This window comes from Bos taurus, chromosome 14 (genome assembly GCF_002263795.3).
Source record: "Bos taurus isolate L1 Dominette 01449 registration number 42190680 breed Hereford chromosome 14, ARS-UCD2.0, whole genome shotgun sequence".
Lineage (NCBI taxonomy): Eukaryota > Metazoa > Chordata > Mammalia > Artiodactyla > Bovidae > Bos > Bos taurus.
In genome coordinates this window covers 26,131,790-26,253,761 of record NC_037341.1, presented here as the reverse complement: position 1 = coordinate 26,253,761, position 121,972 = coordinate 26,131,790, and the positions used below count along the sequence as shown (strand labels likewise).

The 121,972-nt window shown below is 41.9% G+C and overlaps 1 protein-coding gene, 1 long non-coding RNA gene and 1 pseudogene across 5 annotated transcripts; 1 reads left to right on the top strand and 2 right to left on the bottom strand.

Moving 5' to 3' along the window:
• Window positions 1–383: 383 nt before the first annotated feature.
• Window positions 384–72,967, bottom strand: RAB2A (RAB2A, member RAS oncogene family). Of its 4 annotated transcripts, XM_010812024.4 has the most exons (9): window positions 72,635–72,709; window positions 60,464–60,519; window positions 45,448–45,519; window positions 35,485–35,552; window positions 28,485–28,567; window positions 27,964–28,107; window positions 21,804–21,915; window positions 3,708–3,776; window positions 384–1,702 (listed from the first exon to the last, which is right to left on the bottom strand). In XM_010812024.4, exons 2-9 carry the CDS (start codon window positions 60,480–60,482, stop codon window positions 1,607–1,609), a joined length of 663 nt encoding a protein of 220 aa, XP_010810326.1. In that variant the 5' UTR covers window positions 60,483–60,519; window positions 72,635–72,709; the 3' UTR covers window positions 384–1,606.
• On the top strand, window positions 58,356–65,837 carry LOC112449509 (uncharacterized). Its single transcript, XR_003038059.2, has 4 exons — window positions 58,356–58,445; window positions 60,490–60,538; window positions 63,478–63,692; window positions 65,603–65,837. It is a non-coding gene; the product is annotated as an uncharacterized lncRNA (long non-coding RNA).
• Window positions 72,968–79,503: 6,536 nt separating the features above from the next.
• LOC513181 (elongation factor 2-like) lies at window positions 79,504–83,285 on the bottom strand (annotated as a pseudogene).
• Between the last annotated feature and the right edge of the window lie 38,687 nt (window positions 83,286–121,972).

Below are 121,972 nucleotides of genomic sequence, written 5' to 3'. Positions count from 1 at the left end.
GATTTCCCCTCACCTTCCCCTCTGCCCTCGAGGAGCTCTTAAAACTAAGACAGCATTAGGTGACTGCTCTGAAGAGCAATGTCAAAGCTTTGACAGAGCATTGCTGAATCTTCCAGAAAGACGGGCAGAAAGCTGAACTCAGTGAGTAGATTGAAAGTAGCTGGTTTCATTCTTAAAAATACTTGCTTATATACGTCATCAATGACAATGAATTTCAATACTGTTGAAAAGATTTTTATCACATTCTAGCAAAATTTTTAAAAAGGGTAGTGTTAAAACATTCTGACCCTTTTAAAAAATATGCTTAAATACACATCAAAGCTGTGGATGGACTAAAAAATTAACTTCTAAAAAAGGATGTGGTCATAATAAAAAAAAGAACATTTTTATACATAGGATTTTATTTTGCACTGCTATAACAATTTCATTATAGACCAAGGGAGATAAAAGAAAAAGGGTAAAACCACCACACTGAGTAAATTACTAAAGCTTTTCTACATTTAACAGGATTTTCCATCTGGTAGATTTATTGTCATATCCCCTTCAAAACAGACAAGATGCTTACCATATTTTAAAGATTATAGGTTGCCACTGAAAGAAAAATTTTACACAGTTCACTGTACATCAAGGTTGAAAAACTGTCCTGCATGAAAAATAGAAATCATGTGAATAAAAGGAAAAGAAAACATTATTGTTGAAAGAAAGATTAAAGTCCTCGAAACGTGCCATCTACACGTGGACGCTCGATCCTCCTGGAGTCACTCGGGTGGAGGAGTCCTTGCTTCTGCCCAGCTCTCTCATCATACTGTGTTTCTACCCAATGGGATACATTAAGGCAAACAAATCCTTCTCTGAAGAGGTCTTACAGAAACTGTGGACAAATAGCAAACTTTTGGCATTAAACAGGTTAACACACACACAGCCTTTAGTAATAATGTACATTTAAGCATATTTCTCTTGGACTAGTGACAAGGAAAAATGAACATGCTTGTTAACAATGTCAAAAAGTTTTAAAATCAGTGTCCAAGCAATTCCTAATGATGCTTCTGTAGCTTTAAGCTCTAAACAGTATAGAATTTATGCAAATGCATTAAAGAATTCAAGCTTGGCAAATTACACCCAAGCAGGTTATTAAACTATATATACAGAAAGTAAATGATAAATACAGAATTAAAAGAGTCCTTCTGTTTTCCTTAGAGCCTTGAAAACTGACAAACTTTTGAGGACAGTTCTATAATATTAAACATTAGGTAACCACGCGTGTGGGGAAACCTAACTCCACAAACTGATTTAAAATACTCAGTATGACTCTGTAGTGTTTCATACAATTCAGTTCGTTGGTAGGGGCACGAGACAACATTTAACAAAAATAATCACATCAATTGACCTAGAAATCAAATGCAAATAGATATGAATACAATCTCCAAAATCTGTCTTTTTAAGTGAACATTAACCATTTATTCAAAGTTATACAAGAATTTGAAGGATTAAAGTCTTCTGTGACATAAAGCCATTTCAAACAGTTTCATGTCTCAGCGGAGCAGGAGGAGAGGGTGAAAGGATAGGTGAGCAGCCCCTTTCGGGCAGCAAGGCGAGACAAACAGACTCAACAGCAGCCGCCCCCGGCCTGCTGTCCTCCCTGGCTGCCTGCGTGTGTGGCATTGGTAGCAGCATGCTGAGGGCCAATTTTAATGCCGTTTGCCTGCAATAAAAGAGAAAATGATAATATAAAGGTCGAGTTTAAGAAATCCTCTGGTTTCTTAATGATACAGTATTACCAAACAACTAAAATATATTTTTAAAACACATCTATTAAGCAAATTTTTGGCAACAATTAAGACAGTATCTCTCAGGGAATGTTTCTTTCTTTTAAAGTAATACTGTGGAAATATTCCTGAAGACAATTCCTTATCATGGTCAGGTACTAGGTTAACAAAAACCGGAGTGCTGCTTTTAAGGGAATTCTCACAATGGACAGACTGTTTAAAACAAAAGCATTAAAGGAGGAAAACGTGCAAATCTTATGCCGCTCTCACACAGCGGACAACCTTTCCTCTAGACAGCGTTTCTGCTCCATGTTGAATCAGCTGTACAGGCTAAGGGCACATGAGTGTTCTGTGTCATCAATAATTTCTATGATCCCCAAAGACATGGCAGCTTGCCAGGAACCCACACACAGAGTGGTTCTTTCATTCATCAAACTCACACTTATGTCTTAACCCTCACTCCCTCAAGTGGATTTTACCTAAAAATACAACGCACGGAGAAAAGTAATACAGTAGCTTCAGAAATTAAGCTCTTAAGGAAACTTGACGTCACAGTAAATCTCAGATTTATAGTGCTTGGCAGTTGTTCTGCAACAGTAGTAGCCTTGGGGTTTCTGGCACTGGCTCAGTATTGACAGCAGCTGATGTGGTTTCTTTTCGCTCTTTTGACTCCTCTTTAATAAAAAGCATGCCCTATGGCTCATTGGTTTTGCCCCCTCTGGGCTGGTAGCAACTTCTTGAGGAATCAAGGAGTCAGACTTGGCAGTAGGCCAAATAAATCGCACGGCCTGTTGGCTCCTGACAGCACGTTACAATCAAAGCCGCACCAGGCACAGTAAAGCAGTCAGCTACTATATGAAACCAGACAGACACGATGAACGTGCCCTTTTTCATAGAGGCCCAATTACTGTTCAATTTATACGGCATTAGTCTCCGAACGGTGTCGCCGCGAAATTAACTCAAGCTCTACTGCCATAGAAACTTTATCACTACAGATTAAACTTTATCACTACAGATTAAAAGAAATTGAAAAATCAAGTACTTTTTGGAAACCTTGGGTGAACTGTTGCTTGTTTTAGCAAAGAATATTGAGGCAAATAAAAAGAGCCTCTTGTGTCCTGGCCAGGAGAGACACACATATAATGTCCTTCCAACACAGGGCCTTCCTCACTGCACCTGGGGGAGGTAGAAGGGGTCTTCTCTCAGAAGCAAGAAATCCTAACATGGACTGGCAAAAACATTTATGTAAAAGTAATATACCCTGTTCACACAAAAATTCTAAAATAAATAAGGATAAATGCACAGTGGGGATTTAGGTCAAAATGATGGCTTCTGGTAAACACTCTGAATTATTTGCTTCAAATTTTTATATTTTATCCTAATCATGTTGATCAAATCTGGCTCAGAATATTTTACAAAAAGAGAGAAGAAAAGCTACCCACAAAAACCAAACAACCAGCGCCAACTGCCAATTACATGTATTAACTCAGTCTCCTGAAAACACGCTATGCTGAACTGGGAGTAATTTCCAAATTGGGCATCTCCCTCTTCCGCACCAGACACCAGAGAGCATCCTGCACTAGGAACACTGCACATGCACATTTACACACTAGGAAATTATTCCCCAAAGCAGGTGACACCACATGGATGTGTGGATCAAAGTGGATTTTCTTCTCTTTGGAGGATTTCTATTATTTTGCACTGCTTGCAAAAAATGGATAGGGTCACTTTAATCGGTTTTCATAGATAAACTGATGCTTTACAAAACATAAAGATTCAGCTATTAAACAACATACAACAAACTTTCAGTTACATGATGATAAACTAATGTTTAAATGACAGCATAGATCCATTTTAGGGATTTTTAAAAATATAAATTCTTGACTCCAAGTAATTAAAATTAAATTCTAGATTAATTATTAGCCAATTATATGTTTATACCTCATTATTAATGTCAAAGACTCCTTCTTGGATTTTTTCATAAATTTCTTTTGCTGTATTAATAAATGCCTGAAATATAAGATAGAGAAGTTAAATTATTTAAAACCACATAGTAAAAGAACATTATATAAAAAGGTCTATAAAATATCACAATGTTCAACATAAGAAAATCAACCAATGTAACACATCATATTAATAGAATAAAGAACAAAAATCATATGGTTGTTTTAATAGATGCAGAAAAAGCATTTGACAAAATCCAACACCTTTTCACAATAAAAGCATTCAACAAACTAGATATTGAAGGGGACTTCCTCAACCCGATAAGCCACATCTAAGAAAACCCAGAGCCAGTATCAGACCCAGTGGTGAAGTGTGAAAGCCTCGCCTAAGATTCAGAACAAGACGAGGATGTGTGGGAACCAACACAATCAGTCATAAAGTGGAAACAATACACCTGTTCACCAGCTGGTGAATGAAAACAAAATGTGGTGCAACTCATACAACGGAATAATATTCAGCCCTAAAAATATAAAGCGCTGATTCATGAGACAAGGTGGATGAACTCTGTGAAGTAAAGTAAGCCAGGTATGAAGGGTCACACAGTACGATTCCATTTACGTCAAACGTGCAGAAGAGGTCAACCCACAAAAGGAAAATAATTATTGGCTGCCAGGGATTACACGAAGGGAGGAATGGAGTGATGAAAATATTCTGGAAGACAGTGGAGATGGTCGCAGGACTCTGAACATACTAAAATCCACTGAATCATACCCTTTAAAAAAGGGTGAATTTTATGATATGTGAATTATATTTCAAAAGAAAAAAAATCATGGCTGGGGAAAGGGGAGACCAAAACATAAGAACAGCACACATGTGAAAAACACATCAACTAGATAAGCTGCATAGACACCCATGATGTAACTAGCTTATTCCTGGAGGTCACTGTTCCACATAGTATGCTGTTTGCCAGACAACGTGTTACTTAACATACAGTTCAGGGGGGAAAGGATCAAAGGGTGCTTATTAGAAAGAGATAAAGGCAGTTCAACTTCTATGTCATGTTGAATCAAGTTTCATCCTTTTCCCATGTAGCATACTACCAAATTAATTCAGAAACAGTTTATATTTATGTTAAGATAAGATATTTTACACATTATTCCCAGTGCTACAGAAGATGTATATAAACTCAGCTTTTAAACCACCAGATTTGAGAGATAATAGTGTTAATATTATATTCAATTAGCAGTCTATGAAAACTCATAAAAGAAGGTTGTTCTCCACTACTACTGAATCAGACAATTCAAAATTTAAAAAGTAAACAGGTCCACGGAGCAGAACACATCATACCTTCCATCTTTTCTACACTGGAAACAACTGACTGCTGAACTTGCCACCAGAGCTTTTGTTTCCTAATTAACAGGACTGATATGTTTTCACCTTTAAAGGCCTTATAGCTCCCCAGAGTAATCAATCTCCTGCAGCTCAATTACTGCACCAAGAACACACCAGTCGGTGCCGGGACGTGCGCGACAGTGGCGGGGGCACAGAGGTATGAATATGCATCAGCTCTAAGTGGCTGATCGAATCATCAGAGAGGGTCATGAGAACTTGCAGCAAAATAATGAGAAGAATTAATCACTGCAGATTCACAAGGCACTCAGGAAACCAATGTGCTTTTCATGTGTGCACACTGGAGTTAAAGTGAAGGAGAAATTGGCTTTCAGCCAACTATGAATTGATTCACATTCCTCAAAATGGAGGTTATCCTTATAAGTAAGGGAAAACCTAACTGTATTTCCAATAACATGTCAATTACAGTGATGGCGGGGCTAACCAAACATTGAAAGTCAACAGATTCATAAATTCACAGGGTTGGAATCCTTTTCAGGGGCACCCACACTGTGTACGTTTCATTAGAACATCAGACAGAATTACAAGGTCACATAAATGAGCTATAACTTCATATAAACAAGGATTTTTATTATGAAGATCATTACACATGCCGATGGATGTAAATACATTGACTTTTTTGCCAATCTATTGATCAATTACTTAAAAAACTGGCTATCTTAAGATAGCTACATTTTTATTTATGCTAAATTTTCTAAATCACTATTAATTTTATCACTTAAACAGTACGTTAAGCAAGCACCTTCAAGAACAGTTGTACCCAGTGGACGTAGGATGTATTTTATATCTGAAAGATATGCAGTTAACTCAATTATAATTAAATATAACAGTTATCTTTTATAATTCCCATCATCTCAATGAAATACTATTTGGACAATACAACATTTACTTGTCATCCAACTCTGATTACATATTAAAAACACTGAAATAATATTTTCCACTTCTTTCAGCACATTATAGAGAGCATACTATATAAATGGATTGGTTCATTTACATCATAGCAATGATTAATAGTTAATTTATATTACTAAGTGATTAATGATTAATTTTAACGATACCTTAAGAGTTTAAAATCAATGTAACAGATGTAGGCAGTAGTATACTCTTTTATGCACTGAAATTGAGTTCCCAAATATAATGACACTTTAACCAAATACTGTTAAGGTTTAGTAGAGACAAAACAAAACTTCTAAGAGAAGAGCCTTGTCTGTCACAGACAGTAACTGTCCACTAAAGCTGCAAAGCATTTCAAAACTCAGGAAGACAAGAGATACATATCTGTTATAATAATTGACTAGAATTTTCTTTCATTGCTCATTTCACTCCAGTCACTAAAAATCAATCTCCACATATATTTTCCTTTTTTTAACTGGAGGATAATTGCTTTACACTGCTTCTGCTGTACAGCAGCGTGAATCAGCTGTATGTATACACATACCTTCTCCCTCATGAACCTCCCTCCATCCCTCATCCCACCCCTTCATATATATTTTTTAAGGAACAGATGTAATAGTCTGAAATACCTCTAGAACACAGAAAAAAAAAAATCGAAGTAATTAACATAAAATCATTACAAAGCCTTTACACCAGGCTCATGTTTTGCCTTTTATTTTTTTTTCAGTTGCACTGCATAGCATGCACAATCTTAGTTTCCTGACCAGGGATTGAACCCGGGGCCCCGGCAGTGAGCGCGCCAAATCCTAACCATTGGTCCACCAGGGAACTCCCTAAAGCTTATGCTTTAATAGGACAGTCTTAAATTGAAATTCCTTCCAATTTTAGACATCATTTTAACTAGTTTTACTTTTTCTATTCCCCAGGCTACTGAAGCAAATTATGAAAAGGAGGGGAAAGAAGACTGGCAAAGTGAGTGAGTGAGAAGGGTGTGTCTTGAGTGGCCGGTGGGGATGTGCATGCACAACATTGGGGACCAAGCTGCACTCTGGATTGGCTGCGGAGCCATGGGCCTGTGCAGACCAGGCTCACAGCTCCTGATGGAAGAGGATACCTGTTGACCAAGATGGCCCAAGTCATCAAGGAGAAAGAAGCTCAGGATTTAACATAAAACAAAACACATTTTTGAAATACCTTCATCATTCTTACAGATTTCAATGTTACCAGGAAAAGACTGTGTAACAATTAACTTATCTGGAATAGTTATTTCCTTATTCTCAGAAAAATGAAGCAAGATGATGGCAGAACTCCAGAAATTTTTCAGCACTGGTTAATTAACATAATACTTTGAAAACATGACATCCTAAAGATCATTGCAGCTTTCTGTGACACATTAAGTCAGAACCACAAATGTTACATTCATCTCTATTCCATGTTTCAAATAGTCGAATATGAATAAATAGGTTACAAGATAGGAAAAAAAAACCAGCTGAGAAACTGATGTGAAAGGATTTCATTAGGCCTGTGAGACAATCCAGGCACATCCATGGTTAAGAAGTATAAACAGATTTCCTTGCAGCCAACCTACCCTGGCGAGGCCTGGCCTCCCATGCAGCGCCCATGCCGGCACCTGAAGCCCAACTCTCTCCGTTTCCCATTAGCTCTCAGCTCTGCTCTCTGATTAATTGCCGTGTCCAGTTCCTTACCTTTATTAGCCATTAACTGCCTTCCACTTCAGACACTAATCTTTCAACCCCTGGCAGTAGTTACCTGAGTGATGCTTGATAATACCTTGCCTTACTGAGGTTAAGTTTTCAGGGACTTCTATAGCAAAAATTAAAATATACATAACCACAAGAAATAAAGTGTATATCCCACCGACCACCTGGCCTTTATCCAAGGGTGAAAGTGAAAGGGAAGTTGCTCAGTCGTGTCCGACTCTTTGCGACCCCATGGACTGTAGCCTACCAGGCTCCTCCGTCCATGGGATTTTCCAGGCAAGAATACTGGAGTGGGTTGCCATTTCCTACTCCAAATTATCCAAGGGTACCTACTCCATTGTTGACTGAGCTGGTACTTCTCGGGGTATGGATGAAAAGGTTCGGGGATAAGGATGATGTAGATAGATACTACTGCTGCTGAACTGAACCAGGTTAGTCAAAAGGATCTCAGCACGAGTGCTGATATTTCAGCTGCAGATGCAGGAAACGTAAATGCTCTGCCCTGACTGACAGAGGGAGGGTGTGTGCAGGGCAGGACGGGGGCAGGGCCGGCTGTGGACAGTGCGCCCAGAGTGCCTTCTCAGCCAGCAAGAGGGAGCACAGACAAAGGGGAACACGGAATCATGGTTTGTTTTCATTAGGGGTTTTACAGTTTTTAAGGCAAAATATTGAAAATAAATTGTCTATAACAGTAACATTTAAATTATTTCCTTGTGTAACATGCTGCCACCTGGTGGCTAGATAAAAGTTACAGCATCTGTTAGGTGAGAATTCAAAATAAATAGAAGTATCTCAGTGGAAACAGTGTCAGACTATTTTTTTGGGCTCCAAAATCACTGCAGATGGTGACTGCAGCCATGAAATTAAAAGACACTTACTCCTTGGAAGGAAAGTTATGGCCAACCTAGATAGCATATTCAAAAGCAGAGACATTACTTTGCCAAAAAAGGTTCGTCTAGTCAGGGCTATGGTTTTTCCAGTGGTCATGTATGGATGTGAGAGTTGGACTGTGAAGAAAGCTGAGCACCGAAGAATTGATGCTTTTGAACTGTGGTGTTGGAGAAGACTCTTGAGAGTCCCTTGGACTGCAAGGAGATCCAACCAGTCCATTCTAAAGGAGATCAGTCCTGGGTGTTCTTTGAAAGGAATGATGTTAAAGCTGAAACTCCAGTACTTTGGCCACTTCATGCAGAGTTGACTTGTTGGAAAAGACTCTGATGCTGGGAGGGATTGGGGGCAGGAGGAGAAGGGGATGACAGAGGATGAGATGGCTGGATGGCATCACTGACTCGATGGACGTGGATTTGGGTGAACTCTGGGAGCTGGTGATGGACAAGGAGGCCTGGCGTGCTGTGATTCATGGGGTCGCAAAGAGTTGGACACGACTGAGCGACTGAACTGAACTGATCTCAGTTTTACTTAGACATCCAGAATAGATGTTGAAGGGCAAAGTGCCCTGTAAAATAAGCGACTCTTTGGTTCTCCCTGAGAACTGGGAAAAGGAACTAGAGTGTTGCTGAATTCTCATCTCCATTGCTTAATCAATGCCATGGACAATACTGGTGTTCATTTGCCAAAGCTTGTATTAACCCATATTTACCAAGTATTTACTGTATGGGTCGGTAACTATGCTAAGTGATTTACACAGGTTCTCATTATTTCTGAAAAGAAGTTCAAAATATGTGTAAAAATGAGGAAGTTAATTTTGTGGGTTGAATCTGTACCTGTAAGCTTGTTAGCAGAACAGAAGGTGGGGCTCTGAAGCAGGCTTGGGGATGGGTGTCAAAGGCCAGTGTCGCCTCTTACCACATGCGACCTCTCTGTAAAACGGGGGCCACGACGATGCCTATGCCACAGACTTGTTGGAAGAAGAAGGTTAAGCACTGAGACCAGCGCCTGGCTTGTAGGCAGACCTTGGCGCAGCTCCCACCACCACAAGGATATGAGGGCAAGATAGCTATGGGAACCACAGGAACAGCAGGTACATAGCAGCAGAACCCCTGGTGAATTAAAACATCCTGATTAAATAAAACTAAGTATCGAAAGGTAAACTAGCAACACATAATGTGTACACAGTGAGCCCTCAAGAAGAAAGTGCGCTAAGACTCTGGTATTATGCAGAGATAGGACAGTCTTGTGAAAAGGATATCAGACTAGAATTCAAGATGGGGCAGTTTACACACGAAGCTTCTTCAAATCCTGTGACTGATTCTGTCTGCTTTCGCTTCAAGGGGAGAGGCCTCCCACACACAATGACTCCTGTGTTTCACAGACACCCCCCGCAGGGGCCACCCCTCGGGGGATGAGTGAGGAAGGAGGCGGCCACTGGCAGGAGAACCAGGGCACAGCCCCCATTCCACAGTAGAGCCATTCTGCTCTTCTTTCCTTCATCTAGTTTCCTGTGTTCTATTAGAAGACAGAACAGCTGCTGGATCTACTGACCTGTAATAATTCTCACTGTACAAACACCACAGACTGAGCTGCAAAAGGAGAAACGACTTGCCCAAGAGCAGGCAGGCAACACTGGAACAGAAGCAGGATGAAGATCCTGCCCACATTTATCCTCTTTTTATTACGATTTCTTATCTTCACTACAACTCAAAGGAATTTTCATTTATTTTGCTTACATGGCCATTAAAACTAAACATAAAAAGCACACACTTCTCGTATCCTTAAAAAAACCTTCTAGCTAGCTAGAAGTTGTTTTGGATGGCTAAGTTTGTTTCTGTGTTACTTATAACACAGAGATATATTTAATTCTGTGGTTAATTTAGTTCTTCCATTCAACAAGCATGCTGAACACCTGAATTATACCAGGCACTGAGCATGCAGTCGCATCCTCAGGTACATGCATGTTTTGATCTCAAGGATGTGGTAACACAGGACAGATGCAAACCCAAGATTGGAACACAGCACAGAAACTTCCACAACAGTTGTTCAGAAGGGTAATGTGGCATGACTGCTTCTACTGGTTAAAACAAAAACAAAAACAAAAAACTGTCCAGAGAGAAAGCCCTTTGAACGAAGGCCTGAAGGATAAGTAAGCTCCCACTCATTTTTTAGAAAAATCAGGGGAGGAAAGACCACCCTGGACATAGGGGCAGATTTTAAGCTTAGTTAACGTGGAAGCTGGGGACAGTGAGCCATGGGAGATGAGGATAAAGAGGTACCCAGGGAACTCTTAAAAGTGAAGAAGTCTGGGGACAAAATCAGAGGGTAATTTAGAGGAGGAGTTAAGAGGAGGCAAGGCTGGTGACAGGAAGGCCAGTAAGGAGTTTAGGACAATAATCAAGGTAAGAGGTGAAGGCCTGACAAATTGTAACAGCGGCAACCAGAATAGAAAGCAAAGATCAAACTTAATATCTTCTCTTGAGAAATTAATAGGACTTGATAAAGAACAGGAATAAGATGATAAGATGTTTAAGGATGACTCCATTTTTGGCTTAAGTGACTGAGATGGAAGGGTATATCGTGAATCAGGTTTTAAGGAGGGAATGCAAAGTGTATTTTAGACACATGGAACTCTACCGCTGATGGGAAAGCCTTGAGAGCTGGTGATCTATAGAGTTGTGTGAATGTGTAAGTGTGTGACATGCACATAGCAGCATGACTGTCTTCAGAAATGTCTAGCTCCCCTGGTTTAGAAGTAGAGAAACTGGATGTAACTTTGAAAAGTTAGTCTGGTTCTGATCATTCCTGAAGTTCCCTAGGATGATGGCCAAACAGGGGGGTGAGGGGTGGGGGGAGTGGGGGAAAGAGGAGAAACCTTCTAATCTTTGGAAGGGGGCAATAAACATTTATTACACTAAACCCCCCTAGAACGATGCTGGAAACTTGCTAAGGTCAGGTCAGATTTACAGTGAAAAGCCCTGTGGAGAGTACATCATTCGAAGTGCCAGGCTGGATAAAGCACAAGCTGGAATCAAGATTGCTGGGAGAACTATCAATAACCTCAGATTCGCAGATGACAACACCCTTATGGCAGAAGCGAAGAAGAATTAAAGAGCCTCTTGACGAAAGTGAAAGAGGAGAGTGAAAAAGTTGGCTTAAAGCTCAACATTCAGAAAACTAAGATCATGGCATCCAGCCCCATTACTTCATGGCAATCAGATGGGGAAACAGTGAGAGACTTTATTTGGGGGGGAGGGGTGTCCAAAATCACTGCAGATGGTGACTGCAGCCAGGAAATTAAAAGACACTTGCTCCTTGGAAGAAAAGCTATGACCAACCTAGACAGCATATTAAGAAGTAAAGACACTATTTTGCCAACAACGGTCTGTCTAGTCAAAGCTATGGTTTTTCCAGTAGTCATGTCATTGATGTGAGAGTTGGATTATAAAGAAAGCTGAGCGCGAAAGAATTGATGCTTTTGAACTGTAGTGTTGGAGAAGACTCTTGAGAGTCCCGTGGACTGCAAGGAGATTAAACCAGTCAATCCGAAAGGAAATCAGTCCTGAATATTCACTGGAAGGACTGATGCTGAAGCTGAAACTTCAATACTTTGGCAACCTGATGCGAAGAACTGACTCACTGGAAAAGACCTTGATGCTGGGAAAGACTGAAGGCAGGAGGAGAAGGGGACAAGAGAGGATGAGATGGTCAGATGGCATCACTGACTCAATGGACATGAATCTGAGTAAGCTCTGGGAGTTGGTGATGGATAGGGAAGCCTGGTGTGCTGCAGTCCATGGGGTCGAAAACAGTCGGACATGACTAAGCGACTGAAGTGAACGACCCTGTAGAACTCACGACACTGAGTACAGGCCTAAGGGGACAGCAAACCCCTCAGTTTACACCCACATTCCAGCTCTACGAAACACCTGTTCTGCCACTTGCAACACAGCCCAAGGCAAGGAAGGTGTCATCTCATTTGGAATTCAGTCTGTAGATCTCCAAGTACCAGGAGCAGACACCAGTATTAACAAGAGGCCTTGAAACTGGTCTTCTTGGTTACTGAAGTCTTATCGTCACATGCTTCCCCCCAAGACACAGAAATCCACTGATCCTTCAGGTTAGATGTCCTGGCAGATTACTACAACCTGTCTCTGGGTTAGCATGCTGTGTTTTCAGTTATCATCTTGGCTCTTATCTTTAGTACTTTAGCAGCTAAGTCAGGAATTTCCAGCCCTGATTTTTCAATAGTTTAAGATATTTTTAATTACTAAATTTTTGCCTCAATTTTTTTCACATTTATGTATTTTTCCTGGTTTCCCACAAATTTCCAATCTTAACTTTAAGCAAAACTGATGAATATAGGGAAAAATCACCCATCAAATGTCTAAGAGACTGGGAAGAATATCTGACACAGTGACAACAGTTTGACAATATTTCATTGACAACACCATCACCTTTGGGTCCTAGAGGGAATGCAATAATGTCAAGTTTTGGTAATTACAACTCTGAGAAAAATAAATTTTAGTGTAGAGAGGAAATACAATGAGAAAAACAAGGTAGGAATTAACAGAAACAAATATATCACTTCTAGAGCATTTGGACATCTTTAGAAAGTTGGCCTGCTGCTTCTGGGAAGGGGTACTTTCTCTCGCCTGCTGTAATCTTTGAGGCAGTTATTCCTGGGTCTATAAAAAACCCTTTCAAACCACAAAGACTCCAGGTAACTACCAGAGGGAGCTCCCAATCGAACGATAAGCCAGTCTATTCATCAGTGTTTTCAAGAATCTCACAGGTTTTAGAACACTTAGGGCAAAGAAGGTTTTGGACAGAATTCTACCTACAGATTAACAAGTGGGACCAAAGCAGAAGTTGACTAAAGACTGCAGTGAGAGGAGAAGGGCTAAAGAAATTAAGGAAATACTTAACCATCCACATTTACCTACTGTGTGGGGAAAAGACTGTGCTAGATATCTGGAGATGCCAAGATAAAAAGATGGTCTAGGTTTTCAAGGAATTCTGTCCTTATGTTGACCCAGTGTGAAAAACAAGAGTCATGACAGAGTCATGAGAGTGTGAAGATAAAGCCATGACCAGAATGACACAGGAATGAATAAGCACAGAGAAACAAGCACGTAAGAGGGACTGTGTGGATGGTGGGTGATGGTGGAAGGGGCGGGGTGTGTGTGTGTGTCCTGTGTCACAGCATTCCACGAGGGGCAAGGAGACTCGATGACATAATTGAAGGCTCAGGTTGGCAAGAGGGCATTTCAAGTGCTGAGAAAACTTTCTGTGGATGCACTCCCACTTTAACATGAAGAGCGAGGAGGGAAGGACTGGCAAATGAAGGGCCTGTCTTCCAAGCCAAGGAGTTTGATTCTGAAGTGGTGGGGAACCACTGGAGGGTTTTAATAAAGCTGGAGGGTGACATTCAATTTTCCTTTTTTAGAAAGGTGTTACAGGCAAGAGTGTGAAGGACTGAAAAATGAAGATGGGGAGTCCAGTTAGGAAGCGATCATAGAAGAGGACAGTGTGGAGAGATACTTAAATTAACAGGCAGAAATAGTAATACACATGTGGAGAGCAACACATAGTAACTGAGTGTGAAGAGGCAGGGAAGGGGGGTGCTCTGGGATACAGGAAAGCAGACTTCACAGACTAGAGGAGAGAAGGGGCAGCAGCGGTCAAAGTGGAGCTGGACACACAGTCTAAGAAGGGTATTCCTGGATTCAGGTGATAATTTCAACATGGAAATAACAGACAGTAAAGGAGTCTGGGAGGGACAGATAAAAAGAAGATTATGATATCATGAGCTAAGAAAAAAGAAAGTTTACAGAAGACTGAGTGGTCGGAAGTACCACATACCCTTCAGGGACTGTTAAAGGTAAGAAGAAAAAGGAGTTGCTAGGTGAGGCAACTAGGAGGTCCCAGCAAGACCCCGGGTGTGATGGCTGAAGTCAGATTGGGAACCTAGCTCTGAAAAAGAATGAGGCAACAGAGTGTGGTGCGCAGGCTGCTCACCGCAGTGGCTTCTCTGTGGCAGAGCACAAGGTCTAGGCCCATGGGCTTCAGCAGTTGCAGCTCTCGGGCTCCGGAACACAGGCTCAATAGTTGGGGTACACAGACTTAATTGCTCCATGGCACATGCAATCTTCCCAGACCAAGGATCAAATCTGTGTCCCCTGCATTGGCAGGTGGATTCTTATCCACTGTGCCTCCAGAGAAGACCCCTTTTTGTGTGACTATAGATGATACTGTATTTTAAATTTTGGTGTTCATTGTAGATATATGGAAATACAGTAGATTTTATTTTTTTTATTTATTTATTTTTTTATTAGTAATACCACATCTGAATTTATTCCATAATTATTTACTTGCATACAGGCAAAATGCCAGATGTACAAGGTACTTCATTGTAACACTGTTACAAAAATGAAAAAACAGAAACAAGTCAACAGAGAACTGGTTAAATAAATTATCAAAGGGAAATCATACAAAACAAAAACTATATACTGGAAAATGAAACAAAACTACTCTACAGGAAGATCTTCTGTAAAGATCTCCATTGTTAAGTAAAAAACACAATGTACAAAGGAAAGGGTAAGAAGACCAATCTGCAGATCAACAGGTGTAACACCGTACTTTTGGAATCGGTGACCTTTTTGGATAGACAGGAAAAAGTGTCTCTATTTTTAATGCCTTTATTTATATATAGAAATTCTAGAAGACTACATTGCTAACTGATTAAGTCACTTCAGTCGTATCCGACTCTGTGCGACCCCATAGACGGAAGCCCACCAGGCTCCCCCGCCCTGGGATTCTCCAGGCAAGAACACTGGAGTGGGATTACAGTAGATTTTAAAAATATGCCTTGTATACTATCAAATCAGATCAGATCAGATCAGTCGCTCAGTCGTGTCCGACTCTTTGCGACCCCATGAATCGCAGCACGCCAGGCCTCCCTGTCCATCACCATCTCCCAGAGTTCACCCAGACTCACGTCCATCTAGTCAGTGATGCCATCCAGCCATCTCATTCTCTGTCATCCCCTCCTCCTCCTGCCCCCAATTCCTCCCAGCATCAGAGTCTTTTACAATGAGTCAACTCTTCGCATGAGGTGGCCAAAGGACTGGAGTTTCAGCTTTAGCATCATTCCTTCAAAAGAAACCCCAGGGCTGATCTCCTTCAGAATGGACTGGTTGGATCTCCTTGCAGTCCAAGGGACTCTCAAGAGTCTTCTCCAACACCACAGTTCAAAAGCATCAATTCTTCAGTGCTCAGCCTTCTTCACAGTCCAACTCTTACATCGATACATGACCACAGGAAAAACCATAGCCTTGACTAGATGAACCTTTGTTGGCAAAGTAATGTCTCTGCTTTTGAATATGCTATCTAGGTGGGTCGTAACTTTCCTTTCAAGGAGTAAGCGTCTTTTAATTTCATGGCTGCAGTCACCATCTGTAGTGATTTTGGAGCCCAGAAAAATAAAGTCTGACACTGTTTCCACCGTTTCCCCATCTATTTCCCATGAAGTGGTGGGACCGGATGCCATGATCTTCGTTTTCTGAATGTTGAGCTTTAAGCCAACTTTTTCACTCTCCACTTTCACTTTCATCAAGAGGCTTTTTAGTGCCTCTTCACTTTCTGCCATAAGGGTGGTGTCATCTGCATATCTGAGGTTATTGATATTTCTCCCGGCAATCTTGATTCCAGCTTGTGCTTTTTCCAGCCCAGTGTTTCTCATGATGTACTCTGCATATAAGTTAAATAAACAGGGTGACAATATATGGCCTTGACGAACTCCTTTTCCTATTTGGAACCAGTCTGTTGTTCCATGTCCAGTTCTAACTGTTGCTTCCTGACCTGCATACAAATTTCTCAAGAGGCAGGTCAGGTGGTCTGGTATTCCCATCTCTTTCAGAATTTTCCACAGTTTATTGTGATCCACACAGTCAAAGGCTTTGGCATAGTCAATAAAGCAGAAATAGATGTTTTTCTGGAACTCTCTTGCTTTTTCCATGATCCAGCAGATGTTGGCAATTTGATCTCTGGTTCCTCTGCCTTTTCTAAAACCAGCTTGAACATCAGGAAGTTCACGGTTCACATATTGCTGAAGCCTGGCTTGGAGAATTTTGAGCATTACTTTACTAGCGTGTGAGATGAGTGCAATTGTGCGGTAGTTTGAGCATTCTTTGGCATTGCCTTTCTTTGGGATTGGAATGAAAACTGACCTTTTCCAGTCCTGTGGCCACTGCTGAGTTTTCCAAATTTGCTGGCATATTGAGTGCAGCACTTTTACAGCATCATCTTTCAGGATTTGAAATAGCTCAACTGGAATTCCATCACCTCCACTAGCTTTGTTCGTAGTGATGCTTTCTAAGGCCCACTTGACTTCACGTTCCAGGATGTCTGGCTCTAGGTCAGTGATCACACCATCGTGATTATCTGGGTCATGAAGATCTTTTTTGTACAGTTCTTCTGTGTATTCTTGCCACCTCTTCTTAATATCTTCTGCTTCTGTTAGGTTCATACCATTTCTGTCCTTTATCGAGCTCATCTTTGCATGAAATGTTCCTTTGGTGTCTCTGATTTTCTTGAAGAGATCCCTAGTCTTTCCCATTCTGTTGTTTTCCTCTATTTCTTTGCATTGATTGCTGAAGAAGGCTTTCTTATCTCTTCTTGCTATTCTTTGGAACTCTGCATTCAGATGTTTATATCTTTCCTTTTCTCCTTTGCTTTTCGCTTCTCTCCTTTTTACAGCTATTTGTAAGGCCTCCCCAGACAGCCATTTTGCTTTTTTGCATTTCTTTTCCATGGGATGGTCTTGATCCCTGTCTCCTGTACAGTGTCACGAACCTCATTCCATAGTTCATCAGGCACTCTATCTATCAGATCTAGGCCCTTAAATCTATTTCTCACTTCCACTGTATAATCATAAGGGATTTGATTTAGGTCATACCCGAGTGGTCTAGTGGTTTTCCCTACTTTCTTCAATTTAAGCCTGAATTTGGCAATAAGGAGTTCATGATCTGAGCCACAGTCAGCTCCCAGTCTTGTTTTTGTTGACTGTACAGAGCTTCTCCATCTTTGGCTGCAAAGAATATAATCAATCTGATTCGGTGTTGACCATCTGGTGATGTCCATGTGTAAAGTCTTCTCTTGTGTTGTTGGAAGAGGGTGTTTGTTATGACCAGTGCATTTTCTTGGCAAAACTCTATTAGTCTTTGCCCTGGTTCATTCCGTATTCCAAGGCCAAATTTGCCTGTTACTCCAGGTGTTTCTTGACTTCCTACTTTTGCATTCCAGTCCCCTATAATGAAAAGGACATCTTTTTTGGGTGTTAGTTCTAAAAGGTCTTGTAGGTCTTCATAGAACCATTCAACTTCAGCTTCTTCAGCATTACTGGTTGGGCATAGACTTGGATTACTAGACCGAGCGTTTGAGGCCAGGGGCAGTGGCCGGGAGGAGCTACCCAACGTCCCCAAGCCCGAGGCCAAGGGCGGCAGCTCGAAGGAGCAACCCCACGTCCAAGGAGCCATGGCTGCATGGGCGCAGGAGGGCCTAGAGGAGCTATCCCACATTGAAGGTCAGGAAGTGGGGTGGTGAGGAGATACCCCTCGTCCAAGGTAAGGAGCAATGGCTGCACTTGCTGGAGCAGCCGTGAAGAGATACCCCACACCCAAGGTAAGAAAAACCCAAGTAAGACGGTAGGTGTTGCAAGAGGGCATCAGAGGGCAGACACACTGAAACCATAATCACAGAAAACTAGTCAATCTAATCACACTAGGACCACAGCCTTGTCTAACTCAATGAAACTAAACCATGCCCGTGGGGCAACCCAAGACAGGTGGGTAATGGTGGAGAGATTTGACAGAATGTGGTCCACTGGAGAAGGGAATGGCAAACCACTTCAGTATTCTTGCCTTAAGAACCCCATGAACAGTATGAAAAGGCAAAGTGATAGGATACTGAAAGAGAAACTCCCCAGGTCAGTAGGTGCCCAATATGCTACTGGAGATCAGTGGAGAAATAACTCCAGAAAGAATGAAGGGATGGAGCCAAAGCAAAAACAGTACCCAGCTGTGGATGTGACTGGTGATAGAAGCAAGGTCCAATGCTGTAAAGAGCAATACTGCATAGGAACCTGGAATGTCAGGTCCATGAATCAAGGCAAATTGGAAGTGCCATCTCTAAACAAGAGATGGCAAGAGTGAATGTCGACATTCTAGGAATCAAAGAACTGAAATGGACTGGAATGGGTAAATTTAACTCAGATGACCATTATATCTACTACTGCAGGCAGGAATCCCTTAGAAGAAATGGAGTGGCCATCATGGTCAACAAAAGAGTTTGAGATGCAGTACTTGTATACTATGAACTTGCTGAACTAACTTACTAGCTCTAATTTATTTTGTAAATCCCTTGGCCAGAGGACTGGAAAAGGTTAGTTTTCATTCCAATCCCAAAGAAGGGCAATGTCAAAGAATGTTCAAACTACCACCCAAGTGTATTCATTTCACATGCTAGCAAGGTAATGCTAAAAATCCTTCAAGCTAGACTTCAACAGTACATGAACAGAGAACTTCCAGATGTACAAGCTGGATTTAGAAAAAGCAGAGGAACCAGAGCTACCAGAGATCAAATTGCCAACATCTGTTGGATCACAGAAAGCAAGGGAATTACAGACAAACACGTACTTCTGCTTCACTGACTATGCTAAAGCCTCTGACTGTGGAAAACCCCTAAAGAGACAGGAATACCAGACCATCTTACCTGCTTCCTGAGAAACCTGTATGCAGGTCAAGAAACAACAGTTAGAACCAGACATGTAACAATGGACAGGTGAAGGCAGGAGAAGGGGATGAGCAGGAGATAGTTCGATGGCATCAATGAAAAAAGGGACATGAGTTTGAGCAAATTCAGGGAGATACTGAAGGACAAGGGAACCTGGCATGCTGCAGTCCAGGGGGTCACAAAGAATCGGACACGACTGAGACTGAACAAGAACAAATTCCTGGGATTTCTACAGAGATAATCATATCATCCACAAATATAAACAACTTATTCCTTCCTTTGTGAGCTGTATGCCTTTATGCCATGTACTTACATCTTCTGGAAGGAACAAAACAGAAAAACAACACAACTTTCTGGATTGCCACTTACTCTCGAACCCAATCTGAGGTATATGAGGCAAAAATAAACCAAGGGAACCCCTGCTGCATCATTCCTCAGATCCCAGGGTCTCTAGCTGGTTGGCCTTCTTCTTGCCACCCTTCTGTCTTCTTATAATTGTTTTACATATAATGCTCAGAGTTTTAGTCGTACTCATTAGGAAAAGCAGGTGGGAAGTCAGTCTACTCCATGTTCCCAGATGCAGGAGTCCTTTGGTTATTATTTCCATGTTCAATTAGTTTCTAAGTTGTGTACAGATTCAAGTTTGATTTCCTTTGGATCATAGAATGGACTTCCATCTTCTTATTTTGTCATGAAACATTTTTAGCTTTTAGGTAAGATCTCACATGTTATATTATGCAATGCTTATCTATGAATCCTTTAAAAATGGAATTTAAAAAGATTATCTCTTAATATCCTTCGCTTCTGAGAGGCAAATTAATTTACGTGATTAAGAAAAGTGCTGTTCTCTCAAGAGTATGGACAATTCCTGCCCTGATCAAATTTAAACAATTATTTTCATTATTAACCACAGATACAGAATTTTTGTAATAATGCTGCCAAAACATTAATGAAATATACTTCATTTAAATGTTCAGTCAAATGAACAGTAATTTTTTACTTATAAATAAATACCTACTGTGACTTGTTAAAAATAAGAAAATGAACACAAAGGCTTCAGAGTTAAAACGAGAAATTCAGAATTACTTTCCGGTAGTGGCTGTCTTGTCATTTGACTTCATAGGACAGCTCTTTCATAAAATACAGACAGTTCTGGTTTTAAGGTTCTCAAAATCAACAGAAAATACACTGTTAATAATCAATAAGGACATGTTTCATATGTCTTGAAACCACCACAACACACTAGCCCCTCCAGTTTCAAATCCAACACCTCTAGGAAAGGAATGCATCACTGAAACAGGCAACTTTCTGTCTATTTTAAGTTAAACAAGAGGACAGAATGGATTTCTCTGTGGGTTTGCTGTGTAAAGTAAAACATTTTCATATGTCTTCAAGTTGCAATTAATTGGTAACACAGGTAAAGCATTAGCTGGAGCCTGTAAGAAACATATTAAGGACAATCACAGAGCACCTCACTAAGTGGAGATGAACAGGATATCTTACCCAAGAATTCTTCAGTGAAAATACCAATGCTGCTGAACTACTATGGTCAACTTCCGAGTTCAACAGGTAATTAGACGAGTATTATTCCTAATCAATATGTACTCACTGTTTACTATGTGGAAGGCACAGTGCTAGCTGTGGCCTAGGACCCCTATCCTTAAAGCAAGTGCTTCTCCAATCATTTGCAGAATCCCTTTCTGCAGCTGCTTTTAAAATTCTTATGCAGAAGGCGGAAACTGCAGCATTACTCTGTACAAACTACATATTTTCTTAAGTCTCATTTCTCCTTTTTATGAACTAGAGTGTAGTCATACATTTACCTTAGAGAGGATTAACTGCCTACTCCTGCATGTGTAGTAAATAAATGCCATATCCCACATACACAAAGCACAGAAAAATATGGTGTGTTCAGAAAACTTCCACAGTTCAGGCTGACAACAGAAATAATTGAGATACCACAAATCTTAGTTATTAAATATGGCAGAATTCCCATGTTGTATATAATGTTACACAGTAATAATGCTTCCTCTATTTAAGCAGAAGTGGATGCAAACAGCTACAAATGTTTAGTGTCTTGAAACACTTCCAAATTTCATTACTGTTCTTTTTTTTCCCTCTTCAGCCACATTAAAGAAGATTTTAGGGAAAGTATATACAAAGTATATATCTGTTAAATCATTCTGACTTCAAGAGAAGGGTCAGAATATAATTTAAGAATCTGATATAACATGAATGTTACAAGGTATTTCAAAGGAAAGAAATTTTCTACTTTCAACAACTATCTGTGTGTAAAAAGCTTATGGAGTATAACCAACAAATGATTAACAAATGATTGCTATTATGTAGAATGATAAACATTTTTAAAAGGCCTTTTATTTACCTCTTCTACATTAGAAGCAGTCTTAGCAGAAGTTTCCATGAAGATAAGTCCGTGTTCTCGTGCAAAAGCTTCACCTTCTTCTTTTTTTACTTCTCTTCTAGATTCTAAATCACTGAACATGGGAAAGAAAGGGCTCAGTTATCAACCATCACAGTACAATTAGACTCAAAGTTATGCTGACCATTTTTCCAATTAATTTTTCCACACATTAATAATCAACTGCATTATCCTTCATATTATGAAAGTCAAAGTGCACACTGCTGAGCTTCAAAGAACTAACAATCCAAGCAGAAAGATTCTAAGTTAGAGTCCTAGAATGCTAAAACCAGAGAAACTCAAAGGGAACATCAAGCCTCAAATTCCACCTTTGAGTACAGCAGGTTCCGAAAGAAGGGAACTGTCTTACTCAACATAATGAGAGAGCAAAATTACACTAGACTCCTCATCCTTCAGCCAGACTCAGAGTCTGAATATGATTAAAAATTAGTCACACAATCCTCAGAAACTACAGAAAGTTGACTGATAAAATTCAAAGTACTACTGAAACATTAATTATTTATCCTAGTTGGTTTAATTCCCAATAAAACTGTTAATGAAAGAAGAGAGAGAAAAATAGAAGTCTAATTTAGAAATTTTGGACAAAAGTACGGTATTCATTTTTATCATACTGGAATTGTATTATTAGTTAAGGCAGGGGTAAAAAGTAGCTGTCTCTTCTTCAAGTATGTTTTATTGTTAAAAAAAAAATTAAACTCCGTCTGAATAACTGGATGAAGATAATCTATCTAACTGAAATCTGGGGCCCTCCTGTGTGCGAAGCCATTTCCAGGATATGGGGACAGACCACTCATCAAATCAGACATAAAACACTTCCCCCCCACCCACCCCGGCCACCTCATGGAGCTTATATTCTAGCAGGAATAAAAAATAACGGTTGGGGTACACCCTCAACAGTGATATGGCAATGTGCTACTGAAATTCAGCTCCCTTATCTGACAATCATCCTTAAGACTCTTGTTATCTGAAATTAGCCTTAAATTACACAAAATCTTCAAGCAAATACTTTCCCTTAACTGCCCTTCATCCCATTTTATGTGTATCAGTTCAGTTCAGTTGCTCAGTCGTGTCCTACTCGTGCGATCTCATGAACCGCAGCACGCCAGGCCTCCCTGTCCATCACCAACTCCCAGAGTCCCCCCAAACCCATGTCCATTAAGTCGGTGATGCCATCCAGCCATCTCATCCTCTGTCATCCCCTTCTCCTCCTGCCCTCAATCTTTCCCAGCATCAGGGTCTTTTCCAATGAGTCAGCTCTTCGCTTCAGGTGGCCAAGGTATTGGAGTTTCAGCTTCAACATCAGTCCTTCCAATGAACATCCAAGACTGATCTCCTTTAGGATGGACTGGTGGGATCAAAAGGGACTCTCAAGAGTCTTTTCCAACACCACAGTTCAAAAGCATCAATTCTTCGGTGATCAGCTTTCTTTATAGTCCAACTCTCACATCCATACATGACAACTGGAAAAACCATAGCCTTGACTAGATGGACCTTTGTTGGCAAAGTAATGTCTCTGCTTTTTAATATGTTGTCGAGGTTGGTCATAACTTTCCTTCCAAGGAGTGTCTTTTAATTTCATGGCTGCAATCACCATCTGCAGTGATTTTGGAGCCCAGAAAAATAAAGTCAGCCACTGTTTCCCCATCTATTTGCCATGAAGTGATGGGACCAGATGCCATGATCTTACGTTTCTGAATGTTTGTATATGCCACGTTTCATTTAAATAATCCCTTATTTGGGGATATTTCAAGTTACTCACAAGTTTTCCCTACCAGTATCTCTGATGATGTCTACATTTACAAATGTTATATTAGCAGAGGGTTAAGGATGTGTACATATAAGAGGTTGCTGGAACGAAAGAAAGTGGCACTTCAGTGTTCAGTTCTGTTTTAGCACTCATTTCTTCAGTTTTCCAGGCATAAAATCATATTGTTGTCTTCGACTTTTCATCCCATTAAACCCACTCAAATCACTTTTACTACTTAAGTATCTTTCTTTCCTAAACCATTTTCTTAATTTATGCTTTCTTGTTTAGGGTATTCTAATCCTTTAACTATTAAAAACTTTCATCTTTATACTCTGCTTTCTAATTTCTTGTATAATCAATGTCAAATGCCACAGTTAAGAAAAATCTATGTCATCTGTCATTCTGACTAGGTCACTATCTTTCTCAAATGGTTCCACTGGCTCCCTACAGCTTAATTCACCTAACTCAAAAATGGCTTACTCTCTGTCTCCAGGTTTACCCCAATTCCCCTTATCTGATAATAATCCCATTTATCTCTGTTCATTGCCCATTCACTCTTTAAATGTCATACTTTTTTTTTTTCTTAGTTTCTTCCCTAAAATGTCTTTCCACAGCTAGTGTATCCTAAAGAACTACCCTTCTACAATCATTAGAAACATGTTTGGTATACACTATATTTTGCTCTTGCTTTTCACAACTCAACTACAGGCAGCAACCAAATTTAAGCCACCTAAGTGGCTTCCCTGGTGGCTCAGTGGTAAAAAGCTGGCCTGCCAATGCAGGGTTCGCTCCCTGGATTGGGAAGATCCCCTGGAGAAGGAAATAGCAACCCACTCCAGTGTTCTTGCCTGGCAAATCCCATGGACAGAGGAGCCTGGTGGGCTATAGTCCATGGGGTCCCAAGAGAGTCGGACATGACTTACTAACTAAACAACAAGCTGCCCCAGTCTCGTTTTAGACACAAGAAAAACACTGGTAAGATAAAAGTGTGAAAATTTTCTTTGTTCCTCAAATATTCTCCTCTTATTATTTCACACATCACCACTGAATGGTAGTATGAATACTTCCATATTACTGAATACAAAGACCAAAGCTTCCCTCCAATAGCCTTAATCTTAAAAGAATTTTGATATTTGAGGGGAATGACAGAATCAATCCCCCATGGATACGGAGGGACAACTGTATGTTCTCTTAACAGCAAACCTCAATTAAAATAACACTAAAAAAAATTTAATCTACTCAGTATAATATTTACTTGTTATGTTACTTTTTTAAAAACAGCTTTATAGCAATATAACTAACATTAAAAAAACACACATTTAATAGAAAACTTGATGAGTTTGATATGTGTATACCCTGTGAAGCCACCATTCCCCACTGTAATTCACCTTTTCCTTCCCCTGTGCCCTAGGCAACTAATGATCTGCTTTCTGCTACTAAAGAATAGTCTGCATCTGCTAGGGTTTTATATAAATGGAACAACATAACATGTCTCCTTTTTCATCTTTTTTCTCGGGTAAATACTTAAGAGTGAAATGGCTAAGTGGTATAACAAATGTGTGTTTATTTTCTAAAGAAACTCCTAAATTGTTTTGCAAAATCATCGTATGATTTTATTTTCCCACCAGCAGTAAGAGAGTTTCAATTTCCTCTAAATCCTTGACAATACTTGTTAAGTTGATCATTCTCTATGTAAGTAATGTTTGACAAAATCAGAATCCCTAAAATTTCTATGCTTTCTTCTAGAGTTTTTTTTTTTTTAATACCTTTAGCTCTTACATTGACGTCTATAATCCATTTCCAGTTAATTTTTGTATATGGTGTGAGGTAAGGATCAAGGTTAATTTTTTGCACATGGCTATACAATTGTTCCAGCACCATTTGAAGAAAAGATTACCTCTTCCCCTACTGAACCATGGCATCTTTATCAAAAAACAAACTATATACATATAGATTGACTTCTGATTTCTCACTCTGTTTCACTGATCTATGTCTATCTATGCCAATATCAGACTTATTACAGTAGTTTTACAATAAATCTTGAAGTCACTTTACTGAAACCAGCAAATCCTCCAATATTAGCTATTCTATGACCTTCACATTTTCAAAAAAAATTTTAAATCAGCTTGTCAATTTCTACCTGCTTAAAAAAGACTGAAGCATTTTGATTGGGATTACAATGAATCTGCAGATCAATTTGGGAAAAGCTGACATCTTAAAAATATTTATTTTCCAATCCATGAACATGGTATATCTCTCCATTTATTTAGATTTATTTTTTGGACTAAAAGATTCTACAGATAAGAAGGCAGTCATCTAATAGAGGAAGTTTACAAAGACTATGGTAACTACAGTTAGAACTGGGAAATCAAACAGCTGTGAAAAAAATATATTTTTTAAATTGTTTAAGGATTACTTATTTTTTGAGACACAGCTGACTTATAACACTGTAAGTTTAAGGGACACAATGTGTTGATTTGAAGCATTTATATAACACAATATGACTACCACTGTAGCATCAGCTAACACTTCCATCACATCATGTATCATTTTATTTTATGCTAAGAATGTTTAAGATCTCCTTTCACAGCACCTGGTACACAGTGCAGTACTGTTAACTATAATCACAGTGCTGTACATGAGGAACCCAGAACTTACTCATCTTCTAACTACAAGTCTGCACTCCTTTGACCAACATCTCCCCAGTCCATTTGTTTACACTACTCTCTCACTATCCCTTTAATATCTAAAGGATCTGTGGTGATGATACTCTTTTATTCCCAATATTAATAATGTATCTTCTTTTCTCAGTCTTCTCAAGAGCTAGCTTTTAGTTTTACTGGTTTTCTTTTTATTAACCTCCTTATTTATTTTTGTTTACCTTAGGCTTAAATTGCTCTTATCTTTCTAGTTTTAATCTTAAGGTAAAGTTCAGGTTTCTGATTTGAAACTCTTCCCTAATACAAGTGTTTTGTGTTATAATCTCCCTCTAAGCACTGCTTTAACTGCACCCCTCAAGTTTTCAAGGATTGTAGATATAGTAAAGAGAAACTAACTTATGAAAAACAGATACTAATGCAAGTAATTCTTGTCCATGGACATGCAAGCTGAGCCCTGGTGGAATACAGCTATCAGTCTGTGAATTTTGTTCAGTTTTGTATCCATCTGTAAATTCATTTCAGCATTCCTTATTTGATTATCAACGTGTGGTATTTTGAGTTCTCTTTCGAAACAACTGTATTATCTTACTGGTTCCCTCATTAATGGATGAAATAAATAAAAGCTTTGTTGTGTTCATTACCATATAACAGTCATGCTTTTACTTTTCTTAAAATATTATCTTTTAATACTATTTTATAAACCTGAAGAATGAATGAATTCTGTATCTGCCAATTTAAAAATAATAGTTTTAATTGTTACCACTGTAATTTTCTACTAAATTAGTGAAAACTTTCCTATACTCTTAAACTTTATAGAAACTATGGTCAAGAAACTTTTCTGATGTATTATACTATCATTTAAAACATAAACCCAAGGACATTCACTGCAATTACAATATCTAGAAATATAAAGTAAAATAAGATTGTAAAAACAATATTAAGATGACACTAATATGTAAGTCCTAGAGGTAAGCTTAAAAGTACTAAATATGGTATCTATTAAACAATATTATTAATAAAAGTGCTTCGGCCTTCAAGTAGAAATACACCTGATTAATCCATGTATTGCATTAATTCATATAATACATATTAAATAATTGAAAAAGGGAAAAATGTTTTTCTGGGTTCTGCATAGATTCTTATTTCCACTGCCAAGTATTTTGGATAATAATGAACCTAGCCACCAAACAAATCAGTGGGTTTTATTTTAAATTACTTATCAGATCTGGTGGCTCAGACGGTAAAGCATCTGCCTACAATTCAGGAGACCCAGGTTCAATCCCTGGGTCTGGAAGATCTCCTGGAGAAGGAAATGGCAACCCACTCCAGTATTCTTGACTGAAAATCCATGGACAGAGAAGCGTAAAAGGCTACAGTCCATGGTGTTGCAAAGAGTCGGGCACAACTGAGTGGATTCACTTTCACTTTCAATCAGATAAAATGCCATAAAAATATTCTTTAAAATACAGCTTCCAACAAAAACTATTTCAAATAATAATAAATTCCAATAAAGCTTATGATCTGTATTTTAAAAACCAAAAGAAACCTCTTAATATTCTAAAAATTTCATAATTTAAGAAATCAATAACTTACATTTTGGACAATGTACAAGACAGGCACTTTAACAGTTACCACATAAACAGCTATCCAGTCTTCACAATTATGCAATAAAGATTTAAAGATATAGTCTTTTTACCTTTTATTTCCAATAAGCATAATGACCATGTTGGAATTGGAATGCTGGCGGGCATCTTCTAACCAGGTTGTCAAGTGGTTGAATGTGTCTCTCCTAAACATAAGTGATAATCCGATGACTATTTTCAAAGTATTTTCCCTAGTGCTGTACAATGAACAGTATACATTCCATTAAAGATTATTTTTAGCCATATGCAATGAAACAAGAGACAGATTTTAAGTACAATATCTGGAGTCACAGCTCAATGACTATAGTTCAGTTTAAGAATTAAATGTAACCTCACTTCAGGAAATTCCAATGTATAAATATCATTACCAACCAAACTGATCAACTTGGGATGCTTATTTATATAAGAGAGAAACTCAGTTACAGATTTCTGTAGGAAATTTAAATTTAATTCAAGATACACAGGTTTTAAAGGCAAGCAGTCAGGACATAAAGGCAAAGTTATACTTTTACTACTGATACTTAGAAAAATTCTCTGCATTGACCACTGAGCCAAACAATCTGCAAGTTCTCACCTTGTAATATCATACACTAGTAAAGCCCCTGCTGCTCCTCTGTAATATGACCGTGTGATGGAACGGAAGGACTCTTGCCCTGCCTGTGAGGAGAGAAGAAAAGGTTGAGAGTTCCCTTTAATAAGCAGTCCTCTCTACGTTTTCTTATTATTCATATGTGGAATACATGGACACGGAGAGAATGAGTACATTAAGGAAAAGAAGAAATCCTAACTTCACCAGTCTTAGGAAAAAGTCACATTAATACCACTACTGCTCAAGTCAACCAGACGCACATGCAATCCACACCCCCCACCCCCCAAAACAAGACCTCGAAACCTTTTTTGGCAATCCCTGACAACCCAATTTACTGAATGGCTTCACAATATATGAATCATTATTAGAACACAGAATGGACTCCTAGCAACTAAGCTCTGAAGACAAATTTGAAAGGAAGCAAATAACCCAGAGCCTCACATTTGAATTCAATAACCCACTCCCTGGGGCAGCTGTTGACACTAGAATAAATAAAGTCCATTGTAAATAAATGATGAATGACATCTTTACGCCCACCATCTGCTGGTGTAAAGGTTGTTGGAAGGCCAAGGATGCAGATTTTATCAGTTATATCATAAACTGCAGTGAGCTTTCAACAATGATCAGATGGAATTCTTTGAGCAATCATTTTATTATGAAAAACAGAAAATGGCTCTGAATTTATGAAATTCTTTTCTCTACACTTAATCAATTTTCTCTGTATTTGATATATAATGCTTGTCAAAAGGCAAGAGGAAATGAAAGTCATCTTAACACACACTTGTGAAAACAGACCTCAGAGATACAGTTAATCTCTCTCCGCTACTAGTGGCACTAGTGTTCTGCTCTTTAAGAGGCTGGTGTGGGATATGCCTTTTGCCTCTGGGTTTAAAACTGAGGCAGTTCTTATCGAAAATAATTTTTCATTTTTAATCATTTCAACCTTTGAGAAAAAAATGGCATGTAAATTAAGTACACAACAAAGCCTGTTTACGTAATTTTTTAATTAAAAATCTACTAACTCCTTGCATTCTGAGTTCTGATCTTCCAGCGTAAATATTCAGTCCTTCCCACCCTCAGAATGCACACAGACAGCTCAGGTTCTGCCCTGTTCTAGTAGTAATACTCAAGTGCTGTTACTGTGGTTCTTCCTATCCTCCCAGGGCCTAGCACTGGGTCTGGCACACACCAGACATGCAGAGAAAGCTGAATTCTAATGTCTCAGGCAAATGCACCAAACGATTATCACTCTATCCTGCTGTCACATCCATACTGACGTCCACCTAAATGAGTGGACACCAGTAGGTCTTGACATACTAAGATGCAGTAAAAAAGAACTCCTCCCAGTGGAAACTAAAGAATGAGACCTTCTTTTGGTAACTTGAAAGTAATTCTGGCACTATGTCTTGCAATAAATTAGATACTGAGAAAGCCATCACATCAAAGGGCTGTAAAAAGAGCCAGCTCATTTCACAGAGTTTGAGGTTAAAACACTAGATACTAGCTGGAAGTATGAAACTACTTATAATTATTTTTACATAATTTATTGGGACACAGCTTTCAAAAAAAATTCTCTCAAATCCAAGTTCAAAAGGCAAACCTTATGGGAATTTCCTCTTTAACTGCTTAGCATGGGAAAACTAAGGACTAGATTTTTAACAGATTTACTTCACTGTGAATGATATATACCAAGGAAGGATTATGTGGTAAACAATACAAAAAAGGTAAGTATTTTATGTGTTCAAGACAAAAATCACGTTTAGAGCTCTTCTATCTCCCAAGTCTATACAAAGAGCAAACGTAAAAGTTCTTTAAACTGATCTTGGTGGGATCTTTTGTGGGATGAATTAAAATGAATATAGTTGACCCCTGAACAACATGGTTTTGAACTGTGTGGGTCCACTTATATGTGGAATAGTCTGAGGTTGGTTAAATCCACAGACATGGAAGAACCAGGGATAGGAAGAACCATGGAGAAGGGCCAACTATATATCCAGATTTTTGACCGTGGAGGGTTGTCAACCCTAACCCCACACTGTTCAAGGGTTAAGTGTGCATTGCTACAGACCATACAGAAGAACTATTCTGAGATCTAAAACTTCAGGGTTTATAGTTCAAATAAGAAATAGTAAAACGGAAACAAACTTAGGAAAAGCACATATCTGTATATCATTCCCATTCCTCCTGAATTGTTTTACAAAGAACAAACATGTTGCAATATGGAAATAATGTATATTATGCATCACTTTATACTAAATCCACTGAATCTGGATCTTGCCATAATTACAAAATCAAACAAAAATTCAAGCAAAAAAACGACAACATTCCAAGTGATTGTTATGAGCACAGCTATGCATCTTAAAATCTATGATTACTTTGTAATAAGCAAAGATCAGTATTCAGAAGTTTTTTGAGACCTGACTTGTAGGAACAACATTCCATACTCTGGCCTACTAAACAACTAATTGCGGAAAGCTAGCCCAATAGTTAATTATCTTGATCATACTGAAGCAAAATAATCTAGTCTTTAAAAAACACTTTAATATAAACCTGTTCGAACTATGATCAACTGATATGTTTTAAGTGAAAAGAAAATCAATTTATGATATATAGATATTTTTCATCCTCTTCACTATAAGATGGTGGCTTAAAGAGATTTTAGAAGTTTGAAATTGAACAAGATATAGCATTATTTGTAGAAAGGGACTCCTAATAGCAGCTAAGGACATAAAGATTCCCCCAAATTGGCTTCTCTATGTGCCTTTCCATTGATAACAATTTTTGTAGTAACCCGTTTGGTAATTTAACTCCTCCTCCTCTTCTTTTTCTTTTAATTAATTAATTTATTTTTTAAATTTTATTTTTAAACTTTACATAATTGTATTAGTTTTGCCAAATATCAAAATGAATCCGCCACAGGTATACATGTGTTCCCCATCCTGAACCCTCCTCCCTCCTCCCTCCCCATACCATCCCTCTGGGTCGTCCCAGTGCACTAGCCCCAAGCATCCAGTATCCTGCATCGAACCTGGACTGGCATCTAGTTTCATGCATGATATTTTACATGTTTCAATGCCATTCTCCCAAATCTTCCCACCCTCTCCCTCTCCCACAGAGTCCATAAGACTGTTCTATACATCAGTGTCTCTTTTGCTGTCTCGTACACAGGGTTATTGTTACCATCTTTCTAAATTCCATATATATGCGTTAGTATACTGTATTGGTGTTTTTCCTTCTGGCTTACTTCACTCTGTATAAAAGGCTCCAGTTTAGCAAGGTGAAAAGACAGCCTTCAGAATGGGAGAAAATAATAGCAAATGAAGCAACTGACAAACAACTAATCTCAAAAATATATAAGCAACTCCTACAGCTCAACTCCAGAAAAATAAATGACCCAATCAAAAAATGGGCCAAAGAACTAAATAGACATTTCTCCAAAGAAGACATACAGATGGCTAACAAACACATGAAAAGATGCTCAACATCACTCATTATCAGAGAAATGCAAATCAAAACCTCCTCCTCTTCTGTTACCTCCATTAATATACAACTCTACACGCATCAAGCTAGTATTATTCAAAAATCTTTACCCTGAATGTAAATCCTAACCTCTTGGGCATCTGATTTCTATTTGTTTCTCTAGAGTTTTATATTATTATTCAATAAAAGTCTTACAGCCATTTTTTTTCCTACTGGTATTCTATCCATATTCTGAATATTCCTGCTTCTGTGCCTCTGTTTTAACTCTTTGTCTGAAAATTTTTCTCCTCTTTCTACTTCCCCAATATCTATTCCCTCTGAGGACCAGTTCAAGCTCCATAATCCTCTCACAAGAGAGCAAGCTTGTCCACCAGAACCTATACTTAGCCTTTTCCCCTCACAAATCCAAAAGCAACTTCATGTGATCATTTGGGTCTAATACTATTGATTAGATAGAATGAACACACTACTCACATGCTTATCTTTTTCTCCTCCTTAGATCTCCTTGAGGGATAGCCCAATTCAGAATACTGAAGTTTACTTAGAGCAGACACTCAAATACGTCACCTTGAATGATCCCAAACAGCCAATAACGTTAGAAAATTAAAATTTGTGAGAATCAATACTACAGTAATACCTTTTAGTTTCACTGTTAGTCATTTATCTTACAACTCTAGTTACATGGAACACAGCTGAGAGCCAAAAAGAAAAAAGGATTTCTAAGTAGCCAACTGAGCTGTCCAGGGCCCAAACATGGAATCTCAGGTACTTTACTCAACTTAAAAATCTAGACCTATGATCAAGGACTGCTGTTATCAAGGAAAAAGATTCTGAAGTTTACATGCAAGAGGAAGACTACTGGTTTGGATGACGGCAGGATTAACAAGCATCACAGTAATTTTTAGGCTGTCTTAGTGTCAACAGCAAGGATGGAGAAAAAGTCAACCAGGACTATTTAATTCTAGGTTTTTTAAGGGAATTTCATATAGAAACTTAAGAAGATTCTGAGAAGAAAAACAAAGGTTGCAAAGATCTAGGAAAGAAGAGATGTTGGATGCTTTAACAAATCTAAGCATATTTACTTTGCAAAAAGACTTAAGAGGATGTAAGTGCTGACTTCAGATTCTTTTAACACTGTCATGTAAGAAAAACGTGAGACACAGGTGGGAGGGAGACATTAATGTAGAGTGACCTCAAGCAAAGCATTTATGCAAGGCACAATGTATGAAAAACATATTAAAGAATAGTAAATAGTTTAGTTCACACTACAGTGAAGGATTTGGGTTGCACAAAAATGTTTTATTAGCTAAGGAAGCCAACTGGTTTCTGTAAAACAATCACTTCTGGAAAAGAAGAGAAACTATTAATACAGAAGTAGAAAAATTTCCTTTTGGTTAGAGATCATTAATTAAAATCCCTAGGAAAGAAGGGAGTTTTCATATTTTACTTTCTTTTTTCTATGCAGTTTTGAAGTCTCGTTGCTTGACAGAACATAAATCCTGAAAGTTATGAGATGCTACAGGTTGGGGGTGGGGGAAACACTAAGAAATGGTGAATGCGTAAATTTGCACTGCAGAAAGAGGAAACAAGAAAGCATAAAAACACAGAGTCCCATGTATGATTCTGGAACAGAGCAAGACAGATTTAGGGTTTCCCATTTTGGGATGACTGTGTGGCACATAGGAAACATGAGGAAACCTAGGTCTCACAACAGCCTCCAGAAATTCGCTCAGCATTCTTGAGAATCCAGTCTGTGAGACTGAATATTCTTCAAGGTACCTTCCTTCAGTAATGGCATTAAAGGTGACAGGTGAGACAGTAAGACTGCAAGATTAGGAAGAAAAAAAAAGACCAGAGGCACGTGGCAGTAAAATTCCCTGTATTTTCCATTTCATTTACTAATTTAGAGTTATGCTGTTTGTCGTCCTAAACCTTTTGGGTTTTCTCAACTGGGGTTCAGTGAAGAATTAAGTCCTAATTGCCCTAAGGTAGTGGTGCTTACACTGACCTGGACCCCTGGGAGTCCCTGAGACTCCTGAAGGGTCCACGAGGTCCTCCATTCCCCAACTATCTGTGTGAGGTTGTATTCTCTTCATCAGTTCAGTTCAGTCGCTCAGCTGTGTCTGACTCTTTGCGATCCCATGGACTGCAGCACGCCAGGCCTCCCTGTCCATCACCAACTCCCAGAGTTTACTCAAGCTCATGCCCATCGAGTTGGTGAGGCCGTCCAGTAGCATACTAGGCACCTACCGACCTGGGGAGTTCATATTTCAGTGTCCTATCTTTTTGCCTTTTCATACTGTTCATGGGGTTCTCAAGGCAAGAATACTGAAGTGGTTTCCATTCCCTTCTCCAGTGGACCACATTCTGTCAGAACTCTCCACCATGACCCATTCATCTTGGGTAGCCCTACATGGCATGGCTCATAGTTTCATTGAGTTAGACAAGGCTGTGGTCCATGTGATTAGATTGGTTAGTTTTCTGTGACTGTGGTTTTCAGTCTGTCTGCCCTCTGATGGAGAAGGATAAGAGGCTTATGGAAGCTTCCTGATGGGAGGGACTGACTGGGGGGAAACTGGTTCTTGTTCTGATGGGCAGGGTCATTCTCTTCATAGACTTCAAGAAAACAACACACAAAAGACTTGATGCAGAGGGCGACACAAGAATCCAGCTGTCTTCTACTAAGCAGAGTGTAAAAATTTTCAAAATGTAACAAAATGACACTCTTCACACTGGAAAATAGCTTTTTGTCTTGGGAAAACGGTCAATTTCCATAAAAATTGCATTGTTTATGCTAATATACAATGAGTTTATCAGGGTTATTCTACAATCAATTAATAATGAACTGTTTAATAAGTTTCTCAGCTTTAATCTCTAGTGATAAGCCACATAAGCAAAGGCTCTTTGAGGTCTCTACATATCAAATGTATACAATAAAGTACTTATCTTTTATGCAGAAGATGGGAAAATAAAGAAAAACAGTCATGCAAATAACTTTCCGTGGTTCAGATGAGAAACTGCCATTAAAAACTATGTGACAGGATACTGAACTGGCATTCGATGAACGTAAACAACAGGATCGGGAGCAAGGTAGCGTCAAGTGCTCAGGACTAAATCATACTTTTAGAATAAACTAATAAACTATCAGATCAAGTGACTATGGTACTGACATTCATATATTTTAATTCACATGTATACTTTAGACATACTGCTTGTTTTTCTTAAAAACATAGTTTCTGGAGCATTTCTATTTAGATCCCACAGCCTGAGAATTTGCTCAAATATGTTCCCCTACACCTGACACCTAGGGTACCTCTGTTGAAAATACTGCATGATAAAAATGAATCTTTTCTGTTACCACATTTTATGTCATGGTTGCAAGAACGTCAGTGTCTAACAAACCATAACAGTCATAAGATAACAATAAAACTGAACACACACACAACAATGTACTTTTATAAAATGACTTTACTGAGGTCATACAAGGTATTTTCGCTATACTTACCGTATCCCATATCTGAAGTTTTATCTGTTTTCCATCAATAGTTATCATTCGAGCACCAAACTCAACACCTGAATAAAACAGAAAGTGTTTTGTTAGGCAAATTAGTGGGAATATACTTCACATTTAAGGATTTTTTTTAAAAAGGGTATTTCTAGGACATGCTATGCCAAATAATACACAGATTAACAAATACAGCTCCCATCCTTAGAAAATGTATAAGGCAGAGATATTCATAAGACACAGGCTAAGAATATAATTAAACACTAAGATATCTGAGTCTTGTGTAGTCAAGACATCAACTGTGCCCTTCATGTTTTGCAGGCTCAATAATATTAAAAATAATTAGAAATGAGATTCAAGAACCAATTTCTTAAAAACTGTTAATGTGGTTTAACAATCACTAAAATGGACAGATGAATTTCAACATCATAGTCTTAGTTCCATCATGGGTTATCAACTAGGAAAGAAATCTCCAAGTTCATTCACTAGAGATGACCACTGTTTAAACATATTTTCAGAAATCTCACCATGAATAAATACACATAGAAGCATACAGTTTTATATAAATGGGAATACACAAATGCTGTCCTGCAATTTTTCAGTCACTATGTCATAAACATTATTCCATACCACAAAGTACTTTTTCAATAAAAAAATTATATAAAACTATACTATTATTTTTAATGGCCACATAATAGTCCTGTGTGCTATGTATCTTTAGATACACATGCATTTTATTAAGCTGGTACTCTACTGCTACAAATTTTGGTTGTTTCCAAATCTTCACTAAGTAGTTAATGCTGAAATGAATTTTCTGCATATATTTTTCAACTTATGATTATGATTTTTGGCAAATTACAGGAGACAGGATTGCAGGTTAAGGGAATACAAACTTTATACTTATCAGCTAGCTTACAACTTTGGCTTTTTCCCTTGCATTTACCATCTTTTGAAAATACTCATTCAATCATCAAAATAGGAGGAGGAGAAAAAGAGGGTATAATTTCAGAAGAGCAAACAGCTGTGAAGGAGACTCTGCAAGAAGTCTATCACTTACATTACACCAAATCATTACTGCTTGGAGTGTGTTCTTTCAGTATTTAGATCAGAGTCAGGGTGACGGGGAGACACACATGGTCCCCAGAAACCAGATGTCATCCTGGCAGAAAAACAGCTTTTAGTTGCCCAGGGAAGGGCACATTGCCCAGTGCCAGAATTTCACTTCAGCATCTCCTATAATTCCCCCAACTGTGATCAGGAAGGTGAGATAGAAAGGTGATTTACCCTTTCAGGATATGTAACTTGATTGAGTTTTTATTCTGTATTTTATTATTTATTCCATACTAGGGGCAAAGTCAATACAAAGAAACTAATGGTATGTTTCTCAGACTCAGAAATACAGGAAAAGCACAGAGAGAAGACCTAGGAGTCAGGATGTACTAGAAAGAAAAATGCAAAACTGTACAATTAACCTCATAAAAAACCACTACAGTGTTTACACATCTACCTATCTATATGCATATAGTCATATACCGTCTATGCCACAGGGTGGGGGGATACCCAAAACAACAATCCACCAGCTTACTCAGTGACATGAAAATGAGTGGCTGAGGAAAGAAACTAGCAGCTAAGGACAGTACAAATGCTCTTGGAAATGCCCACTATTTAAAAGGAATGTCCTAAAGTATAAAATTCTACAAATCAGCAAGATAGTTGACAAATTGGAAGCCTTTTCAAGAATCTATTGTAGCCACAGAGAGAAATCCTGTTTTACCTCCCATTGTCATGGAAAAGCTTTTAACCACAATCCAAAAACATCTGCATTGCTCAGTGGGATTTAAGATTTCTTAAATCCAATATGTAACGTCAAATTTGATGAAAAACAATGGCAAATTAGAAACAGACCCTTGACCGACACCATGGATGGGGAGGCAAGCCAAGCAAGGACCAGCACCCTGAGTAGAGGGATGAAGGTACTCAAACTGACTGGCAAACCATTCCGTCCTTTGACGGGAGGATGGCTGTTACGGTTTCTGCTTTCCAGCCTCTTAGGATGCTTCACTCCTGCCCATTTTCAAGTCCACGTCCCCACCCTCTTGTGGAGTCTACATAAAACTCCAGACACTCTAATATTCCTAATAATCAAGACACTCTAATAACCCCCTTTGCTTAACTTAACCCACAGTTGAGTTTTGGCATATTTAGCCCTTTATTCAAAGTATATAGACAGAGACTCAGTTCAGTTCAGTTAAGTCACTCAGTCGTGTCCGACTCTTTGTGACCCCATGAATCGCAGCACGCCAGGCCTCCCTGTCCATCACCAACTCCCAGAGTTCACTCAAACTCACATCCATCGAGTCGGTGATGCCATCCAACCATCTCATCCTCTGCCATCCCCTTCTCCTCCTGCCCCCAATCCCTCCCAGCATCAGAATCTTTTCCAATGAGTCAACTCTTCGCATGAGGTGGCCAAAGTACTGGAGTTTCAGCTTTAGCATCATTCCTTCCAAAGAACACCCAGGGCTGATCTCCTTCAGAATGGACTGGTTGGATCTCCTTGCAGTCCAAGGGACTCTCAAGAGTCTTCTCCAACACCACAGTTCAAAAGCATCAGTTCTTCAGCACTCAGCTTTCCCCACAGTCCAACTCTCACATCCATACGTGACCACTGGAAAAACCAAAGCCTTGACTAGATGGACCTTTGTTGGCAAAGTAATGTCTCTGCTTTTGAATATGCTATCTAGGTTGGTCATAACTTTTCTTCCAAGGAGTAAGCATCTTTTAATTTCATGGCTGCAATCACCATCTGCAGTGATTTTGGAGCCCAGAAAAATAAAGTCTGACAGTTTCCACTGTTTCCTCATCTATTTCCCATGAAGTTATGGGACCAGATGCCATGATCTTCATTTTCTGAAATGTTGAGCTTTAAGCCAACTTTTTCACTCTCCACTTTCACTTTCATCAAGAGACTTTTTAGTTCCTCTTCACTTTCTGCCATAAGGGTGGTGTCATCTGCATATCTGAGGTGATTGATATTTCTCCCGGCAATCTTGATTCCAGCTTGTGCTTTTTCCAGCCCAGTGTTTCTCATGATGTACTCTGCATATAAGTTAAATAAGCAGGGTGACAATATACAGACTTGACGGACTCCTTTTCCTATTTGGAACCAGTCTGTTGTTCCATGTCCAGTTCTAACTGTTGCTTCCTGACCTGCATACAAATTTCTCAAGAGGCAGGTCAGGTGGTCTGGTACTCCCATCTCTTTCAGAATTTTCCACAGTTTATTGTGATCCACACAGTCAAAGGCTTTGGCATAGTCAATAAAGCAGAAATAGATGTTTTTCTGGAACTCTCTTGCTTTTTCGATGATTCAGCGGATGTTGGCAATTTGGTCTCTGGTTCCTCTGCCTTTTCTAAAACCAGCTTGAACATGTGGAAGCTCATGGTTCACGTATTGCTGAAGCCAGGCTTGCAGAATTTTGAGCATTACTTTACTAGCGTGTGAGATGAGTGCGATTATGTGGTAGTTTGAGCATTCTTTGGCGTTGCCTTTCTTTGGGATTGGAATGAAAACTGACCTTTTCCAGTCCTGTGGCCACTGCTGAGTTTTCCTAATTTGCTGGCATACTGAGTGTAGCACTTTCACAGCATCATCTTTCAGGATTTGAAGGAGCTCAACTGGAATTCCATCACCTCCACTAGATTTGTGGAGACTACTGAGGCTTAAAAAGTCTTCAAAGATTTTGCCTCTAAAAACATACCTAATTTGAAAACCATGTTATATGAAAATCAAGACTGTTTCTAAAGCATGAAAATACAGAACGATTGCCATTTTAACTTCACTTATTAATAGGATCAGGACAGAGAACAAAAACAAGAGGCCGAGAAACTAGTTTTAAAAGGCTACTACTATATTATCCAGGAATGAGATAAGAAAAAACTGACAAGCACAGTGGATTACTGAAAAACCATGATTTCTGTTTTCCTATCAAGTGAAATAGAAACAAAGAATTCAAGTTTCGCTTCAAAAACATAACTCTTTCCAATTTACCTTCTCATAACTGGGTTCATTCAGTTCAGGCTTTACCTTTGTATTCTATGTGGTAAAAGAAAATGCTGAAAGGTGAAGTGTCCTAGAAATTTTAGAAACAAACAAAAACCCAAAACCTTACACATCTCCACTGGACTGTAAAAATTTTAAATCGTTTTAGTTAAGCATATATTTGTACATGTGTGTGTGTGTGCTTAAGAAGCTTATTTAGAAAGTTTTCTTTTTTTTTTAATGAGATAAACCATCATCCCCTATGCCCTTGGGCCTCTCTTCCCAGATACATTTTCAATTAACAGCCAATTCTGGCTGCCAGAGAAATTATCCGTGGAGCCAAAGGCCAGGCCTCATTTACCTGACATTGTCAGGGAGTGATGCTTATTTTTTCAAATGTTACTCACTTTGAACCTTCCAGGACAAAACACTCTGAGCGTAAATACACACTTTCTAAATTACCTCTGGATTGTGATCATCCTTGTAGAGTAAGTGCTTGCATCCTTGCATAGTAAACATTTATTTAGTATTTAACAATTGATACCAACTAATTGTGTGACCCTGAGCAAGTTACTATACGTCTTCTGTTTTAGTTTTTCTTATTTGTAAATCGTATTAATGATACCCATCTCAAAATTTCTTCAAGATTAAGAGTTATTACATATGTGGAATCTAAGAAATGATACAAATGAACTTATTTATAAAAATGGAAATACAGACACAGAAAACAAACTTATGGTTATGAAAGGGGATGGCGGGTAGACATAAATTAGGAGTCTGGGATAAACACAGACACACTACTATATATAAAATAGGTAAACAACAGAGACCTACTGTATAGCACAGTACTCAAGATCTTGTAATAACCTATAATGGAAAAGAATCTGAAAAAGAACATATATTTGTATAACTGATTCACTTTGCTGTACACTTGAAACTAAGTTAACATTGTAAATTAGTTATACTTCAATTTAAAACAAAGTTATCACGTGCCTTAGTTACCATCTACTTACTTCCTGGCACACAGTTAAGTATTTTTATGGATCCATTATTATTTCATACTATACTCCAAGATTTCTAACTAATGATGACACGTCACTCATGAGGTGACTACTGATGGCAATCCCAATGAGAAGGGGCCCACTGCCAGAGCCAGGGCACGTGGAGGTGCAGAGGCAGGGTGAGGCTGCTCCCCCGAGATGGCACTGCCAAAGCAGACAGCAGGGCTGGTATCAAGTTAACAGCCATAAGGAGCCCTCCTTAGACCGCCTTGACAAAAAAAAAGGATCTACTCCTGGAACTCAGAAACTGCAGAAGTTCAAAACAGAGACTGGTGGGGAAGAAGGCTGATACTCCTAGAAACAAAACTATAGATACCAGCAAAAACAAAAGGTATAGATATTAGCTAAGAAAATATTATGACTTACAGATAAGGCCAAAATGTCTACCTAGAATATGCAAAATGATTAAACAATAATAATGGTGGGAAAAACCTGTTTACAATAGCAACAAAATCCATAAAATACAAAAATAATGTAAAAGCACAAGACCTTATGTAAAACTTTACTGAAGAGCATTTTAAAAGCTAGAATAAAAGAAAACATCTTATGTGTATGAATAGCTAATCTTTATATGGTAAAAACATAAACTGTCTCCAAACTAGTCCATAAATTAATATATTTCCTACCAAATTTTAAAAGCCTCACTAAAACTTTTGCAATTTGGCAAAGAGACTAAAGTTCAACTGGAGAACAAATATACAAAAATAATTAAGAAAATTCAGAAAATTTTTTAGAAATTCAGAAAATTTTTAGAAAAGGAAAACCGTCAACCACACATTAAGTAATTAGAAAGTGACTGTAAATGCCAGTATGATACTGCCTCATGAAATAGGAAAAAAAAAAAAAGGAACAGAGAGTCCCCAAACAGGCTGATATATATACAGAGATTTAGCAGATAAGAAAGGCTAAATCAAATAGGAAAGAAAGAATGGCTTATTTAATTAATGGTGTAGGGCCACAAGTTATGTAGGGATTAAAGAAAATAACCTACATGGCCATATACCAGATGAAGTATAAATTTATAGTATGAAAAGAATATTTTAAAGAATATGTATATAATTCATACACACTAAAGGGGATCCCTTCTTTAGTAAGACTTGAAAGTCATAACAAAAAGCATCAATGAATTTGACTAAAGAAAACTATTAGTGGAGAGGGCAAAGATAAAAACACATAATTCAAAGCAAAGACACAGAATGTTTCTTAAACATATTTTTAAAAGTTCAGCAGTACTTAAAACTAAAGAGTTAAAAAGTCAAATAGCGACTTTTCTCCCTCCAATTCACAAATATTAACGTCATTCACAAGTCGCAGTCAAGGCAAAGGTAAGAAAGAACAGGTACTTTAGTATATCTGCGGAGGAAAAGCAAATGAGAACAGTTTTACATGTGTGTTTATAATATATTTAAAAACTCTAGAAGGTGATACACATACCAAATTCTTCACAGTGGTTGCTGGAGGGCCAAAGGCAAGTTTACATGGGGAATTTAACTTTCTTTGGATTTTTACAGTGTTTTCATAACAATCACATGGAGAAGGCAATGGCAACCCACTCCAGTGTTCTTGCCTGGAGAATCCCAGGGACGGAGGAGCCTGGTAGGCTGCCGTCTATCGGGTTGCACAGAGTCAAACACGATTGATGCGACTTAGCAGCAGCAGCATAACAATCACAACCTGTTAGGAAAGTATGCTTATGTTCTAAGATCAGGAAAAGGGTCTTTGTGAGATCTGAACCGGATGTTTCACAAGGTCTTTTAAGCTATCTTCCTAGTTCTCGGCAATGACATTCTAAATAACTTTATCAGAAAGGTGAACCCCAAATAAATGAGGCATGCTTTTAATTGATCTCTTGTGGGGCACGTGATATGGGAAACAACACCACCTTTTCTCCAAGAGTATACTTTCACTTTCAGCACTCACTTCTTAGAGGCTGATGGTTTAAAGTGGGGGAGAGAGGAAGCAAGGTGTAATGAACATGTAAATAGCCTAGCTTCTGGATCAGTATTTGTCAAATTGTCCACTAGTAGGAAGTAAAATAAACACAGTGGGAATGAGTGGGCTATAACTAAGAGCGGGGACAAGGCAGCTGAGGGTATACACAGGAGTAATTATAATGACATAACTATAAGGCTTAGAATTAAAGCTGGGTAAGGGGAGAAGTAAGAAAGCAAGAGAGGTGAGAGTACAAAGATGGCAGAATCAATGGATTTTACACCTGATGGGGTAAATAAACTTTTAGCATTAGGAACCAGGTGTGTGAGCTGAAAGGATGGCAGGGGTGGTCAGATAGCCAGTCACATGAATCCAAGACTCTGGAGTAGTTCCAGACTCTGGTGACAGGTCCTGGGCAGGACTGTGCAGGTGAGGAGCTCAGTGGAAGCAGGATCTCAGAAGAAGTGCAAGTAAAGGAAGTGAGGGGCCAGGATGTGTGTGGGCGTGTGCACAGGATCAACAATATGAAGCCTATTTCCACCTGGGGAATCCACATACATACTCACAAAAGCCATTGATCCAGTGATTCTCAGCCTTGAAGGTTCATGTGAATCACCCGGAGACCCTGTTGAGCTGCAGAATGGGAGCCAGTAGATTCTATAACAACTCCCACACAAGGCTGATGCTGCTGGTCCAGAGGAACAGCCCCTGAGCCATCCTCTGGATGGCAAGGCTGGAGTCTGGATCCTCAGTGAAATTGTGCCCAGGAAGCTGTTTATAGATGGCTCTTTGATTCCCAGCGTAACAATCCTCACTGAGATAGCAGTCAAAGGGTAAGGAACATTTTATATAGTCTTCCCTTGCCTTTTATTTCCTCTTTGCTATCAGTTAATAATTCTTCATCACGACCCAAACTTAACCTTGTCACCTTCCTCTATTCATCAAGCAAAAGGCAAGTGTGCAGCAGGGTCAAGACACTGCCTCATGCCTACTTTAGAATCATTCTACACTCCTAGAAAAAGTATGTACTAAGGACCTTCTAAATGATTTCTATGTCAGAAAAATAAATTCTTGTGATGGGTGTCTTGAGTATAGTAGTTGGCATCCAACCAGAAAAATAGAAACCATACTTAAGCATTTAAAACAGAGGGGATTTAAAGTGGGGAATTGGTTAAGTTGAAGGCAGGGCTGAGAAACCCAAGGAGCAGAAGGTAACGCAACCCAGAGATCAGCAACAGCCGGAAGCTGCTGCTGTTCCCAAGCCGGAGGGCAGAGAGAGAAACCAGGATTTCCAGAGCCCAGGAACCCGACCACCAGTGACTCTGACAGGCAGGGGCTTGTACTGAAGCCATGGAGGACACACAGTAAACCCTGGCAGAGAGGGGAGAAGACCCTCGGCTTTTTTGCTTTTCTCCTCTGAACTCCCAGGGCCTCCCATCAGCGAGCCCAGAGGAAAGCCGGCTGGTGCAGTTACATGAGTTATGGTTTGCTGAGAACTCCCTCCGACCTACTTCCCCATCTCTCTTCGCAGCAGAGCCTATCCTCTGACAGCAGCGAGGCTCAGGCCTATCCTCCCTACAGGGTGCTTCAATGAAAAGGAAGACGCTTTTGACAGCACCCTATAAAAAAAACCACCGGCCAGCTGTCTCAAGACCGAGTCATGCCTAAGAGGTGGCCTCAAGGTGCAGACCTATTAAAGAACAGATTCTACAAAAAAGGAGCTCACCCAAGTTAAAACTTGAGTATCATGAGAACCAGCATGAAAGAGCAACACCTGCCCTACCCATCATTAGCAGATATAATTAAAATTACCAAGATGAAAATGGAATCTGCATGTTCTTACTATAAGTAGCCAGTAAGGAAAGATTTTTAATATATGCACAAAGTACATTAGGCTTGGGTGAATACCATCAACTGATCTAATAATCTGATTTATAAACTGTATCTTCGATTTGGTACTTTAAAAATACACAGGACATGAGAATCAATTTGTTATGAATAGTGAGTTAATGATACCTATAGAAAACAAGCAGACACTGGCTGAAAATACACATTAAGCTATCAGTTGCAAACTTTAACTGGATTTCCAATTACCTTATTTATACACGGTTGACTAATCTCTATTGCAGCCATAGAAGAAGAAATCTAGACTCTTTAGCTTTTGGGGTGTAATTTTTTAAAAACAGATTAAGAACCCTGAAAGAGCACACTTACTTAAAGTTTTTAGTTTTTCACTTAATTTTATACTTTTGCATATTAATGAATAATATCACTAAAAACAACCAGTAGAGCTAACAGTAATAATAGCTAAAATTTGTTGACCATCTCTTACCAGGAACTCTCATTTATTCTTCACAATTGAGGAAACTAAAAATTGCTTGATGGTAGTTTTTCTGGGTTAATAATTACAGGCAGCCCTGGAGCACTTACCACACTGCTAGGCACTGTTTCAATGCATGACATTTATTAACTCACTTACTGTTCTTAACGATTTTGTGAGATGGTCCTACTACTTTTCTCATTTTACAGACAAAGAAGCCGAGGCATGGAGTGGGGAAGGGGTGTGTCCAGCTAGTGGCAGAGCCCTGATCAGAACTCCAACAAACCGGTCCACAGTCTCTGCTGTTACCCACCCGTCTTGAGATACACTGAGATACACTGTCTCTCAATCTTCTGTTCCATCGTCAAATACAATCAAGATAAGTATGACTGTCTGCTGCATTCCAACCACTCTTATAGAGTTGTGTAGTATTATTTTTACTGTAGATACAGTTATTTTAAACCCAGTGATGGAGACTAGACTCCAGTACAGCAACAGATCTAGCTTCACTGATTTCTGACTCCTTACTAATGCAATGAGCCCTCTAGCATATTCCATGTCCACTACCCCAAACTTGTGAATGCATCTCATCTCTTTACAACACTTACCAATAGTAAGGTCATGCACTGGCTGAAACCTCTTGTCTGTAAACTGTAGCAATAAGCATGATTTACCAACACCTGAAAATTAAAAAAAAAAAAAAAAGTTAAGAGAAAAATTCACAGAAATTAAGAAATATTTCATAAAAGCACTTGGAAGAGAGACATTCAGGGTTCCCAGCGCTGAGAGCAACGTGCCATGCTTTCTCAGTGCTCTACCACTGATCTGAGTGAAAGGTGGTGACCAATCCAGAACAGCCTTTGCATCCTTCATGTTCATTCAGCATTTCAACCTGAAAGATGGGAGTGGCAGGAACTCCCGGAAGACAACCAAGCAGCCCCTACCCCAGGATTCATGCAGGGAAGTGTTCCTGCACTCTTGCTTTTTCTGTAGTAGTGAAAACATTTAAAAAACACAGCACTTTCCTCTTTTTATAGTTTATTTACCTTGGTCTCGGAAAACAAGAAACAAGAAGTAAGTGTCTGGGATCTACTTTAGTGGGAAAAGCTGCTTGTTCTACCTTCTGGCTGATTCACTTTGAAAGTGAAAGTCGCTCAGTCGGGTCCAACTCTTTGCAACCCCATGGACTACACATTCCATGGAATCCTCCAGGCCAGAATACTGGAGTAAGTGGCCTTTCCCTTCTCCAGGGGATCTTCCCAACCCAGGTCTCCCACATTATGGTGGATAGATTCTTTACCAGCTGAGCCACTAGGGAAGCGCTGATTCACTTTGGAATCGACTTTAATCTGAATGGCATTCCTTCACTCTTATCATTGAAGTCTTGAATAACTTCTCAATTTTCAAATTAAAGGCAAAATTTCTATATATATATGTTACTTGCCCTCTGAAGAGAACTGAATTTCACACCACTTCCTACTCATTTTCAGGCCTATAACCTTACAGGAGACCAAATCTGCTTACTTGGTAGCATAGTGCACTTACGAAACACAAAGGCAGTCATCATTCATTCATCCATTCACTTATTCAAAAAGTCACTGCTGAATGCTAACTATGCACATGGAAAACTGATTCGCTTGCTTCCTTACAGTCTAGCACAGGGAGAGAAATCAAACAGAACAAATGCCCAAATAATCTGTATGAACCGTAACTTAGAATAATCATAATAACTGCCATCTGAAAGAAAAAAATAAAGTACTATGAAGACGAGTAACAGAACAGACTTCATTTAGACTGAAGGGCTGAAGAAGGTCTTTCTTAAGTGACAAACTGAATGGTTCAATGTCTTCTATGTTATTCACTCAATGAGAGAAGGACAATGAATACCTTGTCACTTGCTACCTGTCTTAAGGCAGAGAGAAGTCACTCAATTATTTTGCTGAATGACTGGCCCTAGTGTCAAGTGTCAAAATGAACACTAACAAATCAAAGATAAATTCTGTGTGTGTGTAAGTTATATAAGTTCTGTGTGTGTGTGTGTGTGTGTATAGTGCTTTTTTTTTTTTTTTTAACTTTTGTTTCTTTTAAAAACTGTTTTGGCCTTAAGGGGCAGCATATGAGATCTCAGTTCCCCTTGCGGTGGAAGCACAAATTCTTAACCGCTGGACCACCAGAGAAGTGCCCCATGTGGCTGTGTTTTAGGAAGTATTTTATTTGTTCAAAGTTTTTTGAATCTTTTAAGATTCTAGTTAACTGAAAATAAGTTGGAATTTCAAAACACTTGACTTTTTTTCTCTTGTATTCACAATTTCTCTTTTACATTACAGAAGGCACAAACCCATCAGATTTCTAATACCGCTTCAACAGCCTTGCAGGTCTAGGAGAGAAAGGAAAATTAGTAAGTATTAAAGTACAAAATAGGTGAGCAACTGAGATATGAATCTTCCGTTCTGCTTTTAAAAAGAGACTTTATTTTTAGGAGCAGTTTTAGGTTCATAGCGAAACTGAGCACGAAGTACAGCAAGATCCCATAGCCTCCCTCCCCACGGGAGCACAGCCCCCTTCACTACCAGCCTCCTGCACCAGAGCGGTAACACTTGTCACAACTGATGAACCTGCCTTGACATACCGTCACTCAAAGTCCACAGTTCCTATCTGGGTTCATTCTCGGTGTTCTCCACCCTATGGATTTTGACAAATGTATCATGTATCCACGGTTACAGTGTCACACAGAACTTTCACTGCCCTAAAAATCCCCAATGCTGTATCAGTCCTGCCCCCATACCACTCATCTTTTTACTGCTCCATAGTCCTGCCTCTCTCTGACTGTCGTATGGCTGGAATCATACGGTATGTAGCTTTTCCAGATTGGCTTCTTTCACTTAGCAATATGCACTTAAGATTCTTCTTTTTTCTTCATTTCTATTTTTAGCATTCAAAATTTCCCCATATGGTAGAGAAAAAAGTTATAATTAGAAATCACAGATTTTATTACTGAGGGAGCTCAAGAATCATCTCACAGTCTGGTAATTACTTCAGTGATACAAGAACCTGAAACCTTCTTCTTATCTCACAACAGAGTATGGACTGCTCTGGTAATAGCAATACCACTTACTCTGGCCAAGTACTGACCTCACTTTTAAGACACCACATTCTTTCTTCAGGTAATCAAAGGATCTTTTAAAGCAGAGAATATATCCAAGTGCCACTATGGTGTTTCCCAGGTCTCCTTAGTCACCCACCTATTGATCATTTGTCAGGATCAGTTAAGTTTCCAGATAGCTTATCTTATTCAATATATGTTGACTTATACTATTTTAATTCTGGATAAAATACTTGGGGGTTCTGGCTCACAATCACGAACACTTTTCTAAACTGCCAATTTGAATTAGCTAGGCTTTTTCTCAGTCCTCATTTATTTGACCCAGAAACATGATCTATTTATGCCATAAAATATTTCTATAAAATTTATCTACCTACAACCTTCTTAAAAATGACCACTTCTGGCTTTTTCAGGCTGTAATCATCTCCTTGGTCACTTAATTCTGTGACAACTGCTCCTCTTCTTAAATACTGGAGGTTTCACAACCATTTCATCTTTGGTTATCTTTTCTCTTCAACTGACAGAACTAACCCAGTCCTATAGGCCCAACATACATCTATAAATTAGTGACTACCAATTGGAAGTGGTCAAACAGGAGATGGCAAGAGTGAACGTTGACATTCTAGGAATCAGCAAACTAAAATGGACTGGAATGGGTGAATTTAACTCAGATGACCATTATATCTACTACTGCGGGCATGAATCCCTTAGAAGAAATGGAGTAGCCATCATGGTCAACAAGAGTCGAAATGCAGTACCTGGATGCAATCTCAAAAACCACAGAATGATCTCTGTTCGTTTCCAAGGCAAACCATTCAATATCACAGTAATCCAAGTCTATGCCCCAACAAGTAATGCTGAAGAAGCTGAAGTTGAACGGTTCTATGAAGACCTACAAGACCTTTTAGAACTAACACCCAAAAAAGAGGTCCTTTTCATTATAGGGGACTGGAATGCAAAAGTAGGAAGTCAAGAAACACCTGGAGTAACAGGCAAATTTGGCCTTGGAATACGGAATGAAGCAGGGCAAAGACTAATAGAGTTTTGCCAAGACAATGCACTGGTCATAGCAAACACCCTCTTCCAACAACACAAGAGAAGACTTTACACATGGACATCACCAGATGGTCAACACCGAATCAGATTGATTATATTCTTTGCAGCCAAAGATGGAGAAGCTCTATACAGTCAACAAAAACAAGACCGCGAACTGACTGTGGCTCAGATCATGAACTACTTATTGCCAAATTCAGGCTTAAATTGAAGAAAGTAGGGAAAACCACTAGACCACTCAGGTATGACCTAAATCAAATCCCTTATGATTATACAGTGGAAGTGAGAAATAGATTTAAGGGACTAGATCTGATAGAGTGCCCGATGAACTATGGAATGAGGTTCGTGACACTGTACAGGAGACAGGGATCAAGACCATCCCCATGGAAAAGAAATGCAAAAAAGCAAAATGGCTGTCTGAGGAGGCCTTACAAATAGCTATGAAAATAAGAGAAGCGAAAAGCAAAGGAGAAAAGGAAAGATATAAGCACCTGAATGCAGAGGTCCAAAGAATAGCAAGAAGAGATAAGAAAGCCTTCCTCAGCAATCAATGCAAAGAAATAAAGGAAAACAACAGAATGGGAAAGACTAGAGATCTCTTCAAGAAAATTAGAGATACCAAGGGAACATTTCATGCGAAGATGGGCTTGATAAAGGACAGAAATGCTATGGACCTAACAGAAGCAGAAATATTAAGTAGAAGTGGCAAGAATACACAGAAGAACTGTACAAAAAAGATCTTCATGACCCAGATAATCACAATGGTGTGATCACTGACCTAGAGCCAGACATCCTGGAATGTGAAGTCAAGTGGGCCTTAGAAAGCATCACTACGAACAAAGCTAGTGGAGGTGATGGAATTCCAGTTGAGCTATTTCAAATCCTGAAAGATGATGCTGTGAAAGTGCTACACTCAATATGCCAGCAAATTTGGAAAACTCAGCAGTGGCCACAGGACTGGAAAAGGTCAGTTTTCATTCCAATCCCAAAGAAAGGCAACGCCAAAGAATGCTCAAACTACCACATAATCGCACTCATCTCACACGCTAGTAAAGTAATGCTCAAAATTCTCCAAGCCAGGCTTCAGCAGTACATGAACCGTGAACTTCCAGATGTTCAAGCTGGTTTTAGAAAAGGCAGAGGAACCAGAGACCAAATTGCCAACATCCGCTGGATCATGGAAAAAGCAAGAGAGTTCCAGAAAAACATCTATTTCTGCTTTGTTGACTATGCCAAAGCCTTTGACTGTGTGGATCACAATAAACTGTGGAAAATTCTGAAAGAGATGGGAATACCAGACCACCTGACCTGCCTCTTGAGAAACCTGTATGCAGGTCAGGAAGCAACAGTTAGAACTGGACATGGAACAACAGATTGGTTCCAAATAGGAAAAGGAGTCCGTCAAGGCTGTATACTGTCACCCTGCTTATTTAACTTATATGCAGAGTACATCATGAGAAACACTGGGCTGGAAAAAGCACAAGCTGGAATCAAGATTGCCGGGAGAAATATCAATAACCTCAGATATGCAGACATACACCACCCTTATGGCAGAAAGTGAGGAGGAACTAAAAAGCCTCTTGATGAAAGTGAAAGTGAAGAGTGAAAAAGTTGGCTTAAAGCTCAACATTCAGAAAACGAAGATCATGGCATCTGATCCCATCACTTCATGGGAAATAGATGGGGAAACAGTGGAAACAGTGTCAAGACTTTATTTTTCTGGGCTCCAAAATCACTGCAGATGGTGACTGCAGCCATGAAATTAAAAGACTCTTACTCCTTGGAAGAAAAGTTATGACCAACCTAGATAGCATACTGAAAAGCAGAGATACTACTTTGCCAACAAAGGTCCGTCTAGTCAAGGCTATGGTTTTTCCTGTGGTCATGTATGGATGTGCGAGTTGGACTGTGAAGAAGGCTGAGTGCCGAAGAAAGATGCTTTTGAACTGTGGTGTTGGAGAAGACTCTTGAGAGTCCCTTGGACTGCAAGGAGATCCAACCAGTCCATTCTGAAGGAGTTCTTTGGAAGGAATGATGCTAAGGCTGAAACTCCAGTACTTTGGCCACCTCATGCAAAGAGTTGACTCATTGGAAACACTCTGATGCTGGGAGGGATTGGGGGCAAGAGGAGAAGGGGATGACAGAGGATGAGATGGTTGGATGGCATCACTGACTCGATGGATGTGAGTCTAAGTGAACTCCGGGAGTTGGTGATGGACAGGGAGGCCTGGCGTGCTGCGATTCACGGGGTTGCAAAGAGTTGGACACGACTGAGCTACTGAACTGAACTGAAACCCATCTCTCTAGCCACCATCTTAATTAATTTCATTCTCATTATATCCAACTGCCTTCTGAACATGTCCACTTTAACTCTTTCAGGTTGGGAATGCAAACTTGTAAAACCTAATCCATTCTGTTTCATGTTCCTGCCTACCATTTTCCCAACAACTCAAAGAGTCACCTTCAGTATTTTATCTCTGAAGTTGGTTCCCAATGGATCACATCAACAAGAAAATCTCCTAATTCCTTTTCTTCCTACAGCTAATGGCTCACAAATCTCATCAGTTTCCTCAGAAATACCTTGAATTCCATGCTTTCCCCTCTTAATCCTCAGTGCTCCAGTTCTGGTTCTCAATAAGATATGGTCTTTCTGCCTTCAACCTTTGCCTCAAATCTATTTGTATAAACCTCTGAAAATTTTTGCTAAAATGCACATATATAAAATTTAAGCTGTCCGAAATAGTAAACAACGTTCTTTGAGAAATTGTTATCCTAACAGATCATATTATCACACCACGGTCTAGAGAGCCTGTGGTGAACCACAACACATCACCTTCTGTCCTCTGAAATGACACCACATTCTTCCTCTGGCATCTCTTACCAAGGAACTTGTCACTCCTTGGCAACTCTAAACTCATGCTTAGAGATTCCAATGCTTTCTTCACTAAAGCCTTCCTGTTCCAAAGATGCTATCAATCCCCATGCAGAATTAATGTGGGGATTAGTTCCTTGGGTTTCCATAGTATTTCCTTTATGCCTCAAAACCATGGTTAGAATCCTAGTTCTGTCACTTATGAGCTGTAACATGGAGCAAGGAAATTGACCTTTCTGGGCTTCAAAATTCTATCTATAAAATTGGGGAAATTCCTATACTATTTTTGGTGCACTGTTATAAGAATCAGATGAAATAAATGTAAGAGGGCCCCTGTATAGTAAGAGTTACCTGTGTCCAGTTTACAAACCTTCTCTGAGCTATATATTTAGGACATGTGCCTTTTTCTATTAGTACAATATACTTCAATAAAAATGAAAACACTGTGATGGGTCTTTCTGATGCATCAGCTTGACCAGGCCCCTTCCAATTACTGGGTGCTGCTGTGAAGGCATTTGGTTAAGATATAGTTGTAAGTCCACCCTCAGTTTCATATGGTGTAAGTTTCACTCTTTTGTATGTGGTTGTCCAGTCTTCCCAACATCATTTAATGAAGATTGTCCTTTCCCTACTGTATATTCTGGCCTTCTTTGTCATAAATTAATTGACCACATATGTATGTGTTTACCCCTGGGTTCTTTATTCTGTTCCATTGACCTATGTCTATGCCAATACTAATACCATACTGTTTTGAGTACAATAGCTTTCTAATATAGCTTGAACTCAGGGAGCATGGTGCCTCCAAATTTGTTCTTCTTTCTAAAGACTGCTTTAGCTACTCAACCACTCTTTAATAGAAACTGCTGCACTTAACAGCTGTTAAGAGTTTCTACTGTGAAGTCACCTTATCTTCTTCCTTTACTCAGGGTCCAATACACTGTCCTCAGTAGGCCTAAGTGTTGTGGTGAGAACTGACTACCTGATTACCACATTAATGCCAAACAATTACAAGTAACACTCATTAAAAATGTAGATTCCTAAAACCTCACCCCAAAGATTCTGATTCAGTCTTTGGTTAGGCCCAGGAATCTAATTAATACACCGCCAGCGATGTTTTTAGGCAATGGCGCCTTCTCCACAAGGAGTATTGGTATGCTGCTGCTGCTGCTGCTAAGTTGCTTCAGTCGTGTCAGACTCTGTGCGATCCCGTAGACGGCAGCCCACGAGGCTCCCCGGTCCCTGGGATTCTCCAGGCAAGAACACTGGAGTGGGTTGCCATTTCCTTCTCCAATGCATGAAAATGAAAAGTGAAAGTGAAGTCGCTCAGTTGTGCCCGACTCTCAGCGACCCCATGGACTGCAGCCTACCAGGCTCCTCCATCCATGGGATTTTCCAGGCAAGAGTACTGGAGTGGGGTGCCACTGCATTCCCCGAGAGAGATGGCAATGTGGTATAAATTATTTGTGGCTTATTTTGCAAAGAGAAAATTTTATTCTTCATGTTCACATTCCAAACCAAGAAACCCGTGAAACATGACAAAACAATGAGGTCTGCTCTTTTAAATAGAAAATTAATAAACTCAGCAAGATACGTTAAAAAGAATATAAGCTTTACAGTTGTGACACCAGTGTTCATCTGTATTATTTCATAACTTGTAACCTCAGACAAAATTTATTATAGAAACTAAGCTCCGTTTCCACATTTGTAAAATGGGAAAAAGAAAAACATGGCATTTCTACTTCACAGGAATATCATAAGGTTCAAATTCTAAAATTTTGAGTTTTGCATATTCAAAATTTTTAATGAAAACTTTAGAGGATTCTTCAAGATGAATACAGTTGAGGAGCAAAATCTCCAACCAAACTGATCTGACCTTGAGTTCACATTTTTAAATATCTAGTTTCTACAACTGCAGAAAATATTCACAATCTATAATTATCTTTTAAATAAAATGACTTCAGAGTTGTTTCCATGCTGCTGGTTTCCCACACATCATCCCCCTTGCATCTGAGACAGCAATCCTCTCATTTACTGCGATTAGATACTCATCTGTTGCTGACTGGAGTGGGTTAAAGAGACACGTCTAAATCCCAACTCCTGGAACTTCTGAATGTGACCTAACTTGGAAAAAGATCTCTGCAGGTATAATTAAGGGTTCTGAGATGTGATCAGCCTACATTCAGGTTGGGCCTAATTCCAGTGATAAATGGATACACAGGGGAGAAGGTTGTCTGAAGACAAAGGAGACTAGACTTGCACTGCCACAAACCAGGAGCCCCCGAAGCCACCAGAAGCTGGAAGAGCAGCAAGGATTTTCCTTGGAGCCTTCAGAGGCCCTGCCCATCCCTAGATTTTGGACTGCTGGCCTCCAGAACTGTGAGAGAATAGGTTTTTGTTGTTTTGAGCTCTGAGACAAGTTTCTTAAAATTACTAAGCAGTCCAAGAAAACCTACAAAAATGCACTTGTGAGGAGCAATTTTTCCTTCCTCCTTTTCCTTGGACTCATTGGTCTCTCAGTCTTGTTGACTCTGTCTCTAATGATTCCTACTGTAATCAGTAAAAAATAAAGAGACTCAAACACCAGAAATATTAAAATAAGGGAAGAGGAAACAAGGAAGACAGAGCATTTATTTGAGAAACCTCTCAGTGAAGGCTAAGAGGGCAGGGAGGAAGACACTCTGGACCTTTCTATGAAATGGCCAAGCCTTCTCCATCTCCAGAGCTCTGATGGATTCTACCAGCACTGCCAGACCAGCAACCCCTAAGCACAGGAACACATCTAATTCACTTTTGAAATTCTTCTCAGAAATGTGCTTTATATTTGGTAAACTTTCCCCATTGCAGCCTCCTGTATTTCAATGTACACCACCAATTTAAGAGAGAAACACTGGACTATATTTGGATCCCATGTGTGACAATGGTAGAAAAAGTTGTTTCAGGTCTCAAGGCCTTGGTTGCTTATCGTATCACGGTAATCATACATTCACTTTACTCAGAAGGCTACTGCAAGGAATAAAAGAAACGGCATGTAAAGAATAAAAGGTAAAAAACACATCTATGCTTCCTTCCCTTTCCTGGCACAAAGTCAGACTAACACTTCATTGCACACTTCGGCCATAGTGCTCTCTACACACTTCATTAAGCACCTCTTGTATCATACTTCTGTTATCAATTCACACATCTACCTGCCTCCCTTAGGAGCAATAACATTCTGCATTTAGAAAACCACTCTGCTCTGTGGTCTGGCTTAGAATTAACAGATGCTCAGTGAATGCAGAATTTATGTACTGAATGCTTGCTGAAAAGATCTAACAGTGACACACTTGTATTTTCTATATAATGACAAACAAGTCTACATTTTAAAAAGTCAATTTCTCAAAAAAATTTTTATTCCCAACAGTGGGTTTTTCAGGTAGAAAAATGATGTTGAAGAATGAAATCATGACCACGTGACATTAAGAACTGCGTCTCTGACACTATCGGCCCCTGATTTAAGTGTAATTTCCCTCTGAAAATGTTAAGTCTCCAGGGAGTGTTCCTTCCTTCCACATTCTGCCTCTGTCTTAGGGACAGTGGCTGGGCCCTCCACCTGCTGTTCTGTCTTCTTTAGAATACTTAGTCCACTTCCCCATTACTCTAACCCCACATCATAGTCAGTGGTTCTTTACACCAGACTTTCCCTGTTCAAACTTCTGTTTCTAATTTCCATCTCCTACCTGGACTCTTAGAACTAGTGTGATGAATACATTCTTCATCAGAAGAAAAATTTAATTCAGTGAAGCTGAGGGTTTTTTAATATAAGCTGAGTTTAGATATTCTTAAGAAAGACCTAGCTTGTACAGTATTTTCACGAAAACAAAGCTAGGTGCAATTCATAACTTTTTAAAATTTAAAAAATAAAATGGAGCACTACCTAATTTACATAGAGAATAAATGACAGAATATTAAATTTAATAGCAAGTAACATAGCAGAAATGTGGTTAAAAATAGCATCTCTTTCCTTTTTCTCCTCCCATTCTTGGGATTTTCTCGAACTAGTTTGTTTTAATGGTGGAAAATGGCTTAGAGTGAGAAGAATCAGAATGAAGGAAACTGAAGTATACCTCTCAGAATCTTAGGAAGTCACAGTACGTAGGAAGCAAAGGGGTCCTCTGCGCAATGTTCTCTAAATAGTAGGCTGTAACCAGTGAAATCAATTTACTCGGTTACAACTAGCATTAAAAAAATGAACTAGAACAAAATAGCAAATACTAGACTGCAGGGACTCAATAAAGATAGGACAAGTGCTATATGCAAGCTATTGCCTTACACACACACACACACACACACACACACGTATGCACTTACATACATATTTAAACCCTGGGCTGCAATGTAAGAAGATGTACCTATTATTGTGCTGATAAGACACAAATTTGGAAATTATTCTCCAGAATCTCATCCAATTACACACCCAGTGAAAGAACCCATCCACATCATTTATGCTAGGATTCACGGCAAACAAATCAGCTAAAGAATCTAGAACACTTCTGTTCTCTCTTAATGAATATTTACAAGGACAGGGATCAAGGAAAAAACCAGACTAAATCATCACAGTTGGGAATTTAACATAAAAATCAATCAACCAACCAACCAGCCAGCCAACCAGCCAACCAACCTTGGGTACCCTGAGTCATCTGCTAGGTGACAATTCTATTGCATAACCCTCTTTGTAAAATGATTTTTCGAATAGGTAAAATGAGGATGACACTGTATCCTGGTTTGCCAGGGACAGGCTTAGTTATCCCTGGTGTCCTGATGAATTAGGGATCACCCTGGATGATGAATTACACGCCTTCACTAAAGCGCTGATTCTCTAAAGTGTGCTCTCCAGAACAGCAACATCAGCAGTATCTGGAAACTTTTAGAACGCAAATTATCAGCTCCACCCCAAACTTAATGAGTCAGAAACTCTGGGGTGGAGTCCTTAAATCAGTATTTCACCAAGCTCTTCAGGTGATCCTCATGTGCCCTGCCTGAAGTCTGAGAATCACTGGCCTAGCTATAGTCGACTAAAATGCTGGTCTCATTCTCCGATCCTCTTTAGTCTTCCAGCTACAACTAATATGACACCATTACCTGCTTGGTGTAACAGATAAGTAACAGAAAACAGTGAAGATGTGCTGCTGCACCTCGGTACAGGTTAAGTTCAAAACACGGTTATCCTGGTTTCCACTTAGAATCTCTGGCGATCACTGAGCTTAGAATAGTGAGACTACCTGATACCTGCCTAATACCCAAAGGACCCACTTCAGTATGAACAAGTAGTTTTTACTGCAGCTATGGACTTCTATAATTGAGTTCAAGCTAACACACTCTTGTCTTATGTAAAATATATGCATGACTTTTGACATTTTGAAGGTGAAAACAAGCTCTTTCTTCACATACAATCTTATTTGACCCTAACAGTAAGCCTATGACATCAGTAAAGCAGGAATGATAATCTCATTTTTTTTTTTTTTTTGCCACATCACACAGCTTGTGGGATCTTAGTTCCCCAAAAAGGGATTGAACCCAGGCCACAGCAGTGAAAGTACTGAGTCCTAATCATGGACTGCCAGGGAATTCCTGATAACCTTATTTTAAAGATGAAGGAACGGAGGCTTAAATGACATGCCTCAAGTTAAAACACAGTGAGAAGCAGAATTGAAACTCAAAATAAGGTTTTTAAATTTACAATATAAGTCATATTTTTCCACTGTACCACCCAACCTCCTGAGTTTATTCTTCTCAGATACATATTACTACTTGCAAACAATACCTCCCCTAACTAAAAAGAAGCTATCTCACTTACCATGTATTAGCATCAACAGTAAGATAAAGAAAAGAAATATTCTATAAGCTTAAAGACTCTGACGGAGCAGAAATTTAACAAACGAAGGTTTTAAAAAAATAATAGATCAGGTGTGTCAACATATTTTAACCTGACCATTTTCCTGACTGTTTCATAAAGATTCCAAATAAGAACTTAGCATCTCACAAGTAAATTTCAATGAAGTAGCTTGAAGAGGATACTTTCTCAGGATGTTATAAAAGGAAGAAGGTGTCTGGATATAAACGTACACTATAATCACCATACAGTAAGTTTACTGCACATGATGTCTAAGTAGTATGTTATGATGTAAATGAGTATCAAAATCAAAGACTGTAAGCAGAACGATCCATTTCTTGCAGTGCTAGGTTAATAAGAAGTACATGATAACAGTAACTAAATCAAGCTCCTTAAATCCCTGAAGACTTGGTATCAGTCAACACAGACAATGTTAAGACTAGCCTGTTGAATTTAAGTATTGATACATGAATACTTAACTTCACAATTAAATACTAATATTCTTTCTAAATTCCTATTCTTAATGGAGGATGATTTATGACATTCCATTGTGGTCACATTTGACCTCGGCTGAGCCAATCAGATGCGCCTGTTCAGAATTTGGAATCTTGAAGGAATGCGTCAATATCAGGAACCAGAAAGAAAGAATCCACAGTGGCTACAGGGGAGGTGCCGGACGACTGGCGTGCACCAGCATCTGCTTCAGCAGGTTGTACTGACAGCAGGAGTCTGGCTGTGTCTTGCCTTCCGTGGTTTTGCCATTTTCAAGCTTGATTATACTGCATTCCTATCAATTCTATGGAGCATCCTATCTTTCCAATAAAACGCTGCTCTGCTTAAGTTGACCACAGCAGGTTTCTGCTGTCTGCTAGCACAGATCAGGACTAAGAAAACTGAGGACTGACTGAAGTAATAATGGTTCAGCTATGCAGATTTTTTAAAAGAATGAGATAGATTTATTTGTGATATGTTAAGACACCCAAGATTTACCCTTAAGCGAAAAAAAGGTGAAGAACAGCAATCATATTGGTGGGGCTGGGACGGATGGACACACACACACATACATGTTTAAAGATGCACAGAAAATTTCCAGAAGGATACACAAATCATTACTATACTATGTAAAATGGTGGAGTATTTAAATTTTCATTTTTCACCATAAACATTCATCGTTTTTATAAAAAAAAAATCTGAGTTTTTCAAAGGATCTATTTTAACATCAAATACTATATAAGCAATACTTTCACTAGCCCCATCCAACAACCTCCAGTGTGATGTGGCATTTAAATAACTAGCAAAACTTCTAGTGTGATTATAAATAGTCACATTAAATACTGGTCTGCTAAGAAAATTAGAAGCCTGAAAGTAAAATAATGCTTTGTGAAACTGAAGATTTTTATTTCCTTTTTTAACTCCTAAAAGCCACTAAAGAATAACTAATCAGTAGTACTTTTAAATGGAGAAGGCAATGGCACCCCACTTCAGTACTCTTGCCTGGAAAATCCCACAGTGGAGGAGCCTGGTGGGTTGCAGTCCATGGAGTCGCTAAGAGCTGGACACGACTGAGCGACTTCACTTTCACTTTTCACTTTAATGCACTGGAGAAGGAAATGGCAACCCACTCCAGCGTTCTTGCCTGGAGAATCCCAGGGACAGCGGAGCCTGGTGGGCTGCCGCCTATGGAGTTGCACAAAGTCGGACACAACTGAAGCGACTTAGCAGTAGCAGCAGCAGCAGTACTTTTAACAAGACTTACTTTATGGCTAAGGCTCAACATTCACAGATTCACATTCAAATCCAATATGATTTTTCCATTTCTTGGGTAAATTCTCCAAGAAAGGAAACTGTAAGCCAAAATGGATGGGGGTGGGGGGGGAGATTAAGAAAGAAAAAAAGGTTAAATGGTGGAAAGGCCTCAATAACTCCTGTCAGAAGTCTGAGTGAAGAGTTAGTTATCCCATTCAGAGATGGGGAATAAAGCTTCTTTTATGAAGCTGTACCCACAGCATATGAAACCAACTCTTTATACCACACAATGCTCTTCATAGTGTGGTCCCAAGATTCCTGTATTCCTGAGCCTCCACAAATCCCAACAAAAAACTCCATAGGACCACACTCTGCAGAACATTCCTGATATAAAGTCATCCCACCTTCTTGGCAAAATCAAAGACTGAGGAGCTCAGTTCCATTCTCTGTTCTCCATACACAACAAATACCCAAACAGAGGCAAAAGCACAAACTGATTCTACAGGATTATCAGGTGGGGAAGTTCTCAAAACGTCTGATCATGTCACATCTGATCTATCATTTGTAAAACGGGGTCAAGGGCTATCTAGGACTACTGCTAGAAATGTATGAAAGCTTTAGCACAGTCCTCAGCATACAGTGGGTCCTCAATAAATGTTTACTGAAAATCTGAATGTCATGAGCTGTTCACTCCAGGTAGAATGAATGAGTCTTCTCCATGCTCCTTCAGTACTCTGCATAGACAAGTCTCTATTACACCATCTTGTCATTGTGGCAAACTTGTCTCCCCCTTAGGGTAGGGCAGTCCTGCTCATTTTTCTTAACTCTAGCACCGGGAATGCCCACATAATACCTTAACTTTCTTTAAAAAGAAAAAAATATTCGAATCCAATCCCCTACTGGTTGCATAAATTTCATCTTCCATGTCCTAATGTGTCAATCAAACCTCTGCCTGAACACCCCAGTAACCGACCTACTCACCACTTAATACTCTTTCCATTTCACAGCGAGTCGTCTACTTGTAGTCCTGATTCTGTCTGCAAAAAGCCACAAAGGGTAAGTTGAAGCCCCCTTTTAATATGACAGTCACCTAAGTATTTGATGTCATTGTTATATTCTCCTTTAAGTCTTTTTTTGTTAAAATGTTTCAGTTATTCTTCCTTTCCTAAATATGTTGGGAAATATGGTTGACACACCTTTGTACCACCCTGACTGGTCTCTGAGCACAGATTCCAGTGCGCAGATGTCCCTCTGAAACCAGTTCCCATAACTGAACTGCAGTTGAGTCCTGACTAAGCACAACTACTACCTGCCTTGTTTGTACATTACACTTTTCCTGAGAGTCACATTTCTTCCTTTGTGGACTCCTACTGGACCTAGTTATGTAAAACTTCTAAGCTTTTAGACATGTGCTGCTATTTAACCAGCTACCTCCATCTTATATATATATATATTTTTTTTTTTTTTAAGAAAAAAGTAAATATAGGGCTTTCACTTCATTTTTATTAAACTCCACTTTGCTAAATTTAGTCAGCCATTCTGGATTCTGTCTGGTGTAATGCACACATTAGCTCTTTCAACCAAAGTGGAGTTTATCCAAGTTGTTGCCAATATAAAATGTAAAAATCTAGGATTGAATATAGCAGCATGCTCTCTCCAGGTGGCCTACATGGACAGTACTTAAGGATAGTTATTCAACCAGTTAAAAATCCACTTAGCTGCAAAACCAGAAGAAATTCTTCACCCCATACCAAAGGTCATCTGGGAAAAGTGTAACAAATATTTTTCTTAAAGGATTGGTCAATTATCTCACCAGGCAAACAACTACTACTGCTTCAGTTTATAACCTAGTAACTAATTTCCCTATTTATTAATATTTCTATCAAGTAAAGCTTTTAACATAAGTAGTTGTGGACAAATGTACTTTTACTTTGCCCTTTGAAACGGTTAAAACTGAACCAACAATACTTGGGCCAAACAGAGAAGATAACTTTTGATCAATAGATTCATTTATACTGAAGACTCCTGCAGATCTATAGAACCGCCTCTTTCCAAAAGGGTTCAAAATTAAGAGAAACTTTGGCAAGGAACCTGAAGACACCATGAGTGAGTATAGGAAACAACTCTCCGTCTTACAACCTCTTTTCTGGAGACCAGTGAAAAAGAGCACCTTCTACCCAATATTCTTCTCATCCGAGTCTGGAAAAGACTTTTTCTTTTATAGAGTCCAGAGAGAATTTCAAGATCAAAGAACTGCCATTTTGCAGGTTAACATGTTGTTTTGCTTCTTTCAACTCAAGTAATTATAGTTTTAAAGTCAGCATAGTGAATACCTTTTTCCATAAGCAAAAAACCACCCCCGTCCAAACCCACAACTTAATTTTAGGATACTCAACATATAAGAAAAATTATCTCTAAAATACTGCCATTAATAAAGCACCCTGCAGCTTCAAAACATCTGTGTACAATGTTTGTTTCAAGCTAACAAAAATCCTGTGAGGTAGGTAACTTAGTACTACTGACATTTTCTAGATGAGAAAACTGAAGCTAAAGATGTCTGAACTTTACCAAAGCAATGAGTAAGCAGGAGCCACCATGCCAATCCAGATATTTTTCTAATCACAAACAGCAGGCCCTTAAGAAATTTTCAAGAATGCAGTCTAAGCTAAAATACCCAAGAGAACTTAGAATAACATATTATTTGCCTCCTAGATGCATAGTAGTTACTGCTGCTGCTGCTAAGTCACTTCAGTCGTGTCCGACTCTGTGCGACCCCAAAGACGGCAGCCCACCAGGCTCTGCCGTCTCTGGGATTCTCCAGGCAAGAACACTGGAGTGGGTTGCCATTTCCTTCTCCAATGCATGAAAGTGAAAAGTGAAAGTGAAGTCGCTCAGTCGTGTCCGACTCTCAGCGACCCCCCGGACTGCAGCCTACCAGGCTCCTCCGTCCATGGGATTCTCCAGGCAAGAGTACTGGAGTGGGGTGCCATTGCCTTCTCCGAGTAGTTACTGCTAAAGGTGGACAAATGTTAAGGGGGAGCTATCCATCAATGTTAATAATGCCAGAGGTTGCAGAGCAGGTACAAATGCACCACTTACACTGGTTTATCAACTGTACATAAATGAAGGGAAACAAACTACTGACACTTGAGTTTCAAAGACAGCTCCAAAGTTAGAGGAAAAAAACCCAAAAACTTACAACACTGGTGGACACCTCTATAGAGTGCACTAAGCCAGGAGTACTACACACATCTTACAGAGAGAAAACGCAGGAATTTAAATGAATTGTTCATTTGCACAAGTAAGTTATGGGCAGGCATCCTCTTTCAGATTGTCCTACAAGGACACTACACAAGCCCGGGAGATCTGTCTACCATACTGCTTCCTGTGTGGGACAAGTGTGCCTCCCCAGGAAGTCCAGAGTAAAGGGACAACCTGGGACCTAGGCCTTGATCCCTGCTCATGACTGAACTAGGCCGGTGCCAGATGGCAGGAAAAAATTCAAATTCACTAATGATTACATTCTCCTGGTAAAAGACAGCCTCTCAGATTGAATTTAAAAAAAAAAAAATAAGAGTACTGGGCTATACAAAAAATAGACTTCAAAAAAAGTGACACAGTAGGGCTGAAACAAAGATGACAGTTGCCGGATAACCACTCTGGAGAAATGAGAGTCAAAGATGGCAGACTCTTTCAAGTTATCAACTGGCCATAAATGAGCAAGCTACACAAGAAAGTGAAGAAAAAAAAAAATCAACATATTAACATATTAGTTCACACGGAGGGTGAAAGAAATGATTTTTGCTATGAACAGCATAATTCAAACACTATATAGCATTGGTCAAGTTTGGTTTAGTTTTTCAAATGCATATGGGGAAATTCTTGAAGACATTCAAAGAAGTATAAAAATGATAAAAAAGATAAAAAAAGAACATGAATTATTAACCATTTATTTAGTCACACACAAAATCTCACTTATTTATTCCATTTTATAGATGAAGACACTGAGATTCAGAGACTGAAGAGGCTGCCCAAGCTCTCAGAGCTGCTGAGGAGCAGTAAACAGACTATCCTTGTTTTATTGATAGAATATTTCTGCTCAGTTTTGCAGAGTGGAGGTAGTTTCTGTTTTAGTAGAAAAGCGAACTGAGGGACTGTGTACTTCCACATCAACTCCACAGACCAAGCAGCTGATAAGCCAACACAAGAGGTATGATATGGAATATGTGGGAATTAAGAAATGTGTATGACATGGGAGAGAGAGCATGGCCTTTGGAGTCAGAAAGATCTGGGCTCAAATTCCAGCTTGGTCAGTTAACTAGCTGTGTGATGTGACAATCAGTCCACCTGCCTTCACTGTAAAGTAGAGCCTTCCTCATGGATATAATTGTTCAGATTCAATGAGTTATACCCCTAGAAAAGGCCCCATATGTTCAAATATGCATGTGTGCATGCTAAGTCACTTCAGTTGTGTCTGACTCTGTGAGATACTATGGACGGTAGCCCGCCAGGCTCCTGTGTTCATGGGGATTCTCCAGGCAAGAATACTGGAGTGGGTTCCATGCCCTCCTCCAGGGGATCTTCCCACCCAAGGATCCAACCAGCATCTCTTATGTCTCTTGCATTGGGAGGCAGTTCTTTAACCTTAGTGCCACCTGGGAAGCTCATGTTCAAATATACTACTTGTATATTTACATTTTTCACCATACTGTATTTTTTTTAAGGGAACCAGAAGAAAATGTCTTTCAAGACTCAATTAAGGAATAAGTATATGAGTACACATACTTTTAAAAAATTGATGATTACTGTAAGTAAGTAGATGAGAGAGAGTTCTCTGCAGTGCAGTTTAGTTTAGCCCCCCAGTTGTGTCCGATTCTGTGACCCAATGGACTGCAGCACGCCAGGCCTCCCTGTCCCTCACCATCTCCCGTAGTTTGCCCAAGTTCACATCTATTTCATCGGTGATGCTGTCCAACCATCTCATCCTCTGACATCCTCTTCTCCTTCTGCAGTGGTGCTAAATACAGTGTTCACTTCAAAAAAGTGTACACAGCATGGATATTAATGCTATTTCTGACTTCAATTTATTGTTTCTACCTACTGCTTCTCCTCAGCCTGCTGTGGTAGGGAAGATAAACTCCCCCACTGACCTGCTTCAAGATACACACACTCTAATCAATCCCTAGAACCTATGGGTATGCTACCCTACAAGGCAAGGCGGCCCATGCAGATGTGATTAAGATTACAGACCTTGAGATGAGGAGATTATCCTTGATTATCCAGGTAAACCCAATCTAATTATCTAAGTCTTTAAAACATAAAACCTTTCCCGGCTTCAATGAGAGATTGGATGATTCAAGAAGAGTCAGAAACACACAGAAGAACCTAACCCACTGTTGCTTTGAAGATGAAGGAAGGGGGCCAAATCACATGACTAGGTGGGTAGACTCAGGAAGCCAGGAACTGATGACACCAGCAAGAAAATGGAGACCTCAGCACGGAACTATTCCACCAACAACCTGAATGAGCATGGACCCTCCAGAAGGGAACCCAACCTGCCAAGAACTTGATGATAGCGCACTGAGACATACATCGGACTTCAGACATGTAATGCCATGTACATGAACTTATGCAGAACTTCAGAACTCTAAGATTTGCATTGCTGGAGCTGCTAAAAATATGGTGGTTTATGTTAGCAACATAAACTAATACACTCTCTCTCACTTGCATTTAAAACTGTAGAAAATTTGTATGTGAAGTCACTCAGTCGTGTCTGACTCTTTGTGACCCCATGGACTATAGCCTATCAGGTTCCTCCGTCCATGGGATTTTCCAGGCAAGAGTGCTGGAGTGGGCTGCCATTTCCTTCTCCAGAGGATCTTCCCAACCCAGGAATCGAACCCGGGTCTCCCGCATTGCAGGCCAACGCTTTACCATCTGAGCCACCAGGGAAGCCCAATTAAATCCTTTTTGAAAGGAGAAATAAACTGGTCAATGCGTGCAGCCTAACCAGCAGAGGCTACCTAGTGTACATTCATCATGTTCTGAGGCACTAACTCTGTGCCTTCAAGAACTTCACTCATCATCCATCAACATTCATTTTCTTGTTTTTTCCCTCAGATTGGACCAGAAACATAGTAACAGTCAGCTACCCCTGAAAATGGCAACACTTTCAAGAAAGAACTGGAGAAACTTAGAGGTACATCATAGCTATGAAAAGTAGAAGAGCTTGTGGGAGAGAAGAAATAGTTTTTCCCAAAGGACACAGCTCAGTTTCTTCATTTATGAAATGGTTACTTCGCACAAACCAGTTAAAGGATTAAAAGCTTTCGATATCGCAGATGAACTACAAAAAGTGTGGAAAATTCTTCCTAAGAATCCACTAGGTAGACATCGAGTGCCAAAAACTAATGTGATAGAGATTTCTGTATAAATTCACCCAGGATATGCCTTAGTAGAAGTAGTGTTAGTCGCTGAGTCATGTCTGACTCTCTGTGACCCCATAGACTGTAGCCCACCAGGCTCCTCTGTCCATGCGCCAAGTAAGAATGCCAGAGTGGGTTCCATTCCCTTCTCCAGGGGATCTTCCCAACCCAGGGATTAAACCTGGATATGAAGGAGAGTTGGGCTGTGAAGAAAGCTGAGTGCCAAAGAACTGATCCTTTTGAACTGTGGTGTTGGAGAAGATTCTTGAGAGTCCCTTGGACTGCAAGGAGATCCAACCAGTCCATTCTAAAGGAGATCAGCCCTGGGTGTTCTTTGGAAGGAATGATGCTAAAGCTGAAACTCCAGTACTTTGGCCACCTCTTGTGAAGAGCTGACTCATTGGAAAAGACTCTGATGCTGGGAGGGATTGGGGGCAGGAGGAGAAGGGGATGACAGAGGATGAGAAGGCTGGATGGCATCACTGACTCAATGGACGTGAGTCTGGGTGAACTCCGGGAGTTGGTGATGGACAGGGAGGCCTGGCGTGCTGCAATTCATGGGGTCGCAAAGAGTCGGACACAACTGAGCGACTGAACTGAACTGAACTGAACTGCTGCCTCAGCAATTACTTAAAATCCCAGAGAGCAGAAAACCTGAAAGCAGGAAAGAATTAATTTTAGAAAAAGTCAGGCAGAGAGCCCACAACTGACACGGAGGGGAGTGCCACACACCACTGCAAAGGATGTTTTTTAAAAAATACAGATGTCCAGGACTCGCTGCAGATCCACTAAAACAGTATCTCCAAAGGTGAGACCCAAGTTGTCTGAGTTGAGGAACACTGCATGCATTAAAGGAGAAGGCAATGGCAACCCACTCCAGTGATCTTGCCTGGAGAATTCCAGGGACGGGGGAGCCTGGTGGGCTGCCGTCTATGGGGTCGCACAGAGTCGGTCACGACTGAAGTGACTTAGCAGCAGCAGGCATTAAAAAGGGTGCCTATGGGGATCCCCTGGTAGCTCAGACGGTAAAGCGTCTACCTACAATGCCGGAGACCCGGGTTTGATCCCTGGGTCAAGAAGATCCCCTGGAGAAAGAAACAGCAACCCACTCCAGTATTCATGCCTGGAAAATCCCATGGACCGAGGAGCCTGGTGGGCTACAATCCATGGAGTCGCAAAGGGTCGGACATGACTGAGCGACTTCGGCGTGTATGAGTGTATGACAGCAGAGGGAACTCTGCATCTCTTTGCTGGGTGTCCTTTACTTACAAGTGAGGAATAACAGCTAGAATGTGGAGTATTTTAAAACCTGCAAATGAATGCGACTGATGAAAACAAATGGGGAAGTGTCACAGAAAACGAGAAGTCTGAGAGGGACGGGGGCAGTCAGTACGCGGTTGTATCTTTTGTGGCAAAAGGACACAGCCTCCCAGACTGAGGATGAGCACAGAATAACAAAATGCAGCAAGCACAGCTGGGCCAGAGTGAGAGGGAAAAACAGCTGAGCTGGCAAAATTAGGATCTGCTCAAGTCAAACATCAAAACGACAGGCTAAGAGGAGGAGAGCTGTGGAGATAACATGGGGGAGGGGGAGCAGGGGGAGAGATAAAGGAGAAAATTAATTTCATGTTGGAGTGGGAGCAGCAATGGAGTGGGGACAGAAAGGACACGAGCACCAGAGAGAAGAGTGGGGCATGATTGGAGATGAGGAGGCAGTTTCACCAGGAGAGGAGAAAGGGGCAAAGGGATGAGAAACCCAGGGCCGCGGCCTCTGTGGCTCAAAAGGCAGTCTCAGGAGCAATATAAATATTAGGGGAAGCAGGCAGCAAATACTCTGGCTGGGATGGAAAGGGGAAGGGGAGTCAAAAATCCTGAAGGACAGGAAATAACATGCAGAAAGCGAAAACTTCAAGTAAATTCTGGGTGACATTAAAAGATATGTTTCAGGAACATAGCTCTCTCATTTAATAAAACAACTAAACACATCCAAAAATGGGCAGAACTAGGCACTGTAGTTCAGGGATGTGTTAGGTGAGACGTCTATGAAGAAAAGCTAAGGAAGGACTAATACGGAATTCAGGTGAGAGAAAGCCTTGTGGAGACTCAAGTGATGAGGCTCTGTATTTCTCTCACATGGGTTATTTGATTCAACTCTATTCCTTAAACTGTGTTAACATATATATTTGAATTTGTTTTACATGAATGATATATCTTATAATTTTTAAAAAGTTAATGGAATTTTTCTACCTCCCAACTTCCCAGTTTGTTTTCCTACTGTGTGTTTTCCGAAACAGTCTAACAAACTTGCTCATATAATTATATAAAATGATCATTGTTTTTGGCCTTAGGTTTTGCAACATGAAGCTCCACTTCAGATCGAGTGACTCAAAATCACTGAGGGTTAGGCCCTCAGTGAATCTTTAAAAGAAAAAAAAAAAAAAAAAAACACCAAAAAACCAATACACCAGGTGACTCATAAGAATGTAAAGAAACTCAAATTAGAGTGTCCCAGAGGAAGAAGTCTTCCAGCTGTTACAGTTCCAAACCTACAGAGAATCAAATGCTGTTCTTTCCCGGAATCCTCTGGGATTTAGCCCCTGCCCTTTCTCTAGTAATTTCAAACTTTCGACCTCAAGTCTCCCCTATCCTAATACACACACACACACACCAGCCAACTTGATCTTGCAATCAACTTTAAACTTCTCACTCTCTCCTTCTCTTTCACATGCAAAGTCTTCAATAAAATGGCCCATGGTACAGCTCTGTTTTCAACTTGCCAGTATCACAGGGAGGTCTGGCGTGCTGCAGTCCATGGAGACACAAAGAGTCAGACAACAACAAATATCACTATGTTTTAAAAACATCAACGACTGAGCTACAAACATGTACTTGCAATTATCTACTAGATATTTCCCCTTTGCCCACGTGGCAAATCAAGTATTATCTTCCAGGTAGTGCAGCACCTCCCCCAAGAGCCCATCCACTTATCTATTGAACATGTCTGATACTGAATGCCTACCCTCACTTTTAAAACAAAGTCAAAACCATTCCAAACAAACAAAAAGATTATTTAAGAGGCTGTACTAAAGGTGATCAAAAAGTACAAACTTCTAGCTATATGTCCTAGGGATGTAATGTACAGCATGATGAATACAGTCATCAACACTGTATGGAACAGCTGAAAGTTAGGAGAGTGTATCTTAAAAGGTCTCATCACAAGGAAAGAACAACTTTCTTGCTATATGTGGTGATGGATGTTAACGAAACTTATTGTGGTAATCATTTCACAACATATTTACTTACCAAATCACTTACTTACCAAATCATATGCCTGAAACTAAAACAGTGTTATACGTCAATCATATCTCAAATAAAAAAATACATTCAGATGTTAGGATAACATGTGTTCAGCCTTGTCTTGTTTATTTCGACTCCACTGACTGTACCCACCAGGCTCCTCTGTCCATGGAATTCTCCAGGCAGGAATACTGGAGTGGGTTGTCATTCCCTTCTCCAGGGGATATTCCCGACCCAGGAACTGAACCCAGGTCTCCGGCATTGCAGGCAGATTCTTTAATAACTAAGCTACGAGGGAATCCCTTCTCATACAACACTTGTCCTTAAAAGTTTTTAAGCAAAAAACAGGCAAACCAAACTGTGGGGGTGGTTAAATAAAGAAAGAAGAGAGGAGGGAACTAGTACAGGGAGCTAGGCAAGGGTGGGGTTTGTTATCACCTTGAAAAGATGAATGAATGAACAGGAGCTGCTAAGGTAATCAAAAACTCTGACCTGATTTTCACTTTGGCCGGAGTGGGATTTTGGGGAGTGGAGCTCAGAAGAAAGGGTATTTCAGATAGAACACAACTAGGTTTGTGCTTCTGTATACCAAGATGAAAGGCAGGAAACAAGAAGGAGGGCAGTGATGAGATTAAATGGGAGGCAGATGCCAGAATTTAGAAGCAACAATTATAGTTTTATTATAATTTTTCTCTCCTTCTGCATTTGATAATTATCTGCTTATGATATTAGTCCAGGCTTGTTAAAAACCAATTTCCACTTTATATCTAGGTTTAAATGACACATTTTCCTAAATGATTTTTCAGGAATAAGACATTACCCATGAAAAATTTTAAAGCTATATTTTAACTGCACTTGGCCATATAGTAAGAAAAGGAACATTTCAGCAGTATCTTGATCACGTGCAGTGTTTTTATATCTGTCCTTACTTAATCTCACTATGGGGGGGGGGGCACGCTAATAATGACTGTTTCAATAGGTAGGAAAACTGAAAACCAGGAATAGGAGTGATTTTCTTCATTTTAAAAATGCATGTTTTCCACACTATGACGTTAAAAAAAAAAATTAGGATGGCTCTCCCACTATTGATTTACTATCATTCTTGCGTGTGTGGGGAGGGCACATTAAGTGGGTCTACTTTGAATTAAGAAAACATGGCAAAGGGGTCTGGTCAAAGTTGATATCAATAGAAAGTGGCAGAACTCGGCTAAAAAATTCTTCTGTCAAGTTATCAATGTATACTAATAGGAACATTATGGCCTGTTTGGCTATTCTTTCAATAATGTAATTAAGTATCGGGGCCTACCTTCTACTAAGATCTTCCTGGCATACAAAACCATGCAAAAACACCTTTTCTGCCCATAAAAGATAAGTAATTAAACACAAATGCCCACCCAAGTATCTACAAAACAGGAATTAATACAAAGGGGGATACATCCAGATAAGGAGGTGTAGTCACTTCCAGTTGGGATACCAGGAATGCTTAACACATCAAAAGAACTTAATAAACGCTGACTGTGAAACCATTATGGAAGACTCTAGTCAAACTTTGAGGACAGACAAATTTGGACAGAGAGACACTCCGAACAGAGTGCAGGAGCACTCTGACCAGGTGAAAGCACAGGGCCTCAGCGGCAGGAGGAAGGCAGGGACTAGTGACAGTGGGAAAGAAGACCAGCGTGGGAAGTCATGCATAGACGTGGAGGTCCCTGAAGGTCAAACGAATGAATGGAAATGGAGGAATGGCCCCTAAGAGCCCAGTGTGCAGACAGCTGACCCGACAGTTACTGGAGGGGGGAGAAGGCGGCGCGGTGGACAGTCTACTGCCAAGTGTACCTGGACCAGGTGGCAACAGCAGCAAGGGCAAGGATGAATGTCTTCCCTCTGAACTGCCTGGACACTGTTTTGGCATGAGGGCAAATTCCGAAGAACCCAGCACCAACTTGCTAGTATTTGCAGCCCCACTACTCCCCACAACTCTTCACCCACAGTAGATGTTCAGTCGGTATGCTCAAAGAGAGAAACCTGCAAAGGCTAATTTCAACTGTCACTACTGCTGATGTCCATAATCACCCTGCTACTTCCCAAACCCATTCCTATTATAGTTATTGTGAATTTCCTCTTCCAATCTCACTGTTACAACCTCAATTAAAATGTACCAGTAGGCCACTTCCTTCAGCATTTTAAAAAGTATATAAATTTGCTACTGAACATGTGCAAAACATTGCTTTATCTAGGATTCTGCATAGAGAACCACCAAGTTTCGACGCGCACGCCAAAAAACATTGCTGAAACACTATTTACAGCAGAAAATCTTTCTTTTAGGCAGCAATCAACATGCCTCTAGTGTTACTTATTCAACCTGACATATCACTAGTACAACCACAAGCTGCCGCTTACATTTCCAAAGTTGTGCAAAGGGTCCAAAGTTGTGCAAGAGTCATCACTGAAATCAGACTCTGGTATATTAATAGTTTTAACACCTGAACACGTCTTAGTTTTATTATTAGATTCACAGTAATGCCATAAAATCCATAAATAATTTAAAAATATATTTTTTCAATGAGTTTGACTACTTTGCAAAATACACTGGGATGTCATTTTAAGTGAAAAACAGCTGTATGTCTTTCTGCTTCAAATGGACATCAGGTCACCTGATTAATTGGCAGTTGTGGGCCTGGATTTCATGTATCGGAAAAAAAGCCAGTGTCCCCAACACGCACACGCACCAGAGAGCACTGAACGGCCTTGCATTACTATCAAATAACGCCAGTTTACACGTGGCAAAAGTCGACAGAGACAGAACTCTTCCGTGTTTTAATGACCTCGAAAAGCATTCCCCAGGCGTCAAGTAATGGGATGTTACTTATTCTGGCTTAGCAGTTGAGAGTGATAAAAATACATATATACACACATATATCTTTTTTTTTTTTTTTTAATGTCTCCTTCTCAGCTAGCTGTCCCACGCCGGGGAGCGCTTTGCCCAGGCCATGGCAGATGTGAACGGGTCGGAGAAGGTGGGATGTGTCAGGGAAGCCAAGACCCTCCTTCCATCCCCTTCTGCTCTCCCCGGGCCCCCCTTTTCCTTTCTCGGGGGCGGCGGCGAGGCCCAAGGTGAGAGGCTCCGGGCAGGGCGTGCAACCCTCAGAGCCAGGCCGGCTCCCCTGTCATCTACTCCCCAGACCAGGTGGTGAAACGGCTGCCGCGGCCCCCGGCTGCAGGCCCGGCCGGGGCCGGGGCGGGGGCGACGGGCCAGGCCGCGGCCGCTCGCAGTGCCCACGTCACCAGCTCCAGCACTGCGGAAATGGAGCGGCGGGGAGGCGCCCGGCGGCGACCGAGCCTGCGCCGCCGCCCGACGCCGTTTGCCCCTCGGCCCCGGCCCCCGGGCCGCCGCCTCCCGCCCGGCCGGCCGCCGCGCCCCGGGCCTCACCTGTGTCGCCGATGATGATGTACTTGAAGAGATAGGCGTACGCCATGGCCGCGGCCGCTCGGTGCCAGGGCACACGGCTCCTCCTCCTGCTGCTGCTCCTCCTCCTCCGCGCCCCTCACCCCGGCGCCACTCGGCCTCGAAAAGCCAGGCCCCGCCCGCCGCCGCCGCCGCCGCCGCCGCCGCCGTAAGCCGCCGGGAGTGAGGGTCCAAGGGGAAGCTGAACAAACTGACACCGACCGAGCCGAGGGAGACAGCGCCCGGCCGAGCACACTCGAACAATAACAGCCGCCGCGGCTCCTCCGCCCCGCCTCCGCGCCGACCCGGAAGTGCTGCGGCCGCCGGCGCCGCCGGAGGAAAGGGAGGAGCCCTGCTCGCCGGCCGCGCCCCGCCCCGCTTGCCGGAGCCCCGCCCAGCCAGAGCCCCGCCCCCGCCGGAGCTCCGCCCAGCGCCGCGCCTAGCCGGCCGCGCCCATCCTCCCGGTCCACCCAGAACCGGGCGAGGCCAGGCGCCGGTCGTTCCGGGCCCTTTGAGCGGGTGGCGCCGGCGGCCGGGAGACGCTAGGGGAGGGGAGGGGCCGTGCGGCTCCGTCGCCGCGACGCGCGCGGTGCCGCGTCCTTCCGCTCTGCGGCGGGGACGCGGGGTACGTGGTGGAAGGCGGAGGTCGCGTTCGGCGCTGGGCCTGCCCTGGGCTCGTGACAAGGGGTTTGAAAATGATGGAGCCGCTGGGACGGCGGGCTTGGGGGAGGGGTTGGAGGGTGAGGGTATTTCTGCGCTGGGGGACGGGGCTTTGACAGTGAAAATAATGGAAGTGTAAATCTGAAACCCTAAATCAGGGAATGTGAGGGCAACCTTGGTGTACCCCTGCGGTGGAATACTGCGTGGTCTTAATTAAAAGGAAAGAAAAGAAAGCCTGTCTTCTGCCAAGTAAAAATAAGGCACAGGACTCAGTCTATAAATACATACTTCTGCTATATATATGTAATAAGTGATATATATATATAATATACATATTTGTATATAAGCTGTATTGTTATGCAAATAAAGATAAATTTCTTTTTACTATTGTGTAGAAAAATGACAGGAATGCACTTAAATACCCTTATGTACATAGTCTGAAAGGACACAACTGGGACCAAGGGTCAGAGGGAATATAGTTGGGGGGAGATATACTTTTCACTGAATTTTTCGAGTGCAGTTTGGATTTTCAGTGCTCATGAATTACCTATTGAAAAATGCACTCAAAAGAACACAGTGACTTCTTCATTCATTCAACTAACACCAAGTACATACGATATTTCCTGCACTGCTGGGCATTGGAACTGAAAGCAAAGTCTGTTCTAAAAGAGCACAGGTTTTGGAAGAGGAGATGGAGAACAGGATAGTGTCAGAATAGGTTATCTAAAGTAGATCATCTCTGAACTAGACGTAGGAAGGATGAGTAAGTTTGTCAAAAGGACAAAAGGTTGGGAAGGGAACTGAAATTTAGGCGCAAGAAACAATGTGCAGGGTCCTGAATCTGTTGAGGGAATTCAGAGTTGCCTAAGGGAGCTCATTTGCTAACCCGCGGCTTCTGACCTTGGCAGTGGAAGGAGAGTTGTTAGGGCAGAAGTGACTGGGAGACAGTGGCCCTGGTTCCTGTTGCCTAACACTTTCCTCTCCCTTTTGAAATCTGTCATTCTACTGTCACCTTCATGCGGGGCTGGCAGTGGTTGGCTGGTATGTGGTTGAATGGCCTTTCCAAACGTCAGCTCAGAGGGATTTTTCTTCAGTGTTTGGAAGTGATTTTCAAAGATAGCACACAAAAATTTGACATGAAAAATTACCAGGCATTTCATAACCTGGTTCACTTATCTTTGGTTTGGGAGGTGGGAGAGAGGGTTTCTGCCCGAGTCCTCCAGAATTTCAAAGGTCATTTTGTCCCTCCCATCTGAGTGCCTTCACTCAAATCTTTCCTGACGACAGACACCTAGAAAGTCCCCTCCTTCCAGAAGAGACTCAGTTCCCTGCTGTTCCCAAAAGTATGTTCTTTATCCATAGTCTGCACGAGACCACTCTGAGGATGTTACCCAAAGGACTAGCATCCTTACAATCAAAAGCATTCCCATGCAGTTACAGGAAGTGAGCAGTGGGAAGAGTCACTGGTGTCAGGTCATGCGGGGGCTACCAGGGGTTGGTAGCTGGGTAGTTGGCATGCAGCAGTTTACTCAGTGAACACGAGAGGAACTGGGGAAAGAAAGGTTAGAATTGTGTCTGTAAAAAAAATTATAGAAAGGGTATGTATGGAGCTATAGAGAATAAAGTGTAAAGAGAAGGATTCAGGAAACCTGCCTTTGACCCTGGCCCTGCTACAAACAGAATGATTGTGACAAATCTTTTGGCTTCCTAGAGAGTTTTGATGTGATCACAATAAAGTGATCAAGTTACCTGAAAGGTCTATTCCAAGTCTGAAGTCCTTCAATTTTATGTCTGTCCATCTCCAGATCTAAAGCACCTATAAAGAGGTAGTAATCCTCTCATGAAGATGTCGTGGCCACAGGAATCAAGTGTTTATTGTTCTTCCACAGAACTGAGAGGCATCAGTTATTGGTTCACAGGAATTGTAACAGTGGCGTTGAAAATAACAAGGACTAGATTTTCCAAGTCCCTCCCTGAGCCTTGGTTTTCTTTTCTGAAAAATGTAAAGAATAATTGCCTCAAAATTATTGCTTTTTCAGTTTGGGATCAAATGAGATAATGCATATGAAGGTATTTTGTGAATTCTGAAAAATATATACTTAATATGAGAAACCCTTCAGTTCAGCTCAGTTCAGTTGCTCAGTCGTGTCTGACTCTATGTGACCCTGTGAACTGCAGCACGCCAGGCCTCCCTGTCCATCACCAACTCCCGGAGTTCACTCAAACTCATGTCCATTGAGTTGGTGATGCCATCCAGCCATCTCATCCTCTGTCGTCCCCTTCTCCTCCTGCCCCCAATCCCTCCCAGCATCAGAGTCTTTTCCAGTGAGTCAACTCTTCGCATGAGATGGCCAAAGTGCTGGAGAAACCCTTAGTGCTGCATAATTTTTAAAAATTACCTTGAGGAAGTAGAGGCCTTATCAGTATACAAATTCATGTTGTAAAATCAGCTCCACTCCTGTCTCTCTAGTTTATGTCTCTACGTTTATTTTTTTCTATGTGTAATTCATATTTTATTTTATTTTCTCTAAGCCTATACGCTATCTTGAATTCTCTTTGAAATAATACAGAATATAAATAAAAACCACACAAACTTCATCTCAAACATTTTATTTAGCCCCCAAAATCCAAAGACATTTTTCAAGAAAAATTTCATTGGCAAAAACGATAGAAATAAACCTTTCTTACCTTAAATCATAGGATTTTCCATTCAGTTTATTTTCAGCTATTTCACTCCCCTGAGGATGAATTCTGATAACCTCATCTCTCAGTCTTACCTCACATGTGGTCTGAAGATCATGACTGTGAAATTTAAAGATAGTCTACATTCTCCAAGGTCTCCTTGTTCAAATTTTCCACAACATTTTTAAGTAAAGCATTATATTAGAATTTTGAATTTGCTCTTCCCAATCAAACTTTTCATGTGTTTAAACTTTCTCTGGTTTTGATGGCTCTCAGTCTGTGGGAAGAGAGGTAGCGGGGAATGGGATAGGAGAAGAGTGGTTTGGAATACTGTCATCATAGGTTCTTACTTTGGTTTCCATGGTTTCCTTGGCTAGCCCTTGATGCGCTCTGGGAGCCCTGTGATCCTTGTGAAATGGTATGCACAATGTTGTATGTATTTGCATATATGTAATTTCATGGGAGAGATCTCTGCATGAGCCCATGACCCAGAAATAATTAAGAACCATGGTAAAATGCTTTCAGCCATTTCTAAACACCATGCCAGAACTAATTTTCCTGCAAATACTAATAAGCTCAGTACCAGTTTTGGAGGCAGAAAGAGGTTCAAATCCTGAATTTACTTCCTATCAGTTGAGTGACCTTGGGGAAATTACTAAACTCTCTAAGCCTTAGATTCCTCATAAGATAACACAAGTGCAGTGTCTAGCAAAGTGTCAAGATCGATGGAGACACTAAGTCAACACTGAAGTCATTTCTGCCTTCCCTTCATCCTCTGCCTGTCCTTCACCTCCAACTCGTCGCTAAGAACTGTAGGAGTTAAATAAGCCCAACAAAGACACTGCCTGGAAGATTAGAGTCTCTTTGTGCTAAGTCATGGGTAGTTTTGGCTTGATGAAGGCTAATGGGAGAGCTACAGTGTTATCTTAGAGGACAGAATTTTGTTCTGGGAAATAAGGGTAGATTTTACAGGACAGCCATCTAAACTGAGCCTCAAAGGACATTATCTTTCATGGTTACTGCTTTAAACCTAATCATTCTAAATGCTTCAACAGTCCTCTCCACTGTACTTCATTCACCTTACCCATCTCACCAGCCATTTATATTCTTGCCGGGTAACACACTTAGTACTCCCTATCTTACTTTTCTACTTGTGACCTATTTCTGACCACTTGTCAAAGCCAAAGATGACTGTTTTCTCTCTTCCATTCCATTCTGCTCCTTCTTCAAAGGTTTACTTGAAGAGTCAAAATGGAATGATTGCAAATTCACATCCTTAATCAAAGTGTGTGCAGGTAAGTGAAGAAACTTTCTTTTATATGTTGCTGTTGTTCAGTTGCTCAGTTGTATCTGCCTCTTTTCAACCCCGTGTACTGCAGCACACCCAGCTTCCCTGTCCTTCACCATCTCCCGGAGCTTGCTCAAACTTTGTTTGTAGGTTAGTTTTTTAAATCAGTGGACTTAACATTAATGATAGAATGGAATCTCTGTAGGTGCGTGAATGAGAGAAACAATGAATATTAGAATAATAATAAGCTCATTTTATAAAATCATGGATTAAAAATATTACATAAACTATTTTGAATTAATACAAAATTTAAAAGCAAATTAAAAACCAAAATTGTGTTCTTAAATTACCCACTTTTCTAAGTCCTTAACAGTGGCCTGGGGAAAGGCCCTATATTGGACTCCAAGAGGTCTAAATTATAGTCTTTCTTGCCACTAACAAGCTGACCCTGAGAATTTTTGTCATATACTCAATAGATATAATAATTCCAGTTGCTAACAGAATTGCTGGCAGGTAGATGTGAGGGAACTCTGAAAAGTACGTTATTCCTGGTAGAAAGTCTACATACCAAATCTCAGTTGAATGATTTTCTGCAAATGTATCTAAGTACATTAGAAGTCTGACCCTTACAGAACCACATTAATATCAGCAATATTTTACTCTCTGCATTGCTGGGTTTTGTCAGCAGAGACTAGACCATGCAGTTACTTCAAACCCTTCCCTCCACTTATCCTTGCTATGTTCTATGTCCTGTGTGTATTGGTAGGGACCCTTATTTTGGAAAAGTCAGGATCATTATAAGAATGAGGAACCATGAGGTGAATACCTCATGTAGAGTGAAGAGAGAACCAATTACCACTCCCATGAGTACTTCAATTTATTTTAATCATTACCCATAAAGGTCTTTAAATTTTGATAAAGGGAAAACCATTTCTCTCCATTTTTGAGGACATGATAAGCTAGCTGTGTCCCAGTGGGAGGTGTGGACACACAAAACCTTCTGTCACTGATATCTTTTGTTAGAGATGGGTGCCAGGAACTATGAGATCACATTTCAACCTTCTTCCACCTTCCCTTCCTCCTGTATCAGAAAGATCCCCTAGAGAAAGGAATGACAACCCACTCCAGTATTTTGCCTGGAGAATTCCATGGACTGAGGAGCCTGGCATGCTGCAGTCCTTGGGGTCTCAAAGAGTCTGGACATGACTGAGTGACTAACACTATCCTCCTGTATACTCTTTATCTCTGCATCTAGCGATCTCATTATCAGAATTTTCAACCCGTGGAGTGAGAGAGGAAAACGATATCAAAGAATCACATTTTCACTTCTAAAATGGAGAAAATAGAAGTTGATTTTTTCCAGCTTTTTGATTTAAAAAAGTTATTAAAAGAATAAATCTTTTCTTCCAAAATTGAGATTACCTCTAAAGACTCACATTTAAAAATCTGCAAGGTTAATTTAGATTTGCCTAAGAATCATTGCTGCACTTCTACTCTTTTAAATTTCTCAATTTAAGGAATCTGGGGATCAATTCTCAACAATTTCTTCAAATAAATAGATTATTAAAAACTACAGTATAACCTTAAAACAGCAATAAACATTTATTCTCACACAAGGTTTGTGCATCAGAAATCTAGGAGCAGCTTAGCTCAGTGGCCCCGGCTTGGAGGTCTCTCTGCTGCTGCTGCTGCTAAGTTGCTTCAGTTGTGTCCGACTCTGTGTGACCCCATAGACAACAGCGCACCAGGCTTTCCCGTCCCTGGGATTCTCCAGGCAAGAACACTGGAGTGGGTTGCCATTTCCTTCTCCAGTGCATGAAAGTGAAAAGTCAAAGTGAAGTCGCTCAGTCGTGTCCAACCCTCAGTGACCCCATGGAATGCAGCCTTCCAGGCTCCTCCATCCATGGGATTTTCCAGGCGAGAGTACTGGAGTGGTATGCCATTGCCTTCTCTGGGAGGTCTCTCACGGGGTTGCATTTAATCTCTCAGCCACAGCTGTAGCCTGCAGACACCTGAAGGCTTGACTAGGGCTGGATGGTTTATTTCCAAGGTGGCTCACGCACATGACTGAGGCCTTAGTTCTTTACAATGTGGACCTCCCAGAGAACTGCTTAGTATCTTCGTGACACAGAAGCTGATTTCTCCCAGTGGGAGAGAGGTGAGAGAGTGACCAGGAGGCCAAACCCTCAGTATCTTTTATGACCTATCCTTGAAAATCACTTCTGCTGTATCCTAGTTGCTCAAATGAACAGCTGGACATTTGGGTCTGGAGCTTGGGGGAGTGGTCTGAGCTCCAGGCAGAAATACCATATAGCTGGTATGGTTATTGTGGCCAAATGTTTTTTCAAGTGTCTGGTAGAGACTTTTGGTTCTTCTATTTTTGTTTTTAAACCTCTTAATGCGTTTATTTTAAACTTTTTTTTGGACATTAAGTTTCCCTCTCAACAAAAAAGTATTGGTTGTCCCATCCCCTCCCCCATCCCCACTGGCCAGATCAGTCCCTGCTGCAAGGGCACTTCTGTTGTCCCTGAAATCTGGAAATAAATATCGAAAGAAATGGCATCAAGTCTTCATGTTGAGCGATGGCACGAATTGGGCCCCAGAAACCTGTCATGCAGAGTGTTACCAGATCTGGACAGCCTCGAGGTGGCGTGGAGAATGTGGGGGCTTGTTGCTGTGGTCACCTGTCCCTGGGCCCGGGGGCCGCGCCGAGTCCCACCAGATGGCTGGCTGCGCGGAGGCCGCCTGCAACCTGTCCAGGAAGTTATCCAGGGCTGGGATGCCTTCCTTCAGGCGTTTGTGCTTGCGCGTCTCCACCACCACTTGACTGGGGCAGCTGGTGTTGTTGAAGGGGTCCCCCAGAACACACACTGGGGGAAGGCCTGGCCGCCCATGTTGGACCTCCGGTCAGTAGTGAAGCCAAAGGACTCATTAACAGGCAGGTAGGCCTTCACGACAAACATGGTGCCAGCCAGCTGGGTCTCCTCGAAGACGTGGCCCAGCTTCCTGTTCAGGACACCATCAGATCAGATCAGATCAGATCAGTCGCTCAGTCGTGTCTGACTCTTTGCGACCCCATGAATCACAGCACGCCAGGCCTCCCTGTTCATCACCAACTCCCGGAGTTCACTCAGACTCACGTCCATTGAGTCAGTGATGCCATCCAGCCATCTCATCCTCTGTCGTCCCCTTCTCCTCTTGCCCCCAATCCCTCCCAGCATCAGAGTTTTTTCCAATGAGTCAACTCTTCACATGAGGTGGCCAAAGTATTGGAGTTTCAGCTTTAGCATCATTCCTTCCAAAGAAATCCCAGGACTGATCTCCTTCAGAATGGACTGATTGGATCTCCTTGCAGTCCAAGGGACTCTCAAGAGTCTTCTCCAACACCAAAGTTCAAAAGCATCAATTCTTCCACTTGTTCTGGACACTGCATCTCCACAAGGTAGATGGGCTCCACGAGCCGGGGCTGGGCGGTCAGCACACGGGCGTACAGGCAGTGCCGGGCCATGGGGATGCTCTGGTCACCCCCACAGTGGGTGACATTGGTATGCAGTGTCACATCATGAACGTCAAAGCACACACCCCACATGTACTTCTCGCACAGCGCCCCCTCCTTGGTGGCCCACTGGAAGCCAGCCACCACACTATCCTTGATTTCATTGAGGTATTGCATGCCCCTGGTGATGTCCGTGAGGATGCTGGTGCCCATGCCATCAGGGCCAAAGCACCAGGTCTTGCGGGTTTGGCCACATCCCACTTATAATTCTCGGCCAGGTAGCGGGCCCCCTGCTTGAGCTACTGGTGGGCAGACCTTGTCGATGTCCTCGGCTAGGCCATCAGGGAAGGGCTGTGCCTTCATATAAAGCCTATTGTGCTTGTTGGGGACCTTGGACAGGCAGAGCACGTTTGACTCCTTGCTGACAGTCTCCTAGTATGAGACAACTGGGTCAGATTTCTCTTGATGGGGATGCAGGCATGATCCTCCTCCCCATCCTTGAGGCAGATTTCCAAGTGCAATTCCCCAGCCCCCAATGATGATGTGCTCCCTGGACTCCTCAATGATACACTGCATCATGGGGTCCGACTTGGCCAGCTGCTTCAGGCCCTCCACCAGCTTGGGCAGGTCTGCTGGGTTCTTTGCCTCCACAATGACCCTGACAACAGGGCTCACACTGAACTTCATTGCCCGTGTGTTGTGGCTATGCTCAAAGGTGGTGATGGTGTTGGTCTTCACCAGGAACTGATCCACGCCCACCAGGCCCATGATGTTACCACAAGGCACATCCTCAACGGGCTCCACATAACAGCCCATCATCAGGATTGTCCTCTGGATTGGCTTCAGGTACAGGTCCTCCTTCTCCATGGAGTTGGGTCCCATGATGCAGACCGTCAGGCCAGTGTACACCACCCCTGAGAAGACCTGGCCAAAGGCATAGAACTGACCTTTGTCAGAGGTTGACACCATTTTGGAAGGTATATCATGAGAGGGCCTTTGGGATCACAGCTTTTAGTGCCCATGGCTGCCTCCTCACCTGGGGGCCCCTCATACAGGAGCTCACAGTGGTACTTCTGGGCCATCACAGGGGAGGGCAGATGGATGGTGATCATTTGCAGCAGGGTGTCCCCAGCAGACAGCCAGCGGCGCATCACAGCCTTCAGAAGTGATTTGCCCTCCTTATCCTTATCTTCACTGTCCCACTTGATGTCCAGTTTTTCAATTAGTTTTGCCGTCTCCTCTTTCTTGAAGTTCATGATTGCATCAGACACCTTGAAGATGGGGTCCAGGATGAGCTGGTAGAATGTTAGCAGCAGCTTCTTGTCATTGGGTTGTTGGCTGACTTGCTGAACTTGCTGGTGGGTGGATCAAAGTACCGGTCTCCCCACAGCTTTTTCATTATGTCCTCCACTTTCTTGGCCCACTCAGCAGGCCCCAGCTGGCCTTTGCCCTTGGCAACAAACTTGGCCACATACAACTCTGCAAACTACTTCAGGGTAAAGGCCCAACTGTGGAGACCAGACCCGAAGCCAACAGTACTGAGGACAGGGTTGATTATGACACTGCCCATGGGGCCACTCTCGCCCTTGCCATAGGTGGAGACAATGACGTTGATGTTCTCCGCAATGTGCTGGAAGGGCTTGTAGAGCTCCTTGGGCTCCTGCTGCAGTTCAGCAGGGCCGGGTCCATCTTGTTCATCATCAGCACTGGCTTGACGCCCTTGGTGACAGCCTGGCACAGCACCATCTGTGTTTGCACACACATGCCCGACATGCAGTCCACCATCACCAAGGTGCTGTCGGTGACATGGAGCGCAGCTGTCACCTCTGAGGAGAAGTCTACATGCCCAGGGGAGTTGATGAGGTTAATGAGGAAGCCAGAGCCATCCCTGCTCTGCTTGATGAAATTCAAGTTGTTCTCTGAAGGCTTGTAGAAAAGGAAGATGGCCATTGACTTGATGCTGATGCAACGCTCCTGCTCATCCTTCCGGGTGTTAGTGAAACAGGTCTCCCCAGACCGGGCAGAGGCGATGACACCCGCCTTGCACATCAGGAAGTCCGTCAGAGTGGACTTGGCATGGTTCACGTGGGTGATGAAGGCCATGTTCCTGATGTTGGCCTTCTTGTCCATGATGGGCCGGATCTGGTTTACTGTGAAGTTCACCATGTTGGTGGATGGTGGTGGTTTCTCCCAGGCAGATCCAAGTGAGCTAGTTCTTGCCGAGGAAGGTGACGATGATGTTAGAAGAGAACCAGGTCTTCTATTATATGTTATCTATATGTATACTCTGTGTATCTATTAAGTATCTGACAATTATTGTTAAACTTCACATACATCTAATGCAATTGAAAATGTATAACAAACCACCCAAATCATCTAATCTTAACAAATCTGGTAGCTTTTAATTTATGTATTTTTATTTTTTCCATTTTACCCTGAGAGTTTTATTTTAAATTGGAGTATAATTGACTTTCAATGTTGTGTTAGTTCTTGGTGTGCAGCAAAGTGGTTCAGTTATACATACATATGTTCTTTTTCAGATTCTTTTTCCTTACAAGTTATTACAAATATTAATATAGTTCCCTGTTCTAAATAGTTCCTTGTTGGTTATCTGTTTTACACATAGTAGTATGTATATGTTAATCCCACTGATACTATTTTTTTATTTAAATATTTATTTAAAGAAAAACAATAATAATCAGAAATGAAAAAAATGTGAGAAAGTGAGAATTCTTTTGTAAAACTTGAAAGGGAAAATTGATTTTTACAAAGATAGTGAAATGAGTATCATAATGCTTTAATATATACAAACTCTTTAACCTAAATTTCAAAGTTCTGATAATATAGCTAAAAAATACAAAATAAATACACAGAGAAAAAAATTTTTTGATAGAAAAAGAGACTGAGGCTTAAAGAGACTAAGTAATTTCTCATATCATGATAGCTAGTAAGTGACAGTGCTGGGGGAAGCTGCTTGTGTGGGTCTAATGAGAGTTCTGACCTCCGCATACAAATTTAGAAGTCATTAGCATATAACACGTAAGAAAAACATATTTGTCCTCCACAAGGAATTGATGAAAGCTTTATGTCCATGAAAAAGGGTTATATTCACTGTCCCAAGAGAACTCACAGGATGGTATATATAGTAAATCAGGCTTAGAAACCTGATTTCTCTGCACATCAAGAGTGAATCCATCTTTCAGAAATGGCTCACGTTAACCTAGTTTATGAATCTGATTTTTAAAAGTAGAATGTCAATTGCAACGAGAAATCACTCTCCCAGAGATGGGAATACATAAAATTAATGCCACTAATTTTTTCTTATCCTAGACAAAGAGTGAAATGTATGGAAATATTTGATGACTTTAAGCAGAGGGAACATCAAACATTCATCTTATGTTTGGGATGGCCTTTCTGGGGACAAGAATCTGTGACTCCTAGTGCCTTTCATTCCCTCACTCATTTCATCAGCCCGACTATACCCTGATGTCTCATTCTGATCGGAAAGCTGTATCTGTTTGGCCTCCAAAAGCATTTGTAAACCTGGTCCAATGGCCTTTTGCCTGGGTGCTCAGTCTCTCAGTTGTGTCCAACTCTTTTCAACCCTAATGGCCTTACTCAAGTACCAAATACTTAGATGAGTAAAAAACTCCCCTAAGTAACGTTTCAGTGAAAGTGAAAGTGTAGTTGCTCAGTCGTGTCTGACTCTTTGCCACCCCATGGACTGTAGCCCTCCAGGCTCCTCTGTCCATGGAATTCTCCAGGTGAGAATACTGGAGTGGGTTGCCATTCCCTTCTGCAGGGGATCTTCCCAACCGAGGGATCAAACCTGGGTCTCCTGTACTGAAGGCAGATTCTTTATCTTCTGAGCCACCAGGGAAGCTATAATATTTCAACAGAGAATATCAATTTTTATCTCCAAGATTTTCATTTTTTGAGCCTCTAAGACTGACTAATCCTCCTTCTGATGGACTTAGCCAATTCAATCAAATTATCATCAAGTTCTGTCCCCAGGATTCAACCTGTATTTTTAAGTCTCTCCTGTAACTTCCTTTTGCAGTATATTAAGCCCCCAACTCATTAATTACCTGCCATCTGACCTACCAAAGACATGATCCCGTCTCTGCTTGAGTTCCTTAGTCTGTAGAATGGGAAAAATAGTATCAGAGTCATAGGGTGACCGCGCAGTGCCTTGTTCATGTGAAACTACCTGTGTGTTATCACCGCATGGTTGTCATCATTGTTAACATGTTGAATCGTTAACATTAATTCTCAGGGCACAAACTTACACCTAAGTTCTTAGGTGAATCCTTGCTGTAAAACCCAATGGTTGTAATGTCAGTCATATGTAGTTCTGATGCTAAGAAAAAAATGGCACAGTGGGCTCTGTAACTTGAGCTTCAAAACTGAACTGAAAAGCAGTAATCAGAAAGATTTTTAAAATTAGGAAACATGGTGTTTTGGTGTTTTCATTTTTCTTTTAGCAGTAGATCCCATTAGTATTCAAGTAAAGTTCGTGGATAACTGCTCAGAATAATGCTTTAAAAGGTACAAAAAAAATAAGGATTACAGAAAAAAATTATATTAGAATTATATTAAAATATTCCCCAAATAAATTTCTGTTAGAGTAATATGTGCACTTCTTTATGACTATATTAAAAACCAAGATCTAAGAAGAGATCTAATAATGACCATAATTCAGCAGTTGGGATGTATGTAAATGATACAAGATATTTGTATCGATTGTACTGTTAGATGACAACATGCATATTCCTGTTAGCGACAAAGCCATAGATACTGCTAATATACCACAGTGTTGGCAACAATCATAACTGAATAAAATGTTGAATTTCAACTACAGTTAATACAAATAAAGATCCCCTCATCCAAGGGGCATGTTCTTTACAGAGAGACAGCAGGACCTAAGAGCCTAAGAAAGATATTATATCAGGTAGGTTACTTGCTGTGGAAACAACAGAAAATCCAACATTTTGAGATTTATTATTGACTTAAGGAATACAGGTGATTTATAGCCCTCGCTCAACAGAAAAACTCCAGAGAGGAGCGAAAAGTTCTACATGAAAATTTCCAGGGTAAAAAAATCTATTTCTTCCAGATGTACTCTCTCCAGAGAGCTCCCTAGCAAACCTCCGTTTACACTTCATTGACCCAAACTGCATACTTATTCCTGGACCATGCCCCGTGGCAGAGAAATTCCATTCCATTGGCTTACCAACCACTGGGTGAGTTCCTGAACAGTCATTCACAGGAAGCACCGTGCTCCCTCTGAACTAGTTGCTCAAGCAGAGCTTTGGCATTCAGGTGTGTGTGGGGCATTTGAGGTTGCTAGAACAACTGCAAGAGGAAGTTAGGGGTGCAGAACACCCCAAGATGCCTGGGACAGTTCTGCAAAGAGTTGCCCAGCCCCAGATACCATTGTGTTCGAGCTAAGAAATACTGCTGTAGATACCACCCTTGAATGTCACTGGCTTCTTATGGAGCTGTGGTATAATAAGAAATACTTTTGGTTTGTCTCCATTCGTGGCACATAGCTCCTAAAACCCTTGGAATTTCCTGAGTGATCAGAGAGTCCTTTGTTATTCATGTGTGTGTGTGTGTGTGTGTGTGTGTGTGTGTATGTGCTTAGTCACGCACACACTCTTTGGCACCCCATGCGATTCTTTGCCACCCCATGGACTGCAGCCTGCCAGGCTCCTTTGTCCATGGGGATTCTCCAGGCAAGAATACCGGAGTGGGTTGCCATGCCCTCCTCCAGGGGATCTTCCCAACAAGGATTGAACCCAGGTCTCCTGCATTGCAGGCAGATTTTTTACCATCAGAGCCACCAGGGAAGCTGTTGTTATTCATAAAGAACTCCTTTTTTGATCCCCTGGGATTTTAAGATAATGCGATGACTTAAAGCTGTGTCCCTACATAGCTTCAGAATTGGGCTGGTCACCAGAAAGACTGAGTGGTTAGAATGGTTAGAACTTTCAGGCCCACTCACAAATCTCTAGGAAAGGGAGGGGGTGCTGCAGATTAAGTTCTATATAAATTTTTGTTGTTGTTGTTAATTTTCTTTGGAATAGAGATTGCTTTACAAAGTTGTATTTGTTTCTGCTGTGCAGCAAAGTGAATCAGCTGTATGCATACAGGTACGTGTGCATATGCTCAGTCGCTCAGTCTTTGCAACCCCATGGACTGTAGCCCCCCCATGGGATTTCCCAGGCAAGAATACTGGAGTCGGTTGCCATTTCATTCTCCAGGGGATCTTCCCAGCCCAGGGATTGAACCCATATCTCTTGCATTTCCTGCATTGGCAGGTGCATTCTTTACCAATGTGCCACCTGGGAAGCATACATATATCCACTTTTTTGGGAGTCTCCTTCCCATTGAGGGCACCACAGAGCATTGAGTAGAGATCACTGTGCTATATAGTAGACTCTGATTAGTCATTTATTTTACACATGAAGTGAAGTGAAGTGAAAATTGCTCAGTTGTGTCTGACTTTTTGCGACCCCGTGGACTATACAGTCCATGGAATTCTCCAGGCCAGAATACTGGAGTGGATAGCCTTTCTCTTCTCAAGGGGATCTTCCCAACCCAAGGATCAAACCCAGGTCTCCTGCATTGCAGGCAGATTCTTTACCAGCTGAGCCACCAGGGAAGATTTTATACATAGTAGTAGTTGCTGCTGCTGTGGCTACTAAGTCACTTCAGTCGTGTCCAACTGTGTGCAACCCCATAGACGGAAGCCCACCAGGCTCCCACATCCCTGGGATTCTCCAGGCAAGAACACTGGAGTGGGTTGCCATTTCCTTCTCCAATGCATGAAAGTAAAAAGTGAAAGTGAAGTTGCTCAGTTGTGTCTGACTCTTCGCGACCCCATGGACTGCAGCCCACCAGGCTCCTCCGCCCATGGGATTTTCCAGGCAAGAGTACTGGAGTTGGGTGCCATTGCCTTCTCCGACACAGTATTAGTAATAGTATATATATGTCAATCCCAACCTTTTGAACAATGAGACATTGATGAGCTTCTGGGTTGGTGAACACATGGAGATGCTGGGAGGGTAGGGCACGGAGAGCATGCCCCTTTTTCATCCGGCTGTTCCTGAGTAGCATCCTTTTATAAAAGCCAGGTAAATGTTAAGTAAATGTTTCTCTGAGCTTTGTGAGTCATTCTAAAAATTATCAGACGCAAGGACCCCTTGGCTTTCTGGGAACTCGTTTATGACTGGTGGGTCAGCAGGAGGCCCCTGGACTTGAGATTGGCGGTAATTCAAGTGGGGAAATCTGGTGGGACTGAGCTGTTAACCTTGGGATGTAATGCTTTCTCCAAGTTCAGTTCAGTTCAGTCGCTCAGTCGTGTCCAATTCTTTTTGACCCCATGGACTGCAGAATACCAGGCTTCCCTGTCCATCAAGTAGAGAGAATCAAAAGTGTAAGTGTTACCCCTCAGCCTTGTCTGATTCTTTGTGACCCCATGGGCTGTAACCTGCCAGGCTTTTCTGTCCGTGGAATTTCCCAGTTAAGATAGAGTCAGAATTAAATTTGTAGGACATCCAGTTGATTATCCACTGTACCTTGTAAGAATTGCTCAGAGGTGATGGAGACCACTTTGGAGGGGGAGGTATGGATATCTGAGCAAGAGTGTGGAAAGAATGGTTAAATGGGTTCAGGGAAGATAACTGACTACAGCTGCTACAGATATTATAGATTTCAGAAGCAGAGAGCCTGGGGTTTAAATCCTGGTTCTGCTTCTCCAGCACTGTGTGATCTTGAGCAAGTTAATGAATGTTTAAAAGCTGTATTTTCTTTAATAAGTAAAAATGGAATAGTAAAACCTACCTCTGAGATTTCTGAGAGGATTGATTAGAGAATGTATGCAAGTCTGTCAAACGTCCTGGTCCCTGGAAGGGATGCCATAGAGTGTCAGCTTCCTTTCTCCCTGCTCTTATATGCCTGAATTTCCAGGATAGCTATCTGATAGGATCCAAAGGGATCAATGCCTTGCTGTTTCCAGCAAATGTTTTCAAGGTGCTAAGATCTTCTAATGAGAGCACGAGCTGTCATTTAAACCATTAGATTAGGAACATTACAGATGGTCCCAGCACAATGTGTTCAATGTCACAGATGGCTCATAACAGCAAGTCAGTAGTAATAAGCAAGAAGACACATATCAGTTTTAGCTCTGGGCTTTCAACTGCTTCTTAAATATACTAGTACTGTATAAAATAAATAAAATATGTATGCACATGTATGTTTAACTTTCTGTATACTTCACTTTTAATTATTTTTTTATTATTACTATTATTTTTTGGCTGGGCTATGTGGCTCATGGGATCTTAGTTCTCCAAGCAGGGGTTGAAGCCAGGCCACAGCAGTGAAAGCTCTGAGTATAACCACTGGAACGCCAAGGAATTCCCTCTATATGTTTCATAATCAGGTGAAGATGCATAGGAAAATGATCTTGGTTCCATTTTATTTTTAATTGGAGGATAATTGCTTTACAATGTTACACTGGTTTCTGCTGTACAACAACATGAATCAGCTGTAAGTATAGCATTCCCGTTTTGAAGGCATCTTCTTTCCTTCAAACAGAAGTCTTTGTGCACGCTGCAGCCTGACCTCCCTGTCTGGAAGAGAACCCTTATTTTTCTTTCAGAGTCCACGTGAATGATCAGTTCCTCTGGGAAGTCCTTCTGATTTTCCAGACTAGGTAGGAGCTTCTGTTTTTGTTCTCATAGCCTCGCATGAGTATTTAAACCACGACTACATTCAGTGGTTTAAATACTCACAGGCTATTATTTCCCATGATTCTTTGGGTTGATCCGGTGGTTCTTCTGCTTTATGACACTTTGACTGTAGTGCAGAGATAGCTGGAAGGTCCCGAGGCCGGCCTATCACGCTGGACACCAGCTGGGAGCTCAGTTGGAGTTGTTGATCAAGGCCCTTGGTGATTCTCCGTAGGGACCGTGCATTTCCAGAATGGCAACTGGATTCTAAGAAAGTGCATTCTAAGAGGCCCAGTCCCATTGAGCAAGTACTCATCAAACCCCTGCTGGTTCCATGTATATAATGTCCCAACAGTCACAGTTAATTATGTGGCCAAACCAATGTCAACATGGAAGAAGTCTGCACAAAGTTCGGTTCACTGGGGGCGGAAGTCTGCCACATCCAGTGAAACTTTCCTTCGTAGGACTCATCATTGTTTGCAATCATGTATATATGTATATGCCAATTATTGTGGAACAGAACCTTAAATGCAATTGAAATGATTTGCTGAAGCACATGCATGCATGGATTCTCAGTCACTTCAGTCATGTCCCACTCTTTTTGACCCTATGGCCTAGCCTACCAGGCTCCTCTGTCCATGGGAGTCTCCAGGCAAGAACACTGGAGTGGGTTGCCTTTTGCTCCTCCAGGGGATCTTCCCGATCCAGGGATTGAACTCATGTCTGCTGTGTTTCCTGCACTGTAGGCAGATTCTTTACAGCTGAGCCACCAGGGAAGCCCTGCAGAAGTCCAAGTGACTGAGAAACTAAAAGGCGGTGCCACCGTGCAGGTCTTACAAAAGGGATTGGTCCTGTCCACTGTTAGCTGGTCACCTCCCACCACACTATTTCGAGGATAATTGTAGGTATTCTGTGTTCCCTCTCATCTCAAGCCAAGGGAAAAGGATTTCAAAATTTATTTGGAGAACTTAACGTGTGATCCTTGAATTTTGATGCACCATTCCTGTGAGCATCCCAGTGCCTGCAAGCACCGGGATTGTTTGTGGGCATCAGACCCTACAAGGGGATTGGCTCAGGATTGTCCCGCCAGGCAGCCCCTCTGAATAAAGGAATCTGTATATGTCCTTGACAGACACCCAATGATGTTTTCTACCAAAAGACATTAGCTGCATTTATCAAGTGCTTCTCATTCCAGGATATCACATACATTCTTTTCTAATGTGTAGGACAACCCTGCAAGGTATGTAGATTTTATTCATGTTTTACAGATGAGAAAGCAAATTGAGATTGAAATACATGCCACCATCATATAGCTGATAAATACCAGAGCTGTGTTTCCACCCTAGGTCTGTCTGTCTTCGAAATTCCAGTCCTTTCACCAGCGCCCCACTGTCACAGTTCAGGCAGACTAGGAGAAGACAGCCCACATGCAGCAATGAAGACCCAGTGTGCTGGGTCTTCTCCAGTTGTGGTGAGCAGGGGCTACTCTCTAGCTGTGGTGGCTCCTCATTGCGATGGCTTCTCTTGTTGCAGAGCACGGGCTTTACGTGTGTGGGCTCAGTAGTTGCGGTGTGCGGGCTTAGTTGCCCCGAGGCAGGCGGGATCTTCCCAGACCAGGGACCAAACCTGTGTCCCCTGCTTTGGCAGGCTGATTCTTCACCACTGGGTCATCAGGGAGGTCTGGCACATGTCTTCAAAGGCTGACATGGAGGACAAGTTTGGGGTATATTTGATAGGGATCAGTGCCTATAAAAAGAAGGGGGTGGAAGCAGCGTTGGGCAGATGGAGAAGCTGCAGTGCAGGCATCAGGACCATGTAGCAGCTTGGACACGTACTGCACACTGTGTGCCGTCCTTCTGGCTGGAAGACTGGACCTGATACCTCTGCCTTACGCAGGCACAGGATGCGCGTTGCCCCCACGTGATAGTTAATTTTGTCAACTTGATGGGGACATGGGGAGCTCACATACTTGGCTAAATGTTATTTCGGGATGTGTCTGTGGGGGTGTTTCTGGATGACATTAGCGTTTGAACTGGTAGAGTAAGTGAAGCAGATTGCCTTCCCCATGTGGGTGGGCATCGTCCCATCAATTGAGGACCCGAATAGAGCAAAGGTGTGGGTGAGGGGTGGATTTGAGGTCTCTGCCTGGTGGTGAAGCTGGGATATTGGTCTTGCGTACTTGGACTGGGATTTACATCATCACCTCTTCTGGTTCCCAGACCTTGTGATTTGGACTAGAATTGACACCGCTGTTTTTCCTGCTTGCAGATGGCAGATCATGGGGTTCTCATCATGTGAGCCAATGTCTTGTAATAAGTCAATCTCTCTCTGTGTAATTTCTGTCTTTTTCAGGGCTTTTCCTGGTGGCTCAGTGGTGAAGAATCTGCCTGCTAATGCAGGAGACACGGGTTTGATTCCTGGTCTGGGAAGATCCCCTGAAGAAGGAAATGGCAACCCACTCCAGTATTCTTGTATTCTTCCCTGGAGAATCCCCATGGACACAGGAGGGTCCCAAAAGAGTCAGACACAACTTAGCGATTGAACAAAAACAACAATCTTTTTCTATCTCTATAACCTATTGACTCTGTTACTCTAGAGAACTCTAATACACCCAGGAAACACCTGTCCACAGGCAGGGTTCTCTCTGCAGCTGAGACCAGCCCCAAAGTGCCCGACAAGGGGTGTTATCTGCTATCTGCACACCCCACAGCTGGCAGCTCGTCCTTCCTGCACTTGGCAGCACATCTCCACGTCTACCACACATCTGAGCTATTCATTTGTGGCATTTTTATTTTTTGACTTAAAATTATACCTTAATAGCATTTATGTTTTAACAAAAATTATCTTGACATTCATTTACTATTTTATCAGATTTGAACAAGTGATTTAAAATCTGACTGCTGGTTAAATTATAACTTTCATGTTATGTATATTTTATAACAGTAAAATAATCTATAACTCCTACATATTACCTATATGAGAGTTTAGATTCCTTATCATGGTCCATGAAACCTATCAGAGTCAGATCTGAAACTACATTTACAAGCTTCTACTGTTGATCAGTCTTGCCCCATTCTCAGCCTCCCTTCCCTGACTGCTCCTGCTTCTGGACAATGCTTCAGTGATATTCAACTTTTCACTGATCCCCAAACAGTCCATCTTCTTCATCTAATTAGCCTTTTTACACAGCCTAGATTATTTGCATTATGCTTCCCTGACTTCCCTGCCTGATGATATCCTACTAATACCATTCAAGACAAAACATAAAGGGGGCTTCCCTAGTGACCCAGAGGTAGAAAGTCTGCCTGCCAATGCAGGAGACATGGGTTTGATCCCTGGTCTGGGAAGATCCCACATGCTGACGGGCAACTAAGCCTGTGCGCCAAAACCAGTGAGCCCGGGAACTGCAACTTCTAAGCCCATACTCCCCAACTACTGAAGCCCGCACCCTAGAGCCTGTGCTGTACAACAAGAGAAGCCACCTCAATGAGAAGCCCATGCACCGCCACTACAGAGAGGCCCACCACAACCAGAGAAAAGCCCGCACAGCAATGAAGACCCAGCACAGGTGAAAATAAAAATAAATAAAATTACATCAATAAGACAAAATATAAATATTATTTGACTCTTGGCAAATTTTCTATATCCTTGTGCTTTTCTGTTATGTAGCTTCTAAGTATTCTTGACTTACATATACATGCATGTGTATGATTGCATTACACATACATGTCACATCATTGCATTGTGGCAGGATGGTTTTGGCTGCAAGGAGTAGAAAAATAGAGAGGTTTTGCTTTTCTATTGGTTCCATCCCTTTTAACCAATGATTCTATTTAATGTAAACATTGGATATCTAGTGGCTACGTGACACAGTTTGGCACCCTCCGTCTAAGGTCATCTTCAGTGAAATCTGGCAAATGTCGGTAAGGCACCATGTTCCATCCTGTGTAGCATATGAAGAGCCTAGGAAGTCAAGATGAATGAGGCAGGGAGGAGTCCAGACAACCGAGCAGTGAGCCAGGTGACTGTGTCACAGAGATACAGGATTGCTGCCCTGTGCAGGGAATTAACCGCTGCTTCTCATCTGAGAAGCAAGAGGGATGGGGGGAGGATTCCAGGTGGAAGGAACACAAGTAAGGCATGGAACAGGAGTTCAGGCTGCGGTTGGGGATGATGAAACCTTTGGCTAGAGCACAGAGCATATGCAGGTGGGCACCAAGCAAAACCACTCAACAGAAATCTGGGGCGGCATGGTGGAAAGCATTGTTTAGAGGGAGCTGAGTCATTGAGGCTTTTGAACAGAACTGAGGCTTACTCCCAGTCCTGCTCCATGACTGTCTCCCAGGGAGCATCATGTCAGCCCTTGACTGCATGGGCATCTTATTCTCATTCTTTCTTGACAGCAAAGCCTCCTTTTAAAATAAAAAACGAAACAAATAAACCAAAAAAGCCCTGTCCTTGAACTGAATCTCTTTCTAATAACTTTCTCCTAAACAACCAAGCCCATGAGAACAGGCCAGAATCTCTGTGTCGGAATCCCTTGCTTTTCTGTGTGTTTTTATTTTTGAACGGGGGCCTCAGCTGATGGCTTGGGGGTTCCCAGGTGGCCCTAGTGTTAAAGAACCTGACTGCCAATGCAGGAGATGTAAGAGACGTGGGCTCAATCCTTGGGTCAGGACGATCCCTTGGAGGAGGGCATGGCAACCCACTCCAATATTCCTGCCTGGAGAATCCCAAGGACACAGAAGCCTGGCAGGCTACAGTCCACAGGGTCGCAAAGAGTTGGACACGACTAAAGTGACTTAGCATGCATACACTGTGGCTTGTGGATGTTTATTTGCTCCACAAGAGGTTGAGCCAAAACCCTCGGCAATGAAAGCCTGGAGTTCTAACCACTGGACCACCAGGCGGTTCCCACTCCCACTTCTGTTATAGCTATATATCTATCGATTATCTATGCGTGTGTCGTTAGTCACTCAGTGGTGTCTGACTCTTCATGACCCGATGGACTGCCCTACCAGGCTCCTTTGTCCATGGAATTTTCCAAGCAAGAATACTGGAGTGGGTTGCCATGTCCTTCTCCAGGGGATCTTCCCAACCCAGGGATTAAGCCTAGGTCTTCTGCGTTGCAGGTGGATTCTTTACCGTCTGAGCCACCAGGGAAGGTGGCAGATTATCTATCTATTTATATACCCCCCCCTCACACACACACACGTGCACGCGTGCGCACACACACATCCTACTGGTTCTGCTTTCCCTCTCCATTTCCTTCTCCAGTGGATTTTCCCTTTCTCTGGACAGCCTGGAACCAACAGCAGGGGATCTCAAATTCCAGGTGTGTTAGACTCACGGAAGGTGTCTTTCTCATAATACCAAAGATGCAGTGAGTCCCTTTCTCTCAGTTTGGCTTCAGTAAGTCTGGGATGGGCCTGAAAATGTGCATTTTCACAGTCTCCTCAGTTGATTCTCATGCATATGGCGAGAGAGTCACATTTGAGAAACACTGCTCTGCATACTCTTTCTGGAGGATCTCATCAATTCTCCTGTCTCTAATGTTGTCTATGAGGTGACTACTTTCAGATCTATTTCTCTTGGCCATAACTCTCCTGATTCCAGGTTTCTATAACTGTTTCACATTCAGCTACTTGTTCCTTAAGCAACTAATCTCACTATTTCCCCTATAACATCTTTTCAATTTTTCAATTGACAATTTCACTTTATTTTTAATATTTATTTTTACTTATTTATGTATTTGTCCACACTGGGTCTTCGTTGCAGCACATGAAATCTTCCATCTTTGTTGTGGCACATGAGATGTAGTTACCTGATCAAGGATCGAACACGGGCCCCCTACATTGAGAGCATGGAGTCTTAGCCACTGGACCACCAGGGAAGTCCCTGTAACATTATTTCAGTGAAGGACACTAACATGTATCTGTTCATTTAAAGGAAGAACCTGGGAGTCCTTTTGAAACCCTTCCTCCCGCTTCTCTACTTCCTTAGTATCTTTTGTATCTTCCCCATCTTTCCACCCCACTGCCATTGCCATGGTCTGAACCCCCAAACCTCTGGAGCCTGGGCAGTTGTAATTAACTCTACCCCCTACTCATCCCCTACCCTCCCGATCCAATCTCCCCTGTTTTGCCAGATCCATTTTCTAAAATCAAATCTGACCACAGTTAAACCCTTTAATTGCTTCTACAGCCCACAGGATAAAGCCTCAATTCCCAGGATGACGTAATATCTGCCCTCTTCCTTTAGCCCTGCTCCCCTTTAGGGTAATGCCTCCCTTCCCTCTCAGGCTTGTGCTGTGCCCAGCCGTTTGCAGCTACCAAAGCACACAAGGCTGTTCTTGGCATTTTTGTGATACTGTTAACCTGATTCATCTACCTAGAATGTGCTCTCTGTTCACACAAAATACATTTCACTCATCTCACAAGACTCACGAATCATCTTTGCCATCAAGCCTTTTCTAATATTTTCAGGTAAAACCAAACGTTTCCAGTCTTCCTTTGATCATATTACCTGAAATATTTTTTTGCACATATTTATTCACATTTGTGGTGGTGGTGGTGATTTAGTCGCTCAGTTGTGTCCGACTCTTTGCAACCCCATGGACTATAGCCTGCCAGGCTCCTCTGTCCATGGGATTTACACGGGTAGCAGGAAACAAATGGCAAATAATTTCCTATCAAATTGGGAATTAATTATTCACTTTTAAATCCTGGGCACCCAGTACAGAGTCAGACATAAGGTACAGATTATGTGTGTGCCTGTTGAGTAAATATATTAATTAAGTATAGTGGAAAGTATATTGTTCTAAATAAGGTCTGAGGATCTAATATATACCATCATGATTATGGTTGATAATACCATATTGTATAACTGAACTTTGCTACAGAGTAGATCTTAAATGTTCATACTGCCTTCCAGAAAAAGAAAAATAATATATAAGTATGTATATGAGGTGATAGATATGTTCATTAATTAGGTGGGAGAAATCTTTTCACAATGTAAATACATCAGGTTTTGATGTACACTTAAAATATCTTACAATTTTATTTGTCAATAAAACTGGAGAATAATTAAAAAAAGAAGAACATTGTTCCAGAAGTTCAATTTCGTGAGTCTACTCCTGGCTCAACACTAATGAACTTACTGCCTAGGACAAGTCATTAATTCTCATGCACTCCGGGTAGCTTTGTGGTTTGCTGGAAAGGACATAGTAAAAACAGCAAAACGATGACAGAAATGGCATGTGATCCTGCTGAGACTGTCATAAACCCCTCTAAAAATTATTATCGATACGGGTTTATGTACCAATAATCCATGTTCTGTGATGTCATAAGGTTTTTAGTGCTAAAAGGATTGGGGCAAAGAGTGACTCATGGTGCAGAAGTAATGCAGATCTCCTTCCAATCGATCTAGAGGGTATGAACGGAGAGACACGGGGGTCATCAGAAGTCAGGTGGGGGTGTTCAGCCCTCAGAAGGATGGAGGGGGCCTCTGCATCACACAACGTGCAACTGGTATAGCTGTGGGGAGGGGCTCCCCCTTGTCTCCCACACAGGGCACATGACCGCGAACTGCCCGTCACTGATCATGAATTAGAGACCCTGGGTGGCAGTTGGGTTTTCTGATTCTATGCTGGGTTTAAGGTGGATCTATTGTTTGAAAAGAACCCTGTGTTCAAGCTTCCTTTTGTTCAACCACTGGAGGAAAAGCAAATAAAAGGGAGAACTGGGATCCTCAACTAATCATTGTTTTGATTTGATTCGATTCAGGCACAATCCCTCTGAAAAGTTAAAAAACACTTTTTACTCGAAGCATGAGTAGGAATGTCCCCCTTTCTTTGGGAGGGGGCGGGGAAAGGTGGTTTAGAATTAGCTGTTAATGTAACAACAACAACACAACACAACAATGGTAGCAGCTACTGTTTGGGGGACAGATACTGTTTTCTAGGCTCGGTACTAACCACGTGACACACATTACTCACTTAATATCTGTGATAATCCCGTGTGATAAGGTCACTTGTTGTCTCCCTTTACAGAAGAATAAATAGGCTCAGATGGAGTAAGGAACCTACCTGAAGCCACACAGTGAGTTAAGAGGCAGAACTGAGAAACAACCCAGATCTGACTCCAAATTCCTCCTAACTACAGTCTTCTCTGAAAGTATCCCAATCCATAGCATATGCTCAAACATTTATATTGAGGATTTTGTCAATATATTCTTTGAATTTCATCTTTGAATTGATTGAGCAGTTATATGCATAGACATGTATATGACATATAAGAAAATACATGACAACTGGAAAATATGGGTCCTTGGATTTTTCTGATTAAAAAACCCCCCAAATGTGGGACCTCCCCAGCGACTCAGTGGATAAAACTCTGCCTTCCTATGTAGGTGGCATGGGTTTGATCCCTGGTTGGGGAACTAAGTTTCCACATTCCACAAGATTCAGCCAAAAAAAACCAAAACCACCACCAACAAAAACCAACCAACAAACAAAAAACCCCCAAAACAACCAACTAACCAATCAACCAACAAAGATCTCTTATGATAGAAACTTTCTCAATACTGGTGAAGCCACAGGTTCATGGACTTGTGAGTCATCTGTTGAATCATTTTTACCCTCTAAAGTACACTCCATTCTCAAACACTTTATCAGTGAAAGATTAATTCATGAACTCTAAAAATCTTAAGAATTATTTACTTTACATCTTACTTGCTCATCAGCTGTTTTCCCCACTTATGGGTCTGAGCAATCATTGCTTCACATATGTTATATTTCCAGTGATAATGTTGTTCATTCACGACTCATACAAGTTCATTTCTTCTGAGCCCTGTCTTCCACTGAGTGCTTCTTTTAAACATTGTTCTTGTGATTAATAATTTTTCACTGCCAACTGCTGTGATTCATGGGTAATAAGCCTGGGAGTTGAAGACAGTCTTTTTTTTTTTAATATTTATTTGTGGGCTTCCCCTCTGGCTCAGTGGTAAAGAATCCACCTGCAATGCAGGAGACACAGGAGACATGAGTTCAATCCCTGGGTCAGGAAGATCCCCTGGAGGAGGAAATGACAACCCAGTCCAGCATTCTTGCCTGAAGAAACCCCATGGACAGAGGAGCCTGGTGGGCTACAGTCAAAATATTTATTTGTATTTACTTATTTATTTGTTTGACTGCACTGCATCCTTCTTGTGGCATGCAAACTAAAATCAGTTGAGGCATGTGGGATCTAGTTTCCTGACCAGGGATTGAACCCAAGGCCCCTGCACTGGGAGCGCTGAGTCTTAGTCACCAGACCATGAGGGAAGTCCCAGGAAAGATATTCCTATTTTCCCCTTAATGTGACTATTCCAACACTGCCTTCTGGTTCACCCCTCTCATCCCCACGCTGTTCTCAGAGCCTGGTTGTTGTTGAAATCATAAGCTCTGTGAGTTATGGAGAAAGATCATTCCCTGTCTAAACACTGCCTCCATCCAGACGCAGATGATTCATCCGGAAGCACTGGCTATATCCGTCACCCCCAGGACCAGCTATTACTCCCCAGCCTTGGGAATCGACACCTCCAAGCTTCAGACATTTGTGGCTCATCTTTATTCTCTTGAAATTAGGAAGCCAGGTTCCACGCTGCTGCCATCCATGACAGACCCTAAATTCCCACGGGACACCACCATAAAAATTGCTTCCAGGCAGAGCCCTAGGCTTCCCTGGTAGCTCAGTGGTAAAGAATCCACGTGCAAGCCAGGAGACTAGGGTTCAAACCCATGTCTCTTAGGTCTCCTGCATTGGCAGGTGGGTTCTTTACCACTGAGCCACCTGAGCGTGTGTGTGAGTGTATTCACAATGTGTTTCTTATTATATTTTGCAGTAATAAATGGGGGTTCTCAACTTGCAGGTGAAGATTATGATTTGGTGGATCGTATCGGGAAAATATCGAGTCCTTGGACTGCAAGGAGATCCAACCAGTCAATCCTAAAGGAAATCAGTCCTGAATATTCATTGGAAGGACTGATGCTGAAGCTGAAACTCCAATACTTTGGTCACCTGATGCGAAGAGCTGACTCGTTAGAAAAGACCCTGATGCTGGAAAAGATCGAAGGCAGGAGGAGAAGGGGACGACAGAGGATGAGATGGTTGGATGATATCATTGACTCGATGGACATGAGTTTGGGCAAGCTCTGGGAACTGGTGATGAACAGGGAAGCCTGGCATGCTCCAGTCCATGGGGTTGCAAGGAGTTGGACATGACTGAGTGACTTAACTGAACTGAAAGGCATATCAGTCTCTGGAGGGATTGGGGTAGGTACGTGTATTTTATTTTATATAGTTGATTACAAAGTTGTGTTAATTATGCTCACAGCAAAGTGATGCAGTTATACAAATACATACATTCTTTTTCATATTCTTTTCCATTATGGTTGATCACAGGATATTGAATATAGCTCCCTGTGCTACACAGTAGGACCTTGTTGTTTGTTATATGTGTAAAGTTCCTGATTATAACATAGTTCTCTTGCTACTTCCCCAGCACTGGCATGGGTGTGCATGCACACACACACACACACACACACACACACACACACACACACTTATACATACACACTGCTGTTTTTGAAAACAATCATGTCTTATGCGTCTGAATAGTCCCCTATTCCTGAAACAGTGCCTGGCACTTGGGGGTACCCAGTCAATGCTTATAATCGTCAAATGGCAAAGCTTTGAAGGTTAAAAGGTGGAATCTATGTAGTTTTCTTTCACCATGCCCGGCACATACTTGGGACTTGATAAATCACTGGGTGTGATCGCGATGACTTAGTGAAAACAAAAATAAAGCCATGAGAAGCTATATGAATCAAGGGCACAGGTGTGATGAACAGCCGCAGAGCGGGGTCGGCCTTCACAGCAGAACAAAGCTCTCTTTACCCCTCAATGCACTTCAACAAACCCATCCAAACCAGGAAACCTCAGGGACAGAGTGGCTGTCATCTCCCTAAGTAATAGAGCCTATCTCCTCTTAACCTTTGTGACCCTCAAAAACCAGTAAATTCCTTCTTTTATCTATCCCAAATCCTTTATATTACCCTCTAAGCCAATTTTCTGTTGTACTGTATTCAATGGGAATTGAAAACAGCTGGTCACCATCTGCTGTAGATTAATTCTTCATGTACTTGAAGCCTCTAATTAGGTCATTGCTCAGCCTTCTCTTCTCCAGGCTAAATATCTTATTTCCTTTAGCCCTTCCCCAAAGGTTTTATTTTCCAATTATTCAATTGTCTTCCTAGTGTTACTCTCAACGTCAGGCTTTGTGTTCTCCGCACACCTCAAGTGGAGGGGGGCTGATCAGTGTGAAGGGTTATAGGTGTTGAAGGTCACCCCTGCCACTTCTGAGGAGCTTTTTTTTTTTTTTTTTTCCCTGTGAGTTGTTTACTTTCAGAGGACCATTTAGAAATGAACAGCAGCCTTTGACTGCCATGCTGACATTGGAAACAGAGGAATCAGACGGTTGTGCTTTGCTTCTACACTAACTTCAGACAGGCTAGCCCATCACCTTGACGGCACACCCCGAACTATGAGATGGTCATTGCAAATTTATAAGCAGTAGCTTCACTCCCGATTACAGATGCATCACTAGAACGGCACTGTGGAAGTGCCTTGGGAGCCTGGAAGGTCAGTGACAGCTGGAGCAAGAGTTTTAACTTGACTAAGCTCAGGAAACAAGAGTCTGGTAGGGAGAAATGTCCTCGCTCTTAAGTTCAGGAAATAGCCCACACAGGGAATGACCCAGGTGTCCAAGCACCATTCTCCAAGGCAGCGGTTCTGTTACCTGTCTCCCTTCTGGAATTACATATATACAAGGCATTCCCTAGTGTCCAGATTTTTTATGAAATTCAGAAATACTTCATGGATTGATTGATTTTTGAAATGATTGCAATCATATCTTCACTTCTGGAGCTTTCTTACTCTGTCTCTCAGAAGTGTGTTGAGGGCCTTTCCTGGTGGTCCAGTGATCAAGACCCTGCCTTCCAGTGCAGGGGGTGTGGGTTCAATCCCTGGTCAGGGAACTAAGATCCCTCATGCCTTGAGGTCTAAAAATGGAAACACAAAGCAGAAACAATATTGTAACAAATTCAATAAAGGTTTAAAAAATGGTCCACATCAAAAAATAAAGCATGTTGGACTTTTGGTTGGAAGAAGTTATCCCCTGTTTATCTGTCCTTTAAAGAATCCACCATTACTCAGAAATGATGACCAGGCTAGATGGTGTACTTTGCTTAATGCTATAGGCCGTCCCTGCCAGCTGAGAGCACCAGGGCTGGGTCAGAAACAGCCCCTAATGCGTGGATTCTGTGATGTAATGGGCACAATCCCTTCAAGAGGTGAACAGCATCACTCTCATTTTTACAGATGACACAGACACAGAGAAATTGTCTTTAAATGTGTTTCAGTTCAGTTCAGTTCAGTCGCTCAATCGTGTCCGACTCTTTGCGACCCCATGAATCACAGCACACCAGGCCTCCCTGTTCATCACCAACTCCTGGAGTTCACCCAAACTCATGTCCATGGAGTCGGTGATGCCATCCAACCATCTCATCCTCTGTCATCCCCTTCTCCTCCTGCTCCCAATCCCTCCCAGCATTACATCTCTTTCGATGAGTCAACTCTTCACTTGAGGTGGCCAAAGTATTGGAGTTTCAGCTTCAGCATCAGTCCTTCCAATGAACACCCAGGGCTGATCTCCTTTAGGATGGACTGGTTGGATCTCCTTGCAGTCCAAGGGACTCTCAAGAGTCTTCTCCAACACCACAGTTCAAAAGCATCAATTCTTCGGTGCTCAGTTTTCTTCACAGTCCAACTCTCACATCCATACATGACTACTGGAAAAACCATAGCCTTGACTAGACGGACATTTGTTGCCAAAGTAATGTCTCTGCTTTTTATATTTACGATAGCTTAGCTTCCCAGATCGGAGAAGGCGATGGCACCCCACTCCAGTACTCTTGCCTGGAAAATCCCATGGATGGAGGAGCCCGGTAGGCTGCAGTCCATGGGGTTGCTCAGAGTCAGGACAGGACTGAACGACTTCACTTTCACTTTTCACCTTCATGCATTGGAGAAGGAAATGGCAACCCACTCCAGTATTCTTGCCTCGAGAATCCCAGGGACAGGGGAGCCTGGTGGGCTGCCGTCTATGGGGTCGCACAGAGTCGGACACGACTGAAGCGACTTAGCAGCAGTAGCAGCAGCAGCTTCCCAGATGGCTCAATGGAAAAGAATCTGACTGCAGTGGAGGAGATGAGGATTTCATCCCTGGATCCAGACAACCCCCTGGAGGATGAAATGGCAACCCACTCCAGTATTCTTGCCTGGAATATCCCATGGACAGAGGAGCCTGGTGGGCTGAAGTCCACGGGGTTGCAACGATTTGGACATGATTGAGCCACTCAGCATGCACACTTGGCTGCTTAGGCGGCAGAGCTGAGATTTGGTTCCTGGTCTGTTTGGTCTCTAGTGTCATTATGACCTCTTCCGCATGTTTGTTAAATTTCAGACCTCAGGATCCTGTGCTCAGATTCTGAGTCAGGAGATGGGACCCAAGAATCTGTATTTTCAATCCAGTATTCCAGCAGAGCAGATGCAGGAAACCCAGGTCCCATGTGTACAAAAATACTGTCTAACTTGGTCCCCGGATGAGGAAATCTAGGTCACTCTTCCTCAGACTCTATTGTACATCTGCCCAGGAGCTGGTTGAGAAGAGGCTTGGATTCCACTTCACAGCCACTGAGTCAGAAGCAAGGAAGGGTTGAGTCCAGATGCTGTATTGTTACTGTGCAACCTGTGGTCTATTCTGTTGCTATTCAGTCTCTCAGTCGTGTCCGACTCTTTGTGACCCCATGGACTGCAGCACGCCAGGCCTCCCTGTCCATCACCAGCTCCTGGAGCTTGCTTAAACTCATGTCTATCGAGTCTGTGATGCCATCCAACCATCTCATCCTCTGTCGTCTCCTTCTCTTCCTGCCTCCAATTTTCCCAGCATCAGGATCTTTTCCAAAGAGTCAGGGTCTATTCTGAGTCATGCTGAATATTGAAAACTGCTTCTGTCAGTCTTCCTGCCAGAGATTTCCTATCCCCAGCACTTTCAGATGCCTTTGTGGGAGATGGAGTCTGGTAGGGTGAAAGACAGGAGGCTGTGGGCTTAGGGGTCTTGGCTTCCTGATTGTGGAAGGAGCTCTTGACTAAGAGAATAGTTGAGGTAACCCCTGAGAATGCCTGTTGCCTCACCTCCCACGGAAGAAACCTTTACCCTAAGGATGAAAAGCCGTGGTTTTGAAAGTCAAGTGTTGTATTTGATATCAGAAGTCCAGCAAAGAGATAGCCATTCCTTGCGGTGATGTAGCAGGTAGTGTTGCCTTGGCAACACAGCAGGGGACTTACCAAGAAGACAGACGACAGATGAACAGATGGGCAGGTGTCATTTCTTGGAGAACGCAGGGTTTACTAAAATGAGCAACTTGAAAAAAAACTTGGCACCTTCAGAAATCCAGTCATCGAAGATGAAAACTCAGAAGTTTTGGTTCTATGAATACATTTTAAATCTACAAAATATGTTTTAACAGCAGGGGCAAAAGTGTCATCACAGATGTCTGAGAAGTCTTCATTCTACGGACCTCCTTTGCAAGTAGCTTTCTAGTAAGTCACGTTTTGTACCATGTGTGGGGAAAATGAGTGGAGTGTTTGCACTTAAAAGCCAGAGCTATGCCAAGATAATTAAACCGTCACTGGATGACCTGAAGAGAATCGATTTGATTCAGCACAGCAATTTCTTGAATCAGTATTTATCAGGTAGGTAGGTGGTAATAAGTTTGAAGGTTCGTGTACACTTATATTTAAATTTCAGTTTTATAATATTCTGTTTAAAAACAGATCTAATTTTAATTCCCTTGATGAATTCTGACTCCTATTTATTTAATTCATTCTTACTTTGAACTAAGAACTTGACACTTCAACATTTATACTCCATCAATTTCCCAAATACATGATAACCAAATCAAGATTATTGGGGTGAAGGGACCTCTGGACGTCAATAATTCAGCTTCACTAGTTCTTAAAGTACCACATTTAAAGTATTTAAAGAGGAAACATATGCATTCTATACAAATGTTTATCTCATCACTTGATAAAGATCAAGCAGGGTTTTCTGCTAAGTTAGGCAGTAAACAGATGCTGACCTTATAAGCTAGGGCAGGGGAATTCCTTACATTTTTCTCGTTTGAATTGGTCCCTGAGCTCTAAGGATGGGAAAAAGAATGACACTTTACACACGTGAATGAACGCGCCTCTGAATGCTCCTTGGGATACACGGAGCGAATGCTTCCTGTAGAGAGGTGCGTTGGGCTGCTCCTCAATCCTGTGCAATTGTACTCTTCTTCCTCCTGACTCGCTGTAATTTACCTGTTCAAAGTCTCCCTTTGCTTCAGAGAAATGAAACCCCTTCCAATCAGAGCATCTCTCTGCCTTGCGTGTCTTTGGGGGCGTTAGGTACTGCCCTGGGTCCCTGTGTTCCACGCTGCCTCACAGATCACATCTGCAGCTTTCAGGGATGACTCTCCCTCACTGCTTCTTCCTGTGAGATTTGGAGCTCTTCAAATCCAATTCTGAAGCAGGCAGACTTGCTCAGGACATCAACGAAGAGCGGAACTAGGCTCATGACTCTGTGGGACCCACACTGTCTGTTCGCAATCATCAACCCCACCCCCACCCCCAAATCCCACCCTTTCTTTATGTCAGCACTGAGGAGGGTAGTCATGGTGAAAACTGAGACCAGCTTTTAAGGTGTGACCGAGTGAGGAAATTGTAGTTCCATGACACAAACAGGTTGGGATAAAGATGGTCAGAGTGAGATTATGACCTAATTAGTGATCTAACATGCTCCGCCTGTCTTTTTAGTGAGTCTGTTTCTAATCATGCTGAATGGCTTCAGTCGTGTCTGACTCCTTGTGACCCCATGGACTGTAGTCCACCAGGCTCCTCTGTCCATGGAATTTTCCTGACAAGAATACTGGAGTGGGTTGCCATTTCCTTCTCCAGGGATCGAACCCAGGTCTCCTGCACTGCAGATGGATTTTTTCTAACCACTGAGCTACCAGGGAAGCCCTTCTAATCATTCCTGTAGCCTTAAAAGTCTCAAAATGGAGCTTGTTTCTACAAAAAAAGGAATGTCTCAAATTCCAGAATGAAGCTCTTTGTTACTTAGGACTCTTGCTTGAAAATCATAAAAACTGATTAGAGCTAGCCTGGGCAACTGGAGATTTTGTTTTCAGGGTGAGGGAAATCAAAGGGCAGGGCTGCAACCTGGGACTTGGGTGGGTACAAGAGAATGGAGTCCATCGAGGGTCAGTCTGTACTGGCCCTTGCTGGTCTACATTCTTGCTCATCCCTTTCTCTGTCGACTGGTTTATGCTGCTTTTCATTCTCCACATTGGAAGTGTGGGCATGGCCACGGTCAAATTGTCCAGTTTTGTTTCCTCCATTCAGGTGAGAGCCTGGCTGAAGTGAGCACGCATCTGGCACAAAATGGAGGAGGGAAGATGGGACTTTGTCGTTATTTCGTTGCTAAGTTGCATCTGACTCTTTGCGACCCCGTGGACCATAGCCCGCCAGGCTTCTCTGTCCATGGGATTTCCCAGACAAGAGTACAGGAGTGGGTTGCCATTTCCTTCTCCAGGGGATCTTCTGGACCCAGGCATCAAATCCGCATCTCCTGCATTGGCTGGCGGATTCTTTACCACGCCACCAGGGAAGCCCCAAGATTGGAATAGCCTCAATAAAAAACCTCCCACTTAGAACACAGAAAAAGAAGAGCCTTCACCGGTAAAGAGTCCAGAGCCTGTGCCTTCTATCTCTAAATAAGAGGATCCCAGAGTCTCAGGAACATCAGTGCCACCTCCATGCTGGTGGTGGTGTGAGTTCTCTGCTCAGTGGGTCTGGAGGTCCTGAGCAGGTCCTGACTGCTGGGTGCCCGTGTCCAATGCCCTTCCAACCCTATCGTGGAGGCACATGATGTGTGTGTTCAAAGCAGCCCACTTTCTGTTGGTGCAAATACTTGGGCTTTGGGAGTGGTTTAGAAACTGAGAAATTGTGGGGCCTCCTTCACTTATTTTTTGTTCAGTCGCTCAGTCATGTCAGACTCTTTGTGACCCCATGGACTGCAGCACGCCAGGCTTCCCTGTCCTTCACTATCTCCCGGAGCTCGTACAAACTCATGTCCACTGAATTGCTGATGCCATCCAACTGTCTCATCCTCTGTCATCCCCCTCTCTTCCTGCCCTCAATCTTTCCCAGCATCAGGGTCTTTTCCTGTGAGTCAGCTCTTCCCATCAGGTGGCCAAAGTACTGGAGCTTCAGCTTCAGCATCAGTCCTTCCCTACGACTGAGTATTCTTGGTTTTTGTTTTTCTTTCCTGTTTCCAATGCAACTCCCTCAAATCATTCTTTTAAATTCTGAGGACTCCATTTGCTAATAACACTGGAAGAAATCCTATGTGTCTGTCTCCTAGCATGGGGGCAGGGCACACTCTCCCTTGCCCCTGGCTTTCAACTGGAGTGATGAGTTTCCTTCTTAATCTGCCCTGGAATGTTACCCCAGCCTAGTCTGTGAGCTCCATCACCTGCGTCTGCCAGGGGAGATTGAATCTAATCCCCCGTTCCTCAAAGGCTGTCTTTGGAAGAGTCTATCCAAGTCTCGGGAATGAAGGGTTGAACAAAGAGCAGTGATTATTCATTCACTCCACTCCCCAGCCCTGGAAACTGGGCAGACTGGCCACATACCACGAATGGGGTGCCTTTCCAAAGCAGAAAGCACATGGTGCTGGTGGAAGCAGTCACATATTCTAAACAATATAACAATATCCACCATTAAATACAGTTTAAAAAGACTGAAGGCCCATCTAGTCAAAGCTATAGTTTTTTCCAGTAGTCATGTACAGATGTGAGAGTTGAACCATGAAGAAGGTTGAACGCCAAAGAATTGATGTTTTGGAACTGTGTGCTGGAGAAGACTCTTGAGAGTCCCTTGGACAGCAAAAAATCAAACCAGTCAATCCTAAAGGAAATCAACCCTGAATATTCACTGGAAGGACTGATCCTGAAGCTGAAGCTCCAATACTTTGGCCACCTGATGTGAAGAGCTGACTGATTGGAAAAGACCCTGATGCTGGGAAAGATTGAGGGCAGGAGGAGAAGAGGCGGCAGAGGATGAGGTGGTTGGATGGCATCAATGACTCAATGGACTTGAGTTTGAGCAAACTCCAAGAAGATGATGAAGGACAGGGAAGTCTGGCGTGCTACAGTCCATGGGGTCACAGAGAGTTGGACACGACTTGCTGACTGAAAAATAACAACAATGACAACAATAAGATTTAGAGACACTTCTTTGGTGATCCAGTGCCTAAGACTTTGCCTTCCAATGCAAGGGGTGAGGCTTCAATCCCTGGTCTGGGAGCTGAGATCCCACATGCCTCATGGTAAAAAAAAAAAACAACAAACCCAGAACAGAAGCGACAGAAGTGATATTGTAACAAATTCAATAAAGACTTAAAATAATAATATTTAAATAATGTTCTCTCTTCCTCCTCCAAAAGTCTGCTCACACTCACTGTCTGGTCTCCTGGGCTGAACTCTTAGCCCTGGAGTCAGAATTCATCCTCTGTGTCCTGTAACTCTGGGCTCCTTTCTTGGCCGTGTGAATGGTGGCATTGCTGTTGTTTCCATGTTTGTCTGTTGCTCCATGTTGTTCCCTCGTGATCTCTGATCTCACTCCAGCCTTATAACCCAAGAGATTTTGAGCATCCTCAGGCTTGGGGTGAGGGGAGGGAAACACACAGTGGGGAAACACTTCCTTGCCTTCATTTTTGCTGAGTCTGTACTCAGCACTCAGGTATTGGGTCCTCCCTACTGTGGTCAACCTAACTGTTCTGTCCTTTTTAAAAAAAAATTATTATTTTTTTAATCTTTGACTGGGCTTGGTCTTTGTTATAGCACATGGGCACATAGGATCTTAGTTCTCTGACCAGGTATTGAATCCACATTCCCTGCATTTGAAGGCAGATTTTTTAACCACTGAACCACCAGGCAAGTGCTTAGGTTGTCTGATTTTAAAAAAAGACAAGGGTGTCATAGTTTGGTTGTTGTCTCCCTCCTTCCCTCTTTAACATGTTTCTTCTTCTAAAGATTTGTGCTAAGTCACTTCAGTCATGTCCAACTCTTTGCAATGCCATGGACTATAGCCCCTCAGGCTCCTCTGTCCATGGGATTCTCCAGAATACTGGAGTGGGTTGCCATTCCCTTCTCCAAGGGACCCTCCTAACCCAGAGATCAAACCCAGGTCTCCTGCAATGCAGGCAGGTTCTTTACCAACTGAGCCACCAGGAAAGCCCATCCCCATTTTACAGTTAAGGAAATGAAGCCTTAAAAGAGTTTAAGTGGGGACTTCCCTGGTGGTCCAGTGATTAAGAGGCCTTCCTTCCAATGCAGGGGATGTGGGTTCAAGCCCTGATCAGGGAAGTGGAACCCCACATGCCATGGGGCAACTAAGCATGTGCACCTCAACTAAAATGAGATGCAGTCAAATAAATACACATTAAAAAATTAAAAATGGGATAAACTGAGACAGTAGCATTGACCTATATACACCGTCACGTGTGAAATAGCTAGCTAGTGGGAAGCTGCTCTATAGCACATGGAGCTCAGCTCAGTGCTCTGTGATGACCTAGAGAGGTGGGCTGAGGGGGTGGGAGGGAGGCTCAAGAGGGAGGTGATATGTGTATACTTATAGCTGATTCACTTTGTTGTACAGCAGAAATGAATACAACATTGTAAAGCAATTTTACCCCAGGTAGAAAAAAAAGAGATTAAGAAACTTAAGGTCACTTAGCTAGCAAATGATGACGGTAGCCACTCTTGCAGCCATCCATAGAATCTTTATAGTAGGACAGTCACTGTTACAAAGCCACATTCTGTGTTTCTTGGCTTTAATTATAAAATAGGTCAGGCGTGTGCTTTTTTCGGACGGTGGTTAACAGTGTCATTCATACTGTGACATAGTCTGTGACTGAAAATATGTGCATTAGTCGAAAAAATGGGAGAATATCTTCAAATCTGTAATAAAAGTCACTCAGAAAATATCTTTGAAAAGTCAACTCTCTTTTCAGAAATCATTTAACATTGTATACAAATATAGCTAGAAACTTGCGTGGCTCTCTAGTGGTTAAGATTCCCCCTTTCAAGGCAGGGGGCATGGGTTTGATCCCTGGTTGGGGAACTAAGGTCTTGTAGGCTGTTGGTGCAGCCAAAAAAAAAAAAACAATAATCTGGAGAGTAAGGCACACTTGCAACAGTTGAACTGTGTTCTGTTTCAATTTCCTCAAGGATTTCACAGTTGTACTTATGGATATGATTTCACACTGAAGTATTTGCATAAGAAAAAGCTTGTGATTAATTACATATGGACTGAGGTTCATCTGTGAACTCGAAGAATCGCTGTTTTTACTTATTCCTTGCTTCTCAGTAAAACAATCAAAATCCACTATATTTGGGGACCACATGTACACATTTCTGCATAAGTACTTCTTTTCCTTCCTACCGCCAAAGAGATAACTCAGAAATCACTCCAATTAAACTTTTCCAAAATGTTATCTGTGAACTGTGATTCAGAGTGCTTCACACACTCCTGTAGCACTCTGCTTTTAAGTGTCTAAAAGTATGGGAATTGAAATGCAAGATTTTAATGGTTTAGTGGGAAGAAGGCGAGATTTATAATCAGAAAATTAGTCTTTGCATTTTGGCTCCAATATCTACCGGCTTTGTGACTTTCCAGCATCAGGTTCCTTTTCTGTCAGATGGGGACATACTTTTTTTTGTTAGTTTAAAAATATGGAGTCTAGGGAAATAAGGAGTTGATAGAAGCAGGGGGTAGGGAGTGGGCGAAATTGGAAAAGGTGGTCAAAAGGTACAAACTTCCTGTTATAAAATAAATAAATCCAGGACATTAATGTACAACTTGGTGATAATAGTAAATGAGACTGTATTTATATTTAAAAGTTGCTAAGAAAGAAGATCTTAAAAGTTCTCATTACAAGGAAAAAATATTTGTAACTATGTGAGGTGATAGATGTTAATTAGACTTACTCTGCTGATCCTTCAGCAATATATACAAATATCTAATCACTATGTTGTACACTTGAAACTAATATAATATTTTCTATGAATTACAGCTCAATAAAAATCCCATTAAATATACATATATATATATACACATACATATATATTAAAGAAAACCTATTGTCACATCACTTTTGGCGGATTAGATACCTGGAGAGTTTCCTAACCACAAAAATTCTTCATAAAAATATAGTGTATCTAACCAACAAGGACCTACCGGATAACACAGGGAACTCTGCTTCAATGTCAAGTGACATTGATTGAGAATTGATGCATGTATATGCTTGGCTGAATCCCTTCACTGTTTACCTGAAACTGTCACAACATTGTTAATTGGCTATAAGTTCAGTTCAGTTCAGTCGCTCAGTGTTCGTGACTCTTTGCGACCCCATGGACTGCAGGACCCTAGGTTTCCCTGTCCATCACCAACTCCCAGAGTTTGCTCAAACTCATGTCCATCGAGTTGGTGATGCCATCCAACCATCTCATCCTCTGTCGTCCCCTTCTCCTGCCTTCAGTCTTTCCCAGCATCAGGGTCTTTTCCAATGAGTCAGTTTTTCACGTCAAGGGGGCAAAGTATTGGAGCTTCAGCTTCAACATCAGTTGGCTACCCTCCAATTTTTTTAATTGGCTATAGTCCAATACAAAATAAAACGTAGAAAAAAATATAGTGTATCTGTATTAAAGAATAGAAATATGGAGGTCTTGGGAAAGAACAAGTATTTCCTAAAGACCCATGTCAGAAACATCCCCTGTTAAGTCCTTCACATCTGCAATGACATTAAATCCCCACAACGCTCCTCCATGGTGAATAATGTTATCCTTTACTTATAGACCAAGAGGCAAAGGCTAGGGACTTCCAGACATGCATGTACTTATTAACAGGCAGGATCAATGGTGAAGAGCATCCGGACAACTTCTTGGTAGGAGAAGGAAGCTCACACAGCTGAACTGTGTTGTGCAATCTTGTGTTCCTTCGTCCTTCTCAGACCAAGTTTGTCTACAGCGCACAGCCCAGGACAGTGTCCCGCAAAAGCTTCTGTCGTGTCCTGGTCTGAGTTGTCCTCCTTGGGGGCTGCAGATAGAGGCAGGCCCCTCGGCTAAACCTCTTCCGGTTCTTGTTGGCCCAGGTTTGTTATCCCTCAGTCCACACCTGGGGTTGTATGTTTGCATCCCTTTCCTCCTGAGTCCCATCCTCAGGCAGATTTCCTTCTTGTCTGGGACTTCTTCCTTTATCCTGAGGTATCCGTTCAGGATCACTATCGTCTTACAACATTGTCTGAAAGACAGACACGTGTACATACAAAAACACCCCCTCTTTCTTTGTGTAAATAGAAAATTATACTCTTCTAAGTTTGTGAATTTATCTTTCCAACTCTTTACTTGACCCTCCCCTCTGGGTAGCTTTAGAAAGTGGGCTTCCCTGGCAGCTCAGTGGTAAAGAATGCAGGAGGCGCAGGAGACACAGGTTCAATCCCCTGGAGCAGGAAATGGCATCCCACTCCAGTATTTTTGCCTGGGAAATCCCTTGGACAGAGGAGTGACATTGGGTTTCAAGTCCAGTTGTAGTGCTGGGGTCTGTGCGTGGCTTTATCCACTCCCTTCACGAGAGTTTGTGTGAGTACCACCCCCCAGCGCATCTTCACATTTCCTTGTTGTGTGTGTGAAGTTGGCTGTGCTTTCAAGCTCACCATTTCTCCAGGTAGGGTTCAATATAATTGACTAATTCTCCTGATTGGCTAATTACAGTCACACCCCAAGTTGGCCTCCTGTGATACTTCTCAACTCCTCTTGGATTGGCGTTTTGGGTGTTTCTGATCACATTTCAACAGTCTCTTGGATTAACCAGATGACTAACCTCTTACATGGAACATAGACTTGCCAGCAGAGCACTTTGGGGACAACTTTTTCCCATGTTCTGGGAGTGGGGGGCCCCTCCATATAGTTCCCCCGGCTTTATACACTGTGGTCCAGGGAAAATGAGGGGTTTTGGTCCCTCTGTCCATCAATTCCTGGCATCTTCTTGCTGCCCCTCTTGGGAATTTTCCTCCTCCAGACAGCTGGCCTTCACCTTTCTTGGCAAATGTCAAGCAGTGCAAATTTAGGACTTGGTTTCCTTCCTTCAAAAGTCACACGTGAGGGAATTCCCTGGTGGTCCGGGGGTTAGGGCTCTGCACTTTCACCACAGGAGGCTTGAGTTTGATTCCTGGTTGGGGAACTAAGATCCTCCATGCTGTGCAGCATGGCCAAAAAAAAAAAAAAAGTCCCAGGTGAGCCCTCCCGAGCTAACATGAGTGGCCCAGACTGACCTGTGGGGCTACGCCGGCCTCCAGCCGCTCCATCTCAGCGGGGTTTCCTGACTGTCCCCACACCTGTCTTCTGCTGCTCCCCTCTGCCGGGCCACCCTGCCTGCCTGCTCTCTTTCTGGGTCGGATCCTGGCCTCATGCCTGGCTCCCCAACCCCAGAAAAGGTCTGCCAGCTGCTCTCTGATGGATGATACTCAAGGACACGCTGGCAGTTTGGCCCCATCCCAGGACGGTCTTTGTTAAAGCCAACAAAATGAAATGCGCCTGAGTAGACAATGAGTTACTTTGGGGAAAAAAGTTCAAGATGTTTAAAAGTATGTTAAAAATAGTACATTTCACAATATTTCACAATGCCCGGCACAGGCCCTGGGCTAATAAATAAAGAAACAAAAGAGCAGGAGTGAATCGTTTTTCACTGTAAAGACATATCCACTGCAGTTAACTCTTCACAAACATCATGCTGAGCTTCCCCTCTGGCACAGCGGTAACCTGCAATGCAGGAGACACAGGAGATACAGGTTTGATCCCTGGGTTGGGAAGATCCCCTGGAGGAGGAAATGGCAACCCATTCCAGTATTCTTGCCTGGAGAATCCCATGGACAGAGGAGCCTGATGGGCTACATTCATAGCGTCTCAAAGAATGGGACACAACTGAGTGACTGAACACACACACACACACACACACACACACACACATCCTTCCAAAATAATAGCATTTTTGTTATCAGAACTCTGTGAATTAATCAGAAATTTATAAAACTTATCAAATGTTGCAGCTGTAAAGTTCACCTCCTGATTCTATTATTTTGTTAGTGAGAACACAGCAGTGGCCAGAGCCAGGTCATCTAGAATGCAGATCTTCTTGTTCTGAGTTCAAGGCTCTTTCTGTTATAACTGATGACACAGAATCACTTCCTTCAGTGATCAGCACCTCAAAGGCAAGTGTGTGTGGAGGCAGAGGTGAGCAAATAATTGGCTTAGAACTCAGCCCAACCTGAGATCAAACCCTGGTTTTACTGGTGCCAATGAGGGACCACGAGCAAGGTAATTCTCCACTCTGAGTATCAATGATTTTCCAGCTGAGATGTCTAAATAATAATAACAAATAGTGAGAATTATCGCTATGTAATAGATTAAACGGTGATAATGTACAGGAAGTACACAGAGATTTCTCAAATAATAGCTTTTATTTCATATATATTTATTACATCATCATATATCCACCATTCCATCAGCCTAATCAGTGGAGACAGCAAAACTGGATGGTTGGTCAAGGCTTGTGAGGATGAATAAGAATTCTGTCTCTCTCTTTCCTTTTTTTTTTTTTGTTTGCCTCACTGCACAGCATGTGGGATCTTAGTTACTCCACCAGGGATCGAACCCACACCCCCTTGTGTTGGAAGCACAGAGTCTTAACCACTGGCTCACCAGGGAAGTCCCAGAATTCTCTTATAGAATACTGCCATCACATTAACTGGTGGCTTTCAGGAAAGCTTTTGGTTGGAACCTCACTCTAGTGACACTGATCTATATATTTCATGGTATTGGCTCTAATCAGGTTTCTGTCTGGATTCCTGAAAAGTAAATGGTGAACTTGCAAAATAAGTTGGAAAAAAATAATTAGATTGAATGTAGGTCATGGTGAATCTGACACCTGTTTTTTGGAAAATGTCCCTTTTTTTGAGAATATAAACAAATCCTATATTTGTATAGGACTTTGAGTGTATAAGGGGCTTCCCTGGTGGCTCAGATGGTAAAGAATCTGCCTGCAATGTGGGAGACTCAGGTTTAATCCTTGCGTTGGGAAAATCTCCTGGAGAAGGGAATAGGAACCCACTCCAGTGTTCTTGCCTGGAGAATCCCATGGATAGAGGAGCCTGGCATGGGGTCGTAAGGAGTCAGACTAACTGACTGAGCGACTAACATTTTCACGCTTTTTCACTTGAGTGTATGAAGTACTTTACTACGTATGATCTCATTATGTCCTTATGATACCTTACGAAATAAGTGTGTTAGTTACATCTCCATACATGGAGCAATCGAGCTTCAGTTTATTTTTATTAGATTCCCATCTAGGATGCTAATTTCAGGGCTTTCCCTCCACATGGTGACCAGCCGTGGAGAAACGATGCCTGTATGTGGCTAATGAAAGGCAGGCTTCTTACAGACACGTACTTTTCTTGCCAAGAACCTTTTTATTGGGCTGTTATGTTTCATGGTCAACAGTTGCAATGACGCGTGAACAGAACACCTCCAGTCTGAGACAGTGTCAGTGTTTTCGTGTGTGTGCGCCAGGCGTTGTCTGCTTAGACCCAGTGTCATTCTTGGTCTCTGCTCTGTTATCTCCAGAAACTACCCTTCCTAGGCCACTCTGTCTTCTGACTTCCCCGTCCTCCAGGCGGCGGAGGGGAGGCGGAGGATGCCTTCTCTCTGCTCGCTTCCTTGTGTGGACTCTGTCTCCATCTCAAGCTAGTTCTTTTCTGTGGCATTAGTTCTCCCATCCCACTGCAGCTCTGCTGCTGCTGCTGCTGTCGCTTCAGTCGTGTTCGAGTCTGTGCGACCCCATAGACGGCAGCCCACCAGGCTCCCCCGTCCCTGGGATTCTCCAGGCAAGAACACTGGAGTGGGTTGCCATTTCCTTCTCCAATGCATGAGAGGAAAGTGAAAGGGAAGTCACTCAGTCATGTCCAACTTTTAGCGACCCCATGGACTGCAGCCTACCAGGCACCTCCGTCCATGGGATTTTCCAGGTGAGAATACTGGAGTGGGGTGCCATTGCCTAGCTCCTGCTAATTGATAACCCTGACTCCTGGGCTTGTACAATCCCCACCTTCCTTTGACCTGCCAGCAGCCAGTCTCAGGATGACCTCTTTATTCTATTTGGCTCTGTAGCTCTTCCATCTCCTGTGGAACCAAATCCCCTCCTTGAATCCCAGCTATTTTGTTTCATGACCAGTTCATGCAGCTACAACATGATATTATTACCTCTTACCTTTACAACATTTCAGGGAGGAGGTTACACTATCATCTCCATATACAGTTAAGGAAATTGAAGCTCGAAAGAGACAAATGGTATGCCAAGCCTCATATGATCCTTAAACAGGAGCTCTGGGGCTTGAAGACAGCATCTCCAGCTGACAAGTGACTCTGACTGAGTGAATTCCAGTGTCAGTTCCTGGGACCCGAGTGTGCCTGTATATATCACAGCCCTCAAAGCATCTCCCTAGTTACAGATGAGGACACAAAGCTCAGAAACATTAGCTCCACAAAGGCGTGAAGCTAATAAGTAGCAGAGATGGAATTCAGACCAGATCTGTCTGACTCCAAACTTGTTTTTTTCTACCACTGCCAGTGCTTTCCCCAAAGTTAGGGTATATCACCACTGTGGAGGTGTAGCCCGGTTGAAATCTAAACTCCTAGTCCCCACCCCCAGAAGTTCCAGTTCAGTAGCTTTGGGAAGGGGCCCTGGAAACAAGCATTTTGCACACCTGCCCTAAGAGATGCTAAAGCCAGGGAGTGTGGAAACTTTAGGAGGCCAACCCTGGTTATCCTCCATGCCTCTCCCCACACCTGTGACACCCTATGTAGCCTCTGTGTGCCCCTCCCGCCTGCCTCTTTTCCTCATCTGTAAAATGAAAAGTTGGGCTGGATAATCTCCAGGATCTCTAGGTCTATGCTGGGTCCCCTATACTTGTGTGCTGGAGGAGTGCAAGACACGTGGTGTCATCTTCCAAGGGGACCACTGCCATGCCACTGAGCCCTCCAAGTGTACCGCTGAGCACCGGGGGTCTGGGGTTTCTCAGGGATCCCCCAAGCTGTGAGATCTGATCGGAACCCTGTGGCTTGAGAGTAAAGGAGAGCCCTGTTTATCTGTTTGCAGTGGTTGGCAAACTGGCATTTTAAAAAGGAAATGAATTGTGTGGGGTGGGGGTTTCAATTCAGGGAGATATTCGAAGACTTCAGTGTTTGCTCTGAGAGGTCATTAAATAAGTTTTGTTCCCACACCCTCTGGAAAAATGATGCTTCATTAAAATGGCAACATGAGGTGTAGAGAAAACGGTGAAACTGGGAACGCTGAAAAGACACATTCACCAGATTCCACTTAAAATGTAAAAGGAGTGTAAAGAAAACAAATGGACATTTTCTTGAGGCAGCTGAGCGATACAAAACACAGGCATCTTTGTCTCCTTCTTGAAAACTTCCACAATGTGCTCTCCTTTCTTCCTCTTGACTAATCTGTGCTTCTAAGAGGTGTTGAGTTTCGGCCAAACTTTCTGCTCCGCTCGCATCAAAGGCTGCCATCCAGTGAATGGCCAGCTCTCACCTACCGATCCTCTTACTCACTCCTGCCCAGCAGACGCAGGCCATTCCCCATAATTAGCTCACAGACAGAATTTCCAGGCGGGGTCCGGGAGCATCAATCACAGGATGAATGGGAGATCGGTCCGTGGGAACCGCGGGAGGAGCTGGGTGCAGAGCTCCAGTGGTCCCTGCGACCGCCTCCCTGAGATGCTGAGATGTTTCTTCAGTTCCCCTCAGGCTACATCTGTGCTTGACAGACAGGTTGTGCTCGTTTCCACACAGACTCAGAGGCGCAGAATACCCCATAGGAGGGAGGCAGGAGAAGTTTCTGTTTTTGCTGTATCATGATGTGTGTGTGCGCTCAGTCGTGTCCAACTCTTTGTGACCCCGTGGACTGTAGCCCACCAGGCTCCTCTGTCCATGGGGTTCTTCAGGCACAAATACTGCAGTGGGTTGCCATGCCCTCCTCCAGGGGATCTTCCAGACCTAGGGATTGAACCCACGTCTCTGATGTCTCCTGCACTGGCAGGGGGTTCTTTACTACAGTGCCCCTGGGAAGCCCACCTGGGAAACTGGGCTTCTGTTTTGTCCTTGTTGCCTTCTGCTTAATGCCCTGATTTCTCAGGTTTCAATTTTTCATCTATAATATGAAGGTGATGGGTCAAAACTATTAGCTATAATGAATAAGAGCGAGGTCAAAACACTTTGAAAATACAAAATAACGCCAAGTATGACATCCTCGTTTGCTCTTTACTAACATCCTCTGCCAGTGGTCTTGCCAAGGCAAGTGCCCCAGGCTGCCTCTTCCTCTGGAAGCTGGTTCCTGCTCACCGGATGTTCAGGAGGAACAAGGGCCTGGGAAACGATGAGTTCAGCGCCAACCTCAATTTGGTCGGTTCTAATGTCTGGTGTATATTGTGCATTGATCCGTGTGCCTGACGTCTTACTTACCCCTGTTCTCGGGGACCACCTCTCCACCTCTCGCCATCACCTGGTTCAAAGGTTGAGTTCTTTGCTCTGTGTAGGGCCGGAGGAGGGGCTGGACCCCTGCCCAGGGCAGCTCCCAGGGGCTGTGGGCCGAGGCGTCTTGGGCACTTCTGATCCTCCAGCACAGAAAGGCTTTCCTGGGGGAAGGGAGGGCACTTTGACACTAGAGAAAGGCAAGGGCAAAAACCTGGTGAAGTCTAAAGCAGCATCAGGTCTATGCTGCCCCCTGGTGGTCACGTGTTGTGCTACAGTCGATCCCAGAATCGTAAAATTACAATTACCCTTCTATCTCTGTCCTACAATGTGGAAGTCCAGAGCCCTGAGGAGCCAGTCAAGATAGCTTAAGGGCAGTGGAAGCATAGATCTTATCTTCTCGCAGGACTGAAGACAGAACTTTTATTGTGGGAGCCATTTAGTCTTTACCTGGTAATGCGTATAAACTAGTCAATAAGGCCAGAATAAAAATCATACATTGAATGGATTTAAATTGTTTTTGACAGTTAAAATTAAAAATTATAATATTTCATCTATTTTGACTTTTACCAATTTGTTTTCGAGTTCCATCTCATTTTTACAGTTTACAGTAGTTTGGGGGGGAAAGAGAATAATGTAGTTTTTTTTTTTTTTTTTAGCTTTTTATATTGGAGTATAGCCAATTAACCATGTTGTGATAAGTTTTAGGTGGACAACGAAAGGACTCAGCCATGCATGTACATGTACCCATTCTCCCCCAAACTCCCCTCCCATCCAGGCTGCTGATATCATTGAGAAGAGAGAACAGTATAGCTTTTTTTAAAAGATAAAACAATTTTCCTTCATTCTAACTTATAACAAGGACCTTACAAAGTTGTACTGTGATGATTGTTTTAATTTTTGCATTTTTTAACTTTTTATTTTATATTGGAGTATAGCTGATTAACAGTGTTGTGAGAGTTTCAGCGAAGGGACCAGCCATTCATATACACGCATCCATTCTCCTCCAAATCCCCCTGCCATCCAGGCAGGCACATAACACTGAGCAGAGTTCCTTGTGCTGTACAGTAGGTCCTCGTTGGTTATCCATTTCAAATAGAGCAGTGTGTAAGAGAACAATATAGTTTTAATCCCTGTTTCACTGACATGGAAACAGTCAGGGGCCTAAGATCTCTGCAGAGTCAGGGCTGTGGGTCTCTGGGCCCTAGGTCAGAAGTCAGACGTGGGGCAGGGCCGTCAGGGCAGACCCAGGGGGCTCTGCTCTCAGATCCAGGGCCCCGCCCCCTCCACTTCTGCTCACTCCTGTCACTCGAACGAGGAGCGTTTCTAGTCAGCTGTGGACGCTATGTTAGGCATTTCACATATGTTTCTGGAAGTTGTCAGGGCTGTTCTCTATGAGGCCTGAAGGCAAAATTCAATGTTTGTAGTAAATAAGTACTAAAATTATACCAGCTCTTGAGAGAATGGATTATTTCCAGGTTGCTTAGCCATATTGGCTGAGTGTTGAATTCGGCAGTGGTGTCAACATGTTATGCACAAGAATCTCGTATTCCTGGACTCTGAGGATCACACTGAAGGTGACGGTGAGGAATCTGCTCAAGGTGCGGTCAGCAGCGTTCAAGAAGGAGTTTATGGAGATGCAAGAGAAGGTTCTGGAAACTTTGCTGGGATGGCACAGCCCTTGGGCTAGTTGCAGCATCAGAAGCTAGATGGTGTTTTACAAACAGTGGGCTCCAAGGAATGTTTGTTCCTGGAATCAAAGCCACCTCTATATGAGATTCTCTCTTTCCATCTCTCAGGGTCTCTGTTATGGACTGAATTGTGTTCCTCCAAAGTTCTTGTGTTGATATCCTAACCCCAGTATCTGAGAATGTGATTTTATTTGGAGAAAGGGCATTTAAAGAGGTGATTAAGTTAAAACGAGGTCATTAGCATGGGCCCTCATCCAATATGGACTTATAGGGACTAGGGGAAATTAGGAGGGGGACATGCAGAAAGGGAGGGCCACGTGAGGACACGGTGACAAGATGGCCAAGCAAGCCAAGGAGAGAGACTTCTGAGCAAACCTACCCCAGGGACACTTTGATTTCAGACATCCTGTGTCCACAACCACAAAGAAATGAATGAACGTTGTCTAAGCAGTCGGTGTGTGGTATTTTGTGATGGTAGACTGAGCAACTAAAACGGTCTCTATTTGAATTTAGGGAACATGGAGTGACTGGCCCATCCACTCAGCATCCACAGCAACCAAGTGAAAACCATCAAAGCCACTCCGTAAGGAACTAAAACATCTTGAAAAACAGGAAAGTGACTTGTGAAATAACATCTGGTTGGAATGGCATCCTGTATGTTTTGCTAGACAAGATATATTAGCCTGATTTCTGGAGAAAAGCCCAAATACATGCCACAAATATGTGCACCATGGCAATGATTGAATATAAATCTCCCCTCCTCCCCACAGCTTTCTGGTGTCCTATGGAAGGAATCCAAATAGTATGAAAAATATCTTCAGGTCTAAGTGAATCATACAGCCAAGCTTAATGGAACCAAGCTACAAAGTTATTACAAGAAAAAAAATATTCACCTATGTTACCCTTAATTTTTCTATAGGCTGTTCTGAGATATCTGATGTTTAGTGTATAGGTTACATTATTTTAAAAAATAATTATTTATTTTTGGCTACACAGGGTCTTCATTGCTTCATGCCGGGCCTTTCTCTTGTTGTGGAGCACAGGCTCTAGGTGCATGGGCTCAGTAGTTGCAGCTCCTGGGCTCTAGAGCACAGGTTAATAGTCATGGTGCACTGGCTTAGTTGCTTTGAGACGTATGGGATCTTCCCAGACCAGGGATCGAACCTGTGTCCCCTGCATTGGTAGGGAGATTCTTAACCATTGGACCACCAGGGAAGTCCATCGGTTACATTATTTGATGGAACTCTACAAAAGACTTAGTACAAAAAAGGAAGCTGAGAACCCAAGGCTTGGAATCCAAGGAAGGCAGGTGTTATGCAGAGTATCAGCAATGACAGCCATGAGGTTGACACTGGAGATGAGCTAACTTTTACTGAGCATTTCTCATGACAAAGGCACTAAATGCAGTGCTTGGATCAGGTCACTTAGGTCTCACAGAAACACTAGTAGAAGAGATATGGTAGAAGCTAGCCATTCAGTCTTGGTCACTGCTACTCTTCAGCCTCAGCTTCTTGAGCAAACTACTTTACTCTCCATGACTCTGTCTTCTCATTTCAAAAGGTTGTTACTGATGTGGTTGAAAGTGCTTGAAATAGTACCTGGCACCAAGTAAGGTCTTGGTAAGTGTATGTTGCAGGTATTTTTGGTTTTATTTTTATTCTATTGTAGTATAGTTGATTTACAATGGTGTGTTATTTTCAGTTTATACAGCTAATTGATTCAGCTATCCATATACGTGTATCAATTTCTTCAGATTCTTCTTCATGTCCTCATATGAGGAAACAAAGGACAATAGAGATGTGAAGCCCTTTGCTCGGCACCTCGGGTACCATTATGCGGAGGACGTCCAGGCTGCCACATTACGCCAGCACATCACATTTGGTGACATTGTCTTTTGCAGATGTTCTTTTTGTTGTTCAGTCAATAAGTCATATCCGACTCTTTTGCAACCCCATGGACTATACCACGCCAGG

Bases quoted from the DNA above. Each gene is read 5' to 3' on its own strand.
- RAB2A (XM_005215451.3), bottom strand. From the start codon at position 72,680: ATGGCGTACGCCTATCTCTTCAAGTACATCATCATCGGCGACACAG. The intron at 21,916-27,963 runs GTAAAAAGACTA...TCCCATGTTCAG, and splicing joins ATGCTTATTGGAAATAAAAG to TGATTTAGAATCTAGAAGAG. The intron at 3,777-21,803 runs GTAAATAAAAGG...CTTATATTTCAG, and splicing joins CTGCTTCTAATGTAGAAGAG to GCATTTATTAATACAGCAAA.